Source organism: Lissotriton helveticus, chromosome 7 (genome assembly GCF_964261635.1).
Source record: "Lissotriton helveticus chromosome 7, aLisHel1.1, whole genome shotgun sequence".
NCBI lineage: Eukaryota > Metazoa > Chordata > Amphibia > Caudata > Salamandridae > Lissotriton > Lissotriton helveticus.
The window spans coordinates 812,592,486-812,736,664 of NC_136068.1; the positions used below are offsets into that span (position 1 = coordinate 812,592,486).

The following is a 144,179-nucleotide window of genomic DNA, read 5'->3' on the forward strand; positions in this document are numbered from 1 at the left end:
TCCTACGCCGTGGTCCCCCGCACCAGAAAGACCAGATCGGGAGGCCGCTCCTTCTCCTTCCTCGCGGCCAAAGCATGGAACGCCCTTCCGCTCCACCTCAGACAGACAACATCGCTCCCCATCTTCGCAAGAAACCTCAAAACCTGGCTCTTCGACAGACCCCCTCCTTGATGGAATGGAACCTGCACCCCCCCCACCCCTAGCGCCTTGAGACCCTTACGGGTGAGTAGTCGTGCTTTAACAAACTCCTGATTGATTGATTGATAGACACCCTAATGGTTGGTAGCCTATTGGCTACTACCTGTCTCTCCCTTTAACGCCCGCAAATGTTGTATTTAGGTGGCATCCCTGGACATTGAACCGCAGATTCAATGGACATTAAGAGGATACGGACAAAGAACAGCTGCTGCCAGAGAAATGAAGCCCTGCTGCACCAAACCCTGCCTGCTGCCTCAAGGATTCGACAATCATGCTTGTACTGTCTCATCCTGAACCTGTGAGGTCTCCAAGAACCTCAGAGCTCCTCCAGCCTTCAAGACATTGCCAAGAACCCCCCTTGGAGTGAATGTATCACTCCCCTCTACATCTCAGGCACCATACCCACTAAGTCTGGTCTGTTGACTTGCTGCTCCCTGGCAACTCCGACACAGCACCCAAACAAAAAGAGGGACATCTGCTCTGGAAGGTCAGATCTGTCTCCCCACCAAATTTGGAGACACCAGGACACCACAGACTTACCATTAAGTCCTCCTGTGCAGTGTCTTTTCAAGCGCCCCCCTTCGTTGTTACGCACCAGCTATCAACAACCTTAGCACCATGCTCCCGGCTGAATATGTGACGCTCCTAATTAACTGCCACTGGAACATTGAACCTGGTCCTGCTATCGACCTAAAACAAGAAGGTGAACTACGTTAAATCATTGCTTGATTTTCTATGCACTTTTCTCCATTGACTTCAATAGTGCGTAATTGTACACAAAAGAGATATATTTTACGAACTCTGAAAAACTGTAACTTCAAAAGTTCTTACTGTAAATCGAAGTGCTTGGTTTTAAAAATTACATAAAAATCGATAATATTTTTATTAATTTGGCTCAAATTTGTTCTTGAGTGTCTCATGTATTGCCTCTGTGAGTACAACACAGGCTTAGCACTACCCTCTGATAAGCCTAACTGCTCACCCACACTACCACAAAAAGAGCGTTAGTATTATCTACTTTTGCCTCTGTAAACCAATAAGGGACTCACTGGACTCTCTGCATACTGTACTTCATTTTAGTGCACTATATAAAAATCCAGCTTCCTACAGTTGACAAAAGGGTCATTGTGCCATGTCGAGCAGGTAGTTTATAAGATACCTGACTATGCTAAATGGCAGACCTACAGCTATGTTTTCACTTTGCCAAAGCAGTGTTGGCACAACAAGGTGACATTCAATTTACTAGCCCTGAGTACGCTTGTTACCATATAGTATGAACTTCTGTGACTTAACATATGCCAATCAGGTGTTAGTCAATTGCTCATATCATTTTAGGGGGTCAGAGCGCATGCACTGGGGCCTGGTCAACAGGGCCCAGTGCACTTCAAAGTAAAAAAACAAGCAATATCAGTCCCAAAATGTGGGGGGTGGTAATGCAAAAAGATCTCTTTCCCTACAATCAACTTAAATATTACCTAAAATGCAATAACTAACTTCCAAGGAACCATAGTTTTCACTATGCATCATTCGCCTAGGTTCCCAGGAATACAGGGTTGCCACTTATATCCTCAGCCTTTTGTTCTCCAGTTAAGCCCAGTCCACTTTTAAAGTAGTCTAACCTCATCTGGGTTTCTTCCCATGGGTTTATTCTACAGGATCGAAAGCCTAGGCATCGAGCACAGACAACCTCTTGGAAATGATCATAGAGTTTTATATTCATTTGCTAAGATTTGTGGCTGAGAAAATGTACCAGGACAAGTGAGTGTATTCATAATAAATCGGAGAAATCCTAGTAGTATATACACCTGGTATTTATTTCTCAAGATCAAAGATTTGAGAGATGATTCTTAGTATATCAGAATCACTGAAGAAAAAATGGAACAAAACTATTGTGACACACAGCCAACACGTGTTTCTACCCCTAGTAGCTTGCAAGCCCAGGGCTTCTTCAAGGCTAAGACCCCTAAGTGGCATTCGGCGAGGCCTCTGCTCCGCAGGCTTCATTGGTTGCCAGTGAAGGAGAGAGCAGCCTTTAAGATGGGCTGCTTGGTATTCAAATCCCTTCACTGCCCTTGCCCTGCTTTTCTGAAAACCCTGATTACCTTGTGTCAACCTGCTCGTTCTCTTCGCTCAGCCTCCCATCACTTGGTTGTCACCCCCAAATTTAAGCTTCATAAATTTGGCGGCCGTCGTTTTGCTTTTCTTGCCCCAAAATTTTGGAACTCCCTTCCTCTGATCATCAAATTCAGCAATTCTCTTTTTCAGTTCAGGAAACTTCTCAAGACTTTTTTGTTCACCCTCTCTGAATAAACTTTTCTCCGCTCACTTACATGTTCCTTCAGCCAGCGCCAAGAAACCCCCGGGTGTTAGTGCGATCAACAAGAATCATTTAACATAACATAACATAACAAGGCTGTAGTGTTGATGATACCAAGCCATAGAATAAATGTGTACACAAAACAAAAAAAAGTATATAGTGAAAAAGGCGTGTCCAATATTGTCAATACAATTTCCAAATAATAAAGATTGTTTTGTATATATGCAACCGGTATTTCAGATCATACAGTAACATATGAACAGTGCAGGGAAAGGGGGAAAGTAAGAAGTAAGGAAAAACAGAATAATGGACATTATCAGAATTACACGCATGTGCGAAAGCATGTTAAATAACATTACATGATAGTACATTTATATCCATATCGTATTGGAATGATAGTGGCATGTTGACATTGTTTCCAACAAGGTAGTCAGACCCAGAGATGATTAGAGCCCCAATCGAGAATGTTCCCAAATAAATTGTAAAATAGTAAGCCATATACATACGTTCATGAACGTATGTATATGGCTTCACTTACTATTTTACAAGGATTTTTTCCGATTTATTATGAATACATGCACTTGTCCGGGTACATTTTCTAAGCTACTGAACTAATGGGTAAGGGTTTTCCCATTACCAAGGACAAGTGTCAATACAATCATCCTAAATAGTACGCAGGTTGAGCTAAAAATCAGGATCTATCACCCCTTCAAGTCTTGCAGCGCTAAGATTTATGGGCCTTGGCCAATACCTGCACGCTCATCAGGGCACCTTATATGAAACTTTTCCAAGCCCTATAATTGCAAAAGCTGGCGTCACTGAAGGTTGAGAAAAGGGATGACAAAAGGAGTTATACAGTCATGAAACTGCTGAAGCGAACTTGTGTATATTTCATACTGTCAGAAAATAAGACTTCTGTGAAACCTGAGTACAGATTTTATCACCACAGTCTAATCACTGGATTAGGTTTATTGTATATATCATCTTATACTGGAAAGATCTAGCACAGAGGGGCTGACGAACACTTCAGCATAGTCGTGACAGTAGTCTGAGGCTGTTGGAGTAAGAGTACTTCTTTCACAGCCTCATACTGGTAGAATTGCAACCTCACTGTGGCACCTGTACATTGACTGTTGGTATACATTGGGCTCTTATTTATAATTGCACCCACTAAGTGTCAATATAGTGTCAAATGAAGTCATACTTTCAAAAGCAATGGCTGATTGCAAAAGGGCAGAGCATTTAATTTAAAGCAGGTCACACATGCGTCAGACCTTTTTAGCAAGCATCAGACCACAGGAGACATCAAAAATCAAGAAGTCCAATTAAAAAGCCCAGGAGCACCCATAAAGCAAGTAGATTCTCAACAGTATGCAATAGGAAAATATGCTTGCAATTTATGTTAGCATATAGGGTTTGGCCTAAACAGACTATGTGCAAGAAATCCTCATGTCCATAGAGCTTAAGTCATCCTCATGGCAAGTGAGACTTACATATTTGAATGTCAGGTTGGAATCTCACTCACACCAGGGCACATTCCTTATGATGAGGAGGATTTGAACCTAGTAGCCAGATGTGACCGTTCAAAGCTCAGCTGAAAGCTGGGTAATTGTAGCATCTTCGCCCCAGGTGATGAGCTTTCGCAGCCCTTTCACGGTGAGAGGAATTACCACTTCAGACACAGAAGAGTTATGCCGTCCTAAGGTAGGGGTGAACTGTTTCCCCTATTTAATTTGATAATCTGCATTTATTACTCCTTCAATGGAACTATAGACTATATGACGACTTTATCAAGGTTTGTTTCTATTTAACTGATTTTTCATTGTTTACTGATTATAGAGCAATTAATATGGTAATATATAAAGAATTTAAAATGGGTATGTCAGAACCCCGTTCAGAGGGTCGCGTGGCAAGCAGGAGTTACAGGCCCAAATGTGAAGGTTTATTTACATTTCTTTTTATTAGATTTCTCAAAGAACACAAACAGCAAGACACGTTGCTTATATTCTGTTGTTCTCAAACAAAGTTAGGCGGGAATGTCACGCAGCGGTCACAAATCTCTTACATTATAGCTGTGCGGCTGTCTAATGAACGTTTAATGTCCTACTGTCTTTTATAGCAACTCTCTACCCTGGAGGGATTCCAGGGTACCGTACGAAGTGCATGGAAAAAAGAATAAGGGACTGAGGAAGGAGAGGAGGTGGGGGTGCAGGGGTGGGGGGAATGGAGGGACTACTCTCAGGCCAGCATGGGGCAATTTGTGCCAGCTATTGTGACATGCTCGGCGCCCCTACAAATGGTTCACATGATCGGTTAACAGTGCCTATACCTTCTCTGATGTGGTCTCCCTTCGGTCAAGGGGTGAGAGTCGAGCTAGCTTTGCAGTGGTGCCCATATGTTCTGCGGGCGCGACTGTGCGGGCATTAGTTCCCAGTAATCGGACAACTGGTTGTGGCAAAATGCTGCATCCCTGAGCCACTCATTCATTCGCGGGCTGCGCCTACGGCCCCAACAGATTGCTACCCTTCGTTTCGCCAATAATAGTAGCATAGTTACTAATTTCCTGTGCTACACAGACACTCTGCGCACATACCCCAGAAGGGCCACCAGAGGGGAGCGCTCAATTCCACCATCAATCAACGATTCCTGACATCAAAAATGCTTTCCCAATATCTCACCACCCCCGGGCACTCCCAGGCCAGGTGCAGAAAAGAGGCTTCCGGTGCTCGGCAGCGCACACATCGCGCATCCTCACTTGATCCAGTTCTGTTCAGCCACACAGGGGTCCTGTACAGTCTATGAATGAACTTGAAATGGATAAGTCGCTGTCGGTAATTTGGTGACATCTCCTTGATCTGCTTGCAGCAATAAGCCCACGTGCCCTCCTCAAAGGGACCTCCCAGGATCTTCTCCCATTCGTGCTGCGCAGGGGGACACATATCGCGAAGCGTGCTGCATCCCAGAATACCAGCGGATAATACGTTTCTGTGGCGAAGGATTCACCAGAAAAACCTCCAACACCTGGAATGTTGGTGGCGCCACTGGGAATGTGCAAAAAGTGTGCGCAGAGCTGCTCTTAGCTTATTACATGTCAGCCTGTCAGCATCCCGGGGTGGTCGACCCCAAGAGCATCATTCATGATAACGAACACACCGTCAGGGAACGCCTGCCCCATTGTGTGGAGCTGGAGCTTCCACAATCTTTCGTACACCCCTGTTTCCATGGTAAGGGCACCTCAGGGTGTCTGATGAGTGGTATTGAGGGGGCAAATAATGTCTCAAACACACGCTACGTCTAAGCCCCTGCCATGCCCACACTGTGCAGCCTACCATATTAATCTTGGCTCGAGGTCTGTTTTGAGGTCCAAAAAGCACCATGTGTAGTGGTATCGGGTCTGCCTGATCACTCTCCGGGCGGTGTGTGCCATAATAAGGGCTGGGTATACCCAGTAGTATCCAAATTGAGCCCGAGCGCAGTTGTAATACAATTCCATATCTGGGGCACCCATACCTCTCTGTTTGAACGGCAGCATCAGAATCTCCCACGCCACACGGGGCTGCCTGCCCGCCCATGCCAGAGATATCAAATGCGAGCGTAGCCGCTGTTTAAATTCAGCAGTGAGAGGGAGCGGCAAATTAACAAACACATATAAGAATTTAGGAAGAACCACCATCTTGGCGATGGCCTGTTCCACGTGTTCAGTCTGCTCTCCAGCCAGTCCATGAGCTTGCAATAATTATAGCTCCAAAGTTCGTCAATGTTCCTGCTGAGCCAGATCCCCAGATATTTTACCAGGGAGTCCGCCCATTTAATTCGGAACTCCAACTGGAATGGGTCAGTGGCGGGAGTGAGCGGAAAAATAGTGGATTTCCCCCAGTTTATGGTGATGCCTGATAAGCCTCCAAAGCGGATGATTCCTGGATGAGGGGGCTCAGGTTTTCCGCTGGGAATTGGAAGTATAGGGTCACATCATCATGTACATGGACACCAGGATCACCCAGGGAAAAAAACCAAGCCGCGCGTGGTTCTGCCTGAACCTAGCCGATGCGGCTCCGTCGCCACCGCAAATAAAAGGGGGGAAAGTGGGCACCCCTGCAGTGTACCCCGAGCCACCGGGATAGGGGGATACCGAACCATTGATCCTCAGTCTCGCGGTAGGTGCAGAGTACAACAGGGCGATATTTTTTAGAAAAAAAGAGGCTGATGCAGAAATGGGAAAAGAGCGTAAATAGGTACGGCCATTCCAAGGTATCAAAGGCCTAGGTTGCGTCTAAAAAAAAACAGCAGCAGCGGGGAGAGAGCAGTCTATTTCTTGCATAGTCGCCAAGAAGGTGCGGGGGTTGTGGGAGGTGCTCCGTGCAGGAACGAAGCTGCACTGATCAGGCCTTAGAACCATAGGAAGCAGGGGGAACAAACAGGTTGCCAGAAGTTTTGAGAGTGTTTTATTATCAAGATTAATCATCGACAGCGGCATGTAGGAATCGCATAGCTGGGGGTCCTTGTCAGGTTTGAGGATAGTGACAATTAGCGCCTCCCACAGAGAGGGAGCAGTGTACCACGCTTTAATGTAATTTCTCACACATATTGAGGAGGTGGGGAACAAGGAATGGCGCATATTCCTTATAAAATGAAACTGTGAGTCCGTCCAGCCCGGGAGCCTTATCAACATGCATGGCCCGAATTACCCCCATCACTTCCTCCTCTGAGAACAGCTCGTCAAGATACCTACGCTGCCCATCACTTAACCAGGCTAGTTCAATTGATTCTAGGAGGGGGAGCAGATCCGGGTGCGCCTCCAACTGCCATGCCAAATACAGCGAGGTATAGAATGCAAGCATTTCTGCTTGTACAGCCTCCTGGCCGGTGACCACCTCATCGTTGCCGTTACGCAGTTTGCTTATGTATTCACTAGCACATGGATTTTTCAGGAGGTCCTCCATCGTCTTCCTGGCCTGGTTCCCCTCCACATAGTGGCAGGCGCGTGTCTCCTTGCCCAGATAGTGTGTCTCTCTGTGTGCAGCCTCCTCAAATTCTGCTATTTTCTCTTTAATGCGCCCCAAGGTTGCTTAGTTGGTTGGACTCAAAGTATTACGATTCAAGAACACAAATTTTCCCCTCCAAGCACCTAAGGTCTCCCCTGAGTGAACGCAGCACACCTGCCTGCTTGGTGATGCACTTACCCCGGGCTACTGTTTTGAAAGCCTCCCACAATACTGAGGGAGAGTCCACAGTCCCACTATTTAGCTCACAATACTCGGTTATGTCGGCTCGAATTGCCTCTCGGAATACCCGATCCTGGAGTGAGCCGGAGGGAAGACTTCAGCAGAAGGGCCTACGCGCTGCATCAGGCAACAAGAATTCCAGCAGTGTCGGGACATGATCAGAGAGAGATAGGGCCAAGTGAGCAACTGTAAACACCCACGTGTCCACGTCGCGCGACGCAAACCAATAATCAACCCTGGACGAGGTGGGACCCACTGCAGAGACACAAGTGCCCGCTCAGCTGTGTGAGTGCCGACGACACCAGACATCCACCACCTCATGGTTTCCATAATAGCCCGCAGCTGTTCTGTCGCCCGCAGCTGGGGCCGACCAGTCACCAGACCTGTCCATGTTCGGATCTAAAACAACATTAAAATCCCCCCACCCCAACTGTGATGGTTGAGGCCTTTTACTCCTGATGTTCGATGGCCCAACCTACTATGGATCATGAAAAACTAGGCCAAGTGCCCCTTCAGCACTCTCATTGGTAGTACGGGTCGGGCAGTCCAAGGCATCTCAGGGGAGGTAGGTAGACACGGGGGTGAACACAGGCTGACAACTTAAAATACGCACAGCAGCAGCAATGACTAATTTTCCAGTCATATTCTTGCTTTTATGAAACAAAGGAGTATTTATGTAAGACCATAAAGTAAAATACAAAATTCACAAACATACTACACAGTCCCCTGAGGTCAAGGCTCAAGTGTCTCATAGGCAGGTCTTTGAGTCTCCCACCCCTCCAGCTAGTGGTAGTGGTTATTCAGGTTAAGCCCCACTTGTAGTCTGAGTCTCAGGAGTCCCACTCTGATTCTCGATTAAAGTCAAAAGTGTTCCAGCAGCACTACACTATTTGACAAGCAAGTTCTCAGGTCATCTGGCCCGAAAATTACCCACAGCAACAGGATTAAAGCGACTGGAGTATCTGAGTGATCGTGTCAACAAAATCCGAAATGTCGGATAGAGAACCTAGCTGTAGAGGTAGATCACTATCAATAATAGATGTAACCTTGAAAAAGGGGGGAGGATATCCTTTTTCTTGAGTCCCCTCACTCACTGGAGTTTCCTCACTGTGACATGCTTCATCATTGGGGCCCTCCCAACCCGCTGCAGATTTCGTATTTTGTTGACACAGATACTTGATTAGGAGGGTGAACCTAGCTACCAACCCTCTAACTCCCCCCTTTTGTTTTGTATTTCGTATCTGAGTGATCCTCCTTCATGGGTGCTGAAGCTGCAGCAGCTTTCTCCAGTCTTGCACACGAGGCCCAGGAGGGCTGCATTTGAGTGTCCTTTAGTTCCTCACACGCTGCACTCCAGCAGCACCAGTCAAGGGGGTTCGCGATGCTCCTCCGATGCTTGATAAGTTCCTGGAGCTCCTTTTCACAGATAAAAAGTATGCAACAATTCTGGTGCTGGTCCTCAGTCACGGTTTGGGCTTGCTTGGGTCACCACCACAGCCTGCTTCACCTATAGACAATCTCGACCAGACCACATTTTTGCTTTTTCCAGGTGGCCCTCCCTGGCACACTTGCTCAAGGTTCCTCCTCTTCACATGGGCTATTGCTCGATCACTACAGCAGCAAACTATACGGCGGCCACAACAGGCATACGGGGGGTCACCAACTTGATTCCACACATGGGCTATGGCCTGATCGTCACTGCAGCAATCCTCACGGCGGCCCCACCTGGCATACTGGGTCGCTGACATGATATTGCACATGGTCTGTGGTCCGATCAGCACGGCAGCAATGTTCACAGTGGCCCCACCTGGCATATGGGGTTGCCGACTTAGGCCTGCGCACGTGCGATGACTTGTACGGTGCAACAATGGTCACAACTCACTTCATGGAGGTCCTCCTTAGGCATATGGGGGTTGTCGACTTTTCCCTGCAAACAGGCAATTACCCAATCGGTGAAGCTGCTGTCTCCTCATACCTCGCTATAGGGATCCACTCACCAGGAACCCTCCACTGGACCTCGCTCCCTGCAACGCTTTCCTCTTCCTCACAAGGCAAACTGGTTGGCCTTGCCTGCTTTGCCAAGGCAAGCAGGCAGGCGCCGGTGCTCCAGGCTCCCAAAGCGGATGGTCTTGGATTCCCTGGGTGATGTCCTTGCACCCAGATAGAAGACTAGCAGGCCTTGGCACCAGTTCTGGTCACAGGCAGAAGTCTTGCAGATCTACTTTCCTACTTTCACAGTCTAGCTGGCTGCTTGATAGTTATTATTATTTATTATTATTATAGTTGACAAGGTCCCCTTCTTTTTGTCAATTTCCAGGCCGCAAATATGATTTAGAGTCTGAGTCTTTAAACTTTATGTTGGGGCCTGATAGCCCCACATCACAGGCCATGGGAGTGACTAGAGGTTCACACCTGGATGTCAGGCCCGGACTGGTGAGTCCGGGCACCGGGCAATCCCCCGGTCGGCTGGAGGGTTTTGGGGGCCGGTTTCCGAAAAGGGGGCCGGTTTTGTGTCTGGGGGCCGATTTTGCCCCCGGCAGCGTGCGTCACGACACTCACTTTGTTCACGGCCGCACTCGCACATCATCCTGTGTCTGACTCACTCTATGCATGCAGGTCACCGTCTGCACCGTGCACGAACACTGTCACTACCCCCCCCCTCCCCCCCAAGCAAGCGCTGCAACTGCAAGCCTCAGTATGTGCATGCAAACCGGGCCGTTACCTAACAATAAACAAATGGAGGATGAGGGGGGAGGTGCCTGTGCGCAGCGCGCAGAATTATGCCTGCCCCCTCCTCTGCCGCGTCTGCGCGCGGGCCGCGGCGCGCCTCTCTAGGTGCGGCTGGTGTAATTCTCCTCCTTCCCGCATGCGCATTGGCAGGCCTGCGCGTGACTGACGAGAGGAGTCTGCAGTCGCGCACGGAGTTGGAGAGTCCCGCCAGGCCCAGGCCCATAAATTAATTTTATTCTAATGGCTGGCTTCTGGCAGTGGACTGGCTACTAGCGCCGCCGCCTAGGCCTAGCCCGACCCCCCTCTGCCACAGTGCCTGTGCCACCGTCCGTGACCCGACACTGACCGACCCCACCACCAACAGCAGTCAGCAGACACTGGACAGCAGGCCGCCGGCGCCGAGGTGAGTGAGTCAGTCAGTTTTAATTTCTGCCCGGCCCTGGCCCCCCCGAGAAACTTGAAAGTAAAGAAGCAGGCAGCGCTGCGCTGTTTGCTTCTCCAGCGCTACGTCACGTGACCACCAGGCCCTGGTGGCAGTGTGGACGTGACTGACTCATAGCTGCCAAGGTTTCAGATTAGTATGTGTGAGTGTGACCAGGATTTTGATAATTTCACTGAAATTATGTGTGACATTTCAACGACTATGAGTGACACTTGCTCGCGGACAAAATAAAACAGTGAAGAAGAGGGAATCATAAATATCAGAAATAACAATCATTTGAGTAAAGAGAGAGTTTACGTTAGCTGCTAGCTTCACAGCATAAGAAATAATAGTTAAACAACTAATTTATCAGACTGCAGCCAACATTGCACAGCGGGGTGGCAACCCTCACACCTCCAGCCCTCGATGACCGGCTGTTAAGAGGTGCTTCGAAGGTGACTGAGAGGGAGGGGGGGCAACCCTCACACCTCCAGCCCTTGATGACCTGTTAAGAGGGGCTTCCAAGGTGACTGAGAGGGAGGGGCTGCAACTTCAGGAGCAGCGACATCTATTCACATGCAAACAGCCCTGAATGTGTCATGTCTCTGCTATTTAGAGGGGGGCTCACACATTCCATTTCTACCCAGGGCCCCAAACATCCGAGACTCGGCCAGATTACAGCCCTGATTACACCGAGGCTGCACCTGGTTCTGAGTGTAATTACTGTCACTAAATTGTAAGCAAACCTCGGTTCTTCAAACATGCAGTCTATAATGTAATAAAATAAAGAAATGGCACAATTGCACCCACACTGATTAACAAAGTATGGAGGACAATCACGTTCAATCAGTTCTCTTAGAGTATCTCCTGTAAGTACTGTACATCACAGTGGGGGATGGCATTTTGGACAGAGAGCCTGTCTTCTCGTTGTCTTGTGCAGGAGGGGGCGAGGAGCCCAAGATGATACTAGAATACTGCATGCCCACCCCTGTGCCCACCCTGGTGGATGCTGTTCCCCCTCCTGTGATGGCTCCTCCCCTCCCCTCAGTGATGGCTCCTGTCCCCCCATGTGGTGGCTCCAGTCCGCCCCCCCACCCCCTCCCCCGCCTGTGATGGCTCCTGTCCCCCCCATGTTGTGGCTCCAGTCCACCCCCACCTGTGATGGCTCTTGTCCCCCCCTGTGGTGGATCCTGTCTCCGCCCTGGGTGGCTTCTGTCCCAGTCCTGGAACGGCCCCTGCAGGAAGGGTGATGTTCTTGATGGGCCTCTTCTCAAAAGGGCTCAGCTCAAAATTAATATGGAAAGGTGGGCGAGTAAGTAAGTGAAGGGTTGGGTGAATGGCTGGATGAATTAGTGAAAGGGTGAATGGATGAATGAAAGATTGAATAAATGGATAATAAGAGAGGATGGGTGGATTGATGAGTGAGGGAAAGGATGGAGAGAAAATGGTAAATAGCTGGATGTATGGGTGGAAGGGTAGCTGGATGATGGATGAGGGGAAAGATGGATGAGGGGAAGGATGATGGATGAGGAGAAGGATGGATGGATGGATGGAGGGGAAGGATGGATGGATGAGGAGAAGGATGGATGGATGGATGGAGGGGAAGGATGGATGAGGAGAAGGATGGATGGATGGATGGATGAGGGGGAAGAATAAATGGATGGGATGGATGGATGGATGGGTGAGGGGAAGGATGGATGATGGATGAAAGGAAGGATGGATGAGGGGAAGGATGGATGGATGAGGGGAAGGATGGATGGATGAGGGGAAGGAAGGATGGATGGGTGAGGGGAAGGAAGGATGGATGGGTGAGGGGATGGATGGATGGGTGAGGGGATGGATGAGGGGATGGATAGAGGGGAAGGATGGATGGATGGGTGGGTGAAAGGATGGATGGATGATGAGGGGAAGAATGGATGATGAGGGGAAGGATGGATGGATGAGGGGAAGGATGGATGGATGAGGGGAAGGAAGGATGGATGGGTGAGGGGAAGGAAGGATGGATGGGTGAGGGGATGGATGGATGGGTGAGGGGATGGATGGATGGATGAGGGGATGGATAGAGGGGAAGGATGGATGGATGGGTGAGTGAAAGGATGGATGGATGGATGATGAGGGGAAGGATGGATGGATGGAGGATGGATGATGAGTGGGTGGGTAGAAGGATGGATGGATGGATGATGAGGGAAAAGGATGGATGGATGATGAGGGAAAAGGATGGATGATGAGGGGAAGGATGGATGATGAGGGGAAGGACGGATGGATGGATGGATGATGGGTGGGTGAAAGGATGGATGGATGGAGAGTTGGTGGGTGAAAGGATGGATGGATGGAGAGTTGGTGGGTGAAAGGATGGATGGATGATGAGTGGGTGGGTGAAAGGATGGATGGATGAGTGGGTGGGTGGATAGTGGGTGGGTGAAAGGATGGATGAGTGGATTGGATGGTGGGTGGGTGAAAGGATGGATGAGTGGGTGGGTGGATGGTGGGTGGGTGGATGGTTGGGTGGATGATGGGAGGGTAGGTGGATGAGTGAAATGATGGATGGATTGCTGGATTGATAAGTGCAAGGGTGAATGAATGGACGTATGAGTGAAAGGGTGGATGTAAGGATGGATGAGTGAGTGAAAGGGAGGGTAGATGGACAAAAGGATGAATAGATGTGTGAAGGAGTGAAATGATAGATGGATGAGTGATAGGGTCAATGGATGGATTCATGAGTGGATGAGTAGATAGATGGATGGGTGGATGGATGGATGGAAGGAAGGATGGCTAAGTGAAAGGGTCGATGGAGAGAGAAAGGGGGATGGGTGGATGACTAAAATAGTGGATGGGTGGAAGGATTAGTAAGTGAAAGGATGGCTGGATTGGTGAAAGGGTAAATGGCTGAATGGATGAGTGAATGGATGGATGGGATGAAGAGTGGATGGATAAGTGTACAGATGGATAGGGTGAAAGGGTGGATGGATGGATAATGGAGGATGAGTGAAAGGATGGATGAGGGGATGGATGAAGGGATGGATGAGTGAAATGATAGATGGAAGGATACATGATGGATAGGTTTGCAAATGGTTGAATATGTTTGGAAATGGCTGGGCTTACTTATATACTATTGCGCGACCTCTGATGTGTCTGTAAAACGTACCTATTGTCCTGAAGTTTTGTCCTGAATTTTGGCCTGCTGTCCTGAATTTGTGTCCTGAATTTTGACCCTTTGTCCTGAATTTTTACACTCACCGTCCTGAATTTGCACCAATGCCAGTTGGTCACCCTACCATAGGGTTTTAACCAAATGCCTGTTACATTTTCCTGCCTGAGAAAAAACGTCCAGGATTCGTGCACAACAGGAGTTACTTGTTGAAACACAGCATGTACCGGACGTGACGTTCGATGACCAATGTACAGAACATTCTCGCAAACTTGTGTCTATTTTTGGTGCTCTCTGAAAGAATGCCTATGAATACATATGACTGGGTGGGTAACCTGATGTTCTTTAAGGTCATCATCTACTGTTTACTGTGCTTTGAAAGTTGATACAATTTAAATATGTAATGAAAAATATGCTGTAAAATTCACCATTTTGGTCTGTAGTTTTTCAAAATTTTCTTGGGGGGAGAACCCCCCCAAACCTCCCTAGTGGCCATCGGGCTCGCTCGCTGCGCTCGCTCGCTACGCGCTGGACGGGGGCTGGTCTGCTACGCGCCGGACGGGGGCTGGTCTTGCAAAATTTGCCAGGGCTGCTTTCAGTTCCCAGTCCAGCCCTGCTGGATGTCAGCCACAATGATATGTGTATCAAAAGGTTAACCCAGTCCTTAAGCCCTACACTTTATGATTCTTTTATCATCCCCATCTCCTTCCTGTGATGTGCCCAGGCTCCTTCCCAGTGACCTCTCTCTGAATCAAAGAGTACCCTTTGATTGAGCCTGGCTCTACCTTTCCCAGTGTGTCTCACCCAGCTTACAGGAATGCAGCAATACACAAATGTGTCCTCTCCTCATGTTTCTCCAGTTAGCCCTGAAAAATGGAATGCAGTCTTCCATGTACTGTACCATTCACAAGCACACGTGCACCTAGCTCATGCACATGCTGCACAGCACTGCATTATACCAGTATTGTACAATGTACAGGCACAACTACACCCAGCACATGTATACCTCACATGCAGTGGACAGTACAACACAGTAAACCAATGCAGGCCATTGGTGAGTAAAACACACAGCAGTGGAACATTAGTGAGCCTGTAGGCCTCACTCCAGTGACACGGGTAAAACAAGCATTTACAATGCAATGGTCTCGGCTTTGTTAAAGTTAGAGCTATTGGCATTGCAAATGGCATTTTTTCATTTTTTTTAAAAACATAAATAAATGGTATTGTCATTTACAATGGCAATAGGTGAGCATTAGAGAGTAGTAGAGAGTATTAGCGGAGACAGAGCCACACACACACACACAGAGCCACACACACACACAGGCTCTGACCCAAAGCAGCAACAAACTTGGAACTATATGTAGGGTGTTCCCCTGACCTGCATATGCGCTGGGTGGACGAGCATTGTGGACGCGGTGTCCAGGAAGCGATCCCAAGCCTACACAAACCGCCAGTGTTTCTGCAAGACTGGCACTTTGTATCACCCACCTCCCCCGAATATACTAAGTTCATTTTATGTTTTCATCGTGTATCTGATTCTAGTGCGAGTCACCTTTCGGAAGAAGCAAGGTAATATCAAGCACATTCGCAATGATGCTGATATGATGCAAGAAACGTCTGCAAGATGGGGTTTACAGGATTAGAGCTAAAGCGCTAACTTTTTTTCTACATAGAACCCAATAGTCTGCTTTTAAGCGCTGTCAATTTCTGTCAGATGGAAGTAAGTGACTTTCCGCAAGCCCTTTTGGGGCCATGTCTACAGCTTCACTCTGAAGTTTCGGCGCTGTGAAGAATTGTTGTAACTTTAGTCAGTGCAATTATATATTTCGTGACCACTTTAGTGAAATATCTTCATTTATTTTGTTAACAAAAATACAACATTGTAATGCCAGAGCGCAAAAGAAATGACTCGTGGCCATTATTAGTAAACACTACATCACGTGTCGCCAGCCCAGCCCGGAAGAACCCTTGTATCTCTCCCTGTCCTGACACTAACCATCGAGTGGTCGGTAGAAGACGTTTCAGCAGCCTGTGGCGCTTAGGCGCTGACAAGACCCAGCCATTCATCAGCCTCGCAAGACAGACACCCGAGGCACGGAGACATGCGATGCCCAGAGACATGCAATGCCAGAGGGAAGAGAGGGTCTTTAGGAGGGAGTGGGGCAGAGAGGGGCTCAACGCAGCTCGCAGGGCAGTAGCAGCCCCAGCAGCACTGTTTGAACCCTCGTCACAGGCCGCCTTCTCCTCACTTTAGCATAGTGCCCCACTGAAGAGACAGCAGGACGCCTGGCCAGCTCTGGGAGCCGTGGGACCATCCATCGCGGCTCAGTGTCTTGGTGATAAGTGGGAAATGCTAACTTCACTTCCTCGCTCCATTCTTCCAGCCACGAATTAACGAGGAAGAATGGACTTGAGGAATGTAATTACTGCCCACTCTACACTCAGTATCCTCCCCAGAAGGATGAATGGCGGAGGCGGTTTGTTCTCCACGCTCTCTCGCAGAAGCGCACGGTGCAGAACACATCAACCAGGAAACATGCAGACTCACCTCACACAGCACCCCCTCACCCCACACAGCACCCCTCACCTCACCCCCACCCCACACAGCACCCCCTCACCTCAACCAGCACCCCCTCACCCCACACAACACCCCCTCCCCTCACCTCACCCCACACAGCACCCCCTCACCTCACACAGCACCCCCTCACCCCACACAGCACCCCCTCACCTCACACAGCACCCCCTCACCTCACACAGCATCCCCTCACCTCACACAGCACCCCCTCACCCCACACAGCACCCCCTCACCTCACCCCACACAACACCCCCTCACCTCACCCCGCACCCCCTCACCTCACACAGCACCCCCTCACCTCACACAGCACCCCCTCACCCCACACAGCACCCCCTCACCTCACCCCACACAGCACCCCCTCACCTCACCCCATACAGCGCCACCTCACCTCACCCCACATAGCACCCCCTCACCTCATCCCACACAGCACCCCTCACCTCACACAGCACCCCCTCACCTCACACAGCACCCCCTCACCCCACACAGCACCCCCTCACCTCACCCCACACAGCAGCCCCTCACCTCACACAGCACCCCCTCACCTCACACAGCACCCACTCACCCCACACAGCACCCCCTCACCTCACCCCACACAGCACCCCCTCAACTCACACAGTACCCCCTCACCCCACACAGCACCCCTCACCCCACACAGCACCCCCTCACCTCACACAGCACCCCCTCCCCCAGCCCTCCAAATATCGCACGGCATGGGAATTCCAGCACCTCTTACCTGCGCGGGTCATGAACTTCCACCGAAAACTTCTTCTCCCTGAAGTAGAGGTTTTCCAGCTGTCGCCATTGGAAGATCTGGGCAAAGAGAGAGCGCGGGTTATTGACGGTGCCCCCGGGTGTTGAACACAAACAGCATCCTGGTAGAGCCAGTCACGGATCCAGAGCACCCCTCTGCCCTCCTGCTCACAGGAAACTACACACAGCACCCACACTAGGTCCAAGCGCGTCACTTGCAAGCCAGGTGTTCACAGGAGTGCAGCAGAGCCCTGCCTGTGACAGACCCCGTTGTTGCGGTGCACCCCACACGCTCCAGCCCCGTAGCCTCTCGCCTCCAGGCGCCAGCGGAGGGGAGGGCGGCTCGGAGGAGGGCTGGGGTGAGCAGCACCTTCCCTCGCACACAGCAGAGTCGGCCCGGCCCTCAGATGCCCCGCCCGCCCCCCGCGGGACTCCACTTCCTGGCGCTGGTGTGCGCTGGTCCCTGACGGCCCGAGCTCGGAGAGCTCGGCGGGGGGATCACTGACCTTAATACAGCTCGGAGCGGCACAATGGGCGGGCAGCCCCCGCTCTGAAGCCAGTGTGTGCCGAGCACAGGGGGCGGACAGGGCTCTCTGGCGGGCTCTGAGGAATGGGCGAAGCATGCGCGTCTGGAGGTGGGGAGGGAGCACTGAAAGCCCTGGGATGCGCTACATTACACATGCGACACTGCAGAGGCCGAGGACGGGTCCCGGGCCTTGGGGGCTGACGGCAGCGGCGAGTCAAGTCAATTATAAAAAATGCAAGCGTTCCATGGCGGGTCCGGGGATGTGAGGGTGGAGGGACGTACACGAGCCAGGGAAAGTCGGAGCCAGCAGTCTCTGCACCGCCCTCTCCGCTCACAGGCCAGAAATGGATCTCCAAAACGCCCCGTCATTTTCGGTTTCGGGGTGTGTTTTTCTTTCTCTCCTCTTCCCATTGGCTGGAATGTAAAATTCCAGCCAATGGGAAGAGGAGAGAAAGAAAAGAGAAAGAAACAAAAAAACACACCTCCTATTCCCAAAAAGACGGGGCTTAAACGGACAGACGCCCCTCTCCTCCAATGGCTGGCCTCCGTTTAGGAAGCCAGCCAAAGTAGAAGAGGGGCGGGTTCAAGCCCCACACTCTAAAACATAAGATCTCGCCGGCGAGACTGCGCAAGCGCAGCCTACGCAGGCTGAGACCTAAAGGACATGTTCACTCCTACTGATCACTACACAGAATGCTGCCATCACTGTACTTGTGTTGCTCAACTCCTGGCAAAGGCAGTAGCCTTTCACCACCATAAATGTAGCACTTTTGGCATCCCTTTCAGTCCAGGAGACAGGCATATGTAATGGGGCATGTGCATGATAAGTGTACACCAATGACAACAAAAATCAGCATTCTGGATCCAGACATAAGTACAGTTGGGGGCACTCTGGGCAGGAGTGCAGGTCCATCACTATGCGAAGGACGTTTCCATCCCAACAGGGTATGAAGAAAACCAATGCATTCATGAAATGTACACAACATACTGAGATTAGCAACAATACTTAGTTCTACAAATGACTTTGTGGTTACCCATACTAACGTGATTCAGAGGGCATTTTGCAAACTGTCTTTCTAAGTGGCTTGCATTTGGAAGCGACAAATGAAGAGAAATTCAATTGGGAATCTCAAATGTTCTAATATTCTGGGTTCCCATGCATCGTTTGATAAAAATGGTACCCCGCTTGTGTAGCCGAGCCAACCGTCTGTGACATAAAATGCCGCAAAATTTGTCCTGGAGACATCACATTTCACCCAGAAGAATCAACTTTTTGTTAAAGAATGTAGGGAGCTGCATAATATGAGCCCTAGATCCGTTGCCACCTCGGCAAACAATCAATAAGGTTTCTTGTAAAGTGCAACAACTCATCCGTTTGTGACTCAAGGTGCTGGGGGGGGGGATATGCGGTTCAGTAGAAGAGCCAGGTCTTGAGGTCCTTCCTTAATTGAGGCAGCAACGGTGATTGCTTGTGAGGTAGAGGCAGGTGGTTCCAGGTCTTCGCAGCGAGGTAAGAGAAGGATCTTCCTCCAGCCGTGGTCTTGCGGATCTGTGGGATGGTGGCCAGGGCAAATTTTTATTTTGAGAAGGAGAGTACCTGCACTTCTCAGCAAAGCTTAAATACTTTTAATTGGAGTGTACAGGCACTTGTCACAAAGCCAAGTAGAATACACTGGTACAGGGTAAAATCACTTCTTTTTTTCCATTTGAAACACTGTGTGACAGTTGAAACAAAGTTTCCTTGTAATTTTAAGAGTGTTAAATTCATTAGACGCACTGGGAACCCATTGGGCAGTGGTTGTACGGAAGAGCAGTCCACAGATGCGATCCATGCCTCTTTGGTAAATCTGAGTACGAGGGCGTTCTGCCAACCTCGTCCCTACCCCCGCCCTTCCACGGACTATATCACAGCCGAAGGCCCAGGCAGCGGGCAGCAGCTGTTCCCAGACTCTCCGCCAGTCTTAAAATGGCCGCCGTGCCGAGGACTCGCTGAGCAGTGCGCCCCCTCCGCCGCCGCTGCTGCCTCCTTTCCAGCTTCCTCCCCCGCCCGCTGCTGCCGGAGCTGCCTTCCCTGGATACCTCGCTCAGTATAGCGCTGCCTCGGAGCCTCTTCTGCGGCGCGGCGCTCCGGCGAGGGCTGGGCGGCACCGTTAGCATCGCGACTGTCAAACGGCGGCCCATCCTCCCCGGGCCCAGCCGCAGCGGCACCGGTGAGAGGTGAATGCGTCTCCCGGCGCTATTGTCCTGAGGGTGTCTGGTTCCGGCTCTTCTCACCCCACTCAAGGCACGGACACTAAATGAGGGCCTTTTTCGCAAACAAAGGGTGGAGGGGCTGATAAGTTTCATTTCCTTCTGTCATTGTTTATGTTTAACGGGCAGTTTTATTTTTTTTATTTTCTCTCCTTTAATATTCATTATTTCCCCTCCACTGCCAGCAATGAAAAACAAAACCACCCATCCGCTTCTGTTACAGATAAAACTCCTCTCCCGAGCGATATCCTTTACTGGATGACCATGAACTGTCACCGCTTTATGGACAATTCCTTTTAATTAACGATGCATGCATGTTTCAGAGGCCCAGCAAAGTATGATCATGACTAGCGGTGCGTTTTAAAAACTGAATCGCTAGGAGAAATAAGCACACGGGATAAATGTTTTAATGAATTTTTATTATTGTTGGTAAGGGTTTTCGATACAACAGACTTTGTTGTGGTGTTATACGGTGCCTTTGGGCAAACGGCAGTTGTATTTTTAATGCTTTTTGTACGTAAGATGAAGCCTCCCTCTCCCATTCTGTAAATACATGAATAATTTATATGTTGAATGGCTACCGGTCTGCATGTGAAAATGGTGTCGTAGTCATAGGAAGCACTGCCATCTCGAGCACCGAAACGCACATTAAGTATTCCGTTGTTGCTCTTATTCTGTGGAGTGGACAGGGGCGCATTTATCCGAGAAGCTCCCGTTTGACGGGGTAGATGACGATGAATGCACCTTGATTGCTTATTGGATGCTATGTTGATCATTTTGTATAAGGGTTTGTGCCAGCATACGTTCGCTTCAAAGCGCTTAGACGGGACCCGGGGGTGGGGAGGGGGACGGATGGAAAGTTGGAATAGCTAGTTATTGACTACTGCGTTGGTGTAAAGAAAAACTCGACTTATTCAGATTGCATTTGAAGACCAGTTGTGTCTTGGAGAGGTCTTGAAAATGAGTCAGAAAGTGGTTGTTTGGATTAAACCGGTCGGCATTAATCAGTGCCGTCGATATTTATTGTCAAATAGGTATAATCCACAGCAGGCTGCAGTCTTTTTCTTGCACACTGTAGTTTCATATAGAGCTGTCATGTTGAAAGTAGGATATACTTACGTTTCTGTAAGCCACCTAACACCTTTTGAAAAGAAGAAAGCACTGCCATTCTGCAGTATAGTGATCTGCATCAACTCTTAAGCAGGTTACTGAGCCCAGCCCTTTTGAGGCAACTTCTGCCCACTTTAAAGTGCATAATTAGCAACTGGACTGTTTAGTGCTGTCATAAACGGGGGGGGGGGGGGGAATCTACAGGCCCTCCTAAAATCAAGGTCCGATCACTAGCAGAATGTACTTTAATGAAAACATTTCTTTTTGTTTTTTTTACTTTCTTTAGAATAAAACTGCAGTCCCACCAGAATGGAATGTTCAACATCGTTTCACACTGAATGCACTGATACATTTGTTGATTGGTCAATGATTACTGAAAAACTCATCTATACTGAAGCTAAGAATTCCATGAAAAGGAAAAAGAGCAAGAAGTCCGAGGTGGGTTTCTCTGGAATGTTTCCTCAAACAGTCAGGAAAGGTAACTCGCCTATGTATTTAGTTCATAGCCTTTTTTCTATTGTTCACCTTTGTTTCCTGCGTCCCACTTATTGACAGGACCAGAAACGATGCATTCTCAGTAAAAAAAAAAAGCAAAAACTAAGAGGTCAGGATGAAGAGGCAGCTTCACCACATATACCCTAACCTGATCACTTTACTTCGCTGTTGTATATCATGCATTTCGAAAATGGAATTCCAAACAAATGTACCACGAGGACCTGTGGTGGAAGGAAAGTGTTGGTAATGCAAAGAAACATAAAAGGAAAAAAGTTTGTTACCAACATGTACATTGTCCTTATTTTTATGCCTGGCTCCCTTCTAATTCCCATTATTTTTTGCTAACAATAAGGCAAACCTGTAAAGGTGGGAGGGCTTGAGTGTGTAGATCAGATTAGTTATAATGTAGTTATACTATGAAACATCACCAGATAACATTGGCCTACCAATCTTTACTTTGCAAAGCTACTGAAGCTACATTGGCTTCAGTAGAATGGGCAAATATGAATGAATGAATGAATGAACGAGGAAGCATTTATAAAGTGCCTGGTTACCCAAGGGCATCCTAGCGCTAGAGAACACTAATTCAAACTCATAACATATCCGGGGAAAAGAAAAGTTTTGAGCTGTTTACGGAAATGGTGGTAATTAGACTGGGAGCGGCTATGAAGGGGAACACAGTTCCACAACTTGGCAGCACTATATGAGAACATACGGCCTCCACTTCTTGTATGCTCGACTTTTGGGACTGTTAGGAGGTACTTACCCTCTGATCTAAGAGCTCTTTTGGGCTGGTAGGGAAGAATCATAGCCTGAATCAGTGAGGATTCTTTTCCTGCCAGTGATTTATGTGTGATGCACATAGCCTTAAATTGAATCCTTTTTTGGATTAGAAGCCAATGTAAGGAGGCTAGAGCAGGTTTGGCTGAAAGGCGTTTAGGGACCTTTAGAAGAAGCTGGGCAGCACAATTGTGCACAGTCTGTAATATTTTAATGGTGGACGCAGGGGCTCCAAGATGGATAGCATTCCCATAATCCAGCCTCGACAGGATCAATGCTCGTACTAACAGTCTTCTGGCCGTAAAAGGAAGAATGGGAAGAATTTTTCTAATCATCCGCAGAAGGCCGTAGCAGGAGCCTGCCACTTTCCGCACCTGTTCCTTAAAATCTAGATTAAAGTCCAGTATGACTCCTAAGCTTTTTATGGACTTTTTCAGAGAGGGGGAGGGGGGATCTAAGACTATTAAGCCACCAAGAATCTATATTCAGAGGGGCCGTCTTGCCAAGAAGCATCATTTCTGTTTTAGCTCCATTGAGCTTCAAATAGAAGGTGTCCATCCAGCCAGCCACTTTTTCTAGACAGGACGTAAGGGCCCCTCCTGAATTATCATTTTTATTCAGTGAAACAACTAACTTAGTATCATCTGCATAGGTGACAATCTGCACCCCAAATGGGGTGACAATATGTGCCAGAGAACTCAGGTAGACGTTGAACAAAGTGGGGCTTAAACCCGATCCCTGAGGGACTCCACAGGCAAGAGGTACTGGTTCGGAAATACAGTCTTCCTCAAAGACCGAAAAAACTCTGTCTTCTAAAAAAGACTGCAGCCATTTCAGTGCCACTCCCTGAATCCCAACATCTCGAAGTCTACTGATCAGGAGCGGGTGGTTGACTGTGTCGAAGGCTGCGCTGAGGTCTAATAAAAAAATTACAGCACAGCCTCCATTGTCCAGAATCTTCCTGGTTTCCTCCACTACCGACCGGAGGGCAGTCTCAGTACCCTGTTGTGACCTAAAACCTGTTTGAGAGGTGTGGAGTAGATCATTATTTTCCAGAAAGCTCGACAGGGCAGAGTTTACATGTTTCTCGGCGATTTTACTTATGCCAGGAAGCAAGGATATAGGTCAATAGTTCGCCCAATCTTCTGGATCCAGGTTGGGCTTCTTCAGCAGAGCCTTGACCATTGCCCTCTTCCATAAGGGGACACAATTCTAGTGATGAAGGAGGCATTATTCAGGTCAACTAAAACTGTATAAATAGTCTCACTGATTTTAAAAAGAGCAGTAGGAGGAGCTGGGTCGGAAGGTGAACCAGCTTTAAGATGGGATAGGATTTCAATTAAAGAGTCCTGGTTCAATGGGGGAAATTCCTTCAATGAACCTTGTTTCTTTATCGGATCACTTTGATGTACCAGCTGCCTATCTCTTTCTGTGGGGAAGGATTTATAGATAGTTTGGATCTTCACTGAGAAGAACTTCGCTAGCTGATTACACCGAGATTGCAAATTATCTATGATCAGTGAAGGAGCAGGAGGGGTCAAAAGTGAATTAGCAATCTAGAAAATTTATGTGGAGTATTCACTGCTGATGCTATTTTCTCCTGATAGTAACAACTTTGTGCAGATTTTATTTCTGATGTATAATGTTTAATAGCTTCTCTATATTTAGCTTTATTATTGGATGAGAAGTCTTTTCTCCACTTCCTTTCCAGTACTTTACACTTTTGCTTAAGCTTCCGGAGTCCAGAGGAGTACCAGAGAAAAGTGCTGACTGCACAGAGGATAAAAGATACTACATGTGATATGCGCTGGTGTTTTGTCTCCCAGGGGGTTTTCTTGGTTCCAGTTTTTATCTGTATCTCTTTTTCGGGGAGAATAATATTTAAAGAGGACTCTAGCCTGCTATTAAAGGAATCATTGGCAATTATGGGATTAGAATGGGGTGTAGGTCTTGTGATTACCAATTCATTCTCCCACATCTTCCATGGAAGAGTGGACCATGTTCGAATAAGTTTATTAGTTTTTTTGTCCGAAAAACGTATTTCCTGCCTAACCCACGTAAATGGGAGCAGGAAATGATCGGCCCAAGGTAGAGGAATAGGTTGAAAAGTTGTTATAGATTGAGTATTGGAAAAAATAGGGTCTAATAAATTAATTTTATTATGTGTAGGCCCAGGAACTTTTAGGCTAAACTGAAAGGCCGCTAACCCCTCAACAAGATCCACTATTTGGGAGAGTTGAACTTTATCAAAATGTATATTAAAATCTCCCAACACCTTAAAATTAGGTAAGGAGCTAGCCAAATTAGCTACACTTTCCGTCAAGACTTGACAAAATGGGCCAATAGGACCTGAGAGGCGGTACAGTAAGATACCCGAGAAGGTGGCGACCGGAGAAACCCAAATCAAAAACATAATACTTTCACAATTGGGGATGGGGTTGTTCGAGATACGGCATTTCAGTTCCTCCTTATAAATGATGGCAATGCCCCCTCCCCGGCCGACATCTTGGTCTTGCCTCTGTATCATGTAATGGGGTGGGAGAGTTTGTATAATGGCATAATCCATATCTTTATCTAACCACGTTTCCGTAAGAAACAGAATATCAGGTTTTTCATCTTCCATAGAATGTGGATCTCCACAGCATGTTTGAGAAGTGAGCGACAATTAAGTAAGAGCATTTTGAGTTCCCTTTCCTCCCCTGAAAGCTCAGACCTACATTGAGGGGGGTGGCTTCCAAAGTCACAGTTATAGCATTGTAAAGGATAATACTCACAACAAATAGAATGTGTGCACTTACTACTGGGCTCTTCTTTAAAGCATATGAGTTGGACACGTGAATAAGCAAGTCTTAAGTTATTTAAACCGGCAGGGATCCTGGTCCCTGGTCCCGGACGGGCGCAGACGGGCTTGCCTTCGGCGTGCCCACTGCGCGCCCACTGCACGGTCGCGTCATCGGCTCCTAATGAAGCCGGAAGAACGTGGTCACGTCAGGAGGCTCTAACGCGATCAGGCAGCAACTTTAGTGGTAACCTACTCGGAAGTCACCGGCCCTGTGAGCATTGAACACATCTCCAAATCTAACGTAAGTGCAGCAGCATTTAAAACCGCTTTCAAGTTTAAAAAAATACTTCTAATAAAAAGTATCAGTTAAATAAACAGTCCCCCTCCGCATTTCCCACCAACGTTACTCATCAGAAAGAGTGTCCTTCGCGGTCGCGTCATAGGCTCCTAATGAGGCATGATGAACGTGGTCACGTGGGGAGGCTCTAACGTGATCAGGCAGCAACTAGAGTGGTAACATACTCAGAAGTCACCGGCCCTGGGAGCATTGAACACAGCTCCAAATCTAATGTAAGTGCAGCAATATTTCAAACAGCTTTCAAGTTTTTAAAAATAATTCTCATAAAAAGTATCAGTTAAATAAACAGTTCCCCTCCGCACTTCCCACCAATGTTACTCACCAGAAAGAGTGTCCATATCTTTTTTGAGACTGGATGAGCACTTAACAGTCATGGCAATGGGAGAATGCCGGTATCAATACATTAAGTAATGAAGGTGCGGAAGATTGACCACAGGTGAATTTACCCCATAACAAGAAGCATAACAGTACTTCTGAATTCCTTGTTTCAATAAATATTAATCCTCTTCGTTGCAAAATTTTCTACATTGCGCATCCTTCGAAATGTCTACAGGTGTGCAGTTTAGCATACAAATCGGAGAGAGATTTTGCGTGTTGTATGGAAATCTGAACTGAGTTTAGCAAGAATAATGTAGAGAGGGATGCAGATAAAGGACATCACCATATCCATGTAGAAAAAAAAGAAGGATTTCAGTGCGAGGAAAACCTCCACCTCCTTCAGAATAAACATGCTGATGTGTAAACTTTTGTCCTACTGTTACCAAATAAGTTCTCGTTCTACCCGCCTCCACTTCTGTCAAGCTTGTGCAGAGGACATGACTGTTGTAAAGATCTGCTATCTGCGAATCTCAGAGGGTAGTTTTTTTCATCCAGGGACCGACAAGGTGCTCAGACTGAAAACTGAAGAGATATGAAGGTCCTTGGTCCAAGGTTCTACTTTTTGAACCTTCTTTGGGAAAAATTGCAAATGTTTCACTTACATGAAGTCTGGCTTATAAAAACAAACTATACTATATACATAGGGCCATATGTATCATACTTCCGTTTAGCAAATTCCAAATAGCGAATTTTAAGGAATCGCTATTTGGAATTCGCAAAACGGTATGTATGTACAAAATCGCTATTAAATAGCGATTCCTTACCATTCCTAATTTGCGATTAGCAAATTGCTAATCGCAAATTACCCATTCATTTCTATGGGCCAGGAGGCCCATAGGAATGAAGGTGCAATTTGCGATTAGCAATTTGCAAATCGCAATTTAGGATTTTTTTCAAGGGTGCAGGGGTGTCTCAAGAACACCCTGCTGCACCCCTGAAAAAGACATTTGGGGGCATATGGCGCACATACATGCCCTAAGGGCATGTATCGGCGTCATATGGCACCTTTTGTTTTTTGGAAAAAAGCTTTTTGAAAAGAATTCGCAAACTGCCACCAACTAGAAGTTGGTGGTAATTTGCGAATCCTTAATGGCATTTTTTGAATATTTTTTGTTTGATACATTGCATTTAAGGAATCGCAAAATTTGCGATTCCTTAAGTGCAATCGCAAAATAAGGAATTGCAAATTTTGCTATTCCTTATTTTGCATCAAACATGTTTGATACATACCATTTGTCAAATTAGCATTCGCAAAGGCCGAAATTCGCCTTTGCGAATGCTAATTAGCTTGATACATATGGCCCAAAGCCATGTGCCATCCATGCTCATCTTCAAACACCATATAGTGTTTGCACTTTCACTATAAATGTGAGGTGGTCTCTGTGATGGCTTACATCCTATGGGGCACGTACAGTCCTTCCTCGCATGGAAGGGTTTGGCTTATGAAAGGTAACTCTTACCAATTGGTTTGTTCTGAATGCTTAAGTAGCTGACAAAGATAACTAAGATGTAGTGTAACTGTCTTGACAGTTGTCGAAGTAAGGGTAAGCCTTAGTCTTCTTGTGGTACATATAGGCCACAGTTATTACCAAAATATTAATGGAGATGCCGGGAGCCCGTTCTCTAACTTGCAGAATGCTGTACTGCAATGCTGATTCACCACAAAATAGAGCAGTTTGCTGCACCCATCCCAAACTAAGGGTTTTATCTCTTGACCTGCTGCTTGCTTGTGTAACACTTGTGCTGCCCTCAAGCCTCTTTAAAACTTTGGATGGAGCAGGAGAGGGAATGAAAGGCTATGTGAGAAAGCAGGCAAAAAAAGATAAGGACAAGGGGACATGAGTGGTTCAAGAAAGATTGAAGGAAGATACACAAACCCCCTTGCTAAGATCACATTGCTTCTTTCTCAGAGTCCCTCATTCTCCCGGCTCCTGGAGATGTAGTTTGATGTTCTCAGTGGTGTAGCTTTTCAAGGTTCAAGACCCAGAATGACATTGGTCTAGTTTCTGTGATGATCTTTGGCATTTGGTGGGATAATTGGAAGTTCCGAAGCGAAAGAGGGAGGCTTTCTTTTTTTTTCTAGGGACATGGAAGAGACAATAAATTAACCTAGTAAGGTCCAAGATAAAACATTGCCATATGCTGTGTATCCCTGTACATGTTTAGGTTTTCTGACTCTTGCTTCCTCCTGGCACTTTTGCATTAACAACTTCATGCCATGTTCTGATAGTTACACAAAGGGCTAAACATAATCTCTGCTTTGGGAAGTGTTTGGGAAGTGTTTCTATAGTTAAGGCCTGCTCTCGATCAAATATCCGTATCAAACATGATGCACAGCTAGCCATCTTTGTATTTCATGTAAATCATATTTAGCCAAAAATTCTGCTCGATCACCCTCATTTATTTTTCTGAAACATGCTTGTAGGCGAAATTGTTTTCCTTTCATTTTCTTTCTCGTTTTTTACGGCAGTACTTTACTTATCCCCCTACTCAAGTTTGGATGATCTATAGATTATTTTCTTTGGCCATGAATGGACTTTAAGGCAACACACAAATTGTGTCAGTGTTCAGTGCCTACGTGTCTTGTGCTCATTACAAGTTTTTACTCCAGTTTCAGGAGGCTAGCATGAGCAGTTCTTTAAATGGGGAAAAAATAGTGCAGGTACTCAATTAAATGTGGTGGGTGGGCTAGGGGCGGGGCTAAAGGCAAGACATGCAATGCTTATTGACTTCTATACTAGTTGAAGCACATACCAAAACACATGAGAAATTCGTTTCTATACCAAAACAGGTTAATTCGTTATACAAAACGAAAGCCAAACACAGTGGTATTTTAACATTTCCTTGTGTTGTAATATTTCTCTCGCTTTTCTGTCACACAAACGTAAACAGACAAACATAAGCAGACACACACACAAAAGAATCAGGTGAGATTAACCCCTCCCATGCTGGTAACGGAACTGCCCCGTCACCAGCCACGGACGTGCTGTGCTGATGACTGAGCGGTTCCGTCGCGGCCCGCTCGGTGCGGATTCCGCGGCTGCGCTAAACGTTCTGTTGAGCGGGCGGGGCCGTGGCGGAACCGCTCCGTCATCAGCACAGTGCACCCGAGGCTCGTGACGGAGTGGTTCCGTCACAAGCATGGGAGCGCCGCGCTGCCCCCCCAACCCCCTAGCGCTGCGGCGGAATTGCCGCCGCAGCGAAGGGGTTAAAGCCATTTTAGCCTCCGTACCTCCCATGGCTTTCTTCATTGTGCTGTCACTGGGGTGCCTAGATTCCTTGCAACACAGCGTGATGGTCAACACCCGGATTATCATGCGGGGCTTCGCACTACAGAAGTGCTTTGGCTGCTAAAGAGACAGGCTACCACCTATAGCAGCCAATGCGCCTACTCTTTCATGAGTACCAGTACTCTCCTCGGCAGTAGAGAAGTGCCGGTACTCAGAGTGATAAAAAGAAGTAGTGCCGGTGCTCAGTACCTGTGAGTACCAGCCCATTTAAAGCACTGAGCATGAGGGTGTATTAGTATTTCTAGCTTATTAATCTAACTTCCATTTCTTCCCAGTAATTTATTTGGGGTATCTTTTTGCTATAGAATCAATTATCGAAACAGAGCAATAACTTGTAGGTAGCTCTATTAAACCATTTTTATGGATGACAATTACAGTCCAGCCAGCTGATTGGTATTACTCTGCTTTTCAAAACTGCATTAGAGTTTAGTACGGTATATGGTCACCAAATCAATGGGTTAGATTTTTAAATGTCACTTGAAGCACTCTCCATCCTAAGCAGTTTCACTCACTTTTGTGAGCCAAGAACAGCAAGGACCTGTTTCTTAGTGAAGAGAGTTTGGATGGCAGCACCTACTCCAGGACACCTTGAGTAGTACCAGCCTGAATCATTAAGTACATTATAATACAAAGATGAAAAATATTTGTAGCAATTAAAAAAAATCCTGATTAATAACCACATGGAATTTAATTTGTGTAGAGCAAAATCATTTAGATTCGTTGTTACGTCCATTTTGGTCAACTAGGTGATATGTATTGCCCAGGAAAACATGCCAATATGGATTAAAAACGGTGCAGGTAAGAGAACCTAAACTAAATCAGTTTAGCTTGCTGTGGGAAACTCTTAATTGAATAAATCATTAAAGATCCATCAGGCTCTCATTTTTACGTATCCTCAGTAATGTTCAAATTCGTTTTTTGTGCGACTCCCTCCAAAGATTGAGATCTGAGTACTTCTGGATTCGGAAAATGGGATGTCTACAACCTCAAGGACTCAACGACAGGATAGAATTATCCTGCTTTCTATGAACATACATTATTGTACCCCTGCTTACATGACATTTTGCAGTGAACATCCAGTTTATCCCATTCCAAAATGGCTGACATGATCTTAACTTTACTGGTTTTCATTTGAAAGTTTTGCTACTGTTGCATGTATTAATTTAATTTTACACATGATTACAGCTTGTATTATCGTGACCCGCTCATGGAAAAAAGTTATTATGATTATCACATATTTTCTTTGATTTTGTTATATTACGAGTAAATCTGCTCGCTACCGAAAAGAGTGTCTTTCAACTTAGAAAATGTCCCCGTAGGCACGAATTTTAGAATACACTTAAAATCATTGTTAATACTTTTTTTTAAATGTAATTCAACTATGCGAGACAACTGTCTCGTGATCGCACAGTAAGCCAATGTAAGCATATAAGAGATGGGAAGTAACATTCTAGGTAGCTAGCGGCATTCTGATTGGTGAGAGTTCGAGGCGCGAATACTTTTACATTTCCTGTAAGTACAAACGCGGAAACGTTTTTCGTTTCTTTAAACATTGAAACTTGTGTGTACATTGATGTAAAAGCGTTAGTTTTAACTCGACACTCGGAATTGGGTCAACTAGGACACCATAATGTGGTAATATACACAATTGAGTTCAGGCACTCGGACAGGTTTAACGTGGATTGACCACTAAGACGTAGAGAACCCGAGTGATTTGAATTAAATAGCATTTGCAGTCTTCAATTGTTTGAAACCAGAGTTTGAATGTTTTTACTTTTTACTTTTTACTGTTTATGTTTTCAATTTAGCCAGCGTTTTGAAATGGTGATGAAACCCGATATGGTATATAGCAGCCTTTACATCAGTTTCACTGTGGTTTTGAGTTGTATAATATAGATTGACTCACCACTACGCAATAAGACATTACGCTTTGGATTGTGTAATTTTTGTTTTTCATACTCGAATATGTGACTGAATGGCTCAAAACATTTCCTTGTTTTTTCCTAATAGACCCCTGAGGAAGGGTCAGAATAGACCCGAAATGCATTGGGTGGATATGGAATCTATAACCAAGAGCTTTTTGTAAAGAATGAATTTACATAAAGGATAAATTGAAAGAAAAGACGAAAATACATTTGTTTGAACTGGAAAAATAATTTGATCAATGGCGTTAATCCATCTTTTTCCAATTAGGTAAATAATTCTAAGACCTAAATAGGTCTGAGTACAACTGTGCACACCACCACTTGGAAGTGGAAATTCCACTTTCTCCAAATTTGTTCATTGAAGACAGTGTTCCTAGACAAAACTCTTCATTGAACCATGTGGTTCGACTGTATGCATAACACTTCATACTTTCCGGATCATCATGTTCAGTGTCATTTATGAATAACAAAAGGAGAATTTGATGCCTTTCTGAATCACCATTAGCTCACAGTCATAGGCAAAATACCATTATACAAACCCAGCAAAGATTGAATTTAAAAATCCTTGCTTTTTCTTATATATGGTGTAGGGTATTGTTGGGAGATAACGGAGGGCTCTCAATTTAAATAAAGACAAATAGCCTAAAATAAGGATGCTTACGTTACCCATTACTTTTTTCTTTTTATAACTGTATTACTTGCCATGCACAATCCTTAGTGTCAAAAACCTCTCTCCCCAAATAGGTTACTTTTGGTGTAACTCCTTTCTGTACGATGACAATTTCATTTAGCACCTAACAGTTTGCAGCAAAACGTAAATGCATTACAATATTTTGCAGCCAATCATTTACTTAAGGTCGACATTCAGAAAAGTAAAATAGTCGATTTTTTTCTTCTCAATGCAAAATCTTTTTTCAGCAATATGTTGCCATAAAAGTATAAAATCATAATAAATACATGCATGGTTAAACATGTCAATAAAAACATCTCAGATACAGTTTCAAAACATGAATTTCAAATAAAATCCGACACAGGAAACAGGATAAGTTATGTTAAAAATGTAATTGTTCACAACGATTTCTTATTTGTAAACCGCTCTTTATAAAATTCAATACTCTGCAGCATATCCCAATGGAGGGAAGCCTTTGTAAAAACTCCATTGTAATCAATTATTGATTAAAACTAGCATTGCGTAAAATAGGCTTCCACAGTCTTCAGGTCCAACATATTACGTATTCTATTGTTAGTGCAAAATAACTGAAAACGGTATTTCACAATGTTTTGCATCGCCCTTAATCAAGGACGGTTCTGTAAACATTTGTGGGAGGCCTAAATTGTCAAGAAAATTGTATCTTTTGGAGGGATAGGCAGTCTAGTATACACTGTCTGACCAGACCCGCTTCAGTATTTAGCCAACATTTAAGCCAGAGCAAGAGAGCTGCCATTTTTAGCTAATCCACTAAGAAGGGTTGGCTCAATTCTTTGACAGATGATATTTGCAGTATTTTTGGTAGTTGCCAGTAGTCTGTGTGTAAAAATGTTTTCAATCTGCTGAAGTGAATCTGGATTTTGGTACCCCCCAAATCCCAGCCCCATAAATAGTGACTGAGATACATTCTGTTTTGAAAAAAGAATTCATCCCTGGCAGTGCTTTTTGATTTAGTATCTTTGAGAAGCAGAAGTTATACCTTAAATAATTAAAATCTTTTGCATTCCTAAGTATGCCCCCCCCCCATGCTTAAGCTCTGTGAAGTGATCTAACTATCTCTGTAGACTATTTGGTGTGCATCATCTGTGTATAAGAGAAAAAGCAATGGGAGCCCACCCATCCTGGGTACGTCCGCCCCTACTTTTAACTTCTAAAATGCAGCCCTGTCTTACCACTTTATGGGTTTCAATTTGCTAAGTAAGTTCCCTTTGGGGGACCAAAGCGGACTGTAATCTTTTTAGGTCAGAGTGTAAATGAATTAAGATTACAAGGTCTAGTTCAAAACCCATTTTCTGCATTATTACCCGCAGTTTTCCCTGTTAACTACGTCGAATGCACAAGATGGATCAATAAAGGCCAGATGAATTACCCCTTTTTTTTCTTTTACATATTTACTGATAATAAGGTGTATATTCAGTATTTGCTCGATAGTACCAATACCTGGTTGGAACCCATATTGTACAGGAATTAGATCTTATTCTCCTTGGCCCAAGTTTCTAAGCATGCCAAAATGACCCGCGTCAGAGTTTTAGCAGATCGGCCTGTAGCAGGTTGGTGATAATTTGTCTTTTAAAAAAAAAGATATATATATGGGCACCAAAATAGCCTGTCTCCATGATTCTGGAATATTATCCTCCACAGCACTTCTCTGAACTCTGGTTAAAATTGGACCCCACGGGAGAGTATCTGTTTTAAATAAATCTACTGGGACCCCTTCCAGGTGCTTTTCCTGGCGCTGATATTTTGAAAGACCTCACTACCTTATCCAGTGTTATGGGGAGGAGAGGGAAACTGGTGTTAGATCTGCAATCGGGGGCCCAGAGAATTCAATAGCAGGTACCCTGGCAAACCCATGCTTCTGAAAGATACCTGTGAAGTGAGTTACCCACTCCACTTTGGAGATCAAAGCTTCCACTTTGAGAGTATGATCAGAAAAGAACGGGTGATTTATAATTTCCCAGAGCGTTGAGATGTTCTGTGAAGCAGCTGCAGTTGACAAGTCTTCCCAGGCCTTAAACCTTAACTTCCTTTTCCTTTCCTCCAGTACTTCCTTGTATTCACAACAGGGCTTTACCCACGTCTAAAGGACACCTGGGGATGCTTTTTAAGGTGTGTTTTAGGTCTTTATGGGCTGCGTAACATGCAACTTGAAACCATCAGTGTAGAGGGGCACCCTTTGATGAATTTTAAAACGTCAGGCACTTTCTACTTGCCTCGCATAATTTATTAAAGCCTTCTAGTACAGCCTGATGCGGGGGATCCTCCATCAGACATGCGTTTATAGACTCCATGTTCTCCCGTACTAATTTGTGTGTAAAATGTACTGGATTAATATGTTCCCCTTTCACCCTCATGCCTTTATTTTTATTAAATACCTGATTACCCCCTATCTCAGGGGGTTTCTTCTTTGTGTTTAAGTCAAGTGTGGCGCAGACAGGGTTGTAATCACTGAGACAACTTGGGCAGCTCCTTTCCTGCTGGTTCCTTTTGCGGCCGGAGCCGCTAACACCTCGCAGCCAATCCAGCACCAGGAGGCACTTTAAAATCAGGAACGGGCTCTCGTAGCGCGGGTCCCGCCATCAGCTCCTTTTCTGCTGCTTCCTTTTGCAGCCGGAGCCGCTAACGCCTCGCAGCCAATCCAGCGCCAGGAGGCGCTTTAAAATCAGGAGCGGGCTCCCGCAGCAAGGGACCCGTTATCTGCTCCTTTCCTGCTGGTTCCATTTTGCGTCCGGAGCCGTTAACGTCTCGCAGCCAATCCAGTGTCAGGTGGCACTTTAATATCAGGAGCGGGCTCTCGCAGCGCGGGATGCACGCGGACTTGCCCGGGCGAAGACCATGTTAAGGTCGGGCCCGTCCTTGTCAGTCAAAGACCACCCCCCTGAAAAAACACCTTTATCGAAAGCAGAATGAGCTCGCACTGGTTCCATTCGAGGTACTGTGACAATCCCTTCTGTCCTTTAAAGCTACGGCCGGTCCAACTGTTGGTAACCAGGCCCATTGCTCCTCTCCCCAGATACATTACATGTAAACATGGGCAAACGCAAAAACACTGAGGGTGGCTTGGGAGGTGCTCTGAGGAAAAAGTAAAAAAAACGAAGTCAGAAATCTAGCTTGGGGGTTTAGAGGCGGGTGAGAGTGGGGAGAGTGTGATTGACCGAATTGAGTCTTTAATCTCTGATTGTGAGCGTCTCCTCACGTCACCTACATCTTCGAGAAAAACATCTGCCCACTCGCACAAACTTTATGCTTCTACGGAGAATGACCCATTTATTCGTCATGAAGGCCGTAGTGAGGTCCTTCTATCATCACAGTTACGCCCTATCCCCAAATTTGCTCTTCAGTCTACTATTTTTATGACCAATTTACCAAAGCTTGATATAAAACCAGGGGAGTAGCTGAGATGATCATGAAGTTTATTGTGCTCCCTTAGGGTCTCCCTGTAAAAGTAGGGATGTTTTTGCAGTGGTGACCACTGGGTTTTTGAGATCTAACTTAAAAATGAGGGAATTTAAGGTATTGCCCAGTAGATTGTGTTTGAAATGTCCCTATTCAAGCCATCATCTTCACGTTACATGCCACATAGCTGATTATCTCATCGGGTACAGAGTGTGAGGTTGAAATCCCCAACCCATATCACAATTACTTTCTTAATTAGGTGCATAAAGCAACCATCCAGGAATTCTTCAATATCCTCTATTGCTTTGTTTGCCTTAGTGCTAAAAATGTTTTTATAGCAGTTAATTAACAAAATGTCCCAGTCACCAGGGAGAGATATTTGCACAACTAAAATCTGTGGGGATGACCATTTGGGGGAAACATTTACTTTATTGATTTTTACAGAAATGAAAGTTGCTAGCCCGCCATGTGGTCTGCCTGCAAGAAAAGCCAATGCAGATTTGAACAAAGCATAATAACCATTTAAGTGGGAAGAGTTTGTCATCCAGTCCTGTTAGACAAAAATTAGGTCAAATGAAGACATGAAGTTTAACCAGTCAGGGTCATCTAACTCGCAACGAGGCCCTGCAGTGTTCCAAGTGGCTATTTTTAATACTTTGTTTATTTATAATCAGGTATCAAGCAATTCAATACAGTACATTTCATGTAACGCATTCATTCATATCAGCCACAGTGCAAAGATGCAAGAAAAAAGTGCAAAACCTTGGTCGCTCAACTTAGTTCACATTTAGAGAAGAAAATTAAGGGAAAATCAGCTTCAGGTATACCATTATCCCAGATCCCCTTACATTTTTCATTGCACCAATCATTTTCGCATAAAGCTCCTCTCTTTGTTTTACCTGGTGCATTTTCATTGCCCACGCTTCAAAAGTGGGAAGAGTAGGGTACTTCCAACTTTGAAGAATTAGCGACTTAGCAACCAGGCACCCAATAAAGAGATACTGTTGCTGTCTTAATGTGAAATGGCAGTTGGAGGTCAAAATCCCAAATAACGCCTCCTGTAAATGTGGCTCTATTTAGACTTGTCATTTTTTACTAATTGAAGTAAAAGTCTTGGCCCAAAAGATGGATAATACGTGTAAAAAAAATGCAACATGAGGCAAGTCACCTCGTGAATACCCACATCAAAAGGATATCGCTGACATAGCTGAGAACATTTGCTGCAGGCGATGTGGGGTATAGTAATGTCCATTTTTGGAATAGAAGGCCATTATTTTGAAGTTCACTCCTCCGTCAGCTTTATGGGACATAATCTAAGAAGGGCCTCAGGAAGTGAAATCAGTTTTGCCCTCCGTAATCTGTGAAATCAAGGCCAATGCTGCAGGAGCGACTGACTCGTGAAAGTAAAAATATAGTACCCGGTACCAGTTGCCCAATCCTGTCCTCAGGCAGGTCGCTCCCCCCTCGCCGCACAGCTCCACCTGTGTGCCTCTGTTGCTGTCACCGCCCCCGCCTCGAGGCTCCTCTGCCTCGGTAGGCCGGTACTGCCGTTTTTGTTTTCTGCCTTGCCTAATTCGTTTTGCTGCCTGTACTTGTGCCCTTAGTCTATTGTACTGCTGCCTGTTGCCCCCTTAGTTTTTCCTCCTTGTCGCTGCCTGTACTTGTGCCCTTAGTCTTTCCTCCTTGTCGCTGCCTGTACGTGTGCCCTTAGTCTATTTGTACTGCTGCCTGTTGCCCCTTAGTTTTTCCTCCTTGTTTCTGTGCCCCCCCCCTTGTTTGCCCTCCTTGCATCTGCCTTCACCAGTCTCCCGCTGCTGCGTCCCTGCGGCCCCGCCCCCGTGCTCACACATTCGTCACACACTCCCGCCTCCCAGCTGCTCCTCCCTCCCACCTCCCCCTTATATGGCGGCCGCTGCGCTGTGAGGGGAGCAACCCATGCCCCTGTCCTCAGGCAGGTCGCTCCCCCCTCGCCGCACAGCTCCACCTGTGTGCCTCTGTTACTGTCAACGCCGCACGTTCAAGGCCCCTATGCCTTGGTAGGCCGGTACTGCCGTTATTGTTTTCTGCCTTGCCTAATTCGTTTTGCTGCCTGTACTTGTGCCCTCGGTCTATTGTACTGCTGCCTGTTGCCCCCTTAGTTTTTCCTCCTTGTCGCTACCTGTACTTGCGCCCGTAGTCTATTTGTACTGCTGCCTGTTGCCCCTTTAGTTTTTCCTCCTTGTCTCTGTGCCCCCCTTGTTTGCCCTCTGTGCCCCTGCCTTCGACAGTCTCACGCCGCTGCGGCCCGCCCCCTGCTCACCCATTCGTCACCCACTCCCGCCTCCCAGCTTTTCCTCCCTCTCACCTCCCCCTTATATGGTGGCCGAGCAGCCGGCGCGCCACTGGCGTATCGAAGGCGCGCCAAAGGCAAGCCCGTCTGTGCCTGACCGCGCCCAGCGCCAGAACCCCTGGCCCCCGCAAACGCCACAACGCCTGTCACCACTACGATGCCAGCACCCTCCATGCACTCAACACCGGACGATCGCACACCTGCTTCCGGGCTGCCCCGAAGCACACCCAAGGACCCTTCTCCTGCCGGAACTGCAGCTTCACCAGCATCCGACCCGCCAATCCACCCGTCGAGAAAGGACGCAACCACCTCAGATGCATCCTACTCAACACCCGCTCTGCCCACAAGCACGCCATCGAACTCTGGGACCTAGTCGACTCAACCTCCCCAGATGTCGCCTTCCTGACGGAGACCTGGATGAACCCCTCCTCGGCACCTGACATCGCCATAGCCATCCCGGACAGCTACAAGATCCCCCGCAGGGACCGCACCAACGGAACAGGAGGAGGAATTGCCATCGTCCACAGGAACACTCTGAGAGTCTCGACCAGCACCAGCGACACCCTCCTCACCGTTGAACACCTGCACTTCCAGATTCACACTGATCCTAACACCACCCTCAGAGGAACCCTTGTCTACAGAACCCACAGACCCCGGCCACCGTTCAGCGACTCCATTGCCGACTTCGTCAGTACGCACGCCCCGCCTCCATCGACTACATCCTTCTCGGGGACCTGAACTTCCACCTCGAGAACAACAATGACACCAACTCCACCCCCTTAATTGACAACCTCGCCAACCTCGGACTTAAACAGCTCGTCACAACACCCACCCACTCTGCTGGCCACACGCTTGACCCCAACTTATCCTCAAGCGCCCACGTCTCCTTCAGCCACACCACGAACTCCACTGGACTGACCACCGCTGCATCCACTTCACCTTCCGGAAACCCACCACGCACCACCAGACTCAACAGATACCCCGCCGCTGCTGGAGCAAAATCACCGAAGACCAGCTGAACACCACCCTCGCCCGAAGCCCGCCTGCTGACCCCACCGACCCCGACAAGCCGAAAGCCAGCTGGTTCACCGTGGACCTCCAGGCCTCCAAGCCAACCTGCCGAAAACTAGAGACGAAATGGCACCGCAAACAGACACCGGACAACCTCACAGCCCACAAGGACGTCATCCGCAGACACCACCACCTCATCAGAGCCGCCAAAAGGACCTCCTTCAAAGACCGCCTAGACATCAACATCGTGAAGAAGCTCTCCAACCCCAGCTCCAACACCAACGACATCCCACCTTCGCAAGACCTGTGTAACTCCCTTGCGACCTTCTTCCAACGCAAGATCGCAGACATCCACGACAGCTTGAACACCCCGACCGCCCCGACAACCACTGAGACACCCGCCCTCAAAGCCACCATCCACACCGATCCCCTGCTCACCTGGACCAACATAAACAACGAGGACACCATCCACTCCAGCTTGCCGTCAGACCCCTGCCCACACCACATCTTCAACAAAGCCACCCGCATCTCTGCAAGGCCTTCAACATCTCCTTCGAGACTGTGACCTTCCCAGAGAGCTGGAAGCACGCCAAGATCAACGCCTTACTCAAAAAACCAAAGGACCTCAAGAACCTCCGACCCATCTCCCTGCTCCCGTTCCCGGCGAAGGTCATCGAGAAGACCGTCAGCATCCTGGACCCGTCCCATTCCAGGTTCCGCAGCAACCACAGCACCGAAACTGCCCTCATCGCCGCTATCGATGATATCAGGGCCCTGCTGGACAACGGCGAAACTGCGACCCTCATTCTCCTGGACCTGTCAGCCGCTTTCGACACAGTCTGCCACCACACCCTATGCACACGCCTCCACAGTGCAGGGATCCGAGGCAAAGCACTGGAATGGACCACCTCCTTCCTCTCTGGCAGAACCCAGAGCGTTCGCCCCCCCTTTCCGATCCGAAGCTACCGAGATCACCTGCGGCGTACCCCAAAGCTCATCCCTCAGGCCGACATTGTTAAACTTCTACATGGCACCGCTCGCTTATGTCGCCCGACTGCACGACCTCAACATTATCTCCTACGCCGACGACACCCAGCTGATCCTCTCCCTCACCAAGGACCCCCTCACCGCCAAAACCAACCTCCACGGAGGAATGAAGGCCGTAGCCGAATGGATGAAGAACAGCCGTCTGAAGCTGAACTCTGACAAGACGGAAGTCCTCATCCTCTGCTCCACCCCCTCAGCCTGGGACGACTCCTGGTGGCCGACCGCACTGGGAAACCGCACCAACACCCACCGACCACGCCGCACATAACCTAGGGTTCATCCTCAACTCTACAATTGCCATCACCAAGTAAGTCAACACCGTCTCGTCCTCCTGCTTCAACACCCTCGCATGCTCCGCATAATCTACAGGTGGATCCCCACCGAAACAAGAACGGTCCCCCAGGTCCTCGTCAGCAACAGGCTAGACTACGGAAGCGCCCTCTACGCAGGAACATTGGCCAAACTCCTGAGACGACTACAACGCATACAGAACGCCTCTGCACGCCTGATCCTCGACATCCCTCGCCGCAGCCACATCACATCACATCACATCACACCACACCTGAGAGACCTGCACTGGCTTCCCTTCAACAAAAGGATCACCTTCAAGCTCCTCACCCACTCAAACAAAGCACTCCACAACACCGGACCGGGATACCTCAACAGATGACTCACCTTCTACGCCAGCTCCGCTCCGCCGACCTCGCCACCGCCCCCCGCATCTGAAGAACAACCACCGGCGGCAGATCGTTCTCCCACCTCGCCAAAAAGACCTGGAACACCCTCCCCATCCTCCTTCAACAGACCAGGACCTACTAACCTTCAGTAGGCTACTCAAGACCTGGCTATTCGAGCAGTAGCAGCACCCCTCCCCCCAGCACCGGGTGAGTAGCGCGCTTTACAAATGTTCTGATTGATTGATTGAGCTTGCTCACGAAATCGGCTTTCTAATCTGTTCTTTAACTACACTGGATACCCTTGTATAGGAACGTAAATGATCACCGATTTAAATATAGGAGAGTGTGAGCTCAGTCGATATGTTGGTGTTGCCCACAGTCTCCTGGTCGCAAGATCTTTTGTATCAAGCCAGTAAGAAATTGCTGAACCTTAAACAACCTGCCCTTTCCCACTTTTCGATAATACTCTCTTTCAAGAGTAAGCCTAGAAGCCAGAAGTCTCTCAATGGCATCAAAGGATGTAACAGGGGGAACTAATATTTCCTTGGAGTTGCGCAAACTTGCTAATCAAAATATCCAGTAATATTGTAATCATTTTTGCAGTTTCAGGATTTAAAAAAAAAACAGGAAGCTGGATATCGGCCTCATTAAGCATGCATTTAAGGTAAAAACAGTTTGACAGTTTATTCTAAGTCCCAGCTCTGTTTAACCAATGCAGAATGGCGGCTAGACAATACTTGCTCATATGTGGAAGTGCCAAGCTTCCGTTTTCTATGATAGAGGGGAAGATCATGCATGCCCTTCTTTCTCTAAATTCCTCTACTCCAGACTAGGCTCTTCAACTAGAGCTTGGCCAGTCCAGAGTTTATTCTCTGTCTTGCACAGCTGTAGTGAAAGGGGGCTACAGATTATTATACACTAAGACAGTAGCATCTATTTGGGTTCTTAAAAATGAAAGGTTTTCAGAATCACTGTGGTCAAATGTTATTTTTGTCGAATTTTAATGATGCGCTATCACACTTAGAACTTCCATCTGAGTATTTTTTTTTAAAACTGACCTTATAGCCATCTAAAGCTACCTCTTAAAAGAACAGTTTCCAATTGATATTCTTATAAGGTCTTTGATGTTATCACCAGTTGAGCTACTTTGGGTAGAAGAACACTATTTCTATTAAGGTCAAATAGGCTTCCAATTAAACCAGTTATAGGCACATGGAAGGTTATTCATACTGATCAGATGATAAGCCTTTTATGCAATAAAGTAGGTCAGAATGTGTAACATCTTTTTATGTGTCCTGCTCTTATCGTGCAACATCATAAACCCTTGCTTCTCCTAGTAAGCTCCTCGAAAATGCACTGTCAAAATGATATACTTGCCTATATTTGTCTATAATGAACGAATCTGTGATAGCATTTACACATTTTTTAAACTTTAAAAAACAGATGTATTAACTTGTTTATTCATCATCCTCTGTTGTGTTAGTGTACCTGGTTAGATCCCTATTCATCCTTATTTCTCCAACTATAATTGTGCTTTGAGCCATAAATTGTTCATAACGTAATTCTATATTTTCATTTAAATCTTCTACTCTAGTAATACTTTTAGCCATGATTAGTTTATCACATATTGTACTTTGTTTCATATTATTTCTTTTTATATCTTGAATGAGTTTGTAAATTTGGAGTGTTCTCCGGTCTCCGTATAAACCTCGGGAAGTCAAAAATAATCCCAACCGGGAGACTGACACAGGTGTCGACCGGGGCCCACCCAGAGGTGGGTCTGCCATGGAAAATAGAGGGAATATGGTATTTGGGGGTTCAATTGTGGCACTCACCCCCACAATTCCTGGAGCATAATATAGGAAGAATTGTAGAAGGGGAATTCTGGAAGTCCCTGCCCCTTTCCTTGATGGGAAAAGTGGCAATCATAAAAATGATAATACTACCCAGATGCCTTTACACCCTACAACATTCCTTTTATGAAATTCTGAAGTCCTATTTTATGCTATTAGACCGCTTAATGGTAGGACTGCTCTGGGACAACTAACTTAAGTGGGTGAAGCTAGGAATCCTCCAACGGAAATGGGCGGACGGAGGATTGGAGATCCCCAATATGAACCTTTACTACATAGCGGCACAATTGCAACATACAGTCCATTGGTCGAAGGAGAATACTAACTGGGAAAAAAGACTACTGGTGGATCCACATGGGAGAAACCCCCTACCTGAGTTGCTATGATGGGGACTGCGATCCCGAAAGTATACCCTTACACAATCAGACATGTGGCAAGCGTGTAGGAGTAAACAGTTAGGAGAGAAATCCGGAGGACTCCCTATTCCCCAGATATGCCATTATGGGTTATAAGATCCTTTAAGAAAATTGCAGACTCCATGATTGTCCGATGTTGGAAAGACGGTGGATGCCATACATTGGGGGATCTGTATAGTAATGCCTGATTTCCGACATGGGAGGAGGCTATGACTACTTTTGAACTGGGGGCGGGACAATTCCTGCAGTATGAAAAAATTGCAGCTGTGGCCCATGAGGTATGGACCTCCTACCCTGAGGAACCCCATAGGACAGCATTGCTCATGACCCTATTGTCTATGGCAGGATGGCGCTGCTTAGTCTCCCATATCTATAGAGCCCTTCAAGACGATATGCCAGTCACAATCTTTCCGATACAGGCAAGGTGGGAGGGGGACTCGGAGGAGTCCATATCGGAATGGGATTGGGTACGAGTGCATGAGGGAGTACAAGACGTGAGTTCCAATGCACGTTTAAAATTAATTCAATATAACATAGTACACCAAGTATATTTAACCCCGTGCTGATTAAGTAAAAGTTATCCAGAACGATCGGATGCTTGCCCTAGATGTGGTGAAACAATGGCTCGCTTCGTCCATATGGTGTGGGCATGCCGGTCTTGAGTCACTTCTGGGAAGGAGTACTAAAGAAAATACATAAGGCTACCGGATGGTCCATTCCTAGGACAATATGTTCAGTCCTGCTGGATCTAATTCCGAGTCCTAAACAGAAAAAGCTCAGCAGAAAATGTGTACTCCTGGGGCTGGTACTAGCAAAAAGAAGAGTGGCAGTCTCATGGCTAAGCCCGACCCCTCCACTTATAAGTAATTGGCTAAGAGATCTGAATGAGTGGGCGACAGCTGAATTAATTCAAATGAAAAAAATCAGGAACGTTGAAAAACTCAAAGATGATGTACAGGCTTGGTCCGCAATGATTGCAGGCCTGGGAGACCCTCCAAGTGAGGAGGTAGAAGAGGGAGACAATACACAACAAAACCCGGGTATTGAAGGGGTGGAGGAGGGAAATTCTGAAGCTGAATAAAATATACTGCTTTCAGGATGATGGTTATTGAGCTTAAGAATAGAGCGCAAATAAAGGACTCGGGACACGAAGTGGGTGGTTTGGTGAGAGGGGAGTTACTTTTTGATATGATTGGCACAGAAGTTATTATAATTGTGTAACACTGAGAATTTGAATCCTGTTAAAAAAGATTGTACTACTATCATTATATATTATATGTGAAACACAGTATTGGATTAATCAGTGAAATGCCAATAAAGATGGTTTAAAATAAAAAAATTATAAAGAGAATACATTTTAAGTTTTCATTGTATTGTCTGCCTCAGTTGAGGTATTTATCAATAAATATGAAATTGAAAATTGCCTTTTATAATGGTGGCATGCTTTTCGCAGGTAGTTCCAATAGGAACTACCAGCTTCTTAAAACATCCTAGCGACTTTTTAGATCATTGATAATCAGTAGGGCTGATTTTGTTCCTTAGTCTTGCATACATACTATTGTTAGTTTGTTCTTTGGAGTGCCAAGCACTGCAAGTATGGAAAAACTGTAAGGGGATGTAACATAAAAAGGCCCAGGAGGCGAAAAAGCATATGGAGATGATGGCTAAGGACTTGACTTTGATGATACCAAACCTAAATTTGTTAGGCATATCATCTGTGATTTTAAAAAAGTTGGTTTCCTTCAAAAGGCAGGTTGAGGACATTTTCTTTAGTCCTGATTTAAAGGGGTGATGACATGTTGCATAAAGGTGAATAGAAAGACTCTATCATCAGAAAGATAACAGTATGGTACATGTGCTTCTTAGCTAACTGTTCAAAGCCATTTCTTATTCAGCTTTATTTGCTGTGTTTTGCTAGATTCAGTCATCACGATTTGTGGAGAGGCAGACTGCTTGTCCGACTAATAAAAAGGGTTATCTAAGTTATATAAATAGTTTTTTATTTTTTTTATTTAAAAGTTTTTTATTTTTTCCCACATATGCCAAACCAGTATTACAGCACATTTATTCATAACATATTTCCACAGTTTCCATAAAGCAAAATAGATATTTTGGCACAAGAAGAAAGGAAGGAGGAAACAAAAAAAGAAAAGAAAAAGAGAAAAAAATTAAACACGGAGATGCATCCTTAGAGCGCATTCTTGAAGTTGTACACTTTCCCTTTCTATTTCCTAAGACCCCTCTATTACTTGGAATCCCTTACACCGATACATCAGCTAGATAATAAAGTTTAAACGGCTAAAGGTGAGTTAAGTCCCAGAGGAGTTACCCTTAGAAGGGTACTAGACAGTGTGTATAGGAGAGGGTTCTGTTTCAAAGCCACCGTTCATCCCTCGTTTCCATTGTGCTATAGGTCGCCAAATTCCCCCCCCCCCAACATTTTGGCTCTACGACCTTTCCTGTCATATATTGCTTTCTCCAGGTTATATGTAGGTGTATATATATGTAAAAGTTGGCGGAGATCTGTCAAGCCAGGCCTTTGCTATGCAAATACGATGTACTGCCATGGCCAAAAACAGGAACTCTGTAGGGTGCCCCTCTGCGCCTCCCGGCCCCCCGCAGAATTATTAATTCAGGTGAGCTTGCCACCCTAACCCCCAGTGAAACATCCATAAATTTCTCAATTGCAGTAATCCAGGAGTACAGTTGTGGGCATTCTGCAAACATGTGGATAATATCTGCATTATTTGAGTCGCATCGTGGGCAGGTTATGCCCGAGGTGCCGGCCCATTGTGCTATCCTAGCAAGGGTGTGATACAAGGAGTGCAGTGTCTTATAGTGTTGTGCTTGCAGAGCTGCTGAGCATAAAACAGTACATCCCAAATCCAAGGAGTCCTAAAATCCCTCCTCAGATGACCCTAATTTTTCTACCCACTTTGTGGCATATCTTTCCCTATCATCAATTTTGAGTGTATACAATTCCGTGTATAGCTGTCTAATTGAACAATTCCCGCAGCTTTCTACATAGTCCAATATTCGACATTGGCCAAATCCCAATGGCCCCCCCTGTTTATTGGCGAAAAAGCTTTTCACCTGCAGATACTTAAAAAAACCTCCTACTGCATAGGTTGAACTTTGTTTGCAATTCTTGAAACTGTAGCATGCCCTCCTGATCGCACAAGTCCCCTACTTTCTTTCATAACAGCGTCCCTAAAAATATCCCCCGGCAATGTGATAATTGTATACAAGCGAGTGTACCTGTTATATCTCCCTATCCCTAGTTTTTTGAAAATGCCTTCCAGATATTATAGGCTGCTTTTAGCGTCTTGAACCTTGTGTGCCTAAAATAGCTGAAATCAATTGTGTTTAAAAAGCCATTTTCTGCATCCCCACCCAGCAGTGCCTTATATACATTCGTAAAGGCAGGTCTGTTGCCCAATTGCTCGTTACCCCCGCCCCCTATCAAACCCTGAAAGTACTGAAGGGCTGCCGCCCAATAATAGAGCCTAAAGTCTGGGGCCGCCTTTCCCCCTAGGGAGAGTAATGTGACGATACGCTCTTCTAGTTTTCCTTTGCGCCCAGATGAGCCTATTCAGTATCAGTTCTAATGTATTAAACCATGAGTGGTCAAAGAATAACGGAATAGCTCTAAAGATGTATAAAAATTTGGGCAAGGTGATCATTTTGATTGACATTTATACGTCCCACAAGGGTTAGATGTAGATTATGTATTCTTTCGGTATTCTTCTTGACTTTTGCTATTAATGGCTCCATGTTTACTTCTACCAACCTGTCTAGGTCTGAAGTCACTTTTATCCCTAAATAGACTGCCACAGGGACCACCACAGGGACCACCCTCACATCCTGTTCTGATGAAAAATTGTTTTGTACAACCTGCGTCTTCCCCTTATTAATAGAGTACCCCGAAATTGCCCCGAACTCCTTTGCCTCCCGCTCAATTTCCACAATGGCTCTCCCCGGATCCGGTGTGATGATAGCCACGTCATCCGCGTAGGCAAATACCTTGTATTCCCTACTATGCAGTTTGACTGGGAGGATGTTATTATTACCAGCTATAAACAACACAGAGGGAGTTACACCCGGGAGGATATACACTCAGCCTCAGTAAAGGCGAGTTTGTGTGTTAGCCACAATCCAAAATGAGGACATCCTTTGTCCTTAAGAAGACCCCTCACTCACCAACCTAGTTGGTGACATGCTTCATCATCGGGGTCCCACCCGGACAGCCGAATGCCATCCAGGTGTGCTGCGACACCTGATTACAGTGGAGCTGGTTTTGTTTTTTATATGTGAAAAAGGGGAAGAAAGACTAAGTGTTATTAAAAATGTCCGGAACTGCCCACTTACGTTATTTATTCTGGGGTGTTGCGGATATGATTAAAAGAAAAGGGCACCTGTTGCTCGATTAGGAGAGCTGTCGGTGAAAACTAATTGGCGTGTGGGATAAAAGATTTGGTCTACATGTTTCTACCTATGTGTCAGATTTAACAGGTATTCGTCAGGACCTTGGGGTACTTATGAGGCGCCGTTCACACCTAAACCTCGGAGCACTCGCGGTGACGGTTTAGGTGTGAACGGCGCCTCATTTTCCTCGTACAAATCGTATCGAGAATACAAACCGATCACAGAGTGGCTCATGGAGCATTGAATATAAAAGCTCCCAGTTTTTTCCACAAACTAAAGAAGAAACCTTTTTATTAGTAGATTCAGTTTGTTTCTCCGATTGCTACTTACGAGGATAGGGTGCGCCTTAGCGTGCGCATACCGTCCCGTAAGTACCCCAAGGTCCTGACGAATACCTGTTAAATCTGACACATAGGTAGAAACATGTAGACCAAATCTTTTATCCCACACGCCAATTAGTTTTCACCGACAGCTCTCCTAATCGAGCAACAGGTGCCCTTTTCTTTTAATCATATCCGCAACACCCCAGAATAAATAACGTAAGTGGGCAGTTCCGGACATTTTTAATAACACTTAGTCTTTCTTCCCCTTTTTCACATATAAAAAACAAAACCAGCTCCACTGTAATCAGGTGTCGCAGCACACCTGGATGGCATTCGGCTGTCCGGGTGGGACCCCGATGATGAAGCATGTCACCAACTAGGTTGGTGAGTGAGGGGTCTTCTTAAGGACAAAGGATGTCCTCATTTTGGATTGTGGCTAACACACAAACTCGCCTTTACTGAGGCTGAGTGTATATCCTCCCGGGTGTAACTCCCTCTGTGTTGTTTATTGATATATCTAAGGGGACAGGGAGTCTTTCTCCTGCCTTACAGGCAAATACCCTTTCTCTCCTCACTGATTACGTATTATTACCAGCTAGCCTTCTTAATATTGGGTCCAGATACAACGCAAACAGAGGTGAGGCGGGGCACCCCTGCCTTGTCCCTTGCTTTATTTGTACTGTATCTGTATAGCCTTTGTTAATTCTAACCCTTGCAGTTGCCTCTATATATAGGGCCTGGATTGCTCTAATGAAGCCCCTACCGATGCCGAACCATTCCATGACCTTCCAGAGATAGTTCCAGGAGACCCTGTCGAAAGCCTTCTCCGCATCCAAGAATACGGCCGGGACAGGATCTCCTGAAGCCTCCCCTGCATCTAGGAGGGTTCTCATTTGTCTTGTATGCTGCGTGGTCCCTTTCCCTGGGATAAACCCATGCTGCGTACTGCTAACCAGACTCTCAATGACCCTCCCTAGTCTTTGTGCCAGTGCTTTAGAAAAAATGTTCGCGTCCGCATTCATTAGCGTGATTGGCCTATAGGACCCTGTTTCTAGAGGGGGTTTGTCTTCCTTTAGTATAACTATGATGTCTGCACCCGCCCATGAATGCGGAGCAGACAGCCCTAGTTGTGCCTGACTTAGGGTCTCGTACAGATCCTTGCCATATGTAGCCCAAAAAGTTTTATAGAATTCTACCGGAATTTGATCCGGGCCTGTAGCTTTCCCAGAGGGGAGTTTGTTCACGGCCGACTCTAATTCCTGGATAGTGAATGGAAGGTCTAGCTCCTCTTTCCCCTCTTCTTCTAATACTGAGTGTTGTATTCCCGCCAGGTATTCCATAATTTCCGTATCTAGATTTAAAAGCCTCTGATCATACAGCGTTGCGTAGAACCCTCTGAAAACCTCCCTCACCTCTTCTATCTTATTCACCACTCCTCCTGTTCCGTCATTAATTTCTTTTATTTCTCCTGTTGCCAGATTTTTCCTAGTACGGATTGCCAACAGGTGACCTACCCGCTCACTATACTCGTAGCATTTTTCCTTTTTAGAGAGATAGTTACTAGCCGCTTTCCTTGCTATACTTTTGCTTGCCTCTGCTTTGGTTATTTCGATTTTTAATAGTATATCGATCAGTGGATCTTGTTTGGCTAAGGCCCCTATCAGAAGTTCTTCTAAGGCTGCTAGATCATTAATCATTCCTTCAATCTTGTTCCGTTCCTGTTTATTTCTATACAGCCTGTAGCTCAGGGTTTCCCCCCCTAATTCCAGCCTTAAATGCGTCCCAAGTGATGCCCGGGGGGGGCTGTTCCCCTATTAGTCTCCCAGAAAAAGGCTACCCACTTGTGCATGTGCTTAATAAATTCTTCATCCCTCAGAAGACCTCTCTCAAAAGTCCAGAGTTGCTCCATTCTCCTTCTATTTCTCAGTGACAATGTTAAGACAAGCGGATTATGGTCCGATAGGATCCTTGGCAGTTTTTCCAGCTGACTGCTAGCTACCAAAGAGCTAGAAATAAAGAAATAGTCTAACCTGACCATGATCTTGTGCGGGGCCGAGTAATACGTACTGCCCGTGCCAACCGGGTTATTCTGGGCCCACATATCCACTAATGCATTGTGTCGTGCTAGGTTACATATAGCCTGGCATGTCCTTTTCTTTCGACCCACATAGGACCTTCCCCCCCCCCGCATTGTGCCTAACCCAACCAACCCATTAATATTGAAATCCCCGCAGCAGATCACTGGTTCTGGCCATAGAGGTAGCTCAGTATCTAAAAATTCAAAAATATCTGGTTTGTCGTCCGTGGAGCCGTAAACGGATACAGTTGTACACGTTCCAGCCATCGTTTCCCCTTCCAACATAACCCACCTTCCCCACTGATCTTCTTTTTTCCTTTTAACCTTCACCTCTCCCTTCCTGGCTAACATGGCCACCCCTCTCGTTTTAGTCCCCTGCCTTGTGTGAGCAAGTACCTCAAACCCTAATTGTTCCAGCAAATATGTATTGTTCCCCTCGATGTGAGTCTCCTGAAGGCATATTATATCTAGTTTTAGCATTCTCAACATAGCAGCAACCTTCTCCCTTTTACCTCCATCATTGAGACCACAGATGTTAATGGAGGCGATCCTTAATGCCATCTGAGTTTGCTAGGTGCTTCCTTTCTTACAAGTTTTCCTCTCATCTTCCATAATGTGCTTAACAAAAAAATGTGTGAAAAAGTGTGTCGCTGTGTCCTGTTGATTTGTGCTGTACCTACCCTGCTACCACCACCAACCCCCACCCACCCCTGCCCCCATGGACCTCCTCCCTCCCACGGACACCCCTCCCCCCCTTCTACAGGCAAATAGGTCAAGCATGACCTATGTGTGGCTGCTATAGGTCATAGTGTCGCATCCCTCTCATCCCCTTACCCTTCAAAGAGTTGCTGTACCATACCTATGGGCCGGGCCCTCCCTTATTGCAGGTGGTCCTTTTCTTCTGTTCGCCGGCCCCCCTCCCTGCTCTCTTAGTTCCTCTAAAAACTGCCTTGCCTTGATTTCTGAGAAGAACATCCTGGTCTGACCTCTAGTAATAACCTTTAGTCTAGCAGGGAACAGGAGATATGCTTCTGAGCCTTGACCTTGGAAGGGTGCAATTAGTTGCCTAAGTTTCCACCTTCTTTCCACCGTCACGTGGCAGAAATCTGGCCTTGCAAAAAAGGTGGTCCCATCATATCATTTTTTTGAGTCCGGTATGGCCTTATCCATAATTTCTTGTCTTGCCAAGAAGTTACCTACAAAGACCAACATTGTCCTAGGCAGACTATCCTGATTGCCATCCCTTCTCTTTTTAAGCGTGAGTGGAAACCTGTGCGCCCGTTGAATCTCTGTCTCCCACTGCCACTGTGACTCAGGGAAAGCTCCCTTAAATAGCCTAATAACTTATCCCCTTGCATCCTGCCCCTCCACCCCCTTGGCAAGACCAAGAAGTCTGACATTATTACGCCTTTGGCAGTTTTCAAAGTCCTCAATATTCCATTGAAGATCTTCTACCACTTTCTCTTGATCCGTTTTGAAGGACTGCCATTCTACCATATCGTCCTCAAGTCTGCCCGTACTCTCTTCCGCATGCGTCACCCTGTCCTCCACTTCTTCGTACCTTTTGTTCATTTTCCTGAGAGATGCTTGGATCTTCTTAGTGGCCTGTCTAGCCCTCCAACTTTCAGCCCTGGCTTCCCCCTGCATTTGTTTTAATGTGCTAAACAGTAAGTCCATCGTGGCATGCTGCGGGGGTATTTCACTGGTGTTTCCTGCCATTACCGCTACCATGGGGTTACTTTCCTGATATACTTTGGAAGTAGCGGAATAGTCCCAGAGTAACTTTTGGTTCATGCTGGAAGGAGAGCTTTCACCTACCCGTCTAGCATTGGCTTTCCTTCTTTTTTGTGTGCTTTTACCTCCTGAACCAGTAAAGCTTGAGTCAGAGTCAGAGTCTGAGCTGGCCCCTGTTCGCTCTCCTTTCTGATCATCGGCTGTGCGGCTGCCATAGCTGCCGCGTTCTCAGTATCCGTCTTCGAGCCTTGGTGTTGCTTGGCAACCGCGTCGCTTGCGTCCTCGAGGGCGGCTTCTCCTTGATCGGCGTGCTGCGGAACCAGGTGCTTTGCTTGTGTTTTGTCTGCCGCTGCCACGGAGGGGTCTGGATACTCTATGCAGAAAACTTCGGACAAGGTAGGATGCCGAAGTGTACTGTCTTTATTTATAGCGTTGTCCTTAGTATATCGCTGTGATCTTTGCCCACGCGTATCTTCCACCGCATTCGAGTCTAGAAGCTTGGATCTTGGTTCCAGCTTCTTCTCCGTCTCAGATTTCTTCTGCTGTGCTTTTAACGCCGGGCTGGTGAGAGAGACCGGTCTCTTACTTGCGACAGGCACTTCGTGACTTCCCCCCGAGTTTGGAGTGTATTTTTGGCCTGCAACCTTTGTCATGCTGGACGGGTCTGGCAGGGGCTTCTCCTTCTCTTGTCTCGTGCATTGGGACATGTTGAAGGGTACCTTGTAGGCGCTCAGGCGGTTGTATAGCTTCCTCAGGTTAATTTTTAAGAGCTTCAGGGTTGAAGTTATTGCCCAGTGAATCCACCGTTCGGTGCTTGAAACTACCGTTGCTTGATCCTGCATACGCCCATGGGACCACAGCATTCCAATATTATGCGTCCATCCACGTCCTGGTCAGGCGAGGGAGTTAATGCGACTGTCCTCTACAAACCTGTAGCGGCCATCTTGCCCCTCCTCTGTTATCTCCTCCAGATATATAAATTGTTAAAGTGAACTGCCAAGGTATTTGCAAAAACGTTGATTTTTCATTTAAGGAGTGGGGCTCAGGCAAGTAATCATATTCCCATTCCCCAATCTGGGTTCAGGACAGGCATCATGGGCACTGGAAGTAGGGGCGCAAAAGGTGCATCCTTTTCTGGGTTTCTGATCTACCGCCCTCCTGGACCCAGATCCAGTGTCCCACTCGAAATAGGGTAACTGATTGAACCTTAGTTAGACAAATCCAATTGTACAATTCATGGGGATTTTCATTTTAATCTGGAGGATTCGACAAATTGGGACTCAGAAACTCTTATTGATACTTTAGCAAGTTTTCGACTCGGTCAATGTGCCTAGTCATTCTGCAGGGCATACACTCGATGGAATTTTCTCCAATCCTGCAATATTGAAGGTTGAGGAAACACTCCTGTTAAGGTATTAAGATCATCATGCTGTCAGCTTCTCATTGTCCTGGAATCACTCTAGGGAGGCCCATAGAAACTTGAAAAGGAAATGTTTAGGCTATGTCCCAGATGGCATTCTCAAATGCTCTAAACAGTAAAACGTTTCTGCTCAGGATGTTAATCTTGCCGCCGAAGATATTCAGGATGGCACACAAAGAGAGGGTCCCAGTACACAGTATTTAGTCTGAACAAAAAAACATACATATACAAATACACAAAGGCACATTGTTATTTAATTTAATTTAATGGAGATGCAGTATATCACATTTCATATTGAAATAACATTAGTGCCCCAGGGAGTGAAAGAGTGGGATAAGGTGCATGTGAAAGGGAAATATGTGCAGGATTTTCACAAGTAAAAAAGGCTGGTCATCAGCTTCAAAATTCGTAGATTACTCAGTAATGGCTTCTACAAAGAGCCAGCTGAGAAAGGAACAACCAATGTTCTTCACACACTTATGCGAAACCATGCTCAATGCGCTTATATAGATATCCTCAATATTTATTTTTATTTTATTTTGAAAGTTTTATATAGCGCGAACAAGATCTTTGCAGATATCAGAGCGCTTTACATAGAAAGGGGGAACATGAGGGAGCATAGTCAAACAGATACGTCAGTAATGCTAATAGTACAAATACGCGGGAACATAGAAAATCACGTAAGTCGATAATACAAGTAAAACAAATAAGCAAAGGGGTCGAACAAGTAGTAAAGATCGGTGCAGAGCCTTAAAAGAGTCCAAAATAATAGTTCAAGTGTGTTTAGCCATGAGGATAGCTTTTACTTCTTTCTTAAACAGTGTAGTGGAGGAGATGAGCCTCGTTTCAGGAGGGAGTGAGTTCCAGATCCTGGGTGCCATTCCTGAGAAGGAGCGTTTATACGTTTTTTCCTTCCGGAATCTTCGAGGCTTCAGCAGAAGATTGTTTGTGCCTCTGGTGTTTCTAGAGCCGCCAGAAATTGTCAGCTTCTGAGTGAGATAGCCGGGTGAGCTCAGGTGGACAGCCTTGTGCGTCATGCAGGCGATTTTCAGATGTATTCTGGCTTCAAAAGGTAGCCAGTTCAGGTATTTCAAGTCAGGGGAGATATGTGAGTGTTTTTTTGACCCAGTGATGAGTCTCGCTGCAGCGTTTAGAGAAGATCTTAGGTGTGCGGTAGTAGTTAGGGGGAGTCCGCAGAGGGCGATGCTGCCATATTCTATTCGAGGGATGACTAGTGCTTGTACTGCAGTTTGGAAGTCTTTGGCAGGGAGGAAGGGTTTAAGTTTCCTCAGGGTATTGATTTGGTAGTTCGCTCCCTTAGTTGCCTTGCTGATATGTTGCTGCATGTTGAGATTGGTGTCAAGTGTTATGCCTAAAGATTTTGCTGAGTCCACGATGGTGGGTTGGACATTGAGTGCAGTTAGGTGTTTAAGCCAAATTTGAGTGGTAGAGATCTTCGCGGGAGGAGAGATAAGAAGGAACTCTGTTTTCAGCGCATTGAGTTTGAGATGATTATCGGCAAGCCAGGATTGGGTGCTTCTGATCGTTGAGTTCAGGAGCAAAATGTCATTGGGGGATTGTAATTTGAGATATAGTTGGGTATCATCGGCGTACATGTGAAAGTGTACATTGGATGCTTGTAACAAGGTGGTGAGAGGTTCCATAACTAGGTTGAACAAAGTTGGGGATAGGGAGGAACCTTGGGGGACGCCTAACGAAACAGGTATTGGCGAGGACATCGGGTTGTTGCTCTTGAATTTCTGCGACCTGTTGTGTAGAAAGGAAGTGAACCACTTGAGAACAGTCCCAGATAGACCCATTCTTGTGTTTAATAGTTTGAGTAAATTCTCATGTTTGACGGTGTCGAATGCTGAAGAGAGATCAAGAAGGATGAGGAGGCAGGTATCGTTTTGATCTAGGATTTGAAGGGCGTCGTCAATTATGTGGGTCATAGCAGTTTCTGTACTGTGTCCTGCTCGGAAGCCTGATTGATGAGGGTTGAGGAGATCAAACTGATCAATGTGTTTAGTCAGTTGTAGTTGTGCGCATTTTTCCAACAATTTGGCGAGAGTGGGGATATTGGTAATGGGACGGTAGTTGTTTAAATCAGAGGGGTCGGCTGTAGGTTTCTTTAGTAAAGGTGTGACTTGTCCAACTTTGAGGGAGTCAGGGATGGTTCCTTGTTGAAGTGAGCTGTTGATAATTTTAGTCCAAAGTGGGAGGAGCAAAGGGGTAAAGTCTTTTACAGCGTTAGCAGGAAGGGGGTCCGTGACATGATTGGATGGTTTCAAGGTGCTGAGCAGTTTGCCAATTTCTTCTTCAGAGTAGGTGACAAAGGATGACCATGTAGCATTGTTTTTTGGTTCAGTGGGTGCTATGCAGTGAGCTTTGGAGTAGAGGCTTGCGTCAATGAGGAGATCCCTCTTTATGTTGTCAGTTTTTTGGATAAAGAAAGCGGAGAAGTCTTCACAGGAGGGAGCCTCGCGCATAGTGCTGAGTGGCTGGGGTTGTTCCTTGGATTGTGTTCTGATTAGCTCAAACAGTTTTCTCGGACGGTTTTTTGCTTGGTCGAGCTGGAGGCTGAAGAAATCTGTTTTTGAGCGTTTAATTTTCCTGAAGTAGGCGTTTCTCTTTTTCTTCAGTGTTTTTAGGTGCAGTGCAGATGGAGCTGATCTCCAGGTGCGCTCTGCCATTCGCATGGCTCGTCTATCCTCATTGAGACTCCCGTCTTACCATGGATTGGAGATTTTAGTGGAGACTCTTTTTAGTTGCATAGGTGCAGCCTCATTAATTATTGAGGTCATCGCGTTGAGATAGTGGTCAGTCAAGGATTGAACGTCCGTAGTGCCGGTAGGGGGAAGTAGGAGATTGCAGCTGTTAGGGGGTAAAGAGTTTGGGTTGAGTTTTTTCAGGTCTCTTTTCCAGATTTTGGGCTTGGAGGATTGAGCCGTGTTAAATTTGACTTTTTCATTGATGAAGAATGTGACAATATGATTATCTGACCAGTCACAGGGTTGGATAGATTCGAGTTGGATAGAGTCTTCTTTGGAGATGATAAGGTCGAGGATAGAGCCTTTCTCGTGGGTCGGGCTGTTGCATATTTGGGTGAGGTCAAGGGCATTGAGGACATTTTTAAGACTATTTACCACCGCGTCATTGTGATCGTTCCAGTGGAGGTTGAAGTCACCGAGGTATATTTGGGTGAGCTGCCGTCGGAATTGGTTGAGATCATATCCATGATTTGTTGGGAGAAGGTGGGGTTGTCCCCGGGTGGGTGGTAAATGCCGTGAAGAGAGCATATCGGTTTGCCCTCACTGATAATATCGAGGCAGATGTATTCACAGGAAGTTGGGGAGGGTAGGGAGGGGGAGGTGACTTTCAGAACAGAGAGGTTGTTCCTGTAAATGCATGCGATTCCACCACCTATTTTGCCGGACCTGTCAAGTCTAATGATGTGGTAGTTTGGAGGAACCAGAATGTCCATTATAGGTGTAGAAGATTCGGTTAGCCAGGTTTAAGTCATGATGATTAGGTCATGGTCCAGTGTTAAGATGAGATCAGCGATGGCGGAGGAGTGTCTAGAGGCCGATCTGCAGTTGAGGAGAGTGCATTTCAGACGGGGTGTGTCGAGGGAGGTAGAGGGTTCTAGAGAGAGGGGGACTTTTCTAAGGTTATTAGGGATGGAGATTCTGTTGTTTAGTGTGGGGGGTCTAAGGGGATTTGAGTGTATCGTGGGAATGGCGAGATGTGTGGTGGATGTGTGGTATAGGGGAGCTGGGTCGTAGGAGCGGAGGAGGGTGAGAGTGTCGAGGTCCGAAAGAGTGTTGCGTGGGCGACAGGGGCAGTTGTTGCGATTGCTGACAGGGATTGACGTCCGGTTTGTGAAGAGTTGAATGTGGGAATCATCCGGAAGGGTGGGGGACCTGTTGGGAGGGGAGGTGGTGGTGGGCGAGGGGTGTTTGTTGTGATTGCGAACAGGGATTGAAGTCCAGTGTGGGGAGTGTTGAGTGAGAGAGTCATCCGGAAGGGTGGGGGACATGTTGGGGCGGTTGTAGCGATTGAGAATAGGGATTGAAGTCCGGTGTGTGGAGTGTTGAATGTGGGAATCATCCGGAAGGGCGGGGGACCTGTTGGGAGGGGAGGTGGTGGTGGGTGAGGGGTGTTTGGGGTGTGTGAAGAGTAGTTCTTTGATGATGTGAATGTCTTCTTTGACCTGGAGGAGGGTGGCCATAATCATGTCCAGCGTGGGATAGGTGTTGGTGGTGGGGAGTGGGTGAGTCAGGGGTGAGTGACTGGCCAGGGAATTGGCGTGCGGGTGGGAGGGTGGGCTGGTGTTCGTGCAGGGCTCCGTGGAGGGGGCCCCGAGGAGAGAGGGTTTGGGAGGGAGGGGTGTGTTTGAGGTAGGGAGGAGGTTGGTGGTATAGGTGAGGACCTTGGTGGTAGGCGGAGAGAGCAGGGTGGAGGATGAGTGTATGTTAGTGGTGGTGGGGGTGCAGGTAGGGTAATGGGGGCTGAGAATGGGGGGGGAAATGGGGTTGGAGATGGTCCTGTTGTGGGGAGGAGGTGTTAAATTTAGAAAGGTGGCGTGTTCTGCGTGATTAGTTAGAGGGTGGTAGTGGGGACTGAGAATGGGGGGGGTAAAGGGTGGGATTTGTCGTTGTGCGCGTCGGACTGTTGCTGAACTAGGTTAGACGGGTTGTGGGTGGGAGCTGTGATGTCAGGGGTGAAAGGAGTGGACGTGGTATGAGTGGAGGTCCGAGGGTAGGTAGGGGGGCTGGGGGTGTGGATGGTGTATGAGGGGGAGAGATCTGTGTCTGTGATTGCGGGGTGTGTGGTACCTTCAGCTGGTGGGTGATTGACTAGGGTGCTGGGGGTAGAGGTGAGGTGCGTGTCGTTCTGGTGCTGAACTAGCTTGGAAGGGTTGTGAGTGGGAGCTGTGAGGTCAGGGGTGGTAGGACTGGAGGTGATAAGAGTGGAGGTCCGAGGATTGGAGAGGTGCTCTTTGAAGGTGGGGAACAGGTTGTCTAGTAGTTCCAGGTTCCTGTCTCTGGATTGCAATAGAACAATCCCGTTGTTGTAGATAGTAATGGTGGCTCTGCCTGGGAAGAGTTGGGATGGTGTGATGGATAGTGTTAGGCCATGCGCTGATTTCCTGGAGGTGGAGACGTTGAGTAAGGTGAGGAACGCTTTTCTCCATTGAGCTCTGCGTATGGTGTGGAAGATGATATCGGTGTTCAGGGATCCATTGACCGGTGAGAAGTAGGAGTCGGCAAAGGGGGTTTCAGGGTGGGACCTCAGGCAGTTGTGTTTGAAGCGTTTAGCTGCTTTTTTGGTGAGTACTGGTGGGTAGTTGATTTTATATGTGTGCTTGCCGACGGGATCCATGGCGGTATAGGTAGGTGCGGGAGGGTGAACAATAATGATATATAGGAATAAAATACAAATGTAAACAAGTTACATGGATCAATAAAATACAAATGTAAACAAGTTACATGGATCAATAGTGACACTAGTGAGCACAGCATATGAGGTAGCAATCGGTGCATTACAGGAGAATAAAAGTGAAATGAGTGCAGGTCATAAAAAATGTACAAAAAAACAAGTAGAATATATGAGGTAGCAATCGGTGCATTACAGGAGCATAAAAAGTGAAATGAGTGCAGGTTATAAAAAATGTACAAAAAACAAGTAGAAGTAAAATACTGCAATAAAAGGCAGACACTCTATCACAAGAAGGTGTAGATACAAGGCTATGTAAAGTGCGCGGTAGTTGAGATTAGTCTAAAATGGCCAGTTCTTAGGGTATGAACAAATAGTGAAAAATGACTAGTCCATGATGGCCGCCAATGAGAAAGACCAGTCTAAAATGGCCGCCAAATAGGGGAGATAGAGACAGTAGTCCTCTGTTTGTTGTTGTTGCTTTGAGAGCAGGGAAGGGCAGGTTCACATTCTATTTGAGTAAGCCCAGTTCCTAGCTTACTGGGAGGGAGTCTTATCTCTATTTTGGTGGACCTATGTGGAGGAGTTATGTCTAGGAGCCTTGTGGGCCTCTGGAGGTACAGGAGTAGATTTATAGTTTCAGTTAATGACCTCTGCCATTTTGAACAAAGGAGGTCTAAAAATGTGAGCAAGCGAGTGATGTGAATTAAATACCTTTTAGATATTTTCTGCTCAGTCGGTCCCTTAATGTTGACAGTGAAGTTTTACAGACATCGCGTTTTGCAAACATCGAGGGTCTAAGCAAAATGTGAACTGTGAAAGATGCGGTGAGCATCAACTTCTGCCAGGTTGCATGCTAGTCCCCATGCACGTCCGGGGAGCCTCGATCCCCGCCAGCGTCTGTAAGTCCGCAGGTCTGCTCCCAGGGTCCCGGCAGCAGCAGGGGTGGGACCACAGGGAGTCACATCCACCGAGGGAGCCTCGCTGTTGCCCGCAAGGCGGCCAGAGCTCCTGAGCTGCAGCCCCTCCCGCCTCGATAGGCGATTTTGTGTGTCTCCCGCTTGCCTCGCCGTTTGCCTCGGGGCTCCACTCCAGCAGTTCCCTGGGCAGCGGCGCAACACTCCCGCTCGCAACCAGCTCCCGCAGTCCGATGCAGATGGGGGCAAGCTCCAGTCGACCCCTCAGAGCCTGACGACACCTCTCCGATGGGCGCCGCAGGAGTCCGGGCCAGAATCCGACCCCCACAGCCGGCGGCGGTGCTCAGGGGCGTACCGGACGCCTCCGATGCCAGAGCAGCTCCCTCGCAGTCCCTCACAGCGGGCACCCGTCGTCCATAGGCGCCACCAGTTCCCAGCGGGCTCCAGGCGAACAGGGAATCCGTCCCGGGCTCCGCCGATGTCCAGGGGCTGCCCGGAGTCCGGACAAGGAGGGGAGTGTCTCTGTCCTCTCCTGCGACGGTCCCAGCCTGCGACCAGGGACCCCCTGAAGGCTCCAGTCAGCGCCACAGCAGGCTCCAGGTAGCCAAACGTCCGTCCCAGGCTCCTCCGGTGGCCAGGGGCAGCCCGGTGTCCGGCAAAGGCGGGGGCGATTTGGTCCTCTCCCGCGCCGATCACAGCCTCCGTGGAGATGGTGGACCCTCAGATGCTCCAGCCACCGCCAGCCAGGTAAGGGTGATGAAAGTAATATTCCAGTTACTTGAGGTAGTTACGTTACAGTTGCGTAGCTCAAGATGCCCGGTATGCTGGGTGCTAACAGGGATTAAATCCAGAATTGGAATCCCAAGCACTCGGAGCTCTGACCAAGAGCTCCTACCCGGCGGCCATGGGTGGCGCAAGCTGGTTGGGGGATAGGTTGTCGACGTTTCAACCCCAAACGTAGCGTTAGGTATCCGTGAAACCTTAAAACTGGGCTTCATCAGGACAGTGGTGGTGTAGGGGGCAGGGTAACCTAGAACAATGAAGTATAATGAGTGATCAAATTTTAAAACCAGCACAGTGAATTGTAATTCAGGGAGTGCCGGAGGGCAATTACCGTGGAAAAGACATCAAAAGGTTGGGCCGTCCGGCTCCAATTCGGGGAGAATCAAAATAAATCTGTAAAATATTAGAAACAGGGGGGCAAGTATAGGCTCCAGATACAATATTTCATATAAAGATTAACTCGTAAGTTGGGCTTGTATTTTAACAAATAGTGGTAGCAAAAATGCACTTACATCGATCAGGGCAGAGTCGTGATCATAAGGGTACAGTTCATGTTACAAAAAGACCGGGGCTGCCACGTAGGTCAGTCGTTACTAAAAAGAACAAAACACTGAGGGAGCAACATTAGTTTCAGATTGGGGTTTTATGGTTTTAAAAATGCGTGTCATTAAGACCATAAGCACTCACTTGAGATAAAGTGTAGCCATGTAGTCAGTGGTGAAATAGGGAAATAAAAATGCCGCTGCCGAGGTCGGCGATGTCTGCAAAGACAAAGCAGTAATGAAGCATTAGGTGCGCGGTAGGTGTGGCAATAGGGATAATGCCTAACACACTGTGCCGGTCAATATGTTCAGACAAGGAGCCAAATACCTTTTAAGTACGGCCGCCAGCGATCCTTGAAGGGGTCCTGTGGTGTGCCGAATGAATATGCAAAAACTACCGACAGACCCTTCAAAGACCCCGGCACTGGAGATACTTCAGGTTACTCAAAGATGCCGAGACCAAAGTTTTATCACAGACCAGGAATTCCGATTTCTAAATCAGTCATCCCAGACTCCCCACGATTTACACTCTACCCAAGATCCATAAAAGCATGGCTAATCCACCAGTCCGGCCAATTATATCTGGGTGCGGGTCAATGTTGGAACCTCTCTGCAAGTACATTGATCACTTCCTCAAGCCTATTGCCGAAAACATCAAGGCGTACCTGCGTGATACGATGCAGACGATCAACATGGTGGATGAACGCCCCTTTGACCCCACTAAATAGCTGTTAGTCACGTGCGGCATTGTGTCCCTATACACGAGTATACCGCAACTGAATGCATTGGAGGTTGCTGAGCGGGCACTCAACCAAAGAACAGCACCGGTACCAGTCCCCACGGATTTTATTATTGATCTTCTCAGAGTTGCCATGATGAAAAACGTCTTTATTTTTCAAAATGAGTTTTTCCTGCAAACGAAAGGAGTAGCAATGGGGGCTTCCTTTGCCCCAGATCTGGCGATTATATTTATGGATGACTTTGAGAGGAGGTACATATTCAGCGATCAGAATCCATTCAGCAATAACATGGATCTATGGGTCCGGTATAAAGACGACTTCCTTTTGATTTGGACTGGAACCACATCTAACCTAACACGTCTCCATACCTGGTTGAATGAGAGGAGCCCGGACATCCAATTTACTCTACAATCAAACGACAAACACATTGATTTCCTGGATGTAACCATCTTTACTGAAAATTGCATGTTACAAACAACCCTTTTCAGAAAACCAGCTGAACGGAACACTCTCCTGAAATACGACAGCCACCACCCAAGGGGGCTAAGGGACAACCTACCATTTGGGCAGTTCCTGCGTCTCCGCAGGAACTGCTCAATGAAGTCAGACTACATGACGGAGTCTGAGGAATTAACAGAACGCCTGCTGGAGTGGGGCTACCCTGCTAGGCTGATCAAGCGAGCTCGCAAGCGGGCATGGCACAGCCCACGGGAGAGCCTGCTACAACCAAGAACAGAAGTGATTCAACCTGCGAGAGGATGATCTGTGTGACAACCTTTTCTACCAGAAGTAACACCATCTAAAAGATCATAAATAAATATTGGGCCCTCATATCAGATGACATTCAGCAGAATGCACTTTCCCTCCACTCATACAGAAGAGCGAAGAATATCAGGGACCAGGTAGTCCACTCTTTCCTCGATCAACCAGAACAAGCCACTGTGCTATCCACGTGGAACCTTCCCCCTATTCTAGGATACCACAGATGTGGATCTTGCAAAGCCTGTACAACCACGATACAGTCCAAAGAATTCACATATAACCAACGGAAAATTGTTCTGAAATCCTACACAAATTGCAATACCACGAACGTTATATATGTGATTCAATTTCCGTGTATGGTATATGTAGGCCAGACTCAGCAAAAAGTAAAAACAAGAATTATGCAACACTGCAGTCGGATACATTGCGAGATACCAGGCGCTCCGCTGGTAGAACACTGCAAGAGGCTGGGTCATACCTCTGACAGTCTGAAGTAGATTGTCCTTGAAAAAGTTACCCTGGGACCAAGAGGTGGTGACATGAGCATGATCTTGAATATTCGTGATTCTAAATGGATGTCGTTTTTCGGCTCCATCAATAATGGACTGAACTAACTGGACCGTAGTCATGCCCAATTAGCATCATTATCTAGATAGCCCCCCAAGCTAACATAAATGTCCGTCTTGAATTCTCAGTTAATATCTTTAACCACCGATCAGACACTTTTTCATTCTTTGTGATCAACACTCTTATGTGTGACTGTATTTAAACTCTACGCACATGTGGCAGACAATCTTACCCTTGTGCCAGAGTCGTACTTGTCTGATCATAGGCATAATGCACAGGCTATTTTGTCCCTGAGTCCGCGGTGACTCCTAGTAGACTGGATCTACTGTTGATGTGTGGTACAATGGCTAATATGAATTCTGTACACAACGGACGCCTTCATGCCTGAGAGGTGCGCGCCCCATTTACCAGAGAATCACATTTAGCGTTTGCACAATCTGAAATGGGATGATGTTTGATTATACTATAACATAGACACTAAGCCTTTGATGTGTTTATCCTCATTACAATAGATATGACATCTTAATCCTCGTGTACGAGAGGTGCGCGCCACAAATGACATAAGAATTCAGTGTTATTCGCATGGGGCACGATCTTCACACTATTTCTATGCATTGCGGCCCTTCTACTATGACTACACACGCATTACGCATTAGATAACGTACACGCGCGCTACGTGCCTCTTGAAAAGTATCGCGGCCCGCTTCTCATGTGTTTGCTGATTCATTCGGCACACCACAGGACCCCGTCAAGGATTGCTGGCGGCCGTATTTACATGCCCTGATCGATGTAAGTGCATTTTCGCTACCACTATTTGTTAAAATACAGGCCCAAATTACGAGTTAATCTGTATATGAAATATTGTATCTGGAGCTTATACTTGCTCCCCTGTTTCTAATATTTTACAGATGTATTTTGATTCTCCCCGAATTGGAGCCGGACGGCCCAACCTTTTGATGTCTTGTCCTCGGTAATTGCCCTACGGCACTCCCTGAATTACAATTCACTGTGCTGGTTTTAAAAGTTGATCACTCATTATACTTCATTGTTCTAGGTCACCCTGCCCCCCCTACACCACCACTGTCCTGATGAAGGCCCCGTTTTAAGGTTTCACGGATAGCAAACGCTACGTTTGGGGTCGAAACTTCGACAACCTATCCCCCCCACCAGCTTGCGCCACCCATATTGAGGATATCTATATAAGCGCATTGAGTATGGTTTCGCCTCAGTGTGTTAAGAACATTGGTTGTTCCTTTCTCAGCTGGCTCTATGTTGAAGTCATTACTGAGTAATCTACGGATTTTGAAGCTGATGACCAGCCTTTTTTACTTGTGAAAATCCTGCACATATTTCCCTTTCACGTGCACCTTATCCCACTCTTTCACTCCCTGGGGCACTAATGTTATTTCAATATAAAATGTGATATTTATGTGATATACTGCATCTCCATGCTCATTGTGATTAAATAACAATGTGCTCACTAAATACGTGCTTTTGTGCATTTGTATATATGTATATATGTGTTTTTTTGTTCAGACTAAATACTGTGTACTGGGACCCCTCTCTTTATGTACCGTATTGCACCCACGTCCCAGTGACTTTAATGGGTATACCCTTTTACTGTAACGAAGTTATTCTGGATGGCTTAGCATGGCCTGGGATGAAGTTGCCCCTTTTAAGACTAGAGACTGCCATAGGTAATCACTTTCTGTACCTTGATTCGCTGACCGACTTAAATCATTGATGCAAACATGTTGGAGACAAGAACGGGTTTGGCACAGAGCTTATGATCAGGAGGAAAAAAGTAAATATTGAGTCATTATTAGAGAGTATAAACAAGCTATCTACGAGGAGAAGTCAAAATTCTGCACTGGGAAAGTTGCTAATGCTCCCAACTCTTCTAGAGAGCTATTTAAAACCATAAATACTTTGTCCTCTTTTAGCACTCCAAATCGCCCAGAAGGCACGCAGACTTTCTGTGATGTGGCCTTGCTCATTGGGGTTAAAAGTCCTTACAATTCATAATGCATTTATAGAAAATAAAGATCAGGCGCAGTCTCATGACCTTAGTAGAGGCAGTATATATGAGATTTTTAGAATATAATGTGAAGGAAGACTCTAGGGGAGTTCAACATTTCTTCTCCTGCTTCCAACCTATGACAGAGAAAGAAACTACATTCTCTCCTAAATTTCAAATCATGATCCCCGTTTCAGCCCTGTCCGCTAAAAATCTTTCATATGTCTGCTAAAACCATTGCTGGGCCACTAACATCCATTATCAATCAATCTATTGCAACTAGCTGCTTTCTGAAACTATGTAAAGAGGCAGCGTTTAGACTGCACTTAATGAAACCTAGCTTAAACCCGAAAGAACAAAAAAACTACAGGCCCATATCCCCCCTTCAGACGCCGGTTAAAATTCTGGAAAAACATCTCAATAGGCAAGTGATGACATTTATTAAGTACTATGAGCTATTGGACCCTACTCCGTTTCGGTTTCACTGTGGCAATATCACAGAAACCACCCTGGTCTCAGTGGTTGATAACATTGAGCGATGGTAGATGCAGGTCAGGCTGCAGCACTGATCCTGTTGTATCTGTCTGCGGTTTTTAACACAGTCTCCCTAGTGATTCTTACATCTTACCTAGCTCAGATTGCATTTAAGGGCACAGCCCTAAATATTCTGAGATCCTTCCTAACGGACAGGACCCAGATAGTGAATATTGGTCAGCTCAAACCCAAACCCTCAGGGCACCTCATTAAACCCAATGCTATTCAATCTTTACATTTCTCCATTATCCAAACGTATTCGATCAGTTGGTCTTTAGGTCTGCTCCTATGCTGGTGATACGCAGATCATTGTATCTGAGGATGGATTGGCTAGGCACATCAATTTTGACAAATATATGAAGGCAATTTCCACCTGGATGTGGGAAAATTGTTTTAAACTAAATGATGGGAAGACAGAGGTGATCATCTTTGGAAATCAACCTTCTATCTTGAACAGAAATTGGTGGCCGAATCATTGAGAAGTTTACCTTTACCATAAAAATTGCAAAAAATCTTTGTCGTCATAGTGGATGACCGACTCTTCTTTGACTCACAGGTAAACAGAACAGTATCCTCCTGTTTAAACTTGGTCACAATATTGAGTAAAATATTTCCCTATATTTCACAATCTGAGCGCCAAACAGTAGTTGTGGTTCTAATTGTGTCTAGGATCGATTACTTTAATGCCTTGTCCCTGAATATCAACAAGTTCTCAATCAAGAAACTGCAAACTGCACAGAACCCATAGCAAGGCTCATCTTAGACCTACCCAGGCATCAGTTGTTGGCTGCTGAATTGGTCAAGCTCCATTGGTTGCCCATAAGTAAGCAAGTCGCCTTTATAGCCTTGAGTATTGCACACAAGGCATTGCATACCATAGGACACCGGGCTATTAGAAACAAATTTCAGTGATACCAACCAGCAAGACCAATATGCACTTGTAAGAAAAAACTGGTGGTCATTTCTAAATTTCAGAAGGCGAGATGGGGAGGAAGATCGTTCTCTGTAGCCACGGCCAAACAGTGGAATACTCTTCCTAATCATCTTAGTGCTATGGAAAATCATCTGGGCTTTAGAAAGGCTTTAAAAACTTGGCTATTTCTTTGTAGACTGATGTTATTTTCTTCTGAATGCTTCTATTCCCCGCCTTGAGATTGTTTACATGGCTCATAGTGCCTTGATGCCAACTGATATTTGAGCTCTTTATACATTTATTTTCATTTCATTATATTTTCATGCCTGACATTCCCAGCGGTGCATCATACCTACTGCTGTGTTATTTTATAGACCCATTTGACCAGGTTGAGAGTAGCTTTTGGACCTAAATGTGGAATCGGCCTCACCTTAGACAACACTCTTACACTTTCACATGCATAACATAGGATTCATCGAAGTAACTTACTTTGTGATAACTCCGATAAATCCAGCATAAATACAGCACATCACGCGTACAGCACCACTTTGCAGTTGCCTTCCTGAAATGTGATTTTTGCTAGAGAACAATTTACCATGGCCACACGGTGAAAAACCAACTACCCAAGATAGGAAAAACAAAAGCCCTTCAGTACATTCACCCATATAGATAAGGCTCTACAAAGTCTTCTCAAAATTGAATGCAATGTTTTACTTCACACTAACCTACACAAATCACTTATAAACATTGAAAATGCCATCTTCTTATCTCTCACAATCAAACACCAACAAAAACTAGCGACTATTGATTAATGGCCTTAACATTTCCGTACGAAAGCGTGCTCACTGAGAAAGTGCTATGATGCCACGTAAATGGTTATTATAGCTATGCAGATGTGAACAACATACCATTAACACCTGCTTTTTTTCGTTGATCACATCTTTTGCCTACTAATACCTAGTTAAAGTTAGCTTCGGTAATACATTTAGCTGCAAACTATTTTGAGTTTATAGTGGACTCTGGATTTGGAAATTGGGTGCAGAGTTGCACCCTTTTAATTTCAACTTCATCTGCCTGACCTTCCAGATGTGCCTTTTAAATTCAGTACAATCCTACTCCAGTTGCTCACTGATTCTAATAATTCACTTCTTCTGAAACCGGCAGCTGTGAGAGTGCATAATGCGATTAATGGTATAGTATTTTATTTCAAGAAAATAGTTTGGCCAGCAAAGGAGTATGAAATGCCTTGTTGGTAGAATGGATTTGGAAGTTGGGTCTGTGTATTTTTTTGTTGGGGGGAGGGGGGGGGGGGGTATTATAGATTCTAAACGATTTTGAGTCCACTAAATGGTTTTAAATAAATGTTTAGCTACAGCGAAGGGAGCATCCTAAAAGACGTTTATTAGCTAGGCATTCCTGTACCTCCTTACATTTTTATGTGGAACTGAGAATAATGGTTTAATCATTGCGAGCCAATTATAAACGTTTTATGTTATGGCACCCCATAATAGAAACTGCTATCATTCACTGTTCGGAAATATTTCTCAGATTCTGATGGATTATTTCCCATGAGATTCTGATCGATTCAAGCCTGGGAACTTATCTTCGTTGTTATGTGAAATCGTTGTTAGATTAATTCTAGAAGACTCAAGATCCTTCCAGACTTTACCGAAGCAGAACCTAACACGGTGCTTAAGCATCTAATAGCACCATCTCCACTATTCCAATAACTGTCCCGATTCAAAAATCAGTTTAAACTGTGACGCCTATCAATCCTTTGTATACTCGTCTGTCAACTTGCAAGCTGTTATTGAAAAATATTTTTTCTAATCTGCCACATTTTTTTGCATTACGCATTTCATTTAATGACCGCGCCATGAACCCAAAAATGCTATAGTTAACATTTTAGACTGTTTTGTACAGGGGCATTGTGAAAACACCACCCGCTGATTCTGTGAATTGAAATATACATATTTTATATTCTTATGTTTTGTCACGACCAGAATACTTATACAGAGGTGGAATGGAAACGTCATCGCCCTTATCTTAATGCAGAAGTCACTGAGTATAGCAAATGGCAAACCACAGCAAGATAAGGGATGGGACACCAGGGAGTAGATCCTGTAAGTGGTGATGCTGTTATTAACATATTACTACCACTATTCATGGTTTTTCCCTATCAAAGGCAATGCATTATTCTAGAGAAGGAAAACTTTCCTACCAGTTTCCCTAAGCAATTGACAAAATGGTCGGACTGATGATAAAAGGACTCTTGGATGATAACTGGGTGCTGGTGTTATGGGAAGGGAATCAAATGAAGCTTCGACTCTGTAAGGACAAGTCGCAGTTAAAAACATGACCACAACAGTATGACTCCAGAGCCATCGTTAAACAGTGCACTTAATTACACCCATGCAAACCCAAGCACCCATGTTTGCCAATTCCTCAGACTTTGACATCAATAGAGTAACCGTATTTTATTCCAAGGTCTTGTCTCCAAACCACGAAGTTACTAGGCACAGAAGTTCCTTTTAACCATTGCAACTTACATCCCAAAAATCATTTGATCCAACAAGCTTTCATGTGACTCAAACAGAAAGTTACACTATGAAACCTGCTCCAGGTTACAGTCCTCCATTTCATGGTTGAAAATGCAATGTCAAACACCTTTCCTACCTGAGAAGGATTCCCAATTCCCTCTTGTGCTCTGGAGTAGAAAGGAGATCCTTGCACTAGCCAAAAGTATTCACAAGAAGAACAATGCTACCGATGACAAAAACACTCATTTACTGCCCGTTTTTATTGGGCGAAGATTACTTTTATAACAAGCTTCTGCCCAAAATAGCTGCCATTGTGCATGAGGCTCTAATTCAAGACGAGACCTACCCATCCCTAGGCTTCCTAGATCTTTATGGTTGCCAGGATTTCAGAAACCGCACTTGGCTGCAGGAACAATGTTTGAGGTCACCGTTCTCTCTAGGGCACCAAGCCGTCCCAATAGACTCCTGCATATGATGATGCACTAGAGGGTGGTACTCTGAGAAGGTCATGGGACTGCTGGTCATGATTGTGGAGTAGTTATGACATATTTGGTCTTGCTTTATTATATTGGGTGTTTCTTTTGTATTGGATGGATTTGTTGATGTATGTATCGTTTCCCCTTTCTGTATTGTAAGCTGATTATATGGGTTTTGTTAAAACCACTTATCAGTATACATAACTATGATGATGGTGATAAGAATAGGAATTTCTCCAGGTATGTCAGGGCAAGGAACTCAAAAAATATAGATACCTTCTTCCACAGTGCCATGCCATACATTGCAAATTACCACCATGCTTTCAGCTTTAGAAAGAGCCAAACTGCTAAATTGGTAAACCTTCTTGTTCTAAGTATCATAAGACTGTAGCCATGTTGTCAGGAGTAGCCAAAATAGTTATTTCATCCCCTTTCCAGTGCAGCTTCTACCACCCTTGGTTATGGTGGTAGATGAATAAAGACGTAAGTGGTCTCATCCAAGGGCTTACAGGGCCAATTCTAGAATATCTCTATCACCAAAGCTTGAAATCTGTGGAGATTTGCAGGCATCTAAGTAGGCAGTAAGCTGGCAGTGTTAAAGAAAAAGGTGCTGTGTCACTCCAATACACACTTATGTCTCCAATTTTTTAAATCATAGATCCCAATAGGTTGGACATGGCAAAATGAATTGTGGACTAAAATAAAAAAAAAGCTGGGGCACAGATAATGTCACTTTCTGCATGGTGCACTTTGGATTGGTCTCTCTTGCTGCCGGCAGCATTTTTTTATGCTTTTTTTAATCTGGCGATGAGAGCTGCTCCAGCAGCAGAAAGAATTTTGGACAATGAAACCTGAAGGGCATGGGCACACAGAAACTAGAGTAGGTAGATACACAGAGCTGAAAATGTTCTCAATACTATTGATAGCACACAGTGTTATGAAAGCCTTTTACATTTTCATGATTGGCAAAAACAAAACTGTTTGATTAGCAAGCATTGACAAAGCCACTAGGTCTTGCCTATGCGAGTACTATTGGCTTTGCCAATGTGTTTTAGCCATGTTGTACATTGCGTGGCTGCTGTTCAGCACGGCTAAAAGTTACTGATGCAGTGTTGTGGAGTGGAGTGTCGTAGGGTAGCATAGAGTGGAGTGGCGAAGATTGGAGTAGAATGTTGTGTCGTGGAGGGTGTTGTGGCGTAGAGTGGAAGGGTGTAGAGCTTCATTGAGTGGGGTAGTGTATCGTAGAGTTGAATGGAGCTGTGTGTTATGGAGTGGAGTGCTGAGGAGTGTCATATCGTGGCGTAGAGTGTAGTGGCATAGGTGTTTAGCGTGGAGTAGCATAGAGTGGAGTGGCGTACAGTAGAGTGGTGTAAAGTAGAGTGGCATAAAGTGGAGTTTCATAGAGTGGAGTAGAGTGTCGTAGATTAAAGTGTTGTGGAGTGGCAGAACGAAGAGTGAAGTGGCAGAGTGGAGTGGAGTAAAATGGCTTTAAGTGTCATTGAGTGCTGTTGAGTGGCATAGAGTGTCGTGGAGTTTTGTAGAGTGAAGTGGCGTGGAGTGGCCTACAGTGAAGTGTTGTAGAGTGGAATGGAGATGCCTAAAGTGGAGATGCCTAGTGTGAAGTGGCCTAGATTGAAGTGCCATGGAGTGGCATTTAGAGATGTATTGTGGAGTGGCATAGAGGGGGCGGAGCGGAGTGGCGTAGAGTGGAGTAAAGTGGCGTGGAGTGCGGTAGCATAGAGTGAGTGGAGTAGTGTGGCCTCTAGTAAAGTGGCATAGAGTGGAGTAGAATGTCTTTGAGTGGAGTGACCTAGACTGGACTTGCCAATATTGAAGTGGCATAGAGTGATGTACAGTGGCGTGGCATAGAGTGGCATGGCGTAGAGGGAGTGGAATAGAGTGGCCAAGAGTTTAGTGGCGTAGAATGGAGTGGAGTAGAATGCCTTAGAGTAGAGTGGTGTAGAGTAGATTGTTGTGGAGTAAAGTGTCGTAGACTAGTGTGGAGTGGCGTAGAGTGGAGTTGCATAGAGAGGAGAGGAAGTGGTGCTATAGTGGCCTAGAATGAAGTAGCATAGAGTGGAGTATCATGGAGTTGTAGCGCATTACTATTGCAGACAAAAAAGTTTCATTTGAAATGACCATTACTTTTTCACAGACATACAATTTTATTGAGTGCTTTTTGCTGCTGTCCGGTGTGAAGGAGAGGGCAGGCTGTGCCGAGGTGAAGGAGTGCTGCCTGCTGACCTGACGGTCGACCGTGTTGCCGCCTACACCCGGGGACTGGACCATAGCCCCCAGGGTGCATCACTGCATTCGCACCTGTTTGGAGTCAGGGGGAGGCGCTGACATCGTGCCTAAAAGCGCTGCCTCTGCCCCTGTCCTGTGGGAGTGCATTTTGCTGCTGTCCGGTGTGAAGGAGAGCGCAGGCTGTGCCGAGGTGAAGGAGGGCTGCCTGCTGACCTGACGGTCGACCGTGTTGCCGCCTACTCTGGGGACTGGACCACAGCCCCCAGGTTGCATCACTGCATTCGCACCTGTTTGGAGTCAGGGGGAGGTGCTGACATCGCGCCTAAAAGCCATTCCCTTTTTTCCGGGGCACGGGACGCGGCCGCGACTAAGCCCCGGACAAAGGGCGGGCCTGTCTGTGCCTGTCTGTCTGTGCCTGTCCGTGACTGGACTGGGCCATGCATCTGATGTCTTTTGGACTGTGAGTACCAGTAGATGGACTTTCTCTACTACGGGACGCTGTTTGAAACTGGGGATCTGTAAACATATATTTTAGTGTGAGGTGGTTTCGTCAAATTTTAAGGGTTTTAAAGTTTTCTGTCATTGGTCAGCAATTGATAACATTCTAGTTAGCGATACCATTGGTTTAGCTGCACGCAGGAAGGGTAAAAGACATGGGGAAAACTACTCCCCCTTGCGAAATCCTCCAGGCAAATGGTCCATCCCCACCCTACAGCCATCGCTAGAATGTTACAAAAGGTGTCTAGTGAAATTGAACGCACAGAGAGGCGTTTGTCCCTTACACCAAGTCTATCTAGTGTGACTCAGTTGGTTGAGCCAAGTACACCTGATACACCAGAGACATCGATTCCACATATATTTGTTAATTCATCAGTTACCACCGGCATAAGTTAGTGCACCCCTACCCAGAGCAAAAAGAGTGGACAAGGGTGGGAGAGGGAAAAGGAAATGCCCTGTACAAAAGAAGCACATAGTCAGGGGGGGACGTGGAGCCAGCTCCTGTGTAGAAATAGAGCATTCTGATACCGCAGAGGTTAGCCCTTTGGACACTCACATAAATCCTGATGTTCCAGGTTGGGCAAAGGTGTTCAAATCAGAATTAAAAACTTTCTTTGATCAGCTTCTTAAATCGGAACTTAGTGACGTTATGAAAAGTATTGTCACACAAAAAACTTCCCTGGACACATGGGGATCCAAAATTGATGCAGCATTAAAAATTAGCCGCAGCTTAAAAGCTACAAATAGGAGCATCAAGTGCCAAGGCACGCAGGCTTCCCTTCCCCCTGGCGGGCACAAAGACCCTATAGCAGGTCACTTGAATATCAATAATCGAAAACTGCCCAGAGGACAGATTTCTGAAAAACCCCTGGAGAGTAGCACCAACCCTAGGGTTTCTGAACCGACTCTCAGAATCCAAAATCACAATCTTGATGCGCTGGGTACAGGTATGGATGATGCCCATCAGGCCCCACATCCAGTGATAAATCTTGTAGGGAACACAACATCGCCGAAAACAAGCCCGATAAAACACGCTCTTCAATGTATAGACCTGCCCCCAGATTTAACACCCTATGTGGTAATTCTGGCGGCAGTTCCTCCCTTGGAGTCGGGTCGGGGAGAGACATTTATGGAATTGAAAAATAAACTAATTTACTGGTTGAATAAACATGGACCACTCCCTTCTTTGGCACATACAGAAATCCTCTTTGCACGTAGGGTTAGCTGGCTGGGGCAGAGTCAAAAGGATATTTCTGGGGATTGTGTGGTGATAAACTTCAGAGATAGTAGGGCTGTTCACCACATACTTAAAGGAGGACAACCCGGTACAGGGATGGGAGGGATTCAAGTTCTCCCACTGGGCTACTTCTACCCACCCAGTCCTCTTCTAGACAGGATGGATTGTGTCTACAAAAAATGGGAAAAACCTGCACAGGAAAATGTCCCGCCACATTTAGTTCAAAACTGGGGAAATCAGGAATACTTCAAAATACCTGTAAATAATCGCTTTAGTTCTCTGGACTTGGTCGACTGACTAGCCCCCTTGCAAGAAAATCCGAGCCCAGTAATGAAAATTTGTAGTGATTCTTACCATACAGAAAAACTAAATCTTGATAAACAGGCCTTTCAATTGTCGCTAAAGACAACTCCCCCACTTGATCCTTATGGTCCATTTAGCTGTGCATCATGCAACCCTACCCAACTGCTACAGGAGTTACCAGAGTATGAAGATCTAGTAATGACTATCCCTTTGAATAGACAGCAGAGTGGGCCCCCGGAGCAGAATAACTCTGGGGGCGGGGGGTCATATAGCTATAGAACAGAGTATTAATATTCTATCCTGGAACGTGGCGGGCCTAGGCTTGAAACTAGACCTTCCAGACTGGGGTGCCTATGTCGACACCCATGAGATCTGCCTGTTCCAGGAAACGTGGCTAAGGGTTCCTGTTAGCAGAGTAGGGTATGTAGCATACTTTATTCCAGCAACCAAAGGGATTAGAGGAAGACCTTCGTGGCTTAAGTATCTGGGTTGGAATCCACTTGGGATGTAAAATTAAAGTCCTAGATATGCTCTCCCCTGATATTTAGTGTATCCTTCTACCATTCAAAAATGTTATGATAATAGCGCTTATTAACATATACTCACGTCTAGTGAAACAGGGGTTGACCTCGCAGGCTTTAGACTCCTTGATAACCTTTATAGATACCCTACCTGAGAGTGCTCACATAATAATTGGGGTAGATTTTAATTGCCATTTTGAACCTTTAAACGGCTTAAATACCCCATTACTAGTGAGGAGGATTCTGTATGGTCAATACCTGAGTGTAACACCTATCCGGTCAGGGGCTGGTCCCCGCTAGTTCTTCAATTGAATTCTCTTACCCTGATACATATGTTAAGGGCATGTAATAGACGTTTCCCCTCAGAAAAACCGGCCATCCCTACTTATAATAAGATAGGCCAAACTTAAATAATAGATTATATACTGCTTTGATGTGGAGCTATGGCATAGAGTCTTGGATTTCGCTGTATACCCTCGCTGCGAAAGTGATCACAACCCACTGGTGTTAAAAATTAATTTGCCGATTTTGGGGTCACTCCAAGGTACCCCATTCCGGCAAATTTAAATCTAGTAGCTACATGTGGTGGAAGAAGGGTTCGGTGGGAATCTTTTGTTAAATTAGAAAACAAAAAGGCCGCTCTTTATGAACAGATTACTCCCCACCTGGAAGTTGCTTCTCAGTTACCAAAAATCGACCTTAGCACCGGTCGTTTTCAAGAATTAGCTAAAAACCATCGGGAAATGTTTGGTAAAATGGCTGAATTCTTTTATAAAATTGATGATAATTCTACCTCCCGTTCTAGTAATGCAAACTCCTGGTATAATAAATCATGCAGAGAGGCAAAAAGTGCCCTGCTGCTGGCGGTTAAAGACAAGGATATCGTCCGTATTAAGGAAACCAGGGCAATATATAAACAAACTGTAGCAAAGGCTAAATCTATATGGGAAGCAAACAAATGGGATGCAATTAAACTGGCTTTAGATAACCGAGACATGAGGACCTTCTGTAATTTAGTGAGAACCGGAAGGGCTGAAAGTAAACCGGCCATAGAACCGAACCTGGGGGAGGAAGTCTGGAGGTTGCATTTCCAATCCCTATACTCTAATTTGGAGGAAGGAGAAAAACCTGATGGACCCCCACAGATCATAGATTTTCTGTGGTTCCTCTTGCCCTGGAGTGTTCAGTAAAAGACGTCACTGCAGCTCTGGCCAAAATGCTTCAGGGTAAAGCTCCTGGATTAGATAAAATTCCAGGGGATTTATTTAAGAATGAAAGCTCTGTCTGGGTACCATATATAACGAAGTTTTTTAATGCCATCTTCCAAGGTATGGAGCTCCCTCCAACATGGGCAGGGGCGGAAATTATCCCTATTTACAAGGAAGGCTCCCCTATGAACCCTGCTAATTATCTCCCAATAAGTTTAATTGACATGACAAAAGTTGTTTGCTCACATCCTTTCGGGCAGGTTGCTGTCCTGGATTGATGAATATAACATCTTAACACCTTTCCAGGCAGGTTTTAGGACCAAAACCTCAACAATAGACCAGCTATTTCGACTGCAATTAATCCATCGGAAAACTGTTATTTTAAATGGTGGCAGTCTGTATCTAACCTTTGTGGATCTCAAACCCGCATTTGACATGGTGCAGCGTGATCAGTTGTGGGACATCCTTCGGGATATGGGTGTTCCATTGTATTTATGCCACTTACTGAGACGTTTGCACCATGGTACTTATGCGAAGATTAGATATGGGAAAAGGGGGGATTTAACAGCACCCTTTCCAGTGGAGAAGGGGGTGAGGCAGGGTTGTGTGCTTGCCCCAACCCTGTTCTCCCTTGTAGTGTAGTTCCTATTATCCCAATAGGCTCTGCGCATTGGAATAATACCTTCAATAGTATAGGCCTAGACCAGAAGTTAACTAGGTCTACTACTGTCGATATTAGACTTAAAGTTTTGGGTTTGCCAGCTAGCTCAGAGTTCACTAGAAACTTTCTCGAATAGGCAAGGAGGAGTTGAACCTCCCTGGATAGACAAGAAGGGATTTAGTTTCTGACAACCATAGAACATGACAACTTTGCTCTCCCCTAATCAAGAGTGTATCTCGAGAGTCGTGTGAACAAAAGGCAATTTATTTTACTCAGTCAGTACGTGCATTCTTAGTCTCATCAGATTGTAGAGAAAAGGAAGAGACGGGCGTGTTCAATAAAAGATGTTATTTATTGATCAGTCTCTTTTCTCATACAAGAGAAATGGATCGATATTATTGCAATACTTATGGTTAAGTAAAGTGCATACATTAAAAGCAGAAGTATAAAATAATACTGTAAAAACATTGATATGGTTTCTAAGCCATAAGATGGTTTAAAATGAATAAAATATATACATACACATTTACATTTGACTAATCGTACTCAACTGGTGTTTCTAGCTACGCCTACCCCGTGTACCTGACCTAAGCCTAATACGTGGGCGGGAGTAGAAAGTTACAGTTTAAGTTAAGTTTGTTTTGCCAAGTGACTGACTAAAGAATTCTCTGCAAGGGGTTATTCAGTTCTGTACCTGGAATTTAGGATGAATGAGGGATGGTATCTCTCGTCTCTGGTCTCGATATTCCAGGCTGCCTGCGAGGGCTACCCGGAAGCGCCGGTGCTGGATTTCTCGGCAGGAGAAAAACGGCTTCTCGTTCTCAGCGCGTCAGGAAGGCGGGGCTGCGCCAGCGGGGTCTGCTCTGCTCTGGGCTTCGGCAAGTCTGGCTGCTCCGATCTCGTCACCACCGCGTGTGTTTGCATAGGGCAATATCGGTAATATTTATACCTTTAAGGTGCCGAGATTGACGTAAGGATGGACATAGATACGTCAATAAGGATGTCATACGACCAGGTCGTTAGCACATTCTTTTGCTGAAGTTCTCGGTGAAATCAAAACAATGGCCGCAGGGTTTTTCCCAGGTCTGTCATAGGTTTGATTTGTTTTGAGAACTCCGTATGCCTTATCAGGGGCTGGAGGAATATCGCTTGTCTAATTAGATGGCAAGCGTTATGACCTAATCAGATAACACGTTCCTGTGCCGTAGTGTGGCTTTATCAGATAACGGTTCCTGCATCATGGGGGTTTTCTGCATCATGGGCTGGCTGCTAGTTAACTTGTTAACCAGAATAGGGTCAGGGATAGGGGGATCGATCCAGAACCTATAGGAATACATCACACCCTCTTCTTAAATGGATTAATAGATGCCCTGCTGGAAAAAAAAGATACAGATTCTCCGAGGTTGGCTAACTACAAAATACCCGCCCTTATGTTCGCGGATGACACGCTGCTACTGTCTAAGTCACCAATGGGTATGCAGCGGGTTCTGGTGGAGTTTTGTAAGTTCTGTAAAAATAGGGATTTGGAAATCAATATTGAGAAAAAAAAATATACGGTTTTCAATGCAAAAACCATAAACTACCCTCAGCCACAAATGAATGGTAAGCTGTTGGAAAGGGTCTCCACCTTTGAATACTTGGGCCTTGACAAGATGAACTGGGGTACCCAAGCTAAGAAGGCTAATCTTAAACTCACTCAAGCCATTGGGGGCATTCTAAAAGTGTATAAAAATTGCTCCCCAAAAATTGTAGGCCCGCCAGTGGAAATATATAAGATCCAGGCCAGGGGAGCTTCTCTATATGGTGCAGAACTTTGGGGCTCTAGCTATCCGGACGTCCTCACAACAACTGAGAACTCTTTTTTAAGACAACTTGTAAATTTACCAAAGAGCACTCCATTAACTCCTTTGAGGATGGATCTCGGGATTGGCCCGATAAGTGACCTAATAGCCTCTCGCCCGTTGTTATTTTGGCATCGCTTATGGAGCACGCCTGAGCTCTCAAACTATAGGGAGGAACTAAAGGATGTACTCTCTATTATGGGAGCAGGAAACTTACCATGGATAGTACACATTAAATCTAGGCTCTATCGTATGGGGTTGACAACCATGTGGTCTTCCCCGGAGGAGACCTGCCCCCTAATATAAAAAAAAAAAACTCTGAAACATATTATCAATGAAGATAATCTTTTACAACTTCTTCAGAGAACAAATATCAATTCCTTGACCTATACTCTTTTGGGTATTAAATCTTATTACAGGCTTGAACAAGTCCTAAATGACATCTATCCACTTCTCGCTAAGAAAGTATTCCTGCAATTTAGACATGGCGTGGTCCCTCTCAGAGTTCTTACAAACAAATGGGAGGGTAATACCATGTTGGCCTGTCCAGGGTGTGGGTTAAGTGTGGAAACTGATCTACACGTTCTTCTTTTCTGCCCAGTCTACAGTAGATTTAGGGCCAAATGGATACACCAGTTCTGTAAAAATATGGGAATAAGAGACTATACTGAGGTCTACAGGATACTGAAATACGATACTAGTCAACTGTCTGTATTTGTAACCTCGAAATTTTTGCTAGCGATGTGGCGTATCCGTAGAGTAATTATCGAGACCCAGAAATCTGTAACCATTTAGGAGCTATAAGTAATATGTTCATGTTGCTTTCCCTATATAGATACAAAATCTGTTTTTATCATCTGCCCAAACTCAATATTTTATTCCTATCAATTGTATTTTAACTTTCCTTAATTGGATTTTTTAAAACTATTTATTGGAATTTTTATATATATTTTACACGTGTACATCAGTGTGCTTTTATTTAAATTCTTAGCCTCTGCTTTGCCCAATATTCTCGTTTTTTCCCCAGTATTGTATAGTCTTTTGAAGCTGTCCCAATGATTGTACTTACAACCGCAAATACTAAATGCCTAGCTGAGATTTCTGTACTTTTGTATATGATAATTGTTTTATTTTTGTTGCTTTTATGGCTGTCAGCCGAAATAAAGTTTAATTGGCTTGACTTGATAAAATTATACAGCGAACAAACGATAGTGTCGAAAATGGCATTACCAAGTGTATTGATGTATTTAAAATATTCCTTTTCACCACACTTCAGAATTTAATAAAAATGTTTAATTTGTGCTTTCCTAAATCCGATTTATTCTGAAATATTTACAGACATTTACATTTTGATGAATGCTAGAAAGAAATAACATTCTACAGCCTTTCCTTCAGCACCTAGCAAGATTGTCACATAAATCCTATCACTTTGAATTCAAGGATAGAAACATCTGAAGCCTGTCTTTAAATGCACAGCAAATGTAACAAGATAAGAAACAAACTTTAAAGGCCTGTTTACAGAAAGCGAGCACTTGTGGAAGAATACAAGGAGCGAGTCAGAGCGTTGGCAAACCGGCTTTGCTCCACTGGGTGGGAAGGGACAAAGGCATGCTGGACAGCCTGAAACATATAAAGCCAGCAATTAGAAAGCAAGCAAATGTGAGTTACAGACCACAAAGCTACCAGATATCATCCTATGATCAGAAATGCATCTGGGTCTGCCTTCGGCGTACCTACCTCTATTCCCACATGTAACACGGAGGAACCAAATACACTCCACACAATACAAAAACAAATACATTCCATGTCGGTATATGGACATCCAACTATGTACCTTGGATTTGGTTTTGAGTGTTCTGATTGCTTATGATGGAAAAACCGCCACTGCATCAAATCTGCACCTTGGAGGTTCTGCAGAGTGCTGTGCTAGTCAGTCGTTCAATCAGTCGTTTGTTTCATCATAAGTATCACATAAAACAATAGACATTATAGAAGCACATATTAAACTCAGATGGTCTTTTCGTTCGTTTTTTTACAATCCAAATGCAGTCTTCGGTAGTGTTGAACTGCACTGTTAATTTCAGGATAGTAAAGTAGTTTGAAAGTGATACAGAACCTTTTGATATCTTCGATGAGCGCAGTTTTGTGATTGTGGGCTAGTTCCATGGCTCATAGACATGGCAACTTTTGGACAAACCATTGTGTCTTGTTTTTCTTTTCGAATTTCTCAGTGGAATATGAATGATGCGGTGCAGAGATAGTTTGGTGAGGGGCTTATGGTGTCACGGGTTGGCATTAGGCGACTCAAGCTGATACACCATTGGGTTTCAGAGAAGAGAGGAAACAGTTTCGCTATGCTTCCAGACTGCTGAACATATTTTACAGTCAGGTGGACACAGCGGTATAAGTTGAACTGCACATGCAAATAGTTGTCCTCCCATGTAGGGTATGACTGCTGTTTGGTTTGTGAGTGTGTCCACTAAAGCCTAATATTCTTGGACTTAGTCCTATGTTCTTTCCCTATTCCTTGGTGGCGTAATTCCAACGATGTCAGGCTAGGTTCTCTTATTGCCCTCTTTCATTGTAGCACTGGGGTCACTGCACACAAGCTGTTTCATGGGGGATAGATCACCCACAGACCTCCTAGAATCATGGCGATCTTGGTGGTTCTTGGGTCTTCACATGCACGGTTCCTCGCCTGAGATTTCCCTTCTGTGCGGTGAAGACAGATATGGTAACAGCCTTTCAGTGGAATCGCAGAAACCTATCACTTCATGCACGTTTACCTAGGGATGGTGTTGTATCCAAGTGAGCATCCCTCCGGAGAGGGACTCGAATTGTACCCTATAAATCAGCTCCATCATTTTCTGTTTCATACAAATATTCAGGTGGAGCCACTGGTCACATGCATCCTTGATGGTTAAAAATAGAACCATAGGGGCACCTTTTAACAGCCTCTCTCGTCCTTACTCTTATAGTGTCCCAGGTCTAAATTTAGTGGATCCAAGAGAGTTCATTTGACTTCTGCATAGGTGTAGGGTTTACAGCCTGTTTCTAAAGAGCCAGTCAACAATAGTGCTATCTAAAAGGCTTATTGGTTTATAGGCCAACTATCTTCCTAGAATTGGGGACATGTTGAATTTGTAGGCACTGGTGGCCTTCTTCTAGATTAGGTGAAAACTGCAGCTATCTGAATCGAGCTGCTAATTCTGATAGTGTATATGTGCCCAGATTAACCCAGGCTTCTTCCTAAAGAGTTTGCTGCTATTCTGCTGAGGCATTTGAATAACTGCCCTATGCTCCTTCTGACACTGCATGTAAAGATGTAAGTCGCAGAGTGAAGAAAATAAATCACAGCCCTGGTCAGCATCTTAGCATCTTCTCTTTATTGTGAAATGATTCAAGACCTCTGGTCTTTGACTTTCTGATGCAAAACATCAAAGAAGAAGACATTTAAAAAAATAAACAATACAGTTGAGATGTGGTAAAACAAAGATTGTTAATATTTTTCGAGGGGAAGAAATTGTTTCTTGGTTGGTAAACGTCTCTGGTGTGGTGAATGTCTCTAAATATCAGCCTGACACCCTGTTACGGAAGAGAAGAAGAAAGTAACAACCATTGTTCTGAGCAGAAGGTTTATACACCCATCTCCAACCTCCTTCCATTGACTCCCTTGGCTTCTCCCCATTCATCCTCCTACCTGTACAGTAGCCTCCGCTTACAGTGTTTGTCGAGCAGAGCGTTTGACTTTACAGGTGGAATAAGTTTTGAGAGGTAGTACACAGTCTACAGAATCCCAACATATTACATTTATTGGAGACACTGTTAGCCTTGGAAGAACATCATATAGTTTACTTAATACCGAGTAGTTGGATATGTATTGTGCAAGTAATTAAACTGAATGTATTTAAAATGGGCATTGCGTGATGCTCTCCCAGCACACAACAGCACGCTTTCACTGTTCCTCTCACTAAGGTACAGTCATTTATATATCTTGTGGCGATCAGTCAGTCCGGTGTACCTGTGTAGTTCTGAACAGTTGAGAAAGGTCGCTGTCTTTGTTCCAATCGTCCAAATCTGACGTCTGGAGAACTTCATGGACCTTTAAATCCAGTAATTCTTCACCTCACGCCTCCAAATGAGCAGGCACAGGCTCTCTGGAATCTGATACCCCTCTCTAGACATTTGCACAATTCTGCTAGGATAAAGAGGCTGGTCAGAGTAAACCCATCTCCCCACTTATTTGTGCTATAATTTCGAACGGGCAGTGCCCATAGAGGGTGCTACAGCAATTTGGAGTGTTCGTGCCCATGGTCTTCAAAACGTTATCAACATTTCATACTATTGTTGTCAGTTTTGTGACAGGCAGGTGGACATGGCTGCCTTCCTGTAGATTTGTCAGATCCTGTCAACCAGCAGAACAGGTTGTTTTGTATCTATGGTGTTGCAGTTTACTGTGCCATATACACTGCAGTAGAACATCATATTTTTTCTCCTACAGTTGAAGGAAAGAATAGGGTTGTCACTTTGTGAACCTCCCAGCGGCGTTATGGACTTAACCCACAGAGGCATTTCAATTTTGTTTTAGGTTTTGCTCGATTTGACATGAATGTATTATATGGTCTTCTAAAGCCTGGGTTTTATTTTGTGAAAAAGCCAAATTTTTATTCTTTTTCTTATTTCTTGGTAGTTACTAATCCTTCTTATTTTTTTCATCGGGGTGTGCCATTTTTGCACTGAGAAGGGTCTTCTACCTAAAATGAAAATTGATTAGAAGCCATTGTGAGGAAGTTCCCTCTTTCTGCATGGTTGCCCCCACATTTTTGCTGACTTGCTGATGTGATTTGACTGAGTGTACCTTGGGCTCATGCTAATCAGGTACCCAGGGCCTATGTTCTTTCCCTAAAACTGCATTGAAGTCTAAACCCAATTGGCATCTCTGGCCACAGGTCAGCCCCTGGTAAATGGTACTACAGATACTTAAGGTACCCAGGGCACTGTGACCAGAGAAGGCCTCTAAGGGCTGCAGCACTTATTGTGCCACCCTTAGAGGCCCTGTACCTTCACACTCTCACACCACCTTTGCAGGCTGGTTGTTTTGGTGCAGAACAAAGTGAAGAGTCGACATGGCACATATCCCTGTGTGCCATGCCTACAATCCACTGCCCTGGCATAAATCAGTTACCCCTCTAGCTGAGTGCATTATACCAGTGGTGAGGGTACAGGGCTCATGCACCTACAGTGTCTAAGTCCATTCTTAGACATTGTAAGTGCAGTGCTGCCATTAAGAGTATATGGTGCTGGGAGTTTGTCATTACGAACTCCCCAGCACCATAATGGCTACTCTGAAAACTGAGAAGTTTGGTATCGAACTTCTCAACACATTAAACCCAGTGTGGGATTTAATGAAAAATGCACACAGATTGCATCTTAGAGATGCCCCCTGAAAACTTACCTACCACTAGTGCCCAAGCTTAGTGGCTGCTTTCAGCTGCCACCACCAGACATGTTTCTGGACCCCTGGGCCGAGAGCCTGTTGCTCTTGGGGTCCTGGAACAATGCACATTCTGGGACGAAGTGCCAAGCCTCCTCCCCCAGGATAGGCAGGGTCCAAGAAGTGAAATCTTTAAAGGCTTGCCGCCTTTGTGAGCTTCCCCAGGCCACTTGCTGCTTCTAGCAACTGGTCTCCACTGGTTCTGACCCCCACTTTGGGCAGGAGAACCGGCGGGAAAAACAAGTGAGGAAGAGAGGTGTGCCCACCTCTGCCAACTCCACCCCTCAGGTGGATGAGGTGAGGCACAACACTCAGTCCCCGCCATCTTGCAGATGGCGGTACGCAGTCAACCAGTGAAAGGCTTATGCCCCCCTCCCATTGGAGGGTGGCATAATAGGGGGTGTACCCACCCCAGGGAAGGGACCCATTGGTCCCAACTGTTTACCTGTAACGCCCCTAAATCTAGCATTTAGGGGCACCTGTGAACCTTGATTCCTCAAACCAGAAGAAACTACAAGAAAAAAAGAACAAGGACTGAACAGCTGTGCCAAAGCAAACAAGAGGAAGGCGCCCACTCACAGCCCCAGCCCTACAGGCCTGTCTCCAACTCGAACTTATCCTGCGAAATCCCGGTGTGTCTTTCAGCCAGCAACTTTGAAAACTACGGAGGACCTGCCTGCTTTCAACCACAAAGACTGTGTCTCCTGTGAACACCGGATTTGTTCATCTCCAACCTCTGGCCGGACACCACGAATCCGCACCACTCTGCACCCACCACCCAAGCTCGAGTGGGCAATGATCCTGACCCGTGATCCATCGACCCCTGACCTGCCTCGAACCTTCAGCCGATGCCTGCAGCCTAAATCAGGTACGTCCCCCCAACTGCGACCAGGAGCTGGTAAGAAGATCCGACCCTAAAAGGCACCCCCATACCCGACGCCCCATGGCTTTGGGTGGCTAAACCGACAGTGCCTAACCAACCCCCAACATCCCAACTTACCTCTCAAAGCGGTGGTCTCAACTAAAAGACCTTCGTCCCGAGCCTGCAGTGCCTTTGCAAACCGGAGGTTCCCATTGTAGACAACAGGGTGCAAGCTGTCAAAACAGCACCCTGCACCCGGCCACCCTAGTGCCGCTGAGGGTGCACCTTTGATGCTACTTTGTTTCGCCATTTGCTCTGAACTAAAGTCAAGAAACTTTGCTCCCAGATCCAAGTGGCCTGTTCGTCAGCAGCCACCAACCGGAGGCCCCCTATCCTCCACTGGATAACAGTGGGACTCAGCACTCTGCATCCGGCCGCACTAGTGCCGCTGAGGGTGTAACAATAGGGCATCCCTGACCCTGGGGGACCCCTGAGTCTACCCCCAGAAACTCAACTCCCACTACCGAATACTTACCCTAAAACCAATAACACTATTTTCCTCCATAGGATAACATTGACTGTTTTTCTTGGAAAAGTTTCCAAGTGTGGAGTTTGAAAACCTAAAGAAACTCTTTAAAATTGTACTATTTAACAAAAAAGCTTTTACTTACCTCTTTACAGGAAATGTCCTGGTGAAGTATCCAGGTATACTACACTGTGTAGGAAAAGTAATCTAAAAAGTAACTTACCTGGTATTTTACTAAAAAACCTATTCAAGTCTATGTACTGTATTTACAAAGCATTGCTTTTCTCTGACACAATGCTTTAAGTCAAAACAAAGTGCATATACCATTACAATCCAAACTGTATTACAACTTTATATTTACTGCAAAGTATTTATTACGTACCTGTGCCAGGCTTGCTTGGTTCTAGGAAATAAAATAACTAAAAGAGTATTTGTATACAAAAACAATCGGTCTGAAGTTCAGTCTTTGAGTGTGTGAAATCATTCGCTGATTGAGTGTGTGCAACAAATGCTTAACACTGTCCTCTGATAAAGCCTTACTGCTCGACCACACTACCACAAATAGAGAGTAAGGTGCTATTTAACTTTACCTCTGCCTACCTTTGGGGTTCCACTGGACTCTGTGCACACTATACCTCACTTTGGTAAAGTATATAGAGGGCCAGCTTCGTACACCATGTCATTCTCGATCTAAGGTCTTCTTGTAGAGTTTGCATTTGGGTTGGAGAAAAAAACGCTCTAGAGCGGTCTTTCCCTGGGGGCGATGTAGAGGCTTTGAAGAAAATCCTCTTTGCGTCAGGGAATCAGCGTAGAGCCGTAAGGTCAGAGGTGATGTGCACCCTTTGGTTTGATGTGTGTAGGGGCAGTCAATTGTTCTAAGTGTACATGACACTAGTATTAAATACCACTGCAGATTATTACTGCTTTATCTGATTAAATTGTGTACTTGATAGGAGACGTCATCCCTAACACATATAGTAAGCATATATTCATAAACTAAACAGTTCAGAAAATTACTAAAAAAAATACATTTTTAAAAACAGGATTGCTTGGAAATATGCTTGACGAACTCCCATATGATTCCGTAACCTTTGTTTTTAAAAATGTATATAATTATAGAATGTTAACAGTGAATTACAGGGATGTTTTTCACCAAGGGGTTCTGAGTAACCTCAAATAGACAACTCAAGCTGTTTTTGCTTTCACAGAGGAGGACCCAGAGGTGAAATACAACCCTGTAATTCACTGTTAACCCATCTATGATTTTATGTTATGCATGGCCCCCAAAACACCTGCTGCTGTCTTTAACCCGTTGGCTGCTTCCGCTTTTTTGCGGCAGTGCAGCCGTTTTAAAAAACGGGCGCGGTCGCGTCGGCCATTGGCCGACGGCAGCCCCAGCGAGGTAGTGCTGCCGTCGCCCAATGGCCGACGGCAGCAGCCAACGGGTTAAATACTGGACATGGGCAGAGGAAAATGGGAGAGCTATACATTACATGCCCTCTCCTCCCTAAAGCAAATGTGAAAAGTAAATATCCTACCTGCTATCATTCACCAAAACCCACTACTTTCCCTGCCTTCCTTCCCCCTCCTGCAGCTGTGCTTTCTGCTTTTAGTCAAAGCAGAGAAGCATCACTGCGCTGACAGGCTCTCAGAGAGCCCCATCAGCTGGCCTGGAAGGTCTGTATGTCATCACAACTGTGGATAACCAGTTTTGTTATCAACTGTGGTATTGTCATAGCAAGGCGTTATGACTTTCAGAATACATAACGAAGAGTATTATTATAAAAAACTGTGAAAAAACTTCGGAAAATGTCAGCTGGAAAGGAAAGCCTTAACAGACATGACTGCTTTAATATACACTTTTTCAAAAATGTTTTCTTACATCAGAACCACTAAAAAAACAAAACAAGAAATGCAATTGCAGCAGTTTTGTCAAATGCGACCAGGAGGATTCGTTTACCAGGATTCAGGAAAAAGTAAGGGCCAATGGAATGTAAACAGTTATGAACAACATACAAATAGAATGAGTAGATATAGTAGTTGACCTTTTCCTGTGCTAGTATTCTCAAGCTGAGTGGCTATTTAGAATCACGTTTGTGTGAACTAACAGGTATCGATTTTCATTTTCTTTGACATGTATGCAGGAGAAAATTACTTCTGGGGTGTACCAATCACCGGACATGCCGGAAGTGAATCGGTTTGCAAACTAAATCGAATAGTCATCCCAAACGTGTGCTCTCAACTTGAGCAGTTACCTGTTTTCAGGATGTCAGTCGTATCAAAGTGGAACTTGTCCCACTCAGGCCCTCACGTTACTGTTTGCACGTGATCGTTTGTGTCACAGCTGCATTTTCCCTGCCTCTAAGGCATGGAAAATATTGATATTCTCCCTGCATGATAAAGTGAATAAGGCTGGCGTGAGAGAAAGCCTTGTACTGCAGTTTCTTGTGTGTGCACTTAAGGGATTTGTGCTCACACGCTGGCACAACTTTCATGTTTATACTCAGCTTGTGACCGTTTAATCCCAGGGATCTAAAAAAAAATGGGGGGGGGGGGTTGAAGAATGCTCAAAGCCGGCAGGTAAAATATAGGATAGGTGGAATTTAGGTTAATCTTTTCTGTAGTACGTAAAACGCTGTTGGAGAAACATATATTTCGAACAAATGCAAACACTTTTAAATGATGTGACTTGTGTCGTAGTTTGTACCAAGGATATAATATTTACTGTACTTGAAAGAAAAATGTAATATTCCATTGTTTAATTGATGGCTCTAATACGTTTCGCTGACAGACTAATGTATTGTTTTTTTGAACAGAAAAGCATTTGTACATTTTGTAGTTTCACTTTGTTAAGCTGTTTTTTGCTTGCATGTTTTTTACATATAGAAAATGATGCACCCCGTTTCCAGCAGTGATGGAGATTTCCTTGGGAATGAAAAAGCTTCATGCCTGTCTGAGGATAGCAGACGGGCGGCAGAGCAGTTTGACTTGTATACCATACAGGCAAGTAATTACAGTCATAAGCCTATTTCCTGTCAAAGGCAAGACGCAAAAAATGAAGCACACTTGCAGGCAATCGGTGGAATGAATTTAGAGAAGAAAAATGGTGTAAAGAAAAAGAAAAGCATCAGCAAAGCTGGTAAACGAGGAAGACCTTCAGGAACCACCAAACTGGCAGGATATAGGACCAGCACAGGTCGACCTTTAGGGACAACCAAAGCTGCCGGATTTAAGACCAGTCCTGGCAGGCCCCTGGGCACAACCAGGGCTGCAGGATATAAAGTCAGCCCAGGGAGACCTCCAGGTAGTATTAAAGCACTGTCACGGCTTGCAAACCTAAGTTTCACTTGTACCGGGGCTGCGTTTCCATACACTGTGACATGTACCAAAGAAATGCATGCCACTGCTGATGAAGACGAAGAAGAGGAGGAGGAAACCGATATCAAAATAAAACAAATCATTGAGTAAACTATGGGTTTGGTTGTGTATATACGTTAAGATTTATATTGAAATGCTCAACATTTTTTACTTCGTTTTTTCATGTCTATTTGTTTTTTTCATTGTGATTTTTATTTAAATGACCTAATTTTAAATCTTAGATAGCAACGCTTGCTTTTAAAAGCACAATGTCTCAACTCTAAAGTGAATTTTATGCCACCTGATTTTGTGGATCATTTAAGTCTCGTTCACTTCATACCTGCACTGAACACCTTTTTCATTTTTTCAAATGACTGGCACTTGGTTCACACATTGGCTTATAAAGTCACAATACAACTTTAATACAAAACAAAGATGAAACTGTAAAAACTGAGACAAAGATTTGTCAATAGAAGTTTAACATAATCAAATTCTCATTAGTGCAGTTTTCTTTTCACATTGTTCGAGAATTTTGAATAGTTTTTTAATTGTTACTATTCTGTTTTTTGTTTGTTGAATGCACTTATTGCTGTTCCACTGCATTTTTGTATTTGCTTTTAAGAAATTGCAGATCGTTTTCTTAATATTGTACTTTGGAAACGTATTGTATGTTGTAAAATAACCAAGAACACGAAAAACGCTACCTGATAGTGCACATAAAGTTCAGATTATTTATAGGGAACTGCTCACAGATTTTCTGTTTAATACTGTTAATTCTAACACTGCAGCACGGATTTTAACATACAACAAACTCGTTTGTAAAAACTTTGCCTACAACCTGTATATCAGTTTAAAGTCTGCTTCAGGTGTGAAATTAATATTGAAGTCCGGCGTTTTCAAAACTACAGATTTGACAGCTTTACATCCATATTTCTGACTTTTACGTGGACACAACAGATGTATGTTGTTCATTTTCATGCATGCTCTTTAAATTAAAAAATAAAAAGGCAAAGGACATATTTTCCATCCCCCATATTTGCAATTGTATATCTGATATAAATAGGCTATATGTTATTGCATTGTGAAGGTGCATCCAAAGTAAACCATTATAAGTGAACTTCATCCATGCATGCGTTTGGTTGAGATCTAGTTTCACGACTAAGAAGTCCATAAGCTCAGAGCTCTACAAATCGGATAAGTTGTACATTTTACAAAATAAAGACTGTATTTCAAAGTATGTTCTTCAATGCTGCATACCTACGGTAAACATTTTCATTAGAATAGAATAAAACATTTAAGGCATTCTTCTAGTTTATCTATAAATCATTTAATTCCCAAAAATAGTAAAAACTCTGGAGTTTATGGAAGCAGAAAATATCTAAATTCACATGTTTTCCATCTATGTAGCTTTATTTCAGTGGAAAATAACATGAACCTCTTCAATTATAATTTGAAAAAACTAATTTTGGTCTTGGTGGAATATACACGTCATGTTTTAGAACCTTTTTATTTGATAAACCGGAAACTGCAAGCTTGCAGGAGTTACACCAATGTCTAAAAACTATTGAGTGTGACGTAATTGTATACTTTACAAATAAAGGGTATTGCATTTTAAATGATGATTGTACTTGTGCACACTGACCACAGAGAAAATTACTTAACAAGTCAGTGTACCAGACATACCACAGAAAACCGTTGACTTCATTTTGCAATATTATGGCAGCTCAATCTAACGGCTACGGAGCTATATGTTTTCCATGCTCAAGCTCTAAATTGTATGTTGCGTTCCTTAATAAATTTGTATTTTAATCCGACTGGTGTAAATTTTGACATAAAAAGTCTGTCCTGTACTTCAAGTAATGTGGTTTAATATTTTTATATCTTACGATCAGTTTTAAATGACTTCTTTGAAAACAAATGCACTGACGTGCATTGCTATGATATAAGTGAAAACTTAATTTATTCACAAAAAACAAGAACATTCGACACTTTGATAATTATGGTAAACAAAACTTGAGCATTCATAGTTATCGGAGTTTCATTCATTCTTTTTTTACCTTTTATACTGTAAATAAGCTTTCATTTAAGCAAAGGCTTAATTTATTCATGAAAACATGACTGGAAAAATTATGGCTTTTCCATCGCCATGTGTGCTGGATTGCAATTTTAGTTAAACCAAATTTCCAATGTACTTGTGCAATAAGCTATTTCCACTGTTTGAGAGTGAAGAGGAAACATCATTAGAGGCAGAGCCTCAGATGCGTCATATAACCCTTCGGTTCCCTTGACAATCATAATAAACAACACATTAATTGTTCTCTGCAGATATGGTTTATGCCTTGGTGTTTTAGGTTTAGGATTAGCCACAATCTTTTGATTTTACTAAAATGATCTGTATAATATACTTACTTGCAGGTGCTTTTATCAATCCTCTTCATGCATTGGCCTGCTGTTGTGGCATTCACATTTTTATTCTGCCCCCTACAGCGTGAGGCAGAGAGTCCGCCCACTTCAGTTATTATTTAACTGCACTTTCCATTGAAAATATTTTTTTTTATATGCTTATATCTTTGGCCCCATTTGATGAATCTGCAAGAAATCCGACACTCACTGAACGTAACTGAAGGTATGTGCATGTCAAGTAAAAAAGAAAGCATTTGCAGTGTTGCCTTGTCGTAAATTATGCTTTCTTCTAGAGCAAAATCTGCTGAACAATTTTACATCAAACTTTGGCATGAAAACCAGCATCACTCAAAGTGTTCTATTTATGTAATTCCATCAAGTAGTTTATTATGAGATATCTGCATTTAAAAAGGTTATTCAGTCTTCGAAGTGTTAAAATTTAGAAATGTCTTGGCAGTTCACAAGCATGAAACTCATGAGTTCTGTCAGTCAAATTTGAATGTTTCCAAAATGGAGAATGCCAAAATACATGTAACATACAATGACTCTCCAATGCTTGTAGAAAGCTTTTTGCTTTCCAAAAACAATTAGTGAATTTTGCCAAAATAGTATTACTCTACACCGACCACCCTGGGGCTCTTTTAAACTACTGCAAATGTGATATTTAATACAATACTAAATTAGGATACTGATATTCAGTCATCACATATAAACTTCTTAATGAGTGATATTCCCCTTGAAAAAATAGTAAAAAACACAAAACGTGGCAGCTCTTATGAAACTATATTCGGAATAATCAGCAGAAGAGTTCATGAGACGAATCAATGAAATCAGAAATTTGAAGCACACGGACTGCGGTCTATCATCTTTTGAGTAACCGAATAGTTGATACTAAGTGCTTCCAATCTTACTTTGTTTTCAACTAAACAGTGTTGCTAGTAAAGGTACATGTCAATTTGTAGGAGTGGACTTGGGGGCTGAGCTTACAACATTTTGATTTATGGATGTACCACGTTTTTGGCACCGCCACAACTCAAAATAGTATTTGTGATTTACAAAGCCATGCCAATCAGATTTGCTTGAGATTTTCACCAAATAACAATAAAAGGTATCCCATAGCACTGCCTTGCATTATTTTGTTGTATGGAGGGGTTCCATCAGTGAATCGTGGGCATTCCCATGCATCCACCCATGGATTTTGGAACATTCTCAGACTTACTAAAGCTAGTAAACCTGACAATGATTCAGAATGATATGCCTCCCTTAATCAGGCGTAACTAGGAAAAATATCTTTATTTCCCCCCTCATTACTTCCTCTTTCTATGTGTGCTGCATCCTGAGACACACATAGAAAGAGGAACATACCTTTACGGATTGTTTTCGTGTAACCATGGTGCAAGAGTGCCTGTGTTGGCACTAGAAGACAGCAGAAATGTGCCATATCTTAGTTTATGTGGTGGATTTCTGCTGTCCCCCTTTCACTCAGCCGTGGACAGCAAATTTGCTGTGCTGCCCTGTGTTACGTGAAATGTAAGTGAATATGCCCCTTAGTGTGTCAAACACCTATACTCATGGTTCCCCCAATCATAGGATACACATATATATATATATATATATATATATATATATATATATATCTCCAACGAGCAGGTAGCCCCAAACAGGAGAGAGACCTCCGGAAGACCGTTAAGTTCATTTTCATTTATTGTCAACTGCATGCATGCTGTCCGCCTCGTAAATAAAAAGCAGCAAGGTATCATTAGCCAGACGCGTTTCGGGAATTCTTATTCCCTTTTTCAATGGCAGCAAAGGAAGAAACAAAGTCACGTAAGCACAGAGTTTAAATACCAACTCCCCGCCTCAGTGGGCGTGGCTGTCACACAGCCTCATGGTTGTTGCAGTCCGCTAAATCTTGCCAAGTGTCTGCGCTTTGATTCCCCCTATGTAAAAGCAAATTAAACCCCAGTGGGTTGATGCATTGTTCTGCGAGGTGCAAGCCCCGCTTTGTTGCAGTTGACATGAAAAATGCAAGCACCAACATAGGGGGAATCAAAGCGCAGCCACTTGGCAAGATTTAGCGGACTGAAACAACCATGAGACAGCCACGCCCACTGAGGCGGGGAGTTGGTATTTAAACTGTGCGCTTACGTGACTTTGTTTCTTCCTTTGCTGCCATTGAAGAAGGGAATAAGAATTCCCGAAACGCGTCTGGCTGATACTTTGCTGCTTTTGATTAACGAGGCGGACAGCATGCATACAGTTGACAATAAATGAAAATGAACTAAACAGTCTTCCGGAGGTCTCTCTCCTGTTTGGTGCTACCTCCTCGTTGGATGTTTAACCGCTTTGCACAGCCGAGGAGGGGGACCCACTGCTGGATGGCGGGTCCGCTCCGGCCCTTACATTGAGTTGGAGGCATCGTGAGGAAGCAAGTGCGGGCGCCATTGCAGGGTTGGTGCTCGCATTTTTCATGTCAACTGCAACAAAGCGGGGGTGGCACCTCGCAGAACAATGCATCAACCCACTGGGATTTAATTTGATATATATATATCCATCCAAACAGCCGGAGTCAAGAGATAAAGACTCGCACCACAGATTCTGTTTCCACAAAGATTTATTCCGGGCGCTTTATCTCTTGACTCCGGCTGTCTGGAAGTATTAACGGGTCCTGCACCCATTTACTTGCACTGATCCTGGTTGGTGGACGCAATTGTGCTGCGGCAGGACTTTCAATATATCTCTATATATATATATATATATATTACCGCTCCACTTGTACCAAAAAATCTCGGGTCACTCATAAGCGTGTGCTTGATGCGCGATGGTACTCGCGTTAAAATCCAAGCTTGAACTCAGTTTTCTTTTCGCAAAACAAAGAACAGCACTCCAGGGGTAAAGGCAAAGTTTCTTTCTTCCGCCGTTAGCAGTATGGACAGACGCGTTTCGAACGCGAGTCCTTCGTCAGTGTTTACTCCAAATGCAGTGAGGCGGCTATTTTTAAATGCGTCATTACGGTTTGCCCATCAACAGTGATGACGGTATCGAAATCGCATTAAGGGCACTTGCAAATGTGGCGGCCATCTTTTAATGTTCAAAATTGAACATGTAAATCGAATGTGTATCATCGATTCTGGATCAAATCTTGCCGTGTATCAGCATATCTGCCGCTCAGGCTGGTGTTACGCATTATTAACCTGTGTATCGGCGTATCACCAGCTACATTAGCATTGTGCATATTGCGCTTTCAATGACCGTGATTTATAATAATTTTCTTACATGTTTATTAAGGGCATGTTCTAGATGACTTATCCAAAATTAGTCACATTTTTAATACAGTTTTGTTAACACATTATGGAAAAGAAGAGCAGGATCGAAACTACAATTAAATCAAAATCAATGATATTAGAGTCAACATTGCAATGGTATATAGGACAATACATTTATATTTTTTTCTTTCTTTTCATTTGCCTAAATGTACCATGAGTTCTTCTCCACTGTTCATCCCCTGTGGGTGTTTTGTTTGCATATCAATATTATAACGTGACTCCAGTCTGCGTAACCTCATCAGTCTATGCCCTCCCCTCGGATTACCTGGAACATGGTCTATGCCGAAGTATTGTAATAGATCCCTATTACTCTGATGTTCTTTGGCAAAATGCCAGGCCACCGGGTAGGTTATGTCTTTATTACTGATGGCACGTTGGTGTTCCAAAATTCGCATTTTTACATTGTTGATCGTACTGCCGATATACTTAAGACCACATGGACAGGTCAAGCAGTACACAACATATGGGGTTTGGCATGTGATGAACTTTTTTATGCTTCTCGGAGTTTGCAGACCAGGAATATTATATGACAAAACCCGTTTGCTGTTCTCACAGGCTTTGCATTTTGCGCAGGGGAAGAATCCTTTCATATCTTTTAAAGTACCACTCTTCTTTTGTTTAGGAGGCATGAGATGACTCTGTACTAACTTATCTTTCAGAGAATTTAATTTGCGAAAGGTGATTAAAGGGCGTGGGGGGACGTCTTTCCCTATTGTTGGATCTAATCGCAGTATGTGCCAGTTTTTGGTGAGTATCTTCCTCAGATGATTCGCATCATCGGAGAAGGTCGTTATCATTCTAAACTTATTAGTGACTTCCGGCTGCTCTTTTTTCTCTTTCTTGTTTAACAGACTCTTTCTTGGAATTTTTAGGACTCTGTTGAAGGTTTTATCTAGGAGAGTGGGATCATATCCTCTCCCTGTGAATCTCATCATAGATTCTTTAGCTGCACATACAAAGTCAGAGTCTCTTGAGCAATTACGTCGGAGTCTAAGTAATTCACCGTACGGTATACTGCGAATTAGAGTTGGAGGATGACTACTCTTAGCATGCAATATGCTATTGCCCAATGTGGGCTTTCTATATAGTGACGTCTCAAGTATTCCCTCATTTACAAAGACCCTCAGATCTAAATAGTGTACCTCATTCCTACTCATTTCACTGGTGAACTTCAGATTTAAGTTGTTATTGTTCAAATCCCTGATGAAATCTTCTGCCTGTTTGAAGAAGCCCCTCCATACAAGAAAAAGGTCGTCTATATAACGACGCCACACAACTATGTTTTCTGCCCATTTGGCATTATCACCTGCGAGGGCCACCTGCTCCTCCCACCAGCCTACGAATAAATTTGCGTAGCTGGGGGCGAAGCAGGTGCCCATCGCAGTCCCAGAGATTTGTTTAAAAAGATCATTTTGAAACATAAATATGTTGTGTGTCAGGCAGAATTCCAATAGTTCAATTAACATCACCCCATGTTCAGTGTACTTCATAGCTCTTTTCTCCAAAAAGTATTTTACTGCCTCAACTCCTTGGGCATGTCGGATACAAGTGTAGAGACTTGTGATATCGAGAGTTATCAGTACATATGTGGTGTCCCATTGGATAGTTCCAACTTGTTCTATGAAGTCTTTAGTATCTCTCACATACGATTTCAACTTCACAACTGATTGTGAGAGAAATGAGTCAATGAAGGTCAAAAGGTTCTCAGTGAGTCCTCCCTTCGAGGAGACAATCGGTCTCCCTGGTGGTGTGTGAAGGTCTTTGTGCACCTTTGGTAATTGGTATAAGGTCGGTGTTACAGGTTCTGGATTTCTCAGGAATAAGTGCTCACTCATATCCAGCATTGATCTATTGCGCCACTTGTTCAACAACTCATGGTAAGTTCTTATACTTTGACGGTATTCTTCTTTATTGGTTTTAATGTAATATTGTGAATCCTCTAATTGACGGAAAGATTCATGACAGTATTGTTCTCTTGAGAGCAGAACAATATTTCCTCCCTTATCCGAGGGCTTTACAATAATCTCATAATTTTTGCTGATATCAGATATCACGTTGGATTGAGTTTGTGAGAGATTGTTTTTATTGGGGGTGCGTTTCCGCCCAGTAGTTCTAAACTTCATCAAGTCTTGGATTACCGCATCTGAGAAGGTGTCAATAGCATCATATGGCATTTGTGGATTGAATTGTGATGGTGCCCTAAAGTTGGTTACAGGTGCTTGTTGCTCTATATTTATTCTTCTAGCTCTCATTGTTGGATCATTATATTCATCCAAGTTTCGTTCTGTCTATAATTCTGTCATGGTTTCAATGATGTTGAGATCCTTTGTACTCAAAGCATCTGTTGCTTGTATGATCGATCTTTTCTTTGTTTTCTTTACTTCCGTCGTTGAAGGTTTCAGTATGAAAAATTTGTGTAACTTAATTTTTCGAACAAGTTTGAAAAGGTCTATTCTGGTCTGTGTGTATTCCAATTTGTCATTGGGACAAAAGGTCTATCCAAGTTGTAAAGTGTCCTCTTCCTCCTTGGTCAAAGTTTTGTCAGTCGGATTAATAATTGTGAGGTTGGAATTAGGGTTTACCATCGGTTCCCCCTCTTCTTGCGGGAATTCTGGGATCATGTTCTCCCTCTTCCTCTTCCCTTTCCAACCTCCTCTACGGGTTCGTCTTCGTTTTCCATCCCTGAGCCAACTCTGGCGTATTAAATTGAATTCCAAGTGAAAAGGACTCTTTGATGTTTCCTTTGATGTCGATGCTGTTTCCTCACCTGATTGTTCCCCCTCAGTGACTTCTGATTCTGAGGTTTCAACTCGTGCTGTTGGCACCATTCCTTTCTTTTTGTTCAATGCCTTTCGCGGGGCGTCAAATTTCTTTGAGAAAGTGAGTATCCGGCCAAGAGCGTAATCACGTTCATCTCTTTCATATTTTTCTTGTTTTCTTTGTCTGATTTTCAGTTCGTACTTTACCAGACGTTTTTTCATTTCCTCTCGTAACTGTTCTTGTTTCGCTTTGTCACTATCCTTTGCAATGTCTTTTTCTAGATTGTCAATTTCTTCCAGTATTTTCACCCTGTCGCTCCACGCAAACTTGACCAGCAGGTCGAGCATGGCCTTGCAGGATGCTGCTGTCAATTCAGCCCATTGTTATAGTAATTTGGGATCGGGGTTCTCGTAGGCGGGGACCGTGTAAATACGCAGACCCCTCGGGACCCTGTTGACATCCATATAATTCTGGAGGGAGGTGGCTTCCCACCATTTCCTTATCTCCCTCTCAGTGCATCTCTCTAGTTTTAGGAACAGGTTCTGGAGTGAACTCCGAGCTACTGCTCCCCCACCTCCTGTGTCTGACAAAACTGTTGCTGCTGATGTTCGTTTTTTAAAAATGTCCAGTGCCGCCTCGCGGCGGTTTGCTTCGTCAGACATGCTATTTGGCAAAGGTTGCGCAGAGAAGCCTCCCCGCGTCCAGCCTGTTTACCCCACGCGCTTTACTTTGGAGTGTAAAAATTACTCTGAGATGCAGTTATGAGAGAAAAATCTTAAATGCGGCTTACCCGACACTGGCGTCCCAGTCCTGTGTCGCTCCACCGTTTGCTTGTTCGTTGCCTCTCGGGTTTCAGTCTCTCCAAAGCAGTGCCCCGATACACGAATTGACGCTCCACTTGTACTAAAAAATCTCTGGTCACTCATAGACGGGTGCTTGATGCGCGATGGTACTCGCGTTAAGGAGGAAATATTGTTCTGCTCTCAAGAGAACAATACTGTCATGAATCTTTCCGTCAATTAGAGGATTCACAATATTACATTAAAACCAATAAAGAAGAATACCTTCAAAGTATAAGAACTTACCATGAGTTATTGAACAAGTGGCGCAATAGATCAATGCTGGATATGAATGAGTACTTATTCCTGAGAAGTCCAGAACCTGTAACACCGACCTTTTACCAATTACCACAGGTGCACAAAGACCTTCACACGCCACCAGGGAGACCGATTGTCTCCTCGAAGGGAGGACTCACTGAGAACCTTTCGACCTACATTGACTCATTTCTCTCACAATCAGTTGTGAAGTTGAAATCGTATGTGAGAGATACTAAAAACTTCATAGAACAAGTTGGAACTATCCAATGGAACACCACATATGTACTGATAACTCTCGATATCAGAAGTCTCTACACTTGTATCCGACATGCCCAAGGAGTTGAGGCAGAAAAATACTTTTTGGAGAAAAGAGCTATGAAGTACACTGAACATGGGGTGATGTTAATTGAACTATTGGAATTCTGCCTGACACACAATATATTTATGTTTCAAAATGATATTTTTAAACAAATCTCTGGGACTGCGATGGGCACCTGTTCGCCCCCAGCTACGCAAATTTATTCGTAGGCTGGTGGGAGGAGCAGGTGGCCCTCGCAGGTGATAATGCCAAATGGGCAGAACACATAGTTGTGTGGCGTCGTTATATAGACAACCTTTTTTCTTGTATGGAGGGGCTCCTTCAAATAGGCAGAAGATTTCATCAGGGATTTGAACAATAACAACTTAAATCTGAAGTTCACCAGTGAAATGAGTAGGAATGAGGTACACTATTTAGATCTGAGGGTCTTTGTAAATGAGGGAATACTTGAGACGTCACTATATAGAAAGCCCACATTGGGCAATAGCATAGTGCATGCTAAGAGTAGTCATTCTCCAACTCTAATTCGCAGTATACCGTACGGTGAATTACTTAGACTCCGACGTAATTGCTCAAGAGACTCTGACTTTGTATGTGCAGCTAAAGAATCTATGATGAGATTCACAGGGAGAGGATATGATCCCACTCTCCTAAATAAAACCTTCAACAGAGTCCTAAAAATTCCAAGAAAGAGTCTGTTAAACAAGAAAGAGAAAAAAGAGCAGCCGGAAATCACTAATAAGTTTGGAATAATAACGACCTTCTCCGATGATGCGAATCATCTGAGGAAGATACTCACCAAAAACTGGCACATACTGCGATTAGATCCAACAATAGGGAAAGACGTCCCCCCACGTCCTTTAATCACCTTTCGCAAATTAAATTATTTGAAAGATAAGTTAGTACAGAGTCATCTCATGCCTCCTAAACAAAAGAAGAGTGGTACCGTAAAAGATATGAAAGGATTCTTCCCCTGCGCAAAATGCAAAGCCTGTGAGAACAGCAAACGGGTTTTGTCATATAAAATTCCTGATCTGCAAATTCCGAGAAGCATAAAAAAGTTCATCACATGCCAAACCCCATATGTTGTGTACTGCTTGACCTGTCCATGTGGTCTTAAGTATATCGGCAGTACGATCAACAATGTAAAAATGCGAATTTTGGAACACCAACGTGCCATCAGTAATAAAGACATAACCTACCCGGTGGCCTGGCATTTTGCCAAAGAACATCAGAGTAATAGGGATCTATTACAATACTTCGGCATAGACCATGTTCCAGGTAATCCGAGGGGAGGGCATAGACTGATGAGGTTACGCAGACTGGAGTCACGTTATAATATTGATATGCAAACAAAACACCCACAGGGGATGAACAGTGGAGAAGAACTCATGGTACATTTAGGCAAATGAAAAGAAAGAACAAAATATAAATGTATTGTCCTATATACCATTGCAATGTTGACTCTAATATCATTGATTTTGATTTAATTGTAATTTCGACCCTGCTCTTCTTTTCCATAATGTGTTTACAAAACTGTATTAAAAATGTGACTAATTTTGGATAAGTCATCTAGAAGATGCCCTTAATGAACATGTAAGAACATTATTATAAATCACGGTCATTGAAAGCGCAATATGCACAATGCTAATGTAGCTGGTGATACGCCGATACACGCTTAATAATGCCTAACACCAGCCTGAGCGGCAGATATGCCGATACACGGCAAGATTTGATCCAGAAACGATGATACACATTCGATTTACATGTTCAATTTTGAACATTAAAAGATGGCCGCCACATTTGCAAGTGCGCTTAATGCGATTTCGATACCGTCATCACTGTTGATGGGCATACCGTAATGACGCATTTAAAAATAGCCGCCTCACTGCATTTGGAGTAAACACTGATGAAGGACTCGCGTCCGAAACGCGTCTATCCATACTGCTAACGGCGGAATAAAGAAACTTTGCCTTTATCCCCGGAGTGCTGTACTTTGTTCAGCGAAAAGAAAACGGAGTTCGAGCTTGGATATATATATATATATATTCACTGAAAAAACCATAGGTTATAGACCATATATAGTTAGGAATTAGCATTTACAAAACCTTGAAAATTCACTGCAAAAACCATAGGTTAGAGACCATATATAGTTAGCTGGACATTTTATTGACATAAAACCAATGAAATTCCATATATAGTTAGTTGCACTAACTATATATCGTGCACCCGCAATCCACTGCTGATGATGTCACATATTACATCATTCATGACATGGTCAGTGACATCACTGATGACATCACTGATGACATCTCAAATGACATCACTGATGACATCACTGATAACAACATCCAGTGATTTTTTGTTTCTATAAAGTTTAAATATGTCTTACATATTGAAGAATGAGTGGATGTGTAAGTGTCTGGACGAAGGATTTAGTAGGTGCATGACTGACTGTATGAGTGAGTGATTAAATGTGTCTCACTGAGTGCATGGGTTAGTGACTAAACTGTCTTAATTTGTGCATCATTATGTCTGTTGTTCTGTAAACTGCTGCATGTGTTGATCAGTAGCTATATGAGTAACTATATGGGTTATTGATTGATTGCCCAAGTATTTGTATGGGAGACTGAGTGTGTGTGTGGCTAGCTGGGAGGTGTGTGACTCTGTGCAGATCAATCTGTACTTGTATCAATGATTGTATAAGAAGGTAAGTATGTGTTAGTATATGTTTGAAAATGTAAGGTGCTCTATGTTTAACTGTATAGACAAGAAAATGGAAGTGTCATTGATTCTTTACAGGACTGACTAGGTGTGTGAGTAACTCCATGGATGAGTGGCAGACTGTGAGTGTCTGTATAGGTGTATGAGTGCATATGATAGTGTTGTAAAGATGAGTGATTGTATGTATGAATGATTGTATGGGTGAATGAGTGAAGGTGTGTGTAGACGTAGCAATCAGTGAGTGCGTATGTAGTAACTAGTATTGGTGTGTCAATGGTTTCAAAAATTATACTCTCTTTTTAACACTGGGTGAAACAGAGGTTATATTAAAATGTGAGGAGATGCATTGTATTGTCACATGAATGATATCATCAGTGATGTGGTCATTGATGTCAAATGAGATGTCATCAGTGATGTCATCAGTGATGTCATTTGAGATGTCATCAGTGATGTCACTGACCATGTCATGAATGATGTAATATGTGACATCATCAGCAGTGGATTGCGGGTGCGCGATATATAGTTAGTGCAACTAACTATATATGGAATTTCATTGGTTTTATGTCAATAAAATGTCCAGCTAACTATATATGGTCTCTAACCTATGGTTTTTGCAGTGAATTTTCAAGGTTTTGTAAATGCTAATTCCTAACTATATATGGTCTATAACCTATGGTTTTTTCAGTGAATTTTCAAGGTTTTGTAAATGCTAATTCCTAACTATATATGGTCTATAACCTATGGTTTTTTCAGTGAATTTCAATGGTTTTTTAATAGCAAATATCATAAGCTGTCGAATGTCAAGTACGTGGTAAGTAAAAGCATTTTCGTGTTTATGCACACTGATCTGCTTTGAATGCTGCCCCCCACCCCTCATTTCTATTAGGAGTACTCTCTCTTTGCAGATAGTGAAGGGTAGTTAACGCAGCCCTTTGCCCCCTTTGTAATCCGTCGTGCCTGCTTCTCTCTCCATTTGATTGATTGTTCTCTTTGGTTCATTCTCTATTTACAAACAAGCACAGAGTCGCAATACTCTGTTTAGTCTTTGCAGATAGCGAAAAATCGTGTAAAAAAACAAAAGGAATCGAGCAAAATCAGTAGGCCACTAATGGGATCTCTTTTTGACCTCGCTAAAATAGAAACATTAGGAACAACCTGTTGAAAATAGCAATGCGTATGTACATAAGCGGCGTTCATTTGTGTTCACAGTACCCCTTGTTGATTGTTTCAATCGAGCATTGAATTGTTCGAAGTTGGTTCTCTTAAGGATCTTCTCTGCCTGCAAACGAGGAAGAATAGGAATATTCTCTCTCCCTTTGCAGATAGTGAAGGGTAGGTAACGCAAGCCTTTAACACGTCGTACCTATTTCATTCCTCATTGATTGATTGATTGTCCGAACATTGACTGTTTGGGAATTAGTTCTTTTTGGAGGTATTCCCTGTTTGCAAATAAACGTAGGAAAATCTTTGCAAGTAGTGAAAGGGTACGTAATGCGGACCTTTCTCCCCCGTTGTAATCTGTCATGCCTATCTACTCCCCACTGATCGATGCACCTGTTTCACCCGGACCATTTACTAGAGATACGTCATCTGGCCCGACCAGAGAGCACCCCTAGTGAAAAGGACATATGCAATAATAACGAAGTGATCACTGTATCCTGTTAACAGAAACTTTAGCATGAAACAACCTGGAAAGAAAAGAATAGGAAAACGAAAATCAGTAGGCCACTGATGAACATGAACTTTTATTAAACAACGAACAAAGAAACGATAACATAACGTAATGATAAAACCTATTAATGTCCTAGAAACAAGAAAACGTTAAAATATGCCAGTGGTGAGAGACCAGAAAAACAGTAAGAGAAACCAAATCACCCCTCGCTGTCCCACCGCCTGCCACGCCAAAAAAATCGATAGACTAGGGAAAATGCAAGTCAGTAGAACATCCGCCCCCACTCTGGAAACTTCTAAGGTGGGGCAGGGTTGCGGCTACGCCCAGCCGGGAGCAGCCCATATAAGGCAGGTCCTGCTGCCACGCCTCGGCCAGGAGATCCTAACGTAGGGTGTAGCCGGAGGAGAGGCCGAGGCCAGCGGGACCCGGCCAGGGGATTGCTTTTACAACGCTGAACAGTTGCAGGGGGGGGGAATGTCTCCTCGACCCTCCCCTCTCTCTCCCAGTCCGGCCGCGGTGGCCCTTGAGAGTTGCAGGTACTCCCGCCACATGCTCTTCCGGTCCGGCCACCAACGGTCGGGGGGGCGAGGCCGACTGGATCCGGCTGCAGCCGATAAACCAAGAAACCCGTTCATGGGGCCAGAGCCAGGGGCGTCCGGCCGACATCTACCGGAAGCCCGGCCCGAAGACGGACGGGACACTTCTTCTTTCATGAATAATGGCTGCGACAACACTGGGGGGGGATGTCTTGCACATGCCTCCGACCCCCCCCCCCCTCGTCCTCATCGCCTGGTCCGGCCATAACAAATCTCAAGCGAGACGCCGTGGGGTGCACTGGGAGGGAGAGACGGTGCGAACAGGCCTCTCCCGCCTCCCCAGGTGGAGGCTTCCCAGCTGCACCCTCAGCGCTCCAGGCGCCCGGAAAAGGGTTCTTCCACTGTGGCCATGCTGCAACGTCTCGCCCGGCAGGGTGGAGCCCGTCCGCTCATTTGACCCCGCGATCGCCAGTAGCTACCGAACTCTCAAAATGGCGGTCGACCTGGCAAGAGCGGGCCCAGCATAAAGAAATGGCCCGGTCACTGGTTGACTCCACCACCGTAGTCCTCCACGACCTTGAAGATTCTAGAGGAGCCGCGGGAGTCTCCGACCCCCGATGGGGAATGACTGCCATGATCGCCCGTGGAGTGACGAAACTGTATCCGCGGGACGTCGGCGCTCCCATGCTGGCGCCAGCCTCACTTTGAATTACTAGAATCCTGCAGACCTCAGTTCCGGTGAAAGCACAGTGTGACCCGGTAGGAAAAATTGTTGCAACCCCTCCCCTTTTTGACTGATAGTTTAAACCACCGATCCTTTCCTTTGCCCTTTTAACGGAACTTTGGACTGCCTCCCCCTCTTTTACATTTTCTAGAGAAAACAAAACATTAACCACTACATTAGCATAGCAGTTGACACCAGAACTGTTTTCAAATTTAAAACCAACAACATCTTCAACAAAATCCTTTTTGTTTCTGCTGTGACCCTGCTACAGCACAGGCATTGTCCCCAGCAGTAATTCTGCGATGCCGGTAAGAATAGCTGTGGTGCCTACTGGACTCACTCACCCCCGCGGCGCCCCACGCCGTTATTTGCTGGGCGGCAACTTACTAGACATCACCTTCGTGACATCCAGATTTCAGCGCGTTCTGCTGCCTTGGAACTTTTCGCACAACAGACCGCTACTGACAAGAATATTTCATTATTGGTGCTGTCAATTTCAATACATCTATTGGATAATTCAAAAGAAATTGCCACGGTCTCTTCGTTGTTTAAATGTTTTTACTGTTTTTGTTTTGTTGTATATATTTATATGTTATTAAAGTTTTATATTCCTACTACTTTGTTGGAGTGCTATATATTTTTAATGTGACACATAATTGTAAAAACTTTGATGTACCAAGAGTCATTCCTGGAATCTTCCGCTTCAGGCTCGGTCCCCTCCCCAATCACAATACAGGATGGTTTTCAGATAGTAGGAACACGTGTGGTGTGACGGATCTCATCGGGTGTGGGCCTTGATCTACTATAACTCCTTTGAAGAGGGGTGATTCTTTACAGCTGGGGCCATAAACTACATCTGCAGGGCTAGGTGATAGCCTGGACAATCGGACACAGAGGAAGAGGAGTGTCAGAGGGTGCGGTAGTGAATAGGGCAAAAGGGAGGTGTCGGGCGGGCACAGAGTGTGATTCTCAGGGAAGAGCAGCGCAGATGGGGGGAGGTTTATTGCCCATGCATAAGACAGAAAGCGGGGGTGACCAGTGCCTGGGGAAGATGCTTGCGAGGGTGAGGAGCCATGCTACGAATCGACAGCGTGCAGAGAGTGGGTCTGGTCAAGGCATCTAAAATGGCTGCCGTGCACCACAAAAGTGTGGCATTTCAAAAAAGGCAAGATGGCGCAAACAATGTTTTTCAACACTTCCTCATTTCCTTCGAATCGAACGTTAACAGACGTTGGGGCATATTACCAAAGTTAAGCGATATTTATCGCTAACGATGCTTACCAACGAATTTTTTACCGCTAAGCATCGTCAGAAATTATCGAAGATAAACCTTGCTATTATCAAGGTTTATCGCAAATGCGATAATAAACGGCCGCAATGCATGAATATCGCTAAAAACTCAGCGATATTCATGCATTACCGAGCTAATGCTCTTAGCCATGTTATCCACCTCCCATTGGATAACATGGCTAAGAACTGCTCAGGGCAGGTGTTACTTTTTGGAGATATTCGCGCTTAGCGCGAATATCTCCAAAAGTTGGTAATAGGAGATAGATATCTTGCATGTTGTAATGCAAGTTATTGTGGTATATGGAACTCATACCATAATCTCTCAGGAAAGCAGAAACTGATCCTTTTGGGACCGCCTAAAAAGGCCTAGGGGGTGAGGAGTACTCTACTTTGCCCCCTTTTCATGTTCCGAACTATTTTATTTTACTCTCTTCTGTAATTACACAAAATAGCAGCGATAAGATGCATCGGAGACACACAGTGAGAGAAAGGAGGCCGGAGATGAAGAAGAGATGTCAAATACACATTGGAGATAATATAGTGGCAGAAGGGAAGTAAATATGAGTAAACTTACCATGTAACATAAAAATGTTGCACTCTATACTATAAGTCTAATTTTATACTACAATCACTTCGCTACAACCTCATAAATTAAAAATAAAAATGAATAATGTCTCAAACAATTTTTGATTTCTAAATATAAATTTATTCTTCAGAATTTTCTAAATTTGAAAGAACTAGTAACATGTCCTCATCAGCAATGTCCTCATGAAAAGTCTGCAATGATGATTCTTGTAACTCTATGGTCTCCAAACATTCGATAAATTCGCCATCAAGAGATTGATCAAAAAAATCATTCAAGTCATCTCCTCCTTGTGACAATATTTCATTATTGGTGCTGTCAATTTCAATCAATGTAGTGGAATCATTCAAGTCATCTCCTCGTGACAATATTTCATTATTGGTGCTCTCAATTTCAATCAATGTAGTGGAATCATTCAAGTCATCTCCTCCTTGTGACAATATTTCATTATTGGTGCTGTCCATTTCAATCAATCTAATGGAATCATACAAGTCATCTCCTCCTTGTGACAATATTTCATTATTGGTGCTCTCAATTTCAATCAATGTAGTGGAATCATTCAAGTCATCTCCTTGTGACAATATTTCATTATTGGTGCTGTCCATTTCAATCAATCTAATGGAATCATACAAGTCATCTCCTCCTTGTGACAATATTTCATTATTGGTGCTCTCAATTTCAATCAATGTAGTGGACAATTCAAAAGAAATTGCCACGGTCTCTTCATTGTGAGCCATTTTATTTTGAAATTGCTTGCTGTAAATTGCAGAAAAAAATAATCACTTTCATTTATCGTTTTTAGTAATACATAATATAAAACTAACTTTATCAAGTATTTAGTATAACAGAAGGACTGCAAATAAATAACAGAAAACATTTTTCAAATTATCTTCAAGTGTACAACATAGTTCCCCTTACAAATTAGCAACTCACCTTTTTAAAAGTAGGAGAAGTGTTAGTACTGTGTAAATCAAACACCAGAAATTCACCACCAAAAATTCCTCACAAATGTACCTCAGACAGTAGTATCACAAAATGGCTGTGGTTTCCTCTCATTTGACATATATACATAACCAATTAACTTTCATCACACACAAATACAAAACCAAACTAACATTTTAATTGGTTCTAAATTTCAACACTTTCAAATGTGTTTTCCCCATGCAATTTTCCATAGGACATTTACATACGTCTACAGCCTGAATGGCTGAACGGAATTACACCAAACTTGGCAAAATGGTACATCAAACCTAAGAGGTCAGGAAGGATCTACTATGCCCCCTTATGGTCATTTCCCCCTTCGCTTTGGCCTCCTCTTGTCTCTCAATCCTACCGAGAGACAAGATGGCGGCCGCTACGGACTGTTTGGAATGTTGACAGACGCCGGAGAACCAATCAGCTTCGCAAAGCTCCGTAACGCGAAAAGTACGCGAAGCGGAGCGCTGTTACAGATATATATCTTTTTTTGAACGTTAATTTCTCAAAATCCACTGGAGCACATATATTGAGACCTAGCAAAGGCACATCGGGCTACCAGTCCCTAATATTTTGCCAAGTTTCGTGCAAATCCATTCAGCCGTTCGATTATTATTATTATTTTTTTTTTTTTGCCCCGCGGGGCCCTTTTAAAACCTCCACATCAAACGTAGGGGGTCAGCGAGGATCTACTATTCCCCCTTATGGTCATTTGCCCCTTCGCTTTGGCCTCCTCTTGTCTCTCGATCCTACCGAGAGACAAGATGGCGGCCGCTACGGACTGTTTGGAATGTTTACAGACGCCGGAGAACCAATCAGCTTCGCTTCACAAAGCTCCGTTGCGCGAAAAGTACGCGTACTGGAGCGCTGCCCGGTCCGCTGTTACAGATATATATCTTTTTTTAAACGTTAATTTCTCAAAATCCACTGGAGCACATATATTGAGACCTACAAAAGGCACATCAGGCTACCAGTCCCTACAATTTTGCCAAGTTTCGTGCAAATCCATTCAGCCGTTCGGGCTAAAAGTGAGGCCAACCGCCCTATGGAAAACTCAATGTTAAAAACACGTTTTGGGACCCCCCTTTTTTCTCGGCCCCCCCTTGACGAACCCCCCCCCAAATTTTCAAGGGCTGCTCAGAAACAAAATGTGCCATTTTCCTGAAAATTTCAGCCAATTCCGTCCACAAACGCCAAAGTTATTAGACATAGAATTTTCAAAAATCCCATAGAGAAAAAATCCTAACTATATATACCTACTGGCGACCGCCAGTAGGTAATATATATATATATATATATATATATATATATATATATATATATATATTACCTACTGGCGGTCGCCAGTAGGTATATATAGTTAGGATTTTTTTCCTATGGGATTTTGGAAAATTCTATGTTGAATAACTTTGGCGTTTGAGGACGGAATTGGCTGAAATTTTCTGGAAAATGGAACATTTTGTTTCTGAGCAGCCCCTGAAAATTTGGGGGAGTTTCGTCAAGCGGGGGCCGAGAAAAAAGGGGGGTCCCAAAACGTGTTTTTAACATTGAGTTTTCCATAGGACGGTTGGACTCACTTTTAGCTCGAACGGCTGAATGGATTTCCACGAAACTTGGCAAAATTGTAGGGACTGGTAGCCCGATGTGCCTTTGCTATGTCTCAAGATATATGCTCCAGTGGTTTTTACGAAAATTAACTTTGAAAAATATATATTGGGCTACATTGGGCTATATATATGTTGGAGCCCAAATGTAGCCCAATGAAGCCCAATGTAGCCCAAAGATGGCCGCCAGAGACAAAAAAAAAACAAATGTAGCCCAAATATCAGCCAGATGTAGCCCAACTATAGCCCAGTGACAGAATGTCCCAGAGTGTTTTAAAGAATAACTAGAACGCTAACAGTCTTACTTATGACAAAAGTATGGCACACCTGAAGTCATCTTGATTGGAATAAAGTGGTAACACTTAATACATTTAATTTGAAAAGGAACAAAATAAGGGGTTTCATTTTGCCATAGAAATGTTATATATATATATATATATATATATTACCTACTGGCGGTCGCCAGTAGGTATATATAGTTAGGATTTTTTCTCTATGGGACTTTTGAAAATTCTATGTCTAATAACTTTGGTGTTTGTGGACGGAATTGGCTGAAATTTTCAGGAAAATTGAACATTTTGTTTCTGAGCAGCCCCTGGAAATTTGGGGGGGGGGTTCTTCAAGGGGGGGCCGAGAAAAAAGGGGGGTCCCAAAACGTGTTTTTAACATTGAGTTTTCCATAGGGCGGTTGGCCTCACTTTTAGCCCGAACGGCTGAATGGATTTGCACGAAACTTGGCAAAATTGTAGGGACTGGTAGCCCGATGTGCCTTTGCTAGGTCTCAATATATGTGCTCCAGTGGATTTTGAGAAATTAACGTTCAAAAAAAGATATATATCTGTAACAGCGGACCGGGCAGCGTTCCAGTTCGCGTACTTTTCGCGGAACGGAGCTTTGTGAAGCGAAGCTGAATGGGTCTCCGGCGTCTGTAAACATTCCAAACAGTCCGTAGCGGCCGCCATCTTGTTTCTCGGTAGGATCGAGAGACAAGAGGAGGCCAAAGCGAAGGGGCAAATGACCATAAGGGGGCATAGTAGATCCTCGCTGACCCCCTAGGTTTGATGTGGAGGTTTTAAAAGGGCCCCGCGGGGCAAAAAAAAAAAATAATAATAATAATCGAACGGCTGAATGGATTCGCACGAAACTTGGCAAAATATTAGGGACTGGTAGCCCGATGTGCCTTTGCTAGGTCTCAATATATGTGCTCCAGTGGATTTTGAGAAATTAACGTTCAAAAAAAGATATATATCTGTAACAGCGCTCCGCTTCGCGTACTTTTCGCGTTACGGAGCTTTGCGAAGCTGATTGGTTCTCCGGCGTCTGTAAACATTCCAAACAGTCCATAGCGGCCGCCATCTTGTCTCTCGGTAGGATCGAGAGACAAGAGGAGGCCAAAGCGAAGGGGCAAATGACCATAAGGGGGCATAGTAGATCCTCCCTGACCTCTTAGGTTTGATGTACCATTTTGCCAAGTTTGGTGTAATTCCGTTCAGCCATTCAGGCTGTAGACGTATCTAAATGTCCTATGGAAAATTGCATGGGGAAAACACATTTGAAAGTGTTGAAATTTAGAACCAATTAAAATGTTACTTTGGTTTTGTATTTGTGTGTGATGAAAGTTAATTGGTTATGTATATATCTAAAATGAGAGGAAACCACAGCCATTTTGTAATACTACTGTCTGAGGTACATTTGTGAGGAATTTTTGGTGGTCAATTTCTGGTGTTTGATTTACACAGTACTAACACTTCTCCTACTTTTAAAAAGGTGAGTTGTTAATTTGTAAGGGGAACTATGTTGTACACTTGAAGATAATTTGAAATTTTTTTTCTGTTATTTATTTACAGTCCTTCTGTTATACTAAATACTTGATAAAGTTAGTTTTATATTATGTATTACTAAAAACGATAAATGAAAGTGATTATTTTTTTCTGCAATTTACAGCAAGCAATTTCAAAATAAAATGGATCACAATGAAGAGACCGTGGCAATTTCTTTTGAATTATCCACTACATTTATTGAAATTGACAGCACCAATAATGAAATATTCTCACAAGGAGGAGATGACTTGAATGATTTTTTTGATCAATCTCTTGATGGCGAATTTATCGAATGTTTGGAGACCATAGAGTTACAAGAATCATCATTGCAGACTTTTCATGAGGAGATTCCAGATGAGATGATTGAAGAGGAAATTCCTGATGAGGACATGTTACTAGTTCTTTCAAATTTTGAAAATTCAGAAGAATAAATTTATATTTAGAAATCAAAAATTGTTTGAGACATTATTCATTTTTATTTTTAATTTATGAGGTTGTAGCGAAGTGATTGTAGTATAAAATGAGACTTATAGTATAGAGTGCAACATTTTTATGTTACATGGTAAGTTTACTCATATTTACTTCCCTTCTCCCACTATATTATCTCCAATGTGTATTTGACATCTCTTCTTCATCTCCGGCCTCCTTTCTCTCACTGTCTGTCTCTGATGCATCTTATCGCTGCCATTTTGTGTAATTACAGAAGAGAGTAAAATAAAATAGTTCGGAATGTGAAAAGGGGGCAAAGTAGAGTACCCCTCACCCCCTAGGCCTTCTCAGGCGGTCCCAAAAGGATCAGTTTCTGCTTTCCTGAGAGATTATGGTATGAGTTCCATATACCACAATAACTTGCATTACAACATGCAAGATATCTATCTCCTATTACCAACTTTTGGAGATATTGGCGCTAAGCGCGAATATCTCCAAAAACTAACACCTGCCCTGAGCAGTTCTTAGCCATGTTATCCAATGGGAGGTGGATAACATGGCTAAGAGCATTAGCTCGGTAATGCATGAATACCGCTGACTTTTTAGCGATATTCATGCATTGCGGCCGTTTTTTATTCCATTTGCGATAAACCTTGATAATAGCAAGGTTTATCTTCGATAATTTCTGACGATGCTTAGCGGTAAAACATTCGTTGCTAAGCATCGTTAGCGATAAATATCGCTTAACTTTGGCAATATGCACCAACGTCTGTTAACGTTCGATTCGAAGGAAATGAGGAAGTGTTGAAAAACATTGTCTGCGCCATCTTGCCTTTTTTGAAATGCCACACTTTTGTCGTGCACGGCAGCCATTTTAGATGCCTTGACCAGACCCACTCTCTGCACGCTGTCGATTCGTAGCATGGCTCCCCACCCTCGCAAGCATCTTCCCCAGGCACTGGTCACCCCCGCTCTCTGTCTTATGCATGGGCAATAAACCTCCCCCCATCTGCGCTGCTCTTCCCTGAGAATCACACCCTGTGCCCGCCCAACACCTCCCTTTCGCCCTATTCACTACCGCACCCTCTGACACTCCTCTTCCTCTGTGTCCGATTGTCCAGGCTATCAGCTAGCCCTGCAGATGTAGTTTATGGCCCCAGCTGTAAAGAATCACCCCTCTTCAAAGGAGTTATAGTAGATCAAGGCCCACACCCGATGAGATCCGTCACACCACACATGTTCCTACTATCTGAAAACCATCCTGTATTGTGATTGGGGAGGGGACCGAGCCTGAAGCGGAAGATTCCAGGGATGACTCTTTGTACATCAAAGTTTTTACAATTATGTGTCACATTAAAAATATATAGCACTCCAACAAAGTAGTAGGAATATAAAACTTTAATAACTTATAAATATATACAACAAAACAAAAACAGTAAATACATTTAAACAACGAAGAGACCGTGGCAAATTCTTTTGAATTATCCACAAATTTATTGAAATTGACAGCACCAATAATGAAATATTTTCACAAGGAGGAGATGACTTGAGTGATTTTTTTGATCAATCTCTTGATGGCGAATTTATCGAATGTTTGGAGATCATAGAGTTACAAGAATCATCATTGCAGACTTTTCATGAGGAAATTCCTGATGAGATGATTGAAGAGGAAATTCCTGATGAGGACATGTTATTAGTTCTTTCAAATTATGAAAATTCAGAAGATGTTGCCTGGGTGCCGCACTGATTTGGGTATCCGGCGTGGGGCGTCCCGGGGGGTGGGTTGTCAGTAGCGGTCTGTTGTGCGAATAGTTCCAAGGCAGCACAATGCGCTGAAATCTGGATGTCACGAAGGTGATGTCTAGTAAGTTGCCGCCCAGCAAATAACGGCGTGGGGCGCCGCGGGAGGCAGTCCAAAGTTCCGTTAAAAGGGCAAAGGAAAGGATCGGTGGTTTGAACCATCAGTCAAAAAGGGGAGGGGGTGCAACAATTTTTCCTACCGGGTCACACTGTGCTTTCACCGGAACTGAGGTCTGCAGGATTCTAGTCATTCAAACTGAGGCTGGCGCCAGCATGGGAGCGCCGACGTCCCGTGGCTACAGTTTCGTCACTCCACGGGCGATCATGGCAGTCATTCCCCATCGGGGGTGTCTGCGGGGGTCGGGGACTCCCGCGGCTCCTCTAGAATCTTCAAGGTCGTGGAGGACTACGGTGGTGGAGTCAACCAGTGACCGGGCCATTTCTTTATGCTGGGCCCGCTCTTGGCAGGTCGACCGCCATTTTGAGAGTTCGGTAGCTACTGGCGATCGCGGGGTCAAATGAGCGGACGGGCTCCACCCTGCCGGGCGAGACGTTGCAGCATCGCCACAGTTGAAGAACCCTTTTCCGGGCGCCTGGAGCGCTGAGGGTGCAGCTGGGAAGCCTCCACCTGGGGAGGCGGGAGAGGCCTGTTCGCACCGTCTCTCCCTCCCAGTGCACCCCATGGCGTCTCGCTTGACATTTGTTATGGCCGGACCAGGCGATGAGGACGAGGGGGGGGGGGTCGGAGGCATGTGCAAGACATCCCCCCCCAGTGTTGTCACAGCCATTATTGAAGAAAGAAGAAATGTCCCGTCCGTCTTTGGGCCGGACCTCCGGTGGATGGCGGCCGGACGCCCTTTGCTCTGGCCCCATGAACGGGTTCCTTGGCTCATCGGCTGCAGCCGGATCCTTTTCCGGGCGCCTGGAGCGCTGAGGGTGCAGCTGGGAAGCCTCCACCTGGGGAGGCGGGAGAGGCCTGTTCGCACCGTCTCTCCCTCCCAGTGCACCCCACGGCGTCTCGCTTGACATTTGTTATGGCCGGACCAGGCGATGAGGACGAGGGGGTGGGAGGGTCGGAGGCATGTGCAAGACATCCCCCCCCAGTGTTGTCGCAGCCATTATAAAAGAAAGAAGAAATGTCCCGTCCGTCTTTGGGCCGGACCTCCGGTGGATGGCGGCCGGACGCCCTTTGCTCTGGCCCCATGAACGGGTTCCTTGGCTCATCGGCTGCAGCCGGATCCCGTCGGCCCCAGCCCCCGGCCGTTGGTGGCCGGACCGGGAGAGAGTGTGGGGGGACAACCTGCAACTCTCAAGGGCCACCGCGGCCGGACTGGGAGAGAGAGGGGAGGGTCGAGGACACGGACATTCCCCCCCCTGAAACTCTCCAGTGTTGTCAATCCCCCTGGCCGGGTCCCGCTGGCCTCGGCCTCTCCTCCGGCTACACCCTACGTGATGATCTCCTGGCCGAGGCGTGGCAGCAGGACCCGCCTTATATGTGTTGCTTCCGGCTGGGCGTAGCCGAAAACCTGTTGCACTTTGGAAGTTTCTAGAATGGGGCGGATGTCTGCTGACTTGTATCTTTCCCAGTTTGCCGTTATTTGGCCGTGGCAGGCGGTGGGACAGACACGTTTTGGGGCAGTGAGGGGCGATGTTTTCAGGTTTCTTATTACGGGCTTACTTCTAACGTTTCTTGTTTCTAGGACAATAATAGGTTTTATCATTACGTATTGTTATCGTTTCTTTGTTTGTTATTTAATAAAAAGTTCATCAGTGGCCTACTGATTTTCGTTTTCCTATTCTTTTCTTTCCAGGTTGTTTCATGCTAAAGTTTCTGTTAACAGGATACAGTGATCACTTCGTTATTATTGCATATGTCCTTTTCACTAGGGGTGCTCTCTGGTCGGGCCAGATGACGTATCTCTAGTAAATGGTCCGGGTGAAACAGGTGCATCAATCAGTGGGGAGTAGATAGGCATGACAGATTACAACGGGGGAGAAAGGTCCGCATTACGTACCCTTTCACTACTTGCAAAGATTTTCCTACGTATATTTGCAAACAGGGAATACCTCCAAAAAGAACCAATTCCCAAACAGTCAATGTTTGGGCAAATAATCAATCAATGAGGAACGAAATAGGCACGACGTGTTAAAGGTTTGCGTTACCTACCCTTCACTATCTGCAAAGGGAGAGAGAATATTCCTATTCTTCCTCGTTTGCAGGCAGAGAAGATCCTTAAGAGAACCAACTTCGAACAATTCAATGCTCGATTCAAACAATCAACAAGGGGTACTGTGAACACAAATGAACGCCGCTTATGTACATACACATTGCTATTTTCAACAGGTTGTTCCTAATGTTTCTATTTTAGCGAGGTCAAAAAGAGATCCCATTAGTGGCCTACTGATTTTGCTCGATTCCTTTTGTTTTTTTACACGATTTTTCGCTATCTGCAAAGACTAAATAGAGTATTGCGACTCTGTGCTTGTTTGTAAATAGAGAATGAACCAAAGAGAACAATCAATCAAATGGAGAGAGAAGCAGGCACGACGGATTACAACGGGGGCAAAGGCCTGCGTTAACTACCCTTCACTATCTGCAAAGAGAGAGTACTCCTAATAGAAATGAGGGGTGGGGGGCAGCATTAAAAGCAGATCAGTGTGCATAAACACGAAAATGTTTTTACTTACCACGTACTTGACATTCGACAGCTTATGATATTTGCTATTAAAAAACCATTGAAATTCACTGAAAAAACCATAGGTTATAGACCATATATAGTTAGGAATTAGCATTTACAAAACCTTGAAAATTCACTGAAAAAGCCATAGGTTATAGACCATATATAGTTAGGAATTAGCATTTACAAAACCTTGAAAATTCACTGAAAAAACCATAGGTTATAGACCATATATCGTTAGGAATTAGCATTTAAAAAACTTATTTTACTCACACAAAACCATTGAAATTCCATATATAGTTAGTTGCACTAACTATATATCGCGCACCCGCAATCCACTGCTGATGATGTCACATATTACATCATTCATGACATGGTCAGTGACATCACTGATAACATCACTGATGACATCTCAAATGACATCACTGATGACATCACTGATGACATCTCATTTGACATCAATGACCACATCACTGATTTTTTTTTTTGAAAGTATGTTTTTATTGCAGAATTACAGTCAAACATCGAAAGTATCAACCATCAGCCCCGTCCCCATACAAAACCCCACGTGGAAAAGCAGTAGTACACAGCCCATCAGCCCTCATCCCGGAGGCAGGGCGGCGTCAAGTCAAATTGCAACAGACGTTTCCCCGCTTGGCACATAGGGACGGTAGGTCAACAACACAATCCTGGTTCCGCATTTTCTGGACCCTCAACAATAACTCCCCCCCCCCAACTGCCCCCTAGAGGAGCCGTACCCACCACTCTAACACCGTCCAAGCGCGGCAAATCCACAGAACCCAACCCGCATCTACGTGTAACAGGCCATCCCGCCCGACGGATACTCCTCTCCATCTACTGCCACGCTCTAACAGGGCAGTCTACGTACTCCTCTATCCCTCCCCCCCTCTAACTGCTGCTAGTGTGGTTAGCTATGTTGTGCGCTAGTAGTGACAGTGCGTCATCAATACTGATCAAACGTTCGTGCTATCAGTTCCCTGGAACTCAGCCTCCGAGGGTCTGTCCTCCGTATCCACCGTTAAGCGGTCATTCAAAGCTTGCACAATCGTTTCCCAAGCTCTAGCTGCCTCCAGGCCCTTCTCCGACCCCAGTTTCGTGGCCTGCCGCAATCTCAATATGCTCTCACACCTCGACCACTTCAACAACTCATTCGTCCATCGTCTCACCGCTGGGCCTTCCCTGGTTTTCCAACGCCATGTAATCTCCCTCTGCGCCAACATGAGCCCCAAATCAATGAACTTGCTCGTGACTTTCGTTTTTGCCGTGTGGGGAAACCACAACAGGAGGCAAGCCGCCATGTCAAACTCCACCTCCCTATCCGTAATCGCATTCAGAAGGGCGCCCACCTCAGGCCAATACGCACCCAGCTGTGGGCAACCCCACATCATATGATCCAATTCTACCCCACCGGCCAGGCATCTCGGGCAAGCCGCATCCCGCACCCGAAAGTGTCGGCGGAGTTTCCCCGGGGTCAGATACGCTCTATGCAGAAGGAAGAAGTGTATTTGCTGGAACCTGGCATTCCTGCTACCCTTCCATGTCCGAGCCAGAATGTGGCCCCACTCAGTGTCCGGAATAGGTTTGCCCACACTTTCCTCCCACTTAGCTTTCAGCACCGTGAGAGGCTCCAGTCCCTCATTCAACATCCGTGAGTAGAGACAGGTCACCGCCTTGATTGTGCCCGCGGCCATCACCACATATTGGCAGGCCATGGTCGTGCTCGGCTCCGTCAGTCCCCCCTGCCAGTGCTTCCGTATCGCCGCAGTAACCGCAGCGTGTAGGAGAAAATCCCCGTCCGGGAGACCAAACTGCTCTCGGAGTGCCGCAAACGGGGCCAGCACCCCCTCCACAAACAGATCTCCCACCATCTGTAGGCCCAACTCCTCCCACCCTGCCAACGGAGACCAATCACCCCCATGCGGTAGAGCCGTCAACATCCCAATGGGAATCTCCGGGGCATATGGCCGTTCCGCTCGAGCCCGCCTCAGGCTCCTATTCCAACAGAGTCGGAGGGGTTTTTCCTCTAAGGTAAGCCCTCGCAACTCCAACCGCTGCTGCATAACAATGTAAGACAGAACGTGTCTCTGGATGCCCATCCCCCGGACCCGGTCAGGACCCCTAAACTCCCTGGCCACATTCTGCGTCAGAATCTGGAGCTGGGCTGCCAGATAGTATAGTTCAAAATCCGGCACCGCCATCCCCTCCTCGAGTTTGGGCCGAGTCAAGGTATGCAGCGCCACTCTACATCTACCCTGTCCCCATAGGAACCCAATAATCATTGACCGCAGCTCCTGAAAAACCCGCTGCGGGATCCAAATAGGCAAGGTCCTGAAGTAATATAACAGTCGAGGGAGCGCCACCATTTTCAACAGTGCCACCCGTCCCTGCACCGACAAAGGCAGAGTAGCCCAAAAGGACATGCAGCCGCGCAATCCTCTGATACCTCGTCCCACATTCCCCTCCAGCAGGCTCTCTGCATCATGGTAGATCCGGACTCCCAGGTACGTAAAGCACCTGTCCTCCCATACCACATTCGCCGCAAGAGTCGGTCGCGGAGCCTCCGCTCTCAGCGGAAAAACACAGGTCTTACCCCAATTTACTTTGAGCCCTGAGAACTCGCCAAAGGTTGAGAGCAGTCTCATAGCTCCACTCAAGGCCAACTCCGTGTCTTCCAAGTACAGCAACAGGTCGTCGGCATACAAAGAAATGTGGTGAGTACGTCCACCGCAGCGGACTCCAAGAAAGTAGTCCCCCGTCCTGGCCTGCGCCGCCAACGGTTCCATTGCAAGGGCGAATAAAAGGGGAGAGAGCGAGCAGCCCTGTCTGGTTCCTCTACGCACCGGGTAAGCAGAGGATATAAGCGGCCCCACTCGCACCCTGGCCGTGGCCGACGAATATAGTATCTTCGTCCAGCTCACAAACCCCTCACCTAGTCCGAACCTTTCCAGCACCGCATCCAGGTAACCCCATTCAAGGCTGTCAAAGGCCTTCTCGATGTCCACCGACAGAACCGCCGACGCGCCGTCCGAGCCCAAGGCATCCTGCAATACACCGATCAGCCTGCGCGTGTTGATGGCCGTGTTCCTGGTAGGGATAAACCCCGCCTGGTCACCGTGCACCAGCAAGGTCATATGTGGGAGCAGCCGGGTAGCCAATATACGACTCAAGATTTTATAATCTACCGTCAGCATGGACAACGGCCTGTACGACGCCACCTCCAGAGCATCCTTACCCTGCTTCAGAAGCGGGATTACCAGCGCCTCTCTCATAGAGACGGGGAGACGCCCCAGTGTCATCGCCTCCGAGTACACTGCCAACAGTCTGGGCGCCAGTATATCCGCGTATTTGGCATAGAATTCAACCGGTAGCCCATCAGCCCCCGGCGTCTTGTTCCTAGCCATCTGTTTAATAGCCCCACGGATTTCCAGCAGTGTAATCGGACCCCCCAAATCCTTCGCCGGCTCCTCGTCTAATACTGGGAGCTGTACCCCTTGTAAGTAAGCATCGATAGCCGGGGGACCCGCCTCCAACCGAGTGTCATACAAGCTCATGTAATACCGCTGAAAACACTGCAAAACGGCCTCCGGTGAATGGACCACCTCCCCCGTTTCGGTTCTGACACACAGAATCGGGCCACTCCTCGGTACCGGGTCAGCAAGCTTTGCCAGCAGCGTGCTCACCTTATCCCGCTCCGCATGGACCTTTACGAGGTACAGCTTATAATCATAACATCTCAACCGTTCCGTTTCCCTTGCCACCACTTCTTTAGCCTCCAGCAGTCGTACCTGTAAATCCGGACGCTCCGGCCTATTCCTCTCCATGTCTCTCAACACACTTTCCGCTTTTTCCAAATCCGCCAGAACAGTCGTCCGCACATTCGAGAAACTACCCATGCACACACCTCGCACCACCACCTTCATTGCATCCCACTCCAGCGCTCTCGTTGCAGTCGAGCCCTCATTCTCACCAAAATACAGCGTTAAGCCCTGTTCAACCGTGGCTCCAAATACCTGGTCCTCCAGCGTGTCCGGTCGTAGCCTCCAGGTAGGGATCTCAGATCTCGCCCTCCGCCATCTGATCGCTACCAGCAGAGGGTTATGGTCCGAAATGGTCCTAGCCAGATACTCAGTATGGGTCACCATGGCCGCCATATGGGCGTCACACAATATAGAATCAATTCTGACATGTAGATCGTGCAGCGCCGAATGAAAGGAATAATCCCTATCAGTAGGATGCTGCCTCCTCCACACATCCAGCAATACCCACCTGTCCTGCCATTCCCTCCTACGTTCCGATAGCTTCCGCACCGGGGACTCCGCTAAGGGCGGGTGGGACCTATCCCACCCTATATCAGTGATAGAGTTAAAGTCCCCCCGCAGGATAATGGGACACGTCAGATAATGGGCTAAGGAGCCCGACAGAACATCAAAATAACGGGCTTGGTCAACATTAGGGGCATAAACACTACATAACACCACCTCAGACCCATGCAGCCTCCCTCTCACTGCTACATACCGACCTCCTGGATCCACCACCCGATCCGTAACCTGGAATGGGACCCCCGCCCTGACCCATATCAGCACCCCCCTCGCAAACGCCGAATAAGAGGTCCCAAACACTTGGCCCCGCCACCTTTTCTGCAACGCATCACATTCAAGTTTGGTAAGGTGAGTCTCCTGGAGCATGGCAATTTGAACACCCCGCCTCACTAAATAAGCATGCACCTTGTATCTCTTAGACATTGTTCTGAGACCCCGAACATTCCATGTTAAGCACTTCACATCAGGTAACGACCCCATCGCTGTTGTCTCTCCTCTCCCCCGCCTGCATCAACCACCCCATCACATCATTGCAGCTACACCCACCCCCCCCAACACCCCAAAAAACTACCCCAACCCCACTCCCCAGGACAGGACCTAACAACAGTGCATCAGCCTCCATCCAAACCTACACTATACACACAGTATACTAACCCGTGGCAGCCGCCACAGGAGCCGTAAGGGCACTAGGGGGGTAACCCAGCACCAACCCGCGGCAGGCCAACCCACGCCCCATGTCCAAGATCCCACATGAAAATTACAACAGAGTACCTGCTGAACGCTGGACAACTGGATAAATGTTCACCACTGCCGAGTCCACAGCGCTCCTCCGCAATTACCCATTAAACAGACCATCCGCCGTTTGCGGCGTGACCGGCGGCCCCACAGAGCTGTCCGCCTCGGAAAGTTCTCCACCCGACTTGCGGCCTCCGCTGTCCGACTCCGAGTCCTCCACCAGCTCCCCGAGCAGCGAGCCCGTGATCGTCGCCGTGGCGGCCAACGCTCCTCTCCGTTCCGCCGCCAGCGCTTCCTCCTTCATAGCCTGCTTTAGCCTGTCGCGTTTGCGGATCCTCTGGGACTTGCGGATCTGTGTCGGTCTCGTCTTCTCCTTCCCATCCTTGTGTGGGCGGTCAGTGCCCAACCTATATCTCTCGATCCACGACCAGGCCTCCTCAGGGGTGTGGAAAAAATGAGACTGTCCATCCAGTATCACTCTCAGCCGTGCCGGAAAGAGCAGCGAGTACTGCACACCCTCCTCCCTAAGCTCTTTCTTGACCGCGAGGAAGGTCGCTCTACTCCTCTGGACTTCCTGGGTATAATCCGGGAAGATAGTCACTCTGCTATTGTCCATCTGGAAGGGCCCCACCGAACTCGCCCTCTGTATCAACAGGTCCCTGTCCCTGAAGTGCAGAAGCCTGGCTACCATCGGTCGGGGAGGACGGCCCTGCATGGGAGGACGCGACGGGACCCTATGCGCCCTTTCAACGGAGAAGAACGGGGATAAGCCTTCAGGAGCAACCGTGGATCTAAACCAGTCCTCCATATAACGCACAGCATCCTCCCCTTCAATTTTCTCCGGCAGGCCCACCACCCTGACGGTGTTCCGGCGATTGCGACCTTCGGAATCCTCCGCTCGTTTCTCCAGCGTCGCCAGTCGGGCCAGGATATCAGAAAGTTTATGTTCCGCGGTGACCACCGCAGGCTTAAGCTCCTGAAGAAGCGATTCATTGTCTTTCACCCTATCAGACAGTTTGGCGTGATCCGCTCTCAGGAGGCCTAGCCCCGCGGCCACCTGACTTATGTCCCGGTGCAACGTCTCCTTGGTCGCAGTGATCGCCTCCAATATACCATCCAGGCGAGCAGTCAACCTGCGTTCCTGTGCCGTGGCGTCCGGGCCTTCCTGTTGTGCTGCAGCCCCGTCCGGCCCAGCCGTCGCGCCCGACTCTGCCCAGCCGCCATGTTGTCAATCACCTCCGCCATCTTAGAGGACCTCCAAAAGACCGTCCCAGCACACGAGGGTGAGCTGAACCGCCTCAGTCCCAAATCCACAGGCCTGAGTAACGCCCCGTGCCAGCACAGCTCTCACGTCCGGAGCAAGAGGACCCCACTCCGCAGATGGTCGCCCGGCACCATAAAGCACCCCCCGGTCACAAATGAGCAGTGTCCACCCGCGTCCCCGGGATCAACACATCCCAGCTACACCTGCAGGTCCCAGGTACACCGTAGCGCAGATACTCCACTGCGCCTACCCGCAATTGTGCGGCCCTCCGCCCAGGGCCCGAAAGCAGAAAAGGTATGGGCCTGCCAGACCGCCCCCTCCGGGAGTCCCTCACTGTAGTCCCCCAGGGCAAGTACCTCGGTAGTCCCCAGCTGTGCGAGGCAATGGCCACCTTCGACCTCACTGGTCGTCCTCCGAAGCGCCGGCTTGAGGCCCAGGCAGGGCCGCCCCACCCCGTGCAAGCAGCACCTCTGGGGACCTCTCAGGCCCGGTCAAAGGGCAGGCGCGGCCCGTGGTCTTCCTTCAATTAGCTGCCCCACCTCCGCCTGGAGGTCACTGCAGCACGCAGACAACCGGCCACCACCGGGACGGCCGCCGCCTCCTCCTCCCTTGACCGAGCGCCTCCTTTGCGTCAATGTTCGCTTTCCACGGTCAGTTTCTTGATTGGTAAAATAATATATATCCAGACTCCGAATTTTGATATGTCCGATGTTAGACCATAGAACTCTTCTATTGCTTGCGCGTCAATTTTCTCTACAATGTCATCATCGAACAAAAGTCAGAAGCCATGACTTCTCACAATGGTGATGCAACGTCCACGGTTAGGGCCGCTGCCGCAGTGAACACCAGCCGCCACCAGGTCATACATGCGATCTCGCTATGGCCCCGGTTCCGTAGGGCAGCCTGTGTCCCGGTCCCACGCAGCAGTGGGGGGAAGGGCCACCAGCCCACCAGCCGCCGATCCTGCAAGCACCCCCTCAGCGCGGACGTCGCTGGCGTCTGCAGCGCGGTCGGGGCCACGTCCCGCTGGGTGCCCGACCGCAGCCGCTCCGCTCTCACCACTGCCCGGGGTCACCGCAGACCTCTGCCATTGCAGCCCCAGATGCCGCCGCCTCCATCTTGGGCGCTGGGGCGCGAGTCCGTAGGAGCTCCGCTCCGGCGTGCCCCACCGCCTCCGATCCCCCGCCGGTCCCGCAACGGTCACTTTCGCGGGTCCGGTGCTGGAGGCGAGCTCACCGGTGTATACACCAGCGCAGGAGCAGGGATCCACAGGATAAATGCGGGATCACGGACGGAGCTCAGGGCTCACGCCGCCATCAGAGTCGGCGCTCAAGCCACGCCCCCAATGACCACATCACTGATGATATCATTCATGTGACAATACAATGCATCTCCTCACATTTTAATATAACCTCTGTTTCACCCAGTGTTAAATACAGAGTATAATTTTTGAAACCATTGACACACCAATACTAGTTACTACATACGCACTCACTGATTCCTACGTGTACACACACCTTCACTCATTCACCCATACAATCATTCATACATACAATCACTCATCTTTACAACACTATCATATGCACTCATACACCTATACAGACACTCACAGTCTGCCACTCATCCATGGAGTTACTCACACACCTAGTCAGTCCTGTAAAGAATCAATGACACTTCCATTTTCTTGTCTATACAGTTAAACATAGAGCACCTTACATTTTCAAACATATACTAACACATACTTACCTTGTTATACAATCATTGATACAAGTACACATTGATCTGCACAGAGTCACACACCTCCCAGCCAGCCACACACACACCCAGTCTCCCATACAAATACTTGGACAATCAATCAGTAACCCATATAGTTAATCATATAGCTACTGATCAACACATGCAGCAGTTTACAGAACAACAGACATAATGATGCACAAATTAAGACAGTTTAGTCACTAACCCATGCACTCAGTGAGACACATTTAATCACTCACTCATACATTCAGTCATGCACCTACTAAATCCTTTGTCCAGACACTTATACTTCCACTCATTCTTCAATATGTAAGACACATTTTAACTTTACAGAAACATACAGTCACTGGATGTTGTCATCAGTGATGTCATCAGTGATGTCATTTGAGATGTCATCAGTGATGTCATCAGTGATGTCACTGACCATGTCATGAATGATTTAATATGTGACATCATCAGCAGTGGATTGCGGGTGCGCGATATATAGTTAGTGCAACTAACTATATATGGAATTTCAATGGTTTTGTGTGAGTAAAATAAGTTTTTTAAATGCTAATTCCTAACGATATATGGTCTATAACCTATGGTTTTTTCAGTGAATTTTCAAGGTTTTGTAAATGCTAATTCCTAACTATATATGGTCTATAACCTATGGTTTTTTCAGTGAATATATATATATATATATTCTCCCTTCTACACACAACTGGCAAAATTAATTTTCTGTTATTTTGTATATATATTTTGATTTATAATGGACAATTTGTAATAATATCAGAATTTCAAAGCTTGAAGTGACTTGCCTATATAGATAAAACTCAAACAATCCCGAACACACAAAATAAGTGAAGTTTGTGTACATTTACAAACGCTAAAAATAATACCATAGCTTTAAAGCAAATTCTTTTTTGTATTTTTTTATTTGTATTTTGTACCAAACAAAAACAAAAGAAAGCTTATCTCCATTGGTTACAATCCACATCACATACAGTCCCATATCGTCATCCCTTCGGGCAATTAGAACCTGCAGTTCCCACCCTTTCACTGTTCTTCTCTGCAGCGTCCTATGTTTCTTCCCCTTCTGGAGTTCTTGGAAATGGGCGAGCCGGCAGTCATGAACAGAGTTAAAGGAGGTACCTCCTAAAAGCCTGTTAATTATCCTCTTCCAGTCCTCCATCCAACCCATAATATGTCCTCCATTTGCCCCATACCCTACGGAACTTTCTCGGGCAGCCTCTCGCCTGATATGTGACCCCTTCTGCCCCCATGTACATATCCATCCCCGTCTTCCATTCTCGGAGCTGGGGTGGCGCTACCACTCCCCATGCGCGAGATATGTCCCTTTTTGCCACCACCAGAGCTAACATGGCAAAAATGAGCTGCAGGCGGCCTAAGTCTACATCCCCGGGTATGCCCAGCAGTATGAATTTAGGGTCCAGTGGTAACGTTGCCTCTAGAACCTTGCTCAGTTCACCCAACACCATTTCCCAGTAGGCCTGTATTTTGGGGCAGCCCCAGATAGTATGATATAAATCTCCCTGTGCCTGGCCACATCTCAGACAGTTCGGGTCACTTGCGCAGCGCATACTATGAAGCCGAGCCCTATCATAATAGACCCTGTATAGAATTTTATATGGAATGAGACGAAGACGGGATTTAATGGCCACCTTGCAGTAGTGCATCAAAGCCGCTTCTCAGTATGTGTTCTCAAGTGTACCTAAATTTAGAAATGTAGTTCCCAGAACTCCCTCCGTTTCCCCAATCTGTCTGGTGCATTATTATTCAATGTCCGATACGTCAGCGATACTGCCTTAGTAAGTATGTGTTCTTGTATTAGGCGCCCCTCCAATGGTCCATACTCCGGCAACGAAGAAGAATAGGAGCCCTCCGCCCACCAAACATGCCGAAGTTGTGCGTACGTAAAAAATTGAGAAGAGTGCAACCCAAAGTCTGCCTGCAGCGCACGGAAACTTTTACGTTTACCTTTGGCCATAACGTCTCCTATGGTAGAAATGCCTATGGCATCCCACCCCTCAAAGCCCCTCAGTTTGTATACTTCTTTTAACCAGGGACAATGCCAAAGAGGTGTCTGTTTTGTAGGTTTGCGGTCCTAACGTGACTTGTGTGGCCGGGAGAATTCGTCCCTTACCCCGTCCCCCACAGCGATAATACATGTATGTAAGGTTCGCCATAGTGTCCCTTTCAAGCCTATAAGTGGGGTGGTCCGCCGTAGCATGCAGCCATTCATTCACCAGGATTAGATGTTCCGCCCAGTAATAGGCCTCTATATCGGGCAGTGAGATATCCCCATTGTATTGGCTGTGATGTAATGTGGTCAATGCAATCCTCGGTTGCTTCCCGAGCCGTAGAAGGGAACGTAGTTCAGCATCTATCGCCCGAAAGGTTTGCTGGGAGAGGGGGTAGTACTCATCCTGGAGGGCGTAAAGGAAACTGGGGTGAGTGATCATCTTGAACATAGCCGCCCAGTCTGGTATTGTGAGGGGGAGGGATTTCCATCTCTGTGCATCTGCTGCAAAATTGGTTATGACCCGTTGGATGTTTCTCTGGTCCGAGATCCTCCTGTCTGTGATAAGATAGATCCCTAGATAAGTAAACCCAGTATTTGCTATCTGCTGGGCCCCAGGGTGAGTGGGCCAAGCAGCCATGGCTCGTGGGCTGTAGATGACAGACTTGTGCCAGTTTATGATGTAACAGGAGCATGCCCCATAAAGGTCCATGACTTTGAATAAGGTGGGAATCTTGAGTCGTGTGAGTAATATAGAGCAGGATGTCATCTGCATAGAGTGATATCTTTTCTTCCCCAACATCTGTTGGTGTAATGTGGAACCCCTGAATCTCCGGACACTGCCTAAACTACGCAAGCCACTACATTTTAAGAGCGAAGAGTAGTGGAGAGAGAGGACCCCGCTGTCTGGTGCCCCTTCTTATGGGGAAATCTCCTGAGACCTGGCCATTGACATTGACCCTCGCTCGAGGATCCCTGTACAAGAGGCCTATCCATTGCCGAAACTTAGGGCCTATACCAAATTTAACCAGGGTAGCCTCCAGGAAGGGGCAGTGTACCACGTCAAATGCCTTTTCCGCCTCTAGGGACAGTAGCAAATGCGAGTCGTGTGAATAATATAGAGCAGGTTGTCATCTGCATAGAGCGATATGGAGTAGTTTCTCACCCGTAACTCCAGTTCTGTAGTAGGGGTATCTCTGTTATAGTCATAATCTAGTAAATAGTCCCGCCCATGTGCGGGGACCCCGGAGCAATCAAAAATAATCTCTTAAGCTGTCTTCTTTGCAGTCCTGCATAGACACTTAAGAGAAAATCAAAGACAAATAATGCAGCCTATAACTACAAGGCTACACTGGCCAGCACTTCAACTTAAAGTGAAAAGGTCGGATTGAGCCAAATGCAAAAGGTATGGAAGTATGACATCTTCCTTGCAGGTTGTCGGATCATAGTTCTTGGACATGCATCAGATGCAGAACCTCTTCCACTTGTAGGCATAGGAAGTCCTAGTGGAAGGTCGCTTAGCCTCCTTGAGTATATCCATGCAATCGTCAGGCAGATTCAGGTGTCCATATTGCACTATCTCAGGAGCCATGCCGCCAAACTCAACGATGAGAGGTTGGGGTGCACCATCTTCCCCCCGAACTTCGTGAGAAGGTCAGGCCGACACAGCAGCCGCAGGTGGGGTAGGAGAGACCTGTGAAGCAGGTCCGTGAACCACCACTGGCGGGGCCACTCTGGAGCAATGAAGATCATCCGTGCTCTGGACTGAGACAGCTTGATGAGTACCGCCGTAATCAGGGGAATGGGTGGAAAAGCGTACAGAAAGCTGTTCGACAAGCTGATCCATAGTGCGTTCCCCAGAGTCCCCGGTTGGTAAAACCTGGAGGCGAAGATCTGCATTTTCTGTTTTCGGCGGTAGCGAACAGATCTACATCTGGAGTGCCCCACCCGTCGAAGATGTTTCCCAGCACCTCGTCATTTAGAACCCACTCGTGGTTTTCTTGCACCAGCCTGCTGAATGCGTCCGCCTGAGCATTCTGCACACCTGGCAGATGGGTAGCCATTATCGTCAGTCCTCTGGCTAGCAGCCAGTGCCAGATCGCCTGCGCTTCTTGTGACAGTGTGCGCGATCTCGATCCCCCCTGCTTGTTGAGGTAATACATTGTGGTCGTAGTGTCCGTCTGTACAAGCAAGGAGTTGGTCTGGAAGGACGGATGAAAGGCCTTCAGTGTCAAGTGAACAGCTCTGAGTTCCAGGAAATTGATGGGATACGTGGATTCCGCCGGGGACCACGTTCCCTGGATCTGTAGATGGTCTGAATGCGCTGCCGTGGAGAGAAGAATCCGTGACGATAGTCTGAATGGGAATGTCCTTATGGAATGGAACCCCTTTGAGGAGATTCTCTGCTGAGCACCACCATCTCAGGGACTGTTGAGCGTGAAGGGACAGCCGGATCCTGTCGTCCCAGCTCCCCCGCTTCTGGTCCCACTGATCCTCCAGACATTCCTGCAGCGGCCTCCTGTGGAGGCGTGCGTGTGGCGTGAGGAAGATGCAAGAGGCCATCGACCCCAGTAGAGAAGACACCGTCCTCACTGTCGTAGATGGAACAGCTATGAGAGCCTGAGCCTTCCAAAGGATCGATAAGCGTCGCTCCTCCGAAGGAGACACGCTTGCTGAAAGAGTATCGATGGAGGCTCCCAAGTACTGTAGGCACTGGACAGGAGTCGGAACAGACTTGGACATGTTTATGTGCAACCCCAGCTGGTTCAACAGAACGGCCGTCCTGTTGAAGTGCAATTGCGCTTCTTGGAAGGTGGAGGCTTTGATCAACCAGTCGTCCAGGTACGGGTAGACAAACACCTTGTTCTTTCTCAGGTGCGCTGCCACCACTGCCATGCATTTTGAAAAAGTCCTGGGTACAGACTTCAGTCCAAACAGTAGTACGGTGTACTGATAGTGATTGGTGCCGACTAGAAAGCACAGGAACTTCCGGTGTTTCCGTGCAATAGGCACGGAAGTACGCATCCTATAAATCTATTGCGCAAAGCCAGTCTCCTCTTGCAGCTGAGGATAAATCTGGTGCAAAGACAGCATGCAAAACTTTTCCCTGCGAATCCATTTGTTTGCTTGTCGTAAATCCAGAATGGGCCTGAACTCGTTCTTCTTGCGCACCAGGAAGAACCGTGAGGAAGACCCTTTCCCCTTTGAGACAAAGGGACATCTTCTATCGCCCTTTTTCCTAACAGGGTACCGGCCTCCGCTTGGAGCTCGCGCAGCTGGAGCTGCGAGCGAACCGGTGGAATTGCTGGAGGAGGGCTGACAAAACGAAGATTGTATCCATTGCAAACAATATTCAGCACCCACTTGTCCTGAGTAATTTTTCTCCACTCTGCTAGGTAATTTTGTATGCTTCCCCCCACTGGAGCGGGTAACGGATGAGGGGGAAGTAGCACCTCAGGGCTTAGACCCAGCCGTGCCCTTGTTCGCCGAGGAGGACTGCTGGCCGCCTCTGCCCCTCTGACGCTTTTGGAAAGGCTGCCGCTGGTACTGCTGCTGTTGTTACTGCTGGCCAGCTTGACAACCTTGCCCTAGTTTCTGGGAACCATACCTCCTTTGGAACAGACGTAAGGACTTGCGTTGTTCCTTTGGTTTCTCCAAACCAACGGCCTTCAATGTCTCCACTTGTGCCTTCATGCGGGCTATCTCCTCATCCGCATGCGTCCCGAAGAGAGTCGATCCAGAGAACGGCAAATTTTCAACTCTCTACTGCGCCTCCGGTTTGAGAGAGGTAAGGCGCAACCAGGAATGGCGTCTTAAATTAATGCCATGGCAGTAACCATGAGCCGCCAGGAGAGAGGCGTCCACCACAGAGCTGATGACTTGATTGGAGACCATCATGCCCTCGTTCAATATCTCCTGGAAGTCTTCCCTCCTATCCCTCTGGAGAAGCTCAATAAACTGTTGCAGAGACTCCCACAAGGCACGGTCATAGCGACCCAAGAGCGCTGAGGCACTCGCCGCTTTCATTGAGGTGGCAGCCGTACCGTAAACCTTCCGTCTGGCTGAGTGCATCTGACGGCACTCCTTGTCCGGAGGCAGCGTAGAAGACGGAGCAGTAGCATGCTGTTTCTTGGGTGCTGTCACGATGAAAGAATTCGGTACAGGATCTGACCTCAGGAACGCCGGATCAGAATCCGGGGGCCTTTACTTCTTTTGCAGCCGAGATGGAGCCGACTACACAGAAGCCGGGGTCAGAAACAGCTCTTAGGCCGGTTCCTCCAGTCCTGGCACCAAGGGCCACAACGGGCGAGAGAGATGTTGTTTGTGCAAAGTCTCAAAGATCACAGAGGTAGATGGTGTGGGTACCGTCAACGTGATCCCTAACTTCGCTGCCCTCCTCAGCAGCACCTCCTGAAATGTCACAATATCGTCCACAGGTGACACTCTCGTAGGAGGGGAGTCCGATAACGTTGGAGAACAACTCCGGCCACTCGAGGAACCCGTGTAACAGGACCGCGACCTGTCCCTCCGATGACGGGACCTTGTGGAGGAGCGGTGTCTACTGCGAGTGTGATCCCTTCCTCTAGACCTTGATCTAGATCTCCTGGGCCTCGCCGGAGCCGCCGGTTTTGGAGAAGGTGGAAGCGGAGGAGTCGGAGCCGGAACCTCAGGCCGAGGTTGCGGAGGTCGGGGAGGCGGTGGAAGAGGAGGCAAGGGCGGTGTAGGAGGCGGTGGAAGCAGAGGAGGAGGAATCTTTGCTGGAGGAGGAGGGAGCTGCGGAGGAGGCATCCTCGGAGACAGTGGTGGAGGCATAGGCGTCCTGGGCCTAGAAGGTGAGTAGGTCCGTGAACACTCCGATTCCGATGACCTCACCACTCTCCTCTTCTTCTGAGCAGGCCTCGAAAAAGATGTTCTGGTGGCAGACCTCTTCGCGGCCGAGCGCTGGCGCCGCCCGACCGGTAACTTGCCGATGAAGATGACAGACTAGACTGACCACTGAGGCAGGGGACACTGTCCTGGGCCTTGAACGTCTCCTCGACGTCGATTTTTCTTTCCTTGACGTCGACATCTTCGACTTTCTTCTTCTCGACGTCGATCTTCTAGACGTCGACGAACTCCTCAACGCCGAACGTCTTTTCTTCGATGTCGGTTTGTCTCTTCTTGACATCGACCGTCGTGTCGACGTTGACGGCGAATGGCAGTACAGCCTCGACGGCGAGCGCCGTCGCCTCCTAGATTCATCTTGACGTCGATGCCCCTCGACGTCGAGCAGCGACGCCGCTTGGACCCAGCTATCGACGTCGACCTGGATCTGTGCCTTTTCTGGGCCTTTTCTTGACTGGGGAGCCCACCTGAGGCTGAAGCACGGGCAGAGGATGATGACTGAGTCCCTCCATGCCCAGAAGTCCCACCTGGTTCTTCATGTGTCCTCTGTTCCAGTCCCTGGAGACTAATCTTCTCCCTGTCACACAGGGTCCTCCTGGAGAAAGAGTGACAGATATCACAGGAGTCAGGGACATGGGTGGAAGGGAGACAGAGTATGCATACTCTGTGGGGGTCAGATTTAGCCTTCTTCCTTCCACACTAAGGGCACATGTCGAATAAAGCTGGCATTTTCGACAGAAAGAGGTGGTAAAACTGGTTAAAAAACACAGCAAATGGAAGAGGAAGACCCCAGACGTTGAGTGAAACACTCAAAACATGGGAAAAGTGCCAAAAATTGAAGAAATACCCAAAAAGGGAGAGCTCAATGCTCCAGGGTCCTGCTAGCAGGAGCCGGAAAAAAGAACTGAAAGTAAAAGGACTTTGGCTGTGCATCCTGGGATACCGAGAGTCTCTGGAGAGTTCCTTAAAGGCATGGCATCCCTTTTCCAGAAATGAATTGAACATGCGTGTTCCACACGCATGTTCAATTCATTTCTCTAATATTGTCAACCCAGTGAGGAAGCACCCAACGAATAAAATGCAGTTTGATCAGATAACTGGAATCACGGACAATAGAGCAACAACATTGGCATACACATCGGATCAAGCAGATGAGATATATATTCATGAATCCAGGAAGTACGGACCAAAGATGCCCATGGTAGCACAATCAGTCAACAGCTTAAACAATTGGAATACCTGACCCGTCGCCAACTGAATCAAAAAATGCACGCATCAACTCTTGTGCAATACCACAAGGCAAAAAGAATACCTAGAGGTTTGAGATTAGCTATCAAACCAATGTTATTTCGTTTTAATCTCAAGGCAAAATTTATGGAAAAATGGTACAGTATACTAAATAAATGTTCATTAGACCTTATATTATTGATAGTTGAGGAACTGTCAAAAACCATCAGGGAGCTTGAAGAAGAAATCAACATCTTGAAAACAGACTTGGAAGCTAGACTGGAAACTAACACATGGCAAATCAATTTGGAAGGCATTAATTTAAAATTGGATAAATACAGTAAGGAACTACAGGAGGGAAAACTACGCAAATACAAACGCAACACAATCGACTATAAACTTAATGAAGTGTATACGTGGGCGGACATCGACACACGCAGAAGATTTGACCCTAAAAAAACCACGACAACAACTCATTCCTCTGAGGAAAGTTTTGTTACAGACAAAGAAACCACAATCAATAGGGGACCAGTGAACATCTCCTCACAAACAACAGGAGCCTCCACAGAAACAGCTGGAGCAGAATCATCAAGCAGCAGTGTGGCTTTTTTATCACAGGTCCAAAACAAAAGATTGCAACCCACGCAACAGCCATGAGGATCAGGCGAAACCGGCCGACAATGCGAGCAAGCGGCAGGCAAATCACTACAAAGCGGGAGGACAGTGGTTTAATAATAAACATCTCATCAACAAACTTAACAAACCAACAACTTAAAGTATTGAATAAAGGATTAACCTTTGTACCTACCACAAAAGCCAATGAGATAGAGACCGAGGCAGTTTTCTACCGGTTTATGAGAACCTTACGATTACGGCACTTCTTTACAAATGTCATGGAACCAACCCAACCAACTACACAAGATAGAGGAGGAAAGTTTAAACCTAAAAGCACCTCCCAACTGCCCGTTTCACATAAAATGCTGGACACATTTGAAATTATGGTGGAAAAGGACATGGAGGCACTAGACTACAAGAAAAACAAACAACAGAATCTAACCAAAGTAGAACAACATAGGGGCGTGGCCAAGCAGCATGGCCGACAGGACGTGAGCTCCACCAGCTCCGTCCCGAAGACCAGCAAAATCCTTAAATAACTCCTGCCCGGGCTCTCTCTGTGGCTGAGAAGCGAGTCGGAAGGTACTTTAACCCCACCGAGACCCCTGAACTGAAAAAGGGGACCTGAATCCCTTCATGAGAGGTATCACGAGTGCTCCTGGTGGCGACGACGGCGCGCTGAATCACGCGACGCCGCGGTCTGGGCCTGCACTGTGGAGCCGGACTGCGGGCGAGCCACCCTGGACTACCGGCCTGAGCGGGTCCCCTGGAGGGCACCTGTGATTTCGCCGTGTCTCCCGAGGTGTCGGTGGAGAAGCGGAAGGCGACGACACGGAGACCCTGCTGCTGGGAGGTGAGGAGAGAGACGGGACGGGGGCGCCGTCCGATCTGCGAAGCGGTCCTGCGGAGAGAGCTCTGAGCCCCCGCTGCTGCCATCGAGGACTCCATACCTGGCTTTCAGAGTGTTTTCACCCGGCGGAGGGGGATGTGAGTGCCGCTGCCTTGGCTCCTGCTCGAGGCGCATGGTGTGCGCGGAGGTTCCGGATTGCAGCGTGCATGGCCGGGCCTGGCCCCCTCGCTGTCCCATGCGGGGGCTTGGTGCCTGCTTCCCTCCCCCGGCCGAACTGAGATCTGCCTCCTGAGCTTGTCCTTCGTTGCCCTGCTGCATCGGGGGGGTTGGGAAGCGGAGCCGCTGGAGCCGCGGACGGACTGCGCCCCTCCCCCACTCGCCCGCCATCTTGTGAGCTGTACCGGGCGGCCCTCCAGTGAGACCGCGACCGCTTGTGGCGGAAGTGTACCTGTGTCCCTCCCTGCCCAGGTCTTTTGGGCCTGGGAGCTGCTCGGCTGCTGGACTGCGGGGACGTGAGGTGAGGCGAGGCGGTGGGGGTGCCCGCTATCCCACTTGCGCTGGGCCCTATTGCCTCGGGGAGGTCCCGACTCTTGGCCCCCCATTGGGGAGAGTCGTATGCGTGCTGCTCCTGCGCTACCGTACCTGCCTTGGACATTGCCTGCGCGACACCACCTGTGAGACCAGGTGTGGCCATACTGCGACTGCTGCCCCTGAATTTGACTGGTTCCGGGGGGCCTCTCTGGCCGGCGGGGCTTGAGGTGCGCACCTAGCGCCATATAGACTTGCGCCAATCGTTATGGCGGCCCGCAAAGATCGTGGTCCTCCCAGCCCAATACGATAGTGCAGTACACTACTCCTCGCCTGCAGTCCTAAAGGATCACGCGGCAGACTGGACCTGACGACAGGGGTGAAGACTCGGCGGAACCGTCCAGAGATGAAATCCTCATGGCTATACAGGGTTCGCACTCTGCCCTGGAACGTCAAATAGAGACAGTCTCTGTCGATGTAAACCTTTTGCGGACGGACCTTCGCAAAGTAGCAGAGAAGGTGTCAGACGCGGAGGGCAATATCACTCAGCTACAGGGTGAGGTCGCCTCCCTGCAAAAATCGCTTGCCCAACTTACCTCTACTACCCGTGCGTTGGAGCGGCGCGCCGAAGATGCGGAAGGAAGAGCGCGTCGGAGCAACATAAGGGTCCTGGGTGTGCCGGAACGATTGGAGGCGGGGAACCCTGAACGCTTCCTGGAGACTTGGATCCGTACGCACCTATGCCCAACTGGATTGTCCAGTGTCTTCGTAGTGGAGCGGGCACATAGAGCCCTGGTGCCCCCTCCGCGACCGGGGGAGACTCCTAGAGCCCTCATCGCAAAAATTATTGGATCAAGAATTTGCAAACAATGTCCCCCACAGGGCTCAATGACAGATATGATCTATCATGTTACTTATAGATGAGGTTCAGGAGAAATGTCAATGTTATGAGATTGAAATTCATGTAATGTCCCCATAAAGTTTTTGTTTACATCATTGTAGCTGCCTATAAACGTTAGACAGTTCAGATCTTTTGTGCTATCACAAGGATTCAAATGGGGTATTCATGGTGAATTGAGTCAACTTTGTACTGCAGACCATTCAGACTACCGACACTACTCAGATCAGTCTCCACAGAATCAGTTTAAATTAAAGAGTTTAAGATCCATCATAGAGAGTTTATCACACTACAGGAGTTTTTTTACATGCATTCACTCCATCCAAATAGAAATCTAAAGTTCAATTTATTTAAGAACGATTTATATCTTTACATCATCGATATAAATTTAAATGTTCCTATCACGCAGCTTTATTTTACCATACATGTAAGTTTTCCTATTGGAGGATTATTATTGATCGTACTCATGACCCGTGGATACACACCGTTAGCGAGACCACAGTAGGCGTTTTAATTTTCCGGCACCTAGATGTGTTCAAAATTATCGGAACAGACTACCTTTCGATTCATTTTAGGCGTGAGACATAGTAGTTTGTAAGTTTCAGAGCAGGACTAGATCTATACCTGTATGGACCATTTGAGTCTTAAGAACCTATTTTCCATTAATATTCTTACAATCTATTTTAACAATTCTTTTTTGATAAACGCTATTTGCTTTCGATAAATGCTAACACGACATCTGAGTAAATATACAGTTATCTTTTATCTTTAAATGAGGACCCTTACGACCTGTTAAACTATCAGGCTTTAATATAAACACCACTCTAAGATGGCGATTGCTCAGCATTACGCGAACGACGATACCGCAAATCGGTCCGTTTTCAGTGTGTACACCACCAGATGCGTAAAACAACAATTCTCGGCCATGGCGGCAATCGGCTAAACTTTTGAACGCACGGAGAACGCTGTAACACGAGTGGCAAGATATTATCAGGTATGGAGGACAGTTTGTAAACTGTTATGCTCTTAACCTTATTGGCGGTTTTAATATGCGTATCTCACACGCGTCTCTGATTTTTTTCAGATACGCAAGCACGGCTACTTTCTCAGGTAGGAAGCCGCATTTTATATACAAGGTCATTCAGCTGAATATCTCAAATGGGGGCAGAGATTAATCCAGTATCCCATTTGTTTTCTAATGACTTTCAGGTTTAAAGTTGAACGTCAATACTAACAGGTAGGAAATGAGGCATTGTCAAACACCCAATTTGGTTATTAGTCCACAAAGCCTGTCGGACTAGAGGGAGTGGTATACGACTAATAGAAGATATATGTGTATTCTCATTACAGCACACATCTTCAAGATTTTCAAGTATACTCTGGTAAGCTAAGATTAAAATGCTAAAGTTGAGAACCAATTAGTAAGAATGGTTGGCACACATTACATGGAGTTATTTTTCATTTCAGGTGACATAATTACCAACTAAACTAAGGTATGAGACACTACATTTTATTTAGATTCAACAATAAGCAACCATGGGCACACACAACAATAAATACATTTTCACTTTTCTTTTTAGAGTGGCCCCTGAGGAAGGTACCAACTGGGTACCAAAATGCATCGGGCACGCAATTAAGATGTGTTAAAACGTTAATGTTGATCATAATATATGAAGAATCACGAAAATATATTCAATGTACATACAATGTTTAAATAATGTATTGAGATTTGATTCATGACATGTGATGTATAACATGATTTTAGATGAAGAATTTGAAAGATTAAAATGAATGAAAAACGAAGGTTTTATTAATTCATCTAATTTTGAAAACTTGAATAGGTGTGACATAACACCAAGTGAACAGTGCATGACTGGACTATCCTCCCGGCTAGTCTTACCATTAATATCCCTTTTCCAGGCACATAATGGCAGCCTATGGGGGCTTGTCTGTCCAACCCTTCCTCTCTATCATTTCAAGGATTTTGGTGAAGGGAAGTTTCTCTATGAGTGAAACTTGGCAATATATGCAAAATTTGATTTTATTTGGCTATCCTTTTCACTTTAAGTTGAAGTGCTGGCCAGTATAGCCTTGTAGTTATAGGCTGCATTATTTATCTTTGATTTTCTCTTAAGTGTCTATGCAGGACTGCAAAGAAGACAGTTTAAGAGATTATTTTTGATTGCTCCGGGGTCCCCGCACATGGGTGGGAGTATTCACTAGATTATGAATATACACAGAGATCCCTTACTACAGAACTTTTCTTCCCCAACATCTGTTGGTGTAATGTGGAACCCCTGAATCTCCGGACTCTGCCTAACCACACAAGCCACTATCTCTTATCGTAAGAGCGAAGAGTAGTGGAGAGAGTGGACCCCCCTGTCGGGTGCCCCTTTTGGTGGGGAAATCTCCTGAGACCTGGCCATTGACCTTGACCCTCGCTCGAGGATCCCTGTACAAGAGGCATATCCATTGCCAAAACTTTTTTTATTTTTTTTATTGATTTTATTTCAGCAATCAGTTGTTAATTATACATAATACATCACAGATATTTATACACTAAGTAAATTGATAATGACAACAATATATATACAGAGAGCATTTGGTCTTACAAAATCAAATCCAATTTAAAATAGGGGCCCATACCTTTTGACCAAATATCTTCTTTTTTTTTCCTTTCGATCTATAGATCGCCATTTCTAGTTGATATATAGATAACAATTTCAGTTGCCAAAGATTGAAAACTGAGGGCTCAGGATCGAGCCAGCGAGAAGTAATACAATAACGAAAAACGGACATACAAATAAATAAAAAACCTTCTTCAGCTGCTGATCTTTTTCCAATTTGACTCGTTTGGAGACCCAAGATAATCATTTCAGCAGTTAAGCTAATTGTGATCCCCAAACTGTTATTTAAGAAAAATTCAATATCCTTAATAAATTGAAAAAGTTTCGGGCATTTAAAAAACATATGTATAGAGTCAGCAGCTACATAATCACATCGCTTACATTTGTCGCCGTTTCTAACTTTCCATTTTGCTAACTTAGCAGGAGAGTAATATAAATAAAAAATTGCCATAAAATGTTGGCTCTGAAGTGAGCCATTAAATAACATTCTAACAGATAATTCAATAGCTTTTTATATATCAACATTTTCTACTTCGAGTTTCCTCTGCCATTTGCTCTCAATGAAACACATAATCATCATCCATCTGATTTAACATCATCTGATACATTATACCAATTTTCTTTACCCTTCTACTAGTTTCTAAAATATTGTTTTTACTCATATCTATACGGTCAGTGAGACCCTTTAATTCCAGAAAGCTGCGTACTTGAAGATATTTAAAAAAATAATTTGTGGATAAATTATATTCTTGTTGTAGAAATGAAAAAGAGGCAATTTGAGTACCTTGGTAGAGATTTCCTAACAGCCGGATCCCCGCAGAATGACATCTAGTCATAATTTGATCATTAAAGATCTCTGGTAGCATTCGATTATTCAGCACCGGAGAATAGTAATTTAGATCACCACATTGAATGATTTTCTTTTTAATCTGTCTCCAAATTACCGAGGCCGCTATCAAGATTTTAAATTTCGTTTTTTTATAATAACTGGGCTCTAATATCCTAACTAGGCATTGAGGAGCTTCCTCTCCTAATAACATCTCATAGATCAAAGGGCTTATCGATTCCTCAATGATAATATCAGGAAAAATTAGTATGCCCATATATCTTAGTGAAATAGCCCAATAATATAGCCGGAAGATAGGTATCCCCCAGCCGCCATTCATTCTTGGGAGAGTACACCATTTCATAACCTGTCTGGTTCGATGATAACCCCAGAGAAATCTAGATGCCATTCTATCAATCTTAGAAAAGTAAAAAGCTGAAAACAAAAGTGGTCTTGTACGAAATAAATACATACATTTTGGAAAAATCATCATTTTTAGTATATTGGCACGGCCATAGAGTGAAAAGTGTAAGTTATTTAACCTTTCCAATGTTATGTTTGAGGATTTTAGCACTGGTTCTATATTAAGGCGGACTATGTCGTCAATTTTAGAAGATATCGTGATCCCAAGATATTGTGCCTCTGGGACAAAAGCTAAATCAGTGGCCCGGCATTTTTTCTGAATGAATCAGTTGTGTTTTTGTGAGATTTAGGTTGTAGCCCGACAGATCTCAAAATTGTTTAGCTAAATCAGTGATTTTAGGTAGCGCCCGCCTAATATCAGAAGTGGTAATAGCTACATCATCGGTGTATGCAAATATTTGAAACTATTTTTGTGAGACAACAACTGGAACAATATCGACTTCCTTTTCCAATTTGCTGAGATAGGGATCCAGGTATAAAGCAAACAGCAAGGGAGAACAAGGGCAGCCTTGCCGTGTTCCCCTTGTTATCCCAAAATTCTTCGATAATGTACCTGTTATCCGTATAGCAGCCTTCGGATTACGATACTGTGCGTCAATTGCCACAATGTATTCCTTAGGGAATCCCATCCAGACTATTACAGACCACAGGAATCCCCAAGCGACCCTGTCAAACGCTTTTTCAGCGTCCAACAGGGCCACCGCAACCTGAGATTCCGTAGCCTGCGCCCAGTCTAAAAGTGCTATAATTTTCTTCACATGGTCTGTAGTATCTCTCTTTGAAATAAATCCATGTTGCCTTATTGAGACAAGAGTCGGCATAAGTTTATTCAATCTATTTGCAAGAATTTTGGAGAAGATCTTGCTATCAGCTGTAATAAGAGAGATAGGTCTGTATGACCCTAGCTGATCACCAGCCTTCCCTTTCTTCTTAAATACCACTATGGTAGCTAACGACCATGAATCAGGAGGGTTACCTACAAAAGCTTGTTGAAATACTTTAATTAATTCTGGCTTAAGGATATATCTAAATACGCGATAAAATTCTAAGGATATGCTATGTGGTTCTATTGCCTTCCCAGTAGCCAGGCCCAAGACTGCTACCTCTATTTCATCCCATCCAATAGGAAGGCTCAGTATGTTTTTCTGCGCTTCCGACAGACCAATTTTATTTATGCTTTCTAAATATTGTGATCTTTTAGTTTCTATATTCACATCGTTATCAGGTTGATGAAATAATACCTGATAGAACCCACTAAACGCCTCTAATATATCCTCTTTAGATGTCCTAATGGCCCCACTCATGTCTCAAATTTTCTAAATTCAGTTGGATGCTGCTTTTTGCCTTAATCTTTGTGCTAGCACTTTACCAGTTTGTTCGTTTAATTTGTAACTTTCTGTCCTATATTGTCTGAACTTACATGCTACTTGATCAGCTATATGGGAGTAAACTATACTGCGTTTGATGGATAAATCTAGTTGTGCTTCTTCTATATGTTGGCCAGATTTAATATTTTCAGCTAATTTTCTCTCTGCCTTTAAAACCAAATCACAGTCATTTTTTTAAAAAAAAAATTTTTTTGAAAACCTTTATTTAGACAAAAACAGGAGATACATGCGCAAGCCCACAACCACCACGGCCGGCCGCAAAGATAGAAAAAACAGGAGAACAGTGTGACCACATACAATCAGAATATTGCGAAGTCCGACAGAAGTGACTACGGGATGCGCCACACAAGAGAAGAGGTTATCGTTTTAAAGTAGATGAAGCGAGGGGGCTGCAACAGGAAGGAATACACACCTTACAGAAAGGGATACAAAAGAAACGCAACAAGAGGGGCGTACCCCATTTACAGTCGAAAGTAGGCCATAAAGACAGCAACTATATATACTAAGCAACCGCGACAATAAGATCGGATATTAAGCAGCGTTACATACAAACAACAATTCCACTCACAGTCCCAGGAAGCCCACCCCCAAGAACGGGAACAATGATTCATTGAAATACAGGAAGATAAAAAGGTACGAAACCCAGAAGCAGCCAACCCTACAAAGAGGAAAGAACCCTCCCAAAGACGGAAAAGAGCGATAGTGACCATATAACAAAACAAACTAAAAAAGCAAACCCCCCCCACACCCACCACCCAGCACTCCTGTAATGACTATGGTCAATCCCACTAACAGCGTGCCTGTCGCCCCGGAACTGCCCCACAGTAGGGAATTATATAAAGATATAAAGAGAGGAGGAGGAGAGAAACAGACCCGCACCCGGCAGGTAATAATCGGGCCACCCATCCCTAGACCCCGCCACCGACACAAAATAAACATATAGGATCCCCGGCTCACCACCAGCCTCCCTGCATAACGAGCAACAATAGGTCTGACGGGAAAGGAGACATCCCCGACCACCCCCCCGCCACCCGGTACAGCGACAAAGTCCGACCTCAAAGCCCCGTTCACCCCGAGCCACCCAGACAGTATATGCTACCACAGTCATAGACAGGGGGAACTCAGCCCTGTCCCCTGCGATCAGGAATATCGACGTGGTCCAGCAGCACCGTAGCCGCCTCGAATGGGACAAACCAGCAATATGACCCCAGCACAGCACAGCGCCTTCCATCCAAGTCCGTCCAATCCAATGACATGCACGCGACAGCGACATAAAGGTGGTCATCGCACTGTAGCAGTCCACCCGGCCAGAGCAGGAGCAGCAGCTGCAAAGCCACAATAGTCCACAAAGGAGTGTCCAAACATGGCGTCTGAGGACGAGATCCCATACAGTGAACCAACACGCAGACAGCAGACCGCTGCGTCTTCATCGAAAACAGCGTTGCGGGAACATCAGGAGCACAGACCTCCAGCACCCCCGGGCACTCCCGGGCGGGCAGTCCACAAAATTCGGACACAGGATATGGCTCATCGTTCCGCATTCGTGATTGTGCTCGGTCAAGCAAGGGCACAGCAGAGAGAACGGCATCCAGACGGAGCCCTAGGTCACAGGCGTCGCCGCATAGAGCAGATCGAAAAAGACCCAGGGCTCCCAGAATATCCGCAATCCGCACCGGTGCCCCAGGTGGGGAGGATGTGGCAGATCCCCGCACATTCGGTTCAGAACGTCGTTGCAGCCCACAATACTGGTCCTCCACGTTACCGTCAGATAGCTGAGCACCATGCCGGTGAACTTGAGAACACCCCCTGGCCGGGGGCACCAAGGGCGCACAGACCCTGCTGCACAATGCAGGTGTAAATGTAGCGACTGCCGCTGCCATGTCAATAGTTGTGGTCCAGGATCGTGAGAACAAGGTCCAGTTGCTCGGACCTTAAAATGGCGCCCACCCCATCACGGAGCGAGCCAAGAAGAGAACAAAGGCACAGACAAGCCTGGACGGTAAAACAATGTTGCGCCCACAGCCGGTATGCCGTCTACTGAAAGATGAGGAGAGCGGGCTGAACGCAAACATCCAAGGCAGCCGCTGCGAGCCGCCGGCCGGCCCGTCTACGTCCACTGCGGCCGCTGTGTTCCGGGGTGAAGGCAGCCAGAGCCGAAGAACAAAGACCCCTCGGCGCCGGGCAGCGGCCGGGAGAAGGCGAGAGCGTCCCAACGCTTCAGCGGCAGGGAGCGCGTAAGAGGACACACCAATGGAGTCGGGGTCTCCTCCCGGACCCGAAAATCGAACTCAGGAGCAGGATTAACGCCAGGATAGGTCCCGGGACGGGAGGAAAGCGGAAGGATTAGGCGGCCATCATGTTTGTAAGCTAGGCTCCTCCTCCCACAGTCATTTTTAAATTTATTAAATGTATTCTTTAGCTGATAATTTGAATATTTAAGGGTCTCTCCCCTTATTATAGATTTGAATGTGTCCCAGACAATTGGAACAGAGGCAGTATTATTATTGATCTGAAAAAACTCCTGAATTACTTTAGTCATGTGCTGCAGATAAGGATCCTCAAATAACAAATTCCTCTGAAATGACCAATTCGTTTTAGGGCCTTCTGTGACTGATAAACAAATATTTAATAGAAGTGGATTATGGTCTGATAACAGTTTAGGAAGAAATTCCATCTCTATTTTATCAATAAAATACTGAGAAACAAAAAAATAATCAAGACGAACAAATTTCCGATGAGGGGCAGAAAAAAAGTATATCCGGGGTCATCGGGATTAAAAATGTGCCAAACATCCATGAGACCATTGTCCAAGACTAATTTCCGGAGAGCTTTGTAAGTTCGAGGTTTATATCCCAAATACTTATCTTTTTGTCTAATATCTCGGTTAGCTTCAATATGAATATTCAGATCCCCACAAAGAATAATAGGTTGATTACACAGGGTAAGCTCTAGATTCAAAACATTTAGTAATTCAGAATCGTCTATATTGGGGCCATATATTGTACAAATCGTGAAATTTGTTTGAGATATCAGAAGTTCTGCTAATGCCCATCTCCCCCACTTATCTGCAGATGTTTTGACACAAACCCCTAAACCTCGTCGCATCAAGATATCAACTCCCCTCTTAATCCCTGTCTGTTTAGAACAAATTAGTAGATCCAGTCCTAATTATTTTAGCAAATCTCTTTTCTCCCAGGCAACATAAGTTTCCTGCAGACAGAGAATGTCTATCTGCAGTAGATGTATCATTTTAGCCAAAATCCCCTTTTTTTTGCGTCATTAAGACCATTAACATTCAGTGAGCAAGCCTTTATTTTCCCACCCATTTTGAACAGAAAAAAAGGAAAAAAATATAGAAAGAGAACAACACATCTTTCATTTTCAATTCCATATCTATTTCGTAACTACCATGTTTAGTAGAAGGATTGAGTTTCCAATTCCAATACAAATTAGCACTAACCATGAAAATCCTATATCGAATACAAACTGTTGCTGATTTACACCCACCCCACCACCATCACCCTGAACACCCCACACCCCCCCTCCTGCCCTCCCCCGTCCCCACCCCACCTTATGAGGCACAGGGATTGGTAGTCCCTGGGAACACAGAGTGCCCTCCCCTCCCTCCCGCCACGGTCAGAAAAGGAAAAACAGAGGAAAAGTAAAAAAGAAATGGGCCATTTTTTTGCCTAACCTTCTAACGAGCTAGCATAGAAATTACATGCAAAAATATCTTTTTCTTTTAACTCGTCATCTTAATCGTCAACATTTTTCTTCCCCTCACAACAAGGTTAGATATTCTTTTGCCACAATCTCGGAAAAAAAATCTCGTTTGGCCTTTTACCGTAACTTTAAGTTTAGCCGAATTTTGCAGATAGACTATCGCACCCTTTTCCTGAAATCCGGCGATCAACTGCCCTAGATGCCATCGTTTAGATACTGTTTCCTGACAGAAGTCAGGTCTAACAAAAAAAGCTACACCCCTTGGCAGTACGCTTTTTGTCTGGTCTAGCCAATCCAAAAACAGCTTCCCTGGCCAAACAATTATTGAACCTGACCAAAATCGCTCTAGGATGATCACCCTCTTTGTGCTTAGCTTTGTTAATTGAAAATGGAAAACGGTGAGCTCGTTCAATAACCACTGTCCAGTCCATGATGTAAGTTCTGGAAATGCAGCAGAAAACAGTTCACAGATAAGGTTTCGTACATCTGACCCTCCTAGATTTTACGGAATCCCCAAAACTCGTAAATTATTCCTCCGGGACTGATTTTCCAACTCTGTAAGCTTTATGCTGATATCATCCCTCTGCGCTTTTACAAAAGTAAGTTCTGCTTTCTGTGTTGCAACTTCGTCCTCAAGAGTAGATATTCTTGTCTCTGCCTCAGAGACCCTCGTAGACATATCAGTATATATCTTCGTAATACGTCTCACCGCATTCTGCACTTTTCGGCAGATAGCTTGAGTGCGAGCAATCTCAATCTTTGTTTCAGATCTGTGTGAAACCATTGTCTGATAAATCATTGCTAATGTCACTTCCGGATTAGAATCTTCACTCAGATCATGCTCGCCTGAAGGGTTAGGCTGATAGGCTGCCTGTACCAAAGAATCATTTACATCATTAGATTTATTTCTCGCAGCCTGTGACTTTCTAACTCGGTGTTTCTTGACCGTAATAGCAGATCCAGGTGAGGTCTCGCTGAGCCTTAATTCCTCCTCAATGCTGCTATCAGCAGGATAGTCTGCCCAGTCTCAGTCGATACTTTCATCAGATGAATGATCCGACATTGAATAAAAATTCTCATGCATTTCTTGCGCTTCAGAGACATTTTGACTAGGGAGTTTATCTGCTTCCGTGACTGAAATAGCTCCAGATGTATTAGTCATTCCGAACAAATCCGCACTGACTGCACCAGAAGTTGTCCCGAGAACTACAGTTCCCACAATGCCTTTCACTGGTAGCTCGGGCTCAGGCGGTGACCCAGTTTCAGGCATTTGAGTTGTTTCAAATACTTCGGATGCTTCAGGTACGCTATTCATGTCGGAATTCGGCTGAACCAAGTTCACCTCAAGGGAGACAGAAGGGGGAATTTCCGCACATTGAACCCGGGCGTTTTTAGTTTGTTGTTTTTCAAACATGGCTGGCACAGTTTGGGTTAACGTGTTATTTTTGCTAGCACGCTCACCCACTTTCTTATTATTGACACTTTGTTGCATTTTAGTTGACTCACCAGGTTTCAGGGTATCCGATATGGGACCCGTGATTCCTGCTTCCAAATTTTTCGTTTTGAGACTCCTGGTAACCGGTGGTTTAGGAGGGGGATTTGCAGGTTTTGAAGGCATATTACGGCCACTGCCTGAGGTTAGACCCCGCAATAATCCGAGCCAGAAGTAAGGAGAA

General features: G+C 45.6%; 1 protein-coding gene across 4 annotated transcripts; it reads left to right on the forward strand.

Moving 5' to 3' along the window:
* Window positions 1-19,794: 19,794 nt before the first annotated feature.
* C7H5orf24 (chromosome 7 C5orf24 homolog) lies at window positions 19,795-89,471 on the forward strand. Of its 4 annotated transcripts, none has more exons than XM_078653263.1 (3): window positions 19,795-20,097; window positions 21,534-21,685; window positions 87,187-89,471. In XM_078653263.1, exons 2-3 carry the CDS (start codon window positions 21,557-21,559, stop codon window positions 87,766-87,768), a joined length of 711 nt encoding a protein of 236 aa, XP_078509389.1. In that variant the 5' UTR covers window positions 19,795-20,097; window positions 21,534-21,556; the 3' UTR covers window positions 87,769-89,471. The 4 variants fall into 4 exon arrangements, with proteins under 4 accessions (XP_078509389.1, XP_078509390.1, XP_078509391.1 ...); XM_078653264.1 differs by having other exon boundaries at window positions 19,819-20,171; XM_078653265.1 differs by having other exon boundaries at window positions 19,819-20,104.
* Window positions 89,472-144,179: the final 54,708 nt, after the last annotated feature.

What these genes read in the sequence shown, in the direction of transcription:
- C7H5orf24 (XM_078653263.1), top strand. Translation starts at nt 21,557, where the DNA reads ATGGAATGTTCAACATCGTTTCACACTGAATGCACTGATACATTTGTT. An exon ending in AAAAGAGCAAGAAGTCCGAG is followed by an intron (nt 21,686 to 87,186) that starts GTGGGTTTCTCT and finishes TTTTACATATAG; the next exon opens with AAAATGATGCACCCCGTTTC.